At 45.6% G+C, this 121896-nt stretch overlaps 1 protein-coding gene across 1 annotated transcript; it reads right to left on the bottom strand.

Moving 5' to 3' along the window:
- Positions 1-285: 285 nt before the first annotated feature.
- Positions 286-79229, bottom strand: LOC147123544 (uncharacterized). Its single transcript, XM_085966351.1, has 6 exons — positions 79111-79229; positions 63424-63512; positions 49114-50140; positions 48186-48837; positions 3264-3287; positions 286-465 (listed from the first exon to the last, which is right to left on the bottom strand). The coding sequence occupies exons 1-6, from the start codon at positions 79227-79229 to the stop codon at positions 286-288; spliced, it is 2091 nt and encodes a 696-aa protein (XP_085822477.1).
- Between the last annotated feature and the right edge of the window lie 42667 nt (positions 79230-121896).

Genomic DNA, 121896 nt, shown 5'->3' with positions numbered 1-121896 from the left:
GTTGAGGAAGGGAAGGGAAGAGTCGGAGACGGACCATGTGAAGGTGAGGGAAAGGTGGAAATTGGAAGCAAATGTGAATTAAATTTTCTAGTTCAGGGCGAGAGCAGGAGACGGCACCGATACAGTCATAAATTAATATTCAGTGAAGCATAGGATGGAGGTTCCTAACCTGTGCCAGCAGCGGTGAGATGGAAAATCCCAGCCAAAATATCTCACCACATATGAGGAGAACATCCACTTGGGTGTAATATTGGAAGAACTGTATGCCAGTACGAATCAGAGTGTTCAGGACAGGAAGGGAGAAATGTTGAAAGGAAGAAAATAATTGATTTTGTACAAACCTATTGCAAGCATGGTTTCATAGTTCTGCTGCACTTTCTTATAACGGATGTCTACCCATTCACTTAGCTCTGCCCAATCATCTTTGGAAAGATACATGGCAATGTCTTTAAGCTTCTCGATAATCTGGAGAAATAAAATGAATGTAATTTCTGATACATCTAGGCATTAAATCTGTAATCTTCACAAACTAGAGCTCTACAAATGTAAGAACATAAGAACATAAGAAATAGGAGCAGGAGTAGGCCAATTGGCCCCTCGAGCCTGCTCCGCCATTCAATAAGATCATGGCTGATCTGATCCTAACCGCCAATCCACTATGACAGGACTATCTCCTGAATCTAACAGCATTAGACACACGAAAACAGGAGCAGGATCAGGCTACACGGCCCCTGGGCCCGCTCCGCTACCCACAGGGCCATGACCTATCCGAACCTAGACTCATGTCCAAATTCCTGCCTGCTCCCCGTAACCCTTAATTCCCTTTTCTACTAGGAAACTGTCTATTTCTGTTTTAAATTTATGTAATGATGTAGCTTCGACAGCTTTTTGGGGCAGCATATTCCATGGACCTACCACCCTCTGAGTGAAGTAGTTCCTCCTCATCTCAGTTTTGAAAGAGCAGCCCCTTATTCTAAGACTATGCCCCCTAGTTCTAGTTTCACCCATCATCTGGAACACCCTCCCTGCATCCACCCGATCCAACCCCTTCATAATCTTATATGTTTCAATAAGATCGCCTCTCATTCTTCTGAACTCCAATGAGTAGAGTCCCAATCTACTCAACCTCTCCTCATATGTCCATCCCCTCATCCCCGGGATTAATCGAGTGAACCTTCTTTGTACTGACTCGAGAGCAAGTATGTCCTTTCTTAAGTATGGACACCAAAACTGTATGCAGTATTCCAGGTGCGGTCTCACCAATACCTTCTCCAACTGAAGCAATACCTCCCTATTTTTATATTCTATCCCCCTAGCAATGAAAGCCAACATTCCATTGGCCTTCTTAATCACTTGCTGCACCTGCATACTAACCTTTTGAGTTTCGTGCACCAGGACCCCCAGATCCCTTTGTACTTCAGTACTTTCAAGTTTCTTGCCATTAAGATAATAACTTGCTCTACGATTTTTCCTGCCAAAGTGCATAACCTCAGACTTTCCAGTATTGTATTCCATCTGCCAAATCTCTGCCCACTTACTTAGCCTGTCTATGTCCCCTTGCAGGTTTTTTATGTCCTCCTCACTCACTACTTTCCCTCCCATCTTAGTATCATCTGCAAACTTTGATGTGTTACACTTGGTCCCCTCCTCCAAATCGTTAATATAGATTGTAAAGAGTTGGGGACCCAGCACTGACACCTGCGGAACACCACTGGTTACTGATTGCCAGTCTGAATATGAACCATTTATCCCAACTCTCTGCCTTCTGTTAGATAGCCAATCCTCTATCCATGCCAGAATATTACCCCCAATCCCGTGATTTTTTATCTTAAGCAATAATCTTTTGTGTGGCACCTTGTCAAATGCCTTTTGGAAGTCTAAATACACCACGTCCACTGGTTCACCTTTATCCACCCTATATGTTACTTCCTCAAAGAACTCCAGCAAATTTGTCAAACATGACTTCCCCTTCATAAAACCATGCTGACTTTGTCTTATTAAATTATGATTATCCAAATGTCCTGTTACTGTCTCCTTAATAATGGACTCCAAAATTTTACCTACCACAGATGTTAGGCTAACCGGTCTATAGTTTCCAGCCTTCTGTCTACTGCCCTTTTTAAATAAGGGTGTTACATTAGCAGTTTTCCAGTCTGCCGGGACCTTTGCTGAGTCCAGGGAGTTTTAGAAGATTATTACCAATGCATCCACAATCCCTACCGCCACTTCCCTCAAAACCCTGGGATGTAAGCCATCAGGTCCAGGTGATTTATCCGCCTTGAGTCCCATTATTTTACCAAGTACTACTTCCTTAGTGATTTTAATCGTATTTAGCTCCTCCCCCCCTATAGCCCCCTGCTTGTCAAGTGTTGGGATATTCTTGGTGTCCTCTACTGTAAAGACTGATACAAAATATTCATTCAGTGTTTTTGCCATCTCCATATTTCCCACCATTAATTTCCCGGTCTCATCCTCTAAGGGACCAACATTTACTTTAGCCACCCTTTTTCTTTTTATATAACTATAAAAACTCTTACTATCTGTCTTTATATTTTTTGCTAATTTACTTTCATAATCTATCTTCCCTTTCTTAATCAATCTTTTTGTTATTTTTTGCTGTCTTTTAAAGTTTTCCCAATCCTCTATCCTCCCACTAGATTTGGCTACCTTATATGCCCTTGTTTTTAGTCGAATACTATCCTTAATTTCTTTACTTAGCCACGGATGGCTGTCTTTTCTTTTACACCCTTTTTTTCTCAGTGGAATATACTTTTTTTGGAATTTGTAAAATAACTCCTTAAATGTACACCACTGATCATGTATCGTCTTATCCTTTAACCTATTTTCCCAAGCTACCCTGTCAGATCTGCCAATCTTTAAAAGGATATCCTCCACACCACTTGAATGGGCCGGCACAGCCAGCTGTTATTGGGAGACATCAATATGGTGGCAGCATGATGTTGAAATGTCTTGATGGAAAGTTGTCTCAAGACCTTCTACAATCAGTGTTGGTGCTACCTTGCTCCAGAGGATGTCTCGAAAAGCAAAACAAAATGGCTAAAAATGATACCACACACCATCCCCTTTTCTAAATTATTCTTCCTCACCTTCTTTATGCTCACATGCAACATTCCATAGAAAACTGTAGTCAAACAACTTACAGCAGGTTTTTTGGTACCGCTGTTTTTGAGCCAGCTGTTTAAGGACATCCATAGTGAATGCCTCCGATTCCTCCCCTTCAGTGTGAAATTATTCACACTCACCCGAACATCATAGTCGAGATCAATCTAGTAACGTCAAGGAACACAGCAAAACACCATTCAGCAAGCTTCGCCATGTTATTTACAATGGTAGATCTACTTTTTCAACCTCATTTTTCCCCACTTTAAGTATCTATCCCCTTTTAAATACCTGAATTAAATCTGCATCAATGGCCTCCTGTGGTCGTGCTTTTCACAATCCAACAACATTTTGCGTTAAGAATTTTCTCCTGGATTAAATTTTCAACAGCTGAGTTCTAATTTTAAATAGATGTCCCTTTATTACAGATCCCCCTATTAGCAAAATGAGTATTGGAACTCATCTATCTTGTCAATTCCCTTTTTAATTTTTACTCAGGATGTGGTCAATGCTAACAAGACCATCTTTAATGCCCATCCCTAGTTGCCTTGAGAAGATGGTGGCGGACCTTCTATTTAAACACCTCGATCAGATCACTCCTCATGTTTTGGGAGGTTTGCTCAGTCTCTGATCAGACCTAAAGTAGTAATTGGAATAGGAAAGGCAAATCCACAGCAGTACTTTCAGTTAAATTGTAACTACAAGGCTAGGATAAACCTGGTAAAAGAGTTCAGAACCATGGTCACAGCAGGAATTATCAATACCTGAAATGGTCACTGGGGAGGGTAGTAGAGGCAAAAAACTAAAAATGAATTAATTTAAGCAGTTTGATATTGTGATAAGGGAATTTTACGTTTCTACTGGAAGGATAAGTTCGATGGGCCAAATGGTCTCACTGCTCAATATTAATGTTAGTGATCCAATCTAAACACTGGGGAACTCAGCCACTCCCTACTGACAGTATTAATGTGATTGGTATCTTTTGGGACTGAGCAGCTGAATCTTCCCCATCTCAAGTTGCAAACAATACATTTCTCCAGCATTTTCTTTCTGGTTTCCATTTCAAATCTGCCATCATCTCACCTCTGGTTTCCTCTTCTCAGACATGGCCTTGCCCTCGGCCTTGCCCTCGGCCTTGCCCTTTTCAGTATCTTCCCTGAGTTTTGCCCAAACCATCCTGAGGTTGGCCACCTTATTTACTCAACTTTTCCCTCCAATTTTTGTGCCCTTCTCGACCCCTCAGTCTTTTCAATGGTTTTGCCCCCCGGGTCGATTATTTCTTCCTTTTTTCTGTCACCTCACGGGGCTAAAATGAAGTCCAATCTGAGTGAAAGACTTTCCTGTCAGCAGCAGTGTTTAGTTTATGTGGCACTAATATCTGAAGCGATCTTTTCTTCTGACTTTCCCTCAGACTAACACGACCTCAGTCTCTTTCTCACTAAAAGTAACCCTGCCAACTCCTGGTTTTTCCTCAGGATATTTTTGTTCCTTTTCTGGTCAGAAATAATTTGTGACCGGATTTTTATTTTGTTGAGCTACAATCCGTCAGCATTTGCCTTAAAAGTGTGAAATGACTGAGAATGTGCTTTCCCCGCCTGCCCTGTGAAAGGCCTGCGCAGCCGCACACCTCCTTCCCCCTCCTGCAGCCTCCCGCTTTCTGCCCGTTGCCCGACAATGCCGCCTCTATTGATAGCCCCCGCCTCCCCCGGGGCGGGGCCGTTAGAAGGGCGACACGTGAGCGGCGCTGTGGCCAATCAGAGCGCTGCGGCTGAGGATTGAGCAGGGCGCGAGCGCCGGCGTGAGGAGACAGTCCGCCTCACGCGCCCAAGGAGGCCGAGCTCGCGCCCTTTGAAACAAGGCCCAAAGACACACTAGTCCCCCATGAGGAGGGCACCCAGGATAGGAGGCTCAATGGCCAAGGCCAAGACAGGCTGCACCCTGTGCACACACACTGCTGGCAGGGGGAGGGCAAACAAACAAACAAACCCCTTTTAGGCTCCCTCAGCTTTTATTTTATTTTTATTTTTTAATTTGAAAACATTTAAAAAGTTTTACTGTCCTCATTCTTCCTCCAAAAATGTATCATCTCACACCTTTCTGTGTTGAATTACATCTGTCACGTGTCCACCCATCCCACGTACCTGTCTATTTCCTCTTGAAGTCTATTACTAGCTGCTTCAGTGGTTACTACACTTTCACGTTCGTGTCATCTGCAAACTTTGAAAATTTGCCCTTTACCCCCAGTCCGAGTCATTAATGTTTATTCAAAGCAGCAGTGGTCTTAGTACGGAACCCTGGGGAACTCCACGGTATACCTCCCCCCAGTCCGAAAGACAGCCTCTCACCACAACTCTCTGTTTTTATATATATATATAAGCTAATTTTGTATCCATGCTGCTATTGCCCCTTTTATCCCATGGGCTTCAATTTTGCTAACAAGCCTACTATGTGGCACTTTATCAAAAACCTTTTGAAAGTCCATATACACAACACCAACTGCACTGCCCTCATCCGCCCTCTCTCTTAACTCAACAAAAAACTCAATCACCTTAGGCAAACATGATTGACCCTGAACAAATCTGTGCTGGTTGTCCTTTATTATTCCAGACTTTTACAAGTGGTTGTTAATTTTCGCTGACTGGTCTGTAATTGTCAGGTTTATCCTTCTACCCTTTTTTGAATAATGGTGCAAAATTTGCTATCCTGCAATCTTCAGCACCACCCCTGTATCCAGTGAGGCTTGGAATATTGTGGCCAGAACCTCCGCAATTTCTACCCTTACTTCCCTCAGCATCCAAGGTTGCATCCCATCTGGACCGGGTGATGATCCACTTTAATTACCACCAGCCTTTCTAGTACCTCCTCGTTATCTATTTTTTATCTCATCCAGTATCCCACCAACCTGCTCGTTTACCATAGCTTTGTCAAAGTCCTCTTCCTTGGTAAACACCGACACAAAGTTCTCATTTACTACCTCAGCCATGCCTTCTGTCTCCACAAATAGATCTCCATTTTGGTCTGTAATTGGTCTCACTGCTCCTCTGACAACCCTTTTACTGTTAATATGCCTACAGAAGACCTTTGGATTCCTCTTTATGTTAGCAGCCAATCTATTCTCATACTGTCTCTTTGCCCCTCTTATTTCCTTTTTAAATTCTCCTCTGTACGTTTTATATTCAGCCTGATTCTCCCTTGTATTATCAAGCTGACATCTGTCATATGCCCCCTTTTTTCTGCTTCATGCTACTCTCCAACTCCTTCACCATCCAGGGAGCTCTGGCTTTGGTTGCCCTCCCTTTCCACCATGTAGGAATGTACCTCGAGTGTACCCGAACCATCTCCTCTTTAAAGGCCGCCCATTGCGCCATTACATTTTACCTGCTAGTCTTTGACTTCAATTTACCCGGGACAGATCCCTCATCAATTCGCTGAAATTAGCCCTCTTTCAGTTAAGTATTTTTATTCTATATTGTTCCATGTCCTTCTCACAGAAATCACAGAAACCCCACAGTGCAGATAGAGGCCATTTCGGCCCATCGAGCCTGCACCGACACATATCCCACCCGATCCCCGTAACCCCATGTATTTAATCCCCCTAACACTAAGGGTCAATTTATCACAGCCAATCAACCTAACCCGCACATCTTCTCCATAACTAATCTAAACCTTACAATACTATGATCCCTATTCCCGAGATGCACCTCCACTGTGACATTCTCCACTTGATCCACTTCATTCCCCAGGACTAGATCCAGCAATGCCTCCTTCCTCATTGTGCAGGAAACATACTGATCAAGAAAATTCTCCTGAACTCTCTTCAAAAATTCCTCCCCCCCCCCCCCACCCTTAACACAATTACTATCCCAGTCTCTATTGAGGTAGATAAAGTCTTGCATTATCACTACTCTATTGTTGTTGCACCTCTCAGTCATGTCTTTCCAATTCTGCTCCTCTATCTCCAACCCACAGGTTGGCCCATAAATACACCAGGCAGTGTAATAGCTCCTCTGTTGTTTCTCAACTCCAACCAAATAGATTCTGTCTTTGACCCCTCAAGGACGTTCTCACTTTCTAGCACTGGAATATTTCCCTTAATCTAAACTGCTACCCTTCCTCCCTTTTTCCCTTCCCTCTCTTTTCTGAATACCTTATACCCAGTAATATTAATCATCCAATCCTCCCCTTTTTGAGCCAGGTCTCCGTTATTGCCACTACATCATATTCCCACGCGGCTATTTGCGCCTGCAGCTCACCAACCTTATGAACCACACTTTGTACATTTACACACTTAGAACTTTTCTAACTAGAACCGTCTCTCCCAGTCCTCTGTGCACCTTGTTTCTACTTTTTAATACTACATCCTGGTGCCCAACCCCCTGGTGAATTAGTTTAAACCCACCCCAACAGCACTTGTTAATGTGCCCTCAAGGATATTGGTCCCAGCTCAGTTCAGGTGCAACCCGTCCGTGTTGAACAGCTCGCTCCTGCCACAGAACTGGTCCCAATGTCCCAGGAATCTGAAGCCCTCTCTCCTGCACCATGTCTCTAGCCACGCATTAACCTTCCATATCTTCCTATTTCTACTCTCACGAGCGCATCCTGGCACTGGGAGTAATCCAGAGATTACCATCTTTGAGGTCCTGCTTTTTAACTTCCTCCCTGGCTCCTTAAATTCTGACTACGGGACCTCAGCCCTCTTTCTCCCTATGTCGTTGGTTCTGACATGGACCACGACTTCTGGCTCTTGCCCTTCCCCAGGAGAATGTTCTGCACCCTCTCCATGATGTCCCTTACCTTAGCAGCAGGCAGGCAACATACCATACGGGTCTCACATCGACGGTAGCAGAACTGCCTGTCCGTCCCCCTGACTGTCGAATCCCCAATTACTACTGCATTCCTACACTTTCCAGTAGCCCTTGTGCAGTCCTTTGGCTCATGGTGCCAGGCTCGGCATTGCACTTCTTTGAGCTGTCGTCACCCTCACCAGTAACCAATGGTGAATATCGGTTTGAGAGCGCCACACTCCCGGAGGATACCTACACTGCCTGCCTCGTCCCACCCTTGTGAGTGGCCACCAACTTGCAATTCTGAATTCCATCTGGCTGAGCAGTATCCGCATCCTAGAAGCTTTGATCCAGGACACACTCAGCCACCTGTATGTCCTGCAGCGAATCCAGCTGCCCCTCAAGCTCAGAAACCCTCAGCGTGAGTTTGAGCAGCTGCAGGCACTTCCTGCAAACATGGGCCTCCGGGACTCATGCAGAGTCCTGAAGTTCCCACATGGCACAGGAATTGCAGGCTACGGGTCACAGCTGTCCCTCCATTCTAATTAAGAACATAAGAACATAAGAAATAGGAGCAGGAGTAGGCCAATCGGCCCCTCGAGCCTGCTCCGCCATTCAATAAGATCATGGCTGATCTGATCCTAACCGCCAATCCACTATCACAGAACCATCTCCTGAATCTAACAGCATTAGACACACGAAAACAGGAGCAGGATCAGGCTACACGGCCCCTGGGCCCGCTCCGCTACCCACAGGGCCATGACCTATCCGAACCTAGACTCATGTCCAAATTCCTGCCCGCTCCCCGTAACCCTTAATTCCCTTTTCTACTAGGAAACTGTCTATTTCTGTTTTAAATTTATGTAATAATGTAGCTTCGACAGCTTTTTGGGGCAGCATATTCCATGGACCTACCACCCTCTGAGTGAAGTAGTTCCTCCTCATCTCAGTTTTGAAAGAGCAGCCCCTTATTCTAAGACTATGCCCCCTAGTTCTAGTTTCACCCATCATCTGGAACATCCTCCCTGCATCCACCCGATCCAACCCCTTCATAATCTTATATGTTTCAATAAGATCGCCTCTCATTCTTCTGAACTCCAATGAGTAGAGTCCCAATCTACTAAACCTCTCCTCATATGACCATCCCCTCATCCCCGGGATTAATCGAGTGAACCTTCTTTGTACTGACTCGAGAGCAAGTATGTCCTTTCTTAAGTATGGACACCAAAACTGTATGCAGTATTCCAGGTGCGCTCTCACCAATACCTTGTACAACTGAAGCAATACCTCCCTATTTTTATATTCTATCCCCCTAGCAATGAAAGCCAACATTCCATTGGCCTTCTTAATCACTTGCTGCACCTGCATACTAACCTTTTGAGTTTCGTGCACCAGGACCCCCAGATCCCTTTGTACTTCAGTACTTTCAAGTTTCTTGCCATTAAGACAATAACTTGCTCTACGATTTTTCCTGCCAAAGTGCATAACCTCACACTTTCCAGTATTGTATTCCATCTGCCAAATCTCTGCCCACTTACTTAGCCTGTCTATGTCGCCTTGCAGGTTTTTTATGTCCTCCTCACTCACTACTTTCCCTCCCATCTTAGTATCATCTGCAAACTTTGACGTGTTACACTCGGTCCCCTCCTCCAAATCGTTAATATAGATTGTAAAGAGTTGGGGACCCAGCACTGACCCCTGCGGAACACCACTGGTTACTGATTGCCAGTCTGAATATGAACCATTTATCCCAACTCTCTGCCTTCTGTTAGATAGCCAATCCTCTATCCATGCCAGAATATTACCCCCAATCCCGTGATTTTTTATCTTAAGCAATAATCTTTTGTGTGGCACCTTGTCAAATGCCTTTTGGAAGTCTAAATACACTACGTCCACTGGTTCACCTTTATCCACCCTATATGTTACTTCCTCAAAGAACTCCAGCAAATTTGTCAAACATGACTTCCCCTTCATAAAACCATGCTGACTTTGTCTTATTAAATTATGATTATCCAAATGTCCTGTTACTGTCTCCTTAATAATGGACTCCAAAATTTTACCTACCACAGATGTTAGGCTAACCGGTCTATAGTTTCCAGCCTTCTGTCTACTGCCCTTTTTAAATAAGGGTGTTACATTAGCAGTTTTCCAGTCTGCCGGGACCTTTGCTGAGTCCAGGGAGTTTTGGAAGATTATTACCAATGCATCCACAATCCCTACCGCCACTTCCCTCAAAACACTGGGATGTAAGCCATCAGGTCCAGGTGATTTATCCGCCTTGAGTCCCATTATTTTACCAAGTACTACTTCCTTAGTGATTTTAATCGTATTTAGCTCCTCCCCCCCTATAGCCCCCTGCTTGTCAAGTGTTGGGATATTCTTGGTGTCTTCTACTGTAAAGACTGATACAAAATATTCATTCAGTGTTTTTGCCATCTCCATATTTCCCACCATTATTTTCCCGGTCTCATCCTCTAAGGGACCAACATTTACTTTAGCCACCCTTTTTCTTTTTATATAACTATAAAAACTCTTACTATCTGTCTTTATATTTTTTGCTAATTTACTTTCATAATGTATCTTCCCTTTCTTAATCAATCTTTTTGTTATTTTTTGCTGTCTTTTAAAGTTTTCCCAATCCTCTATCCTCCCACTAGATTTGGCTACCTTATATGCCCTTGTTTTTAGTCGAATACTATCCTTAATTTCTTTACTTAGCCACGGATGGCTGTCTTTTCTTTTACACCCTTTTTTTCTCAGTGGAATATACTTTTTTTGGAATTTGTAAAATAACTCCTTAAATGTACACCACTGATCATGTATCGTCTTATCCTTTAACCTATTTTCCCAATCCACTTTACTCAATTCCGCTCTCATACCTTCATAGTCTCCTTTATTCAAGCTTAGCACGCTTGTTTGAGATACAGCCTCCTCACCCTCTAACTGAATATGGAATTCAACCATGTTATGGTCACTCATTCCAAGGGGATCCTTTACTAGGACATTTTTAATTAATCCTGTCTCGTTACACAGGACCAGATCTAAGGTTGCTTGCCCCCTGGTTGGTTCAGTTACATACTGCTCAAGAAACCCATCCCGAATACACTCAATGAACTCATCCTCAAGGCAGCCCTGCCCAATTTGATTCGTCCAATTTATATGATAGTTAAAATCCCCCATAATTATAGATGTTCCCTTATTACAAGCCTCAACTATTTCCTGATTGATACTCCGTCCAACCGAGTTGCGACTGTTCGGAGGCCTATATACTACACCCACTAGTGTTTTTTTCCCCTTATTATTCCTTATCTCCACCCAAACTGTTTCATTATCCTGATCCTTTGGCCCAATATCATTTCTCTGTATTACAGTGATTCCTTCCTTTATTAACATAGCCACCCCACCTCCCCTTCCTTCCTGCCTGTCCTTCCTGATTGTTAAATAACCTGGTATGTTTAATTCCCAGGCATTGTCACCCTGCAGCCATGTTTCTGTAATGGCCACAAGATCATACCCATATGTAGCTATTTGTGCCTTTAACTCGTCTATTTTGTTACGAATGCTACGTGCATTCAGATAGAGAACTTTCAAATATGTTTTGTGACACTTAGTTCCTGCTATTGCCCTTTTTATTACTTTACCTTTTACTCCACACCTTCTACCCCTTCCTGACACGCTCTGGTTTTTAATTTCCCCACTGCTACCTAAGTCTATGACCTTCTCTGTTGTCATTTGTATTATTTGCTCTCTGGGAACCTCCCCCCCACTAGTTAGTTTAAAGCCCTCTCTACAGCCCTAGTTATATGATCCGCCAGGACTCTAGTCCCAGCACTGGCCAAGTGAAGCCCGTCCCAACGGAACAGCTCCCTCCTGTCCCAGTACTGGTGCCAGTGTCCCAGGAAGCAAAACCCATTTCTCCCACACCAGTCTTTGAGCCACGCATTTAACTCTCTTATTTTATTTGTCCTAGCCAAATTCGCTCGTGGCTCAGGTAATAATCCAGAGATTATTACCCTTGTGGTTCTGCTTTTTAATTTGGCCCCTAGCTGCTCAAACTCCCTCAGCAGAACCTCCTTCCTTGTCCTATCTATGTCGTTGGTACCAACATGGACCACGACAACTGGATCCTCCCCCTCCCACTCCAAGTTTCTGTCCAGCCCAGAGGAGATGTCCTTAACCCTGGCACCGGGTAGGCAACACAGCCTACGGGACTCTCGCTCCTGGCTGCAGAGAACTCTATCTATCCCCCTAATAATACTATCCCCTACCACTACAACATTTCTATTTACTCCCCCCTCTTGAATGGCCCCCCTCTCCACGGTGCTGTGGCCAGGTTGCTCATCCTCCCTGCAGCCCCTGCTTCCGTCTCCACAGGGAGTAAGAAGCTCGAACCTGTTGGACAAGAGCAACGGCTGCGGCTCCTCCAACACTACCTTCTGAATCCCCGTACCTGCCTCACTCGTGGTCACACCGTCCAGTCCCTGACCATGGGCTACATCTGAATTAATTAACTTCATAGGTGTGACCACCTCCTGAAACACAGAGTCCAGGTACTTCTCCCCCTCCCTGATGTGTCGCAGTATCTGAAGCTCAGACTCCAGCTCATCAACACGGAGCTGGAGATCCTGTAGCAGCAGACACTTGTCACAGATGTAATCACCGTTAGCCTCAATGGGGTCTACCGGCTCCCACATCTCGCAACAGTAACACACCATCTGCTCCATTCTATGTAATTAATTATAATTTTTTTAATTTAATTAGATTAAATCAATCCCTCTAAATTACACCAGTTTAATGGTTAACCAACTGTCTCCCTTACAGCACAGACCCTAGAAAAAAACCGCCGAATTTAAGCTTGTAATAAAAAGAAGAAATACTCACCAACCAATCCAACCAATCACCTACCTGCTTCCTGGTGACGTCACTCTTGGATTATTTTTTACCTCTCCTCTGCTGTTGATTTGGTACGCCTCTGGTCGCTGCCGCTGGTTTTTATGCCGGTTATAGCTCCTCCTCCTGACCTCACTGCTCACTCCTAGGTCCGATGCTGGTCTCGGGCCTCTGGTCGCTGCCGCTGGTTTTTATGCCGGTTATAGCTCCTCCTCCTGACCTCGCTGCTCACTCCTAGGTCCGATGCTGGTCTCGGGCCTCTGGTCGCTGCCGCTGGTTTTTATGCCGGGTTATAGCTCCTCCTCCTGACCTCGCTGCTCACTCCTAGGTCCGATGCTGGTCTCGGGCCTCTGGTCGCTGCCGCTGGTTTCTATGCCGGTTATAGCTCCTCCTCCTGACCTCGCTGCTCACTCCTAGGTCCGATGCTGGTCTCGGGCCTCTGGTCGCTGCCGCTGGTTTTTATGCCGGTTATAGCTCCTCCTCCTGACCTCGCTGCTCACTCCTAGGTCCGATTAGAATCTTAAAATAATCTACTTAGAAACAAGGTGATTTATAGAAGTGCTGTTAACTATGTCTAAACTACACTGCAATTTTTATATTCGCTCCTCATACCAAACTAGACAAAGACTAAATTATTTACCCAAGCTTAACAGGAACCACCGAGTTACAAAATACAAAGAACCTAAATATTGGATACTTAATTTAGAATTCTTGGCTGCACTCATTCTTTTGAGCTGGATGTGAGAAACCGCCTTCCTCCTCTCCACCGGATTTTTACTATCACCTCATTCCCAGCTTCCACTCTGCTTGTGATCCACTCCGATTGTGTTTTACCCAGCTCTGTCTCCCTGACTCTGATTATATTTAATATCATTATATTTGTCATTAATAGGGTTTGATTCAATTTCTTTAGTATTACCTTGTGCTTTTCTGTCCTTTCCCCTATTTCTAAGGACTAAACTCACTCACAGTGTCAGCTGCCAACTCCAGCTCCTGCCCACGGTAACTACAACTGATGAATTGTAACCAGGGGCTAAAACCTGTCTCCAGGTGACATCACAAAGGAGCCAGGAGCCAATCATACAGCAGCCAGCGCAGTCAGTGCAGGCCCCGCCTACTGGCGGTATGACAGGGTCACATGGCCAGGCTCTGCTCCTGGTGCAGTCTCACTGGAATGGAGCACAGGTTGCAGCGTCTGCCCATTAGTGTTACGGCCCTGTCTCCGAACCCAGCTCTCGCCTAACGATGTCCCAGGCAGGGAGCACAGCCTCCCATCATTAGTCTTCACAAATCCTGTCTCCCGACCTCATAATGTGAAATCTTACTATCCAATGCCCGCCCCACCACTCGTCCACCTCTTCCTTCATCGAACCGAAGATCTGGCCAGCTGATTGCAGCAGGATGCGGTAAAGAGATGTTCTGCTGCTAATGGAGGAAAATGTCCCAAGGGCAGGGTTGGTGCATTTAGATAGATGAGTGGGGTACCGCAAGAATTGGTGCTTGGGCCTCAGCTATTCTATATCAATGATTTGGATGAGGGGACTAAATGTAACATTTCTAAATTTGCTGATGATACAAAGCTAGGTGGCAGTGGCAGTTGTGAAGAGGACGTGAAAAGGCTTCAAGGGGATCTCGACAAGCTCAGTGAGTGGGCGAGAACATGGCAGATGGAACATAATGTGGATAAATGTGAAGTTATCCACTTTGGTAAAAAAAACAGAAAGGCAGAGCATTTGCTAAATGGTGAAAGATTGGTGAATGCAGATGCTCAAAGGAACCTGGGTGTCCTTGTACATGAGTCACTGAAAGTGAATGTGCAGGTGCAGCAAACCATTAGGAATGCAAATGCTATGCTGGCCTTCATTACAAGAGGATTTGAGTACAGGAGTAAAGAAGTCTTACTCCAATTATATAGGGTTTTGGTGAGACCACACCTGGAGTACTGTTTACAATTTTGGTCTCCTTACCTAAGGAAGGATATACTTGCCATAGAGGGAGTGCAACAAAGGTTCATGAGATTGATTCCTGGGATGGCGGGACTGTCGTATGAGAAGAGATTGAGTAAACTAGGCCTGTATTCTCTTGGATTCAGAAGAATGAGAGGGAATCTCATTGAAGCATACAAAATTATTACAGGGCTTGATAGGGTGAATGCTGGAAGAATGTTTCCCTTAGCTGGGGAGTCTAGAACCAGGGGCCACAGCCTCAGGATAAAGGGTAGGACATTCAGGACTGAGATGAGAAGAAATTTCTTCACACAGAGGGTGGTGAATCTTTGGAGTTCTCTACCCCAGAGGACAGTGGAGGCTCAGTCATTGGGTATATTCAAAACAGAAATCGACAGATTTCTGACTAGTAAGGGCATCAAGGGATATGGCGATAGGGCCAGTGAATGGAGTTGAGGTAGAAGATCAGCCATGATCCCATTGAATGGCAGAGCAGGTGCGAAGGGCCGAATGGCCGACTCTTGCTCCTATTTTTATGTTCTTATGTTCTTAAGCCTTCGTCTTCCACATCACCTCAAACTCTGCCTTCTCACAAAGGGGTAAAAGAGGAGGGGGTGTGTTGTGTATTTTGAATGTGCATTAGAATTGTCCCACATGGGATACCATAGTGGTGATTTGCAATGCACTGTGGGAAATGTAGTGCACTGAGTGAAGAAGCACATTGTAAATAAAATGGCCGTTAACTAACTCTCTCCACCCCGGAGTCCTTCTTAATTGTTATATAGGTAAGGGTGTAGGGTTTGAAAATCCACAACCACGTTTTATTGGAGCCCTCTAAGGGCAAGGTGACCAAAATTCTGGAGTTAGAACCAGATAGGGGCATTAGGGCGCTTCGAACCCGCCAAACAAGGGAACAGCAGGCTAGGGAAAAAGAGAGAGGACTATAGGAGCCCTTGGGCTCAGGAGTACCCCGCAGATTAGGTATAAACTGTGCGGGTCGTCACCGTATTCTAGTCCTCCTCTATAAGCTGTTGTTCTCTATCTCCTTAGAGGGTGTTTAGTGACACCCGACCTGCAGGCTAACATAAGCTGCAAGGGTATAAAGGAGACAGAGGCCCAAGACATTAACAGGCACTAAAAACCCCTGTAATTGGGCAGAGCAAAACCCCCTACAAGGGTATAAAACCCCTTGAGACACAACAAAACTGGCGACGAGGACGACGGACTTGCGCATCACTTTGCACTGGAATCGGCGATGTTTAAAGTAAGAAGTTCCTGTCTTTTCTTAATGGCGCGCCCGCAGTTTAGTGCTGATGCAATCGCCTCGTAAAGGTGGCGGTTCGTGTGTTACACAAATAAGAAGGGGGAGAGTAACGATACAGTGAAATGAAGTGGCGGAAAAGGACTGTAAAAAAGAAAAAAATGTGGAGGTAAAGGACTGTAAAGAAAAAAAAAGATAACAAAATGGCTAAGTTTGGACCATTTGGACCATTTGATGAAACGGCGGAGCAATGGAGTGCTTATACAGAGCGTTTTGGATTTTTCGTGACTGCAAATGGCATTAAAGATGACGTGAAAGTGGCGACGTTCCTCAGTGTGATCGGAGCAAAAACATTTGGCTTGGTACGGAGTTTGATGCACCCGGATAAGCCTGGCGCTAAGACATATGATCAGATTGTGGAAGTTTTGGAAACACATTTTGCACCCAAGCCGCTGCTGATTGCCGAGAGGTTCAGGTTTCACAAACGAAACCAAGGGGAGGGTGAGTCCATAGCCGAATATGTTGCAGTGCTAAAGAAGCTAACTGAGCATTGTGAGTTTGGTGAAACTCTAAATGACACTGTCCATGATAGGTTTGTGTGTGGATTAAGATGTGAAGCAACACAGAAGCGCTTGCTCACGACTGACAAACTGACGCTTAAATCAGCAGTGGAGCTCGCTGTGTCTATGGAGTTAGCAGCTAAAGGTGCACAGCTGTTGGGGGCTGCAACAAGAGTGCACAGGGTAGCAGCTACACCGGATAAGCATGCAAGGGGCGCCAGAGAGTGTTACAGATGTGGAAGGTCAGGTCATCAGCCATCTGACTGCTGGTGTAAAGACCTGACCTGTCGGAAGTGTGAAAAGAAAGGACACATTGAACGTGTGTGTAAATGGCAAAGCAAACAATCCTACACAGAGACACACAAAAACAAATAAGGAAACACATCCAACTGGCGTTCTAAAAAGAAAAACCTACACATGGTGAAACAAGAACAGGAAGACAGTGACACAGACTCTGATGGGGAGCTGAATCTCCATGTGTTAACGGTGAATGGAGGCTCACCAGGCTATGGAGTCACTCCACTACTAGAGGGAATACCGGTCAAAATGGAGCTGGATACGGGGGCCGCTGTCTTATTGATTTCAGAGAAGCTATTCAAAGAAAAACTGAACCACCTATCACTGATGCCGGCCAAGCTCATCTTAAAGACCTACACTGGGGAAACAGTCCCAATGCTGGTTAAGACGGAGGTCAAGGTGGAGCTTAATGGACAAACCGTGATGCTGCTAGTTTACATGGTCAAGGGTGACTATCCATCCCTGATGGGCAGGCCATGGTTGGAGAAAATTCATCTGGATTGGAAAAAAGTGAATGCGGTGTCAGTTGAAGAGGTGGGGCTAGCGGCAGTGTTGACAAAGCATGCGGCTGTCTTTGACGGAGAATTGGGGAGTATGAAGGAGATTACGGTCAAACTCAAGGTGAAGCCTGACAGCCAGCCACGATTCCTGAAGGCCAGGAACGTTCCCTACGCCCTCAGACCAAAGGTGGAAGCTGACCTGGAGCGTCTGGTCAAGATAGGGGTCCTGGTGCCGGTTTTGCACAGTGAGTGGGCCACGCCCGTGGTACCAGTGATGAAGGGTGACGGCGCGGTTCGCTTATGCGGAGATTTCAAAGTAACAGTGAATCCTGTGCTCTCAGCTGAACAGTACCCCCTCCCCATCATTGAAGATCTTTTCGCGGGTCTAGCAGGCGGTCAGAAGTTTAGCAAGATTGATCTATGCCAAGCCTACTTGCAGATGCATGTAGAAGAGGACTCACAGAAGTACCTCACCATCACCGCCCACAAGGGCCTCTACAGGTACTGCTGCCTACCCTTTGGTATAACGTCATCATCAGCATTGTTTCAGCGGGCTATGGACCAGATATTAAGCGGCATTCTAGGGGTACAATGTTATCTCGACGATATCCTTGTCACAGGAAAGGACGACAACGAGCATCTGCAGAACCTGACGAAGACACGGGGAAGACTTGAAGAATATGGCTTACGCGTTCGCAAGGACAAATGCGAATTTTTCAAGCCATCAGTGGAGTACCTAGGCCATGTCATCGACGCGGACGGCCTACACACAGCACCATCGAAAGTGAAAGCCATTGCCGACGCTCCTGCACTTACAAATGTCGGCCAGCTGCGGTCATTCTTAGGTCACCTGAACTATTACGGAAAGTTTATTCCACAGCTGGCATCACTGTTGAAGCCACTACATGAGTTGCTGTGTCAGGGCAAGGCCTGGGCGTGGACGAAGGAGTGCGAAGCTGCATTCAAGAAAGCCGAAGCAGCTTTGACTGACCCCAGAGTGTTGACGCACTTTGACCCATCGTTGCAGATTCAGCTGGCCTGTGACGCGTCGCCTTATGGCGTCGGCGCGGTCGTGTCCCACATCTTTCCCTCAGGCGAAGAGAAGCCGATTGCATTCGCGTCAAGGTCCCTGAGCAAGGCGGAGGTGAAATACCCGCAGATCGAAAAAGAGGCTTTGGGCATCATCTTTGGAATCAAAAAGATCCATCACTACTTGTTCGGAAGGAAATTCACCTTGCTGACGGATCATCGTCCTCTGACATCGATCTTTGGTCCACACACATGAATACCCTCCCTGGCAGCGTGCAGGATGCAGCGCTGGGCGCTGATGTTAAGCGCTCACAATTACAACAACAAATACCGGAGGTCAGCAGCACATGGCAATGCGGACGGATTGTCAAGACTTCCGCTGCCTGTGCCCTCTGAAGGCTGTGAGCAGAAGATTTTCTACTTTGACATGGTGAGCAATGCCCCTGTCATCGCCCGGCAGGTCAAGAAAGAGACCAGAGTGGACCCTACGCTATCCAAGGTGCTGGATCGGGTGATGCGAGGAGACGGATCACGGGTGTCAGACGCACCACCTGAGCTCCTACCTTACCTGTCAAGAGGGAAGGAGTTGTCTGTCACATCAGGATGCCTCCTTTGGGGCATGCGAGCGATGATACCACCAAAACTGCGGAAACATGTCCTCAACGAGCTGCACTCAGGACATTGTGGTATTGTCCGGATGAAGGAGCTGACACGAAGCTACTTCTGGTGGCCCGGTCTGGATCATGAAATTGAAGTTGAAGCGAAATCATGCCCATCATGCGAGACAACCAGGGATACGCTAAAGAGCAGCACCACTGCATCCATGGGAATGGCCGGCGACACCGTGGCAACGGATCTATCTGGACTTCGTGGGACCAGTGGAAGGAGCGATGTTCCTGATCGCGGTGGACTCCCATTCCAAATGGCCAGAGGTTGCAGTAATGTCCACTACCACTACGGAGAAAACCATCGAGACTCTGAGAGAGATGTTCGGGCGATTTGGTCTGCTGGAGCAGATCGTAACCGACAATGGAACACAGTTCACATCCCAGGAGATGGAGGATTTCCTCAAGAGCAATGGAATCCAGCACACGTTCTCCGCGCTTTATCATCCATCCACGAATGGATTGGCGGAGAGATTTGTCAGAATGCTGAAACGCACGTTGAAAGCGGCAAGAAGTGATGCTCCTCTAAAGCAGCGCCTGAATGCTTTCTTGCTGAAATACCGAAACACTCCTCATGCTACGACTGGAGCATTTCCTGCTTACCTACTCATGGGAAGGCAGCTACGGACACGCCTTGACCTGCTGAGGCCAACGTCCACAGAAGCAGTGGTGCACGCCAATCAGCAGGATCAAGTCAGCAGACGAGCTCAGAGGTCCAAAGAACGACACTTTGTGGTGGGGGGCAAAGTCCTCGCGCGTAACTACACCACCCCGGAGCGGTGGGTCCCGGCTACGGTCATTCAAAAGACGGGCCCCGTTTCATACCGAGTCCACACCGGAGACGACCGAACATGGAGACGGCATGTAGACCAGTTACTGCCAAGACAGTCGCCACAGGTAACCCAAAAACAGAGGATCAAGGACCTGCTGGGGGCTCCAGCAGGGACTGGTTGTCTGACCCTGAGATGGTGGCACCACCCACTCTTGTGCCATCGAGGGAGGAAGCCACGCCTGCAGAGTCACGGGAGAGCCAGCCAGAGCCTGCTCCTGAGACTAGGCGTTACCCCCAAAGAGAAAGACAGCCTCCAGAGCGCCTTAGTTACAGTTAGTGCTGACCTGTGTGCATGGGGCAGAATAATCCCCAGGGTTAGCGGAATGTAGAGGCAGTCTACCCTCTCTTCCAAAGTTATAGTCATTTTCAGTTATTCTGTTTTGTGGACATTCTATTTTAAGGGGGAGGAAATATGTTGTGTATTTTGAATGTGTATTAGAATTGTCCCACATGGGATACCGCAGTGGTGATTTGCAATGCACTATGGGAAATGTAGTGCATTGAGTGAAGAAGCACATTGTAAATAAAATGACCGTTAACTAACTCTCTCCACCCCGGAGTCCTTCTTAATTGTTATATAGGTAAGGGTATAAAACCCCTTGAGACACAACAGGGTGTCGCAATATTAATTAAGGAGTCAATTACTGCTGTAAGGAGGGATGATATATTAACAGGTTCCTCTAATGAGGTCATATGGGTAGAACTTATAAACAAAAAGGGGGCAAGCACTTTGCTGGGGGTGTACTATAGGCCCCCAAACAGTCAGGGGGAGATAGAGGACCAGATATGTAGGCAAATCTCAGAGAAATGTGCAAATAATCGGGTAATAATAGTGGGGATTTCAACTTCCCCAATATTAACTGGGATAGTCAGAGTGTGAAAGGCTTATATGGTGCAGAATTCTTAAAGTGCATCCAGGAGAGCTTTTTGAGCCAGCATGTAGAAAGTCCTACAAGAGAGGGGGCGGTACTGGACCTAATTCTAGGGAATGTGGCTGGGCAAGTGGTAGAAGTGTTAGGTGAGCACTTTGGTGACAGTGACCATAATTCGGTGAGATTTAAGGTAGTCATGGAAAAGGACAGAGATGGACCGGAAATAAAGGTTCTAAATTGGGGGAAGGCCGATTTTAATATGATAAGGCAGGATCTGGCCAAAGTGGACTGGGATCAGCTACTTGTAGGAAAATCCACATCGGAGCAATGGGAGTCTTTCAGAAAGGAAATTGAGAGAGTACAATGGCAACGTGTTCCCGTAAAGGTCAAGGGTGGGACCAACAAGCCCAGGGAACCTTGGATGTCAAGGGGTATGCGAGAATGGATTAGGAAATAAAGGGGGGCTTTTGGCAGATACAAAGGACTAAAGACAGAGGAAGCCCTAGAGGAGTATAAAAAGTGCAGGGGGATACTTAAAAAAGAAATTAGGAGAGCGAGGAGGGGCCATGAAATAACACTGGCGAGCAAAATAAAGGAAAATCCTAAGGTGTTTTATAAGTATATTAAGGGCAAGAGGATAACTAGGGAAAGAGTAGGGCCCATTAGGGACCAAAGTGGCAATCTGTGTGTGGAGCCAGAAGATGTAGGTGGGGTTTTAAATGAATTTTTTGCATCTGTGTTCACTATGGAAAAGAACGATGTAGACATAGAAATCGGGCAGGGGGACTGTGATATACTTGAACATATTAGCATCAAGAGGGAGGAGGTACTAGCGGTTTTAGCAGGCTTAAAAGTGGATAAATCCCCAGGCCCGGACAAGATGTAGCCCAGGCTGCTGTGTGAGGCAAAGGAGGAGATTGCAGGGGCTCTGACACAAATTTTCAGAACCTCTCTGGCCACAGGGGATGTGCCAGAGGATTGGAGAACAGCTAACGTAGTACCATTATTCAAGAAGGGTAGTAGGGATAAACCAGGGAATTACAGGCCAGTGAGCCTAACATCAGTGGTAGGGAAATTATTGGAAAAAATTCTGAGGGACAGAATTAGTCTCCACTTGGAGAGGCAAGGATTAATCAGGGATAGTCAGCATAGCTTTGTCAAGGGACGATCATGTCTGACCAATTTGATTGAATTTTTCGAGGGGGTGACTAGGTGTGTGGATGAGGGTAGTGCAGTGGATGTGGTATACATGGATTTCAGTAAGGCTTTCGATAAAGTCCCGCATAGGAGACTGGTCAAGAAGGTAGGAGCCCATGGGATCCAGGGTGCCTTGGCACTTTGGATCCAAAACTGGCTTAGTGGCAGAAGGCAGAGGGTTATGGTCGAAGGTTGTTTTTGTGACTGGAAGCCTGTGTCCAGTGGGGTACCGCAGGGATTGGTACTGGGTCCCTTGCTGTTTGTGGTCTACATTAATGACTTGGATATGAATGTAAAAGGTATGATCAGTAAGTTCGCAGATGACACGAAAATTGGTGGGGTGGTAAATAGCGAGGAGGGTAGCCTCAGTCTGCAGGACGATATAGATGGGTTGGTCAGATGGGCGGAACAGTGGCAAATGGAATTTAACCCTGAAAAGTGTGAGGTGATGCATTTTGGAGGGACTAACAAGGCAAGGGAATACACAATGAATGGTAAGACCCTAGGAAAGACAGAGGATCAGAGGGACCTTGGTGTGCATGTACATAGATCCCTGAAGGCAGCAGAACAGGTGGATAAGGTGGTTAAAAAAGCATATGGGATACTTGCCTTCATTAGCCGAGGCATAGAATATAAGAGCAGGGAGGTTATGATGGAGCTGTACAAAACGCTGGTTAGGCCACAGCTGGAATACTGTGTGCAGTTCTGGTCGCCACACTATAGGAAGGATGTGATTGCTTTGGAGAGGGTGCAGAGGAGATTCACCAGGATGCTACCTGGGCTGGAGCGCTTCAGCTATGAAGAAAGACTGGACAGGCTGGGGTTGTTTTCCTTGGAGCAGAGAAGGCTGAGGGGAGACCTGATTGAGGTGTACAAAATTATGAGGGGCATAGATAGGGTAGATAGAAAGGAACTTTTTCCCTTAGTAGAGGGGTCAATAACAAGGGGGCATAGATTCAAGGTAAGGGGCAGGAGGTTTAGAGGGGATTCGAGGAAGAACTTTTTCACCCAGAGGGTGGTTGGAATCTGGAACTCACTGCCTGAAAGGGTGGTAGAGGCAGGAACCCTCACAACATTCAAGAAGCATTTGGATGAGCACTTGAAATGCCGTAGCATACAAGGCTACGGACCAAGTGCTGGAAAATGGGATTAGAATAGACAGGGCTTGATGGCCGGCACGGACGTGATGGGCCGAAGGGCCTCTTTCTGTGCTGTATAACTCTATGACTCTATTGATTTTGTCCCTCTCCCTGGCCACTTGCTGAGGTTGAACCTGACTGTTCACAAACTTAGCTTTTGACCCCATATCCTTTCCATTACAAATACAAGTTCCTTTCACCTGCATAACATTACCCGCCTCCACTCCTAGCTCTGCCCATCTGCTGCTGAAACCCTCCTTCGTTCCTTTGTCACATTTAGGCTCGATTGTTTCAATGTTCCCCTGGCCGGCCTCCTTTCCTCTGCCCTCTGTATACTTCAGCTGATTTGAAAGTCTGCTGCATGTAGCCTCTCTTCTCAGATATCACTCGTGTGCTCGCTCACCTACAGTGGCTCACGGTCGTCAAATGCCTTCCATTTAAAATTCTCATCCTCCTGTTTAAATCCCTTCTTGGCCTCGCCCCTCCCTATATATTCTGAAGCGCTGCAAGCCTCCCACAACTCTGGCCTCTTGCACACCCACCCCTTCATCCTACCATTAGTGGCCAAGTGTCCAGTTGCCTTAGGTCCCAGGCTCTGTAATTCATTCGTTATAATCCTCCCCCTCTCCAACTTTATCTCCTCCTTAAAACGCTAGCTTTTACTCAGCCTACTACCATTTACTTCTTAGACTTTGTATTAATTCCTGGGAGATGGGCGTCACTAGCAAGGCCAGCTTTTATCGCCCATTTGTGGTTGCCCATGAGAAGGTGGTGCTGAGCAGCGTTCTTCAACCGCTGCAGTCTGTGTGGTGAAGATGCTCCCACAATGCTGTTAGGTAGGGAGCTACATCATTTTGACCAGGAGACGATGAAGGAACGGCGATAAATGCCCAAGTCAGGTCCTGCAGAACTTGGAGCTGATGCTGTTCCATGCACCTGTTGCCCTTGTGGTGGTAGCGGCCTCGGGTTTGGGAGGTGCTGCTGAAGAAGCCTTGGCGAGTTGGTGCACACTGCAGCCACGGTACCCCAGTGGTGGATGTTTAAGCTGGTAGATGGGCTGTCGATCAAGCGTATTTCTTTGTCCTGGATTGTGTGGAGCTTCTTGTTGCAGCTTCCCTCATCCAGACAAGTGGAGAGTTTTCCATCACAGGCCTCAGTTTTGCCTTGCAGGTGGTAGAGAGGCATCTGCGGGACTAGGAGGTGTGCCACTCACCACAGAATACCCAATCTCTGGCCTTCTTGATTAGCCACGGCATTTATGTTGCTGGACAATGATAATGCCATTCAGTGCCAAAGGAGATAGTTGTATGCTCTTGTTGTATATGGTCTTTGCCTGGCACTTGTGTGGTACAAATGTCACTTGTCAGTTGTTCACTGAAGCCTGGATATTGTCCAGGTCTTGCTGCCTGCGGGCATAGAATGTCTCATTATCTGAGGAATTGCAAATGGAACTGAACACAGTGCAATCATCAACGAACTGCCCTACTCCTTACTGTAAAGTCCGCGCCTCAATAATACACGGACTTCGGGAGAACAGTTTAACAGGTACTTTACTGAACAAGAGGCAGCTTGAAAACTGAAACTACAGAAGCCTGCTAGGGCCTTTTATACAGGGGTGGTCACTGCCGGTACTGCATCTAAGACCAGTTATTCCCTTAAAGGGACATACACAACAATTCCTCCCCTTTTAGATAAACAGTACATAACATTCATTTAACAACTAAATAATAACTAATTACAATTACAATTTTCTCAGTAATATATACATCAACTGGAATAGTCATTTATAATAGTCTTTGAGGAGGCTTCCTGATCCGGACTGGATAGCGCCTTTCTCGAGTATCCTGTTCTGGCGGTGGAGTCAATTCTGGCTCATTGTCATTGGTTGGTTCGTCAGCTTCCAATACCCCTGCTTCTGTGGTAGACGCAATCTGTACTTCGGGCTCATTACCAGGTGCACATGCTTGTGGTACAGGTTTGGCTTGTTCCTGTGACTCTAGAATCTGGTCAGCATGGCGTCTCATGATGCTCTCTCCAACGTCCACTGTGTACATTAGTGGTCCCTGCTGTGTGCATATTGTGCCTGGCTGCCATTTTTCTGTTCGGTAGTCGCGGGCCAAGACTGGTTGCCCTATCTTGAAGCTCCTGGTTGGCTTCTCATTTATGCGCTGGAACTGCTTATCCTCAACATCTCGTCTTATGTTTGGTTTGAGCAAATCCAAGCGACATCTTAGTCTCCGGTTGTAAAGCAGTACGGCTGTAGTTTGGTTGGTTACTGCATGTGTCGCATTCCGGTAAGCAAACAGGAAGTTATCCACCTTGTGTTGCAGTGGTATGTCCTCATTATACATTGCCTTTATGGCCTTTTTAAAGGTCTGAACAAACCTCTCAGCCAATCCATTTGTGGCTGGATGATATGGGGCAGATGTGTAATGTTTCACCCCATTATTCTTCAGGAACCTCCGGAAATCCTCAGACACAAACTGTGGGCCATTGTCGGAACAGATCTGTTCCGGCAACCCATTCCTGGCGAAGATGGTCCTTAGGACTGCAATAGTTTTCTCCGTGGTGGTGGAGGGCATTTTAATGACCTCTGGCCATTTCGAATGGGCGTCCACAGCGATTAGAAACATTGAGTCCATAAATGGACCAGCGAAATCAATGTGTACCCGTTGTCGTGGAGATGAGGGCCACTCCAATGGATGTAGCGGGGCCTGTGGTGGAGCGTTTTGGACCTTCTGGCATCCTGTGCATCTCTTGGTCATATCCTCGATTTCTTTATCGATTCCCGGCCACCACACAAACGCCCTGGCTAGGCTCTTCATTTTTACCCCTCCCAGATGACCCTCGTGAAGCTCATTGAGTATCCTATCTCTCAACTTGGGTGGAATTACCACTCGGGATCCACACATCAAGGTTCCCCGGCACACTGACAGCTGTTCCCTCCTTGGCGAGAATGCTGGCAACAGTGAGTCGCCATATGCTGGCCATCACTTTACCGTCAAATCATAGACCCGAGAGAGTGTCGGGTCATTTCGGGTTTCCTTCTCAACACTTGCGTTTGTAACAGGCAAACATTCGACTATGGTCGCATGGACTATCTCCACCGGGTCCACTGCAGGTGCTTCTTCCGCCGTAGGCAACGGTAGGCGCGACAGCCCATCAGCGTTTCCATGTTGTTTCGTACCTTTGTACTCTATGTCATACTGATGTGCTCCTAGAAAACGTGACCATCTTTGCAGCCGTTGCGCCGTCATCACTGGAACGCCCTTCTTTGGGTTAAAAATTGAGACCAGGGGTTGATGATCAGTCAGTAGGGTGAATTTCTGCCCGTGCAGATAGTGATTGAACTTCTTCACCCCCCACACCAGGCTGCGGGCCTCCCTGTCAATCTGAGCGTAGTTACGCTCGGCTGAGGTTAGCGAGCGCGATGCAAAGGCTATTGGCCTCTCTGAACCGTCACGGAATTTGTGTGACAGCACCGCTCCAATGCCGTAAGGTGACGCATCACATGCCAACCGAATCGGTAGTGTTGGGTTGTAGTGGACCAATACTTCTTTTGAAGTGATTTGGCATTTACATTCCTGAAAGGCACGCTTACACTCATCACTCCATTTCCATGTTACACCAGTTTGAAGGAGGGCGTTCAGTGGGTGCAGAATTGTAGATAAATTCGGCAAGAACTTATGGTAGTAGTTCACCAACCCGAGGAACGACCTCAGTTGCGACACATTTTCTGGTGCTGGAGCCTTGACTACAGCCTCAATCTTGTCCGGCGACTTATGCAACCCTTCCTCATCAATCATGTGGCCACAATACGAGATTTGTCTCCTGAAGAACTCGCATTTGGGACGGTTGGCTCGTAGCCCATATTCCTGCAATCTCGTGAGCACCTGTTCCAGGTTGGCAAGGTGTTCATTGTCATTTTCGCCCGTAACCAGGATGTCATCCAAATAACACTGGGTCCCCGGGATCCCTTGCAGGACTTGTTCCATTGCCCTCTGCCACATAGCCGGGGCCGATGCTACCCCAAATACCAGTCGATTGTACTGGTAAAGGCCTTTGTGAGTGTTTATCGTGAGGTATTTCCTAGATGCTTCTTCCACCTCCATTTGTAGATACGCTTGAGCCAGGTCAATCTTTGTAAAACGTTTCCCTCCAGATAGTGAGGCGAAAATATCTTCTATCCGCGGAAGCGGATACTGTACTGTGTGCAGGACTGGGTTCACAGTCACCTTGAAGTCCCCACAGATGCGAACCTTCCTTGGCTCCCCAGGCGTGCTGTTCAATGCTTTCTTCATTACAGGAACGATGGGTGTGGCCCACTCGCTCCAGTCCACCTTAGACAGCACCCCCGAACGCTCCAGACTCTCCAGTTCAGCTTCCACAGCTGGGCGTATCGCGTATGGCACCGGTCTGGCCTTGAAAAATTTTGGGGTTGCGTTATCCTCAATCTTTATGGTTGCCTTTACTCCTTTTAGAGTCCCAAGTCCTTGTTGGAACACCTCTTCCGCGTCAGATAGAATTTGTGACAGACGTCCAGGTGCGGCGTCATCATCTTTTTTGTCAGTCACAGTTAGTGCCAGAATGGAATGCCAATCCAATTGTCGTCTTCGAATCCATTCACGTCCCAATAATGGTGGTCCTCCATCTCATAGTATATACATGTATAGTTTCTGTGTTTCCTTTCCGTTATATTCAACTGGCACCCTTATTTTTCCTCTGGGGTAGACCTTTTGCCCCGTGTATGTCTTCAATACAATGGACGTGTCCTTTAAGTGTATGTGTGAGAATAGCCGCTCATAGTCTCGTCGATTCATGACAGTTAGGGCTGATCCTGTGCCCAATTCCATCTTCACTGGGGACCCTGCTATCATGAGCGTGACCCAAGTGGTTCGGTGATCTTCTTTTGCGATCACATTGTGTAACTTTAAACAACTTAGTCGCCTGCTCCCGGAGTCCTTATCACTCTCCTGATCTTCTGAACTACTATCTGTCAGTTTCTTTACTTTCCTGTACTGTTCCTTAGTAGTTCTTGTCGTGTTGGTCTTCTTTCCCGACCTGCAGACTCTTGCTATATGTCCCATTTTCCCGCATTGCCTGCATATTTTGTCTTTAAACCAGCAGTCCTTCTGCTCATGGGTTGTTCTGCCGCAGCGATAGCACTTTTCGGCTCCATACGCCATTTCGTTAGCGCTGTATTCTTGTGGTTTCTGTTGTATTTCCACAGCTCCCCATGCTGCTGCTTCATAGGATACTGCCACGCTGAAAGCCTGTTCTAGCGTCAGGTCCTTTTTTGAAAGTAGTCGTTTCTGGGTTCCTTCACTCTGGAGCCCACAGACAAACTTATCCCATAAGGTGTCTGCCAGTCCTGCTCCGAACTGGCAGTGCTTCGATAACTTGCGTAGTTCCGTAAGATAGTCAGCATTGCTCTCATCTTTGTGCTGGTTTCTTTTATGGAACTTGAATCTTTCTGCTATCAGCAGTGGTGTAGGGCTTTGATGTTCCTGTAAGATATGAACAATCTCCTCAAAACTTTTCTCCATTGGTTTAGCTGGGTTAATTAAATTCCGCATAGGCCGTACGTACTCGCACCCATCAGATTTAATAATACCGACGCCCTCTTTCCATCAGCCACCTCATTTGCCTTGCAGTACACTTCAATTCTTTCCACATACGTGGTCCAGTCTTCTACCTCGTTGTCGAAAGCAGTGATACTGCCACTTTTCGGCATCTTGGCCGATTTAAAATGGTGCCTCCCGCGCTTTTGCTTCTTCCCCAATGGAATAAAATGGCGCCTCCCGCGCTTTTGCTTCTTCCCCTTACTGCCACGCTGCTCCTAGCGTTCTACGGGGTAATGGCGGCGACCCGCAGCTTCGGCGCGTCTCGCTTTCCTTCCCCCCCATTTAGTTTCTCTCCGCTGTCCTGTTCTCGAGCACCGACCACGCCCTGTGCGCTCCACCCTCTCTCTCTTGTTTTCTTTTCCCGGCGACACTGCGCGGCCCGATTTGTAGAGCCGCTCGATCGAGCTTGAGCCCGCCGCAGTCCAGAAGGGTCAGCGCGCTACCTGCTACCAGCACGATTCGCTGGAACCACAGTCTCTCCCGCAATTCTCCAAACACCGATGGATTCTTTGGGCGGTTGCCCTCGGTCGACGCCCATTGCTCAGACTACGACCTTCCAGGACCTTCCTTTCAGGCGAGATCCCCGTGAGATGATGTCACACTGCAGGTGAGTTCGAACTTACTCGTCGCCACTGTAAAGTCCGCGCCTCAATAATACACAGACTTCGGGAGAACAGTTTAACAGGTACTTTACTGAACAAGAGGCAGCTTGAAAACTGAAACTACAGAAGCCTGCTAGGGCCTTATATACAGGGGTGGTCACTGCCGGTACTGCAGTCTAAGACCAGTTATTCCCTTAAAGGGACATACACAACACTTACCTTATGATGGAGGGAAGGTCACTGACAAAGCAGATGAAGATGGTTTGTCCTAGGACGCTGCCCAGAGGAATAGGCTTGCCAGGCAAAGTTGCAGCCCATGGAATAAAAGGGTCAGTGGCAGCACGGATATGAAATTGGCTAAGTGATGGGAAACAGAGAGTAGTGGTGAATGGTTGTGTTTCGGACTGGAGGAAGGTATACAGAGTTGTTCCCCAGGGGATGGTACTAGGATCACTGCTTTTCTTGATATATATTAATGACTTAGACTTGGGTGTCCAAGGCACAATATCAAAATTTGCAGATGACACAAAATCTGGAAGTATAGTGAACAGTGAGGAGGATAGTGATAGACTTCAAGAGGGCATAGAGAGGCTGGTGGAATGGGCGGACACGTGGCAAATGAAATTTAACGCAGAAAAGTGTGAAGTGATACATTTTGGTTGGAAGAACGAGCAGAGGCAATATAAAGAGTGCAGGAACAGAGACCTGGGGGTATATGTGCACAAATCGTTGAATTTGGGAGGGCAGGTTGAGAAAGTGGTTAAAAAAGCATACAGTATCCTGGGCTTCATAAATAGAGGCAATGGGGTCGATTTTAACTGAGCCGTGAAGGCAGGCTTGGAGGCGTGCGGGGGTTTAAAAGCGCAAAACCGGCGGGCGGGAGCCCCCCCGCCTGGTTCCCGACTCTGAGCCATTTTTACTCAGGCGTGTCTGATGGTCCCGAATCCGACCCGCATCCAACAGGCGGGACTGGTCTTTAAGGCCCTTAATCACCACTAAATGGCCTCTATAATCCCATTTTAACAGTCCCTTGCAATTTTAACACTTTCCCCACGTAAAACACGCCTGGTGGGAATCACGCCTGTGAAACCTGGCAGTAGCACTAGTGGCTTGCTGACTATCAGCTGCAGATCAACCATTAAAGAGGAGATTTGATCAGCCATCATATGCAGGTGGCAGGACTTTGTTGTCTCAGGCCTGGGGCAACTTTTACCAGGCTTACCCACACCTGTGGAAGGTTGGAGCCTCACACACATCTCCAGTGTGAACTCCTGGGAAACCCCTCTCGCCACCTTCACTCAGCGCTTCCTCAACGGAGGCATCTACCAGAAGCATGGGAGGCCTTTTTTTTCCTTCCTTTTTGGCATTAGAGGACCTCCAGCACCAGGCGTGGCAGCAGCAGAACCAGGAACAACAGCAGCACCAGCAACAGCAGCAGCAGCAGGAGCGACAGGCTGCTGCTCACCCACCTGAGGCAGCACATGCCAGAAGGCGCCAGCGCGCGACCACATTGCTGCCCAGGATGCAAGGGACGCACTCAGCTTGGCCAGATTTGCTTAGCCTGGACAATCAAAATCTTTTGTCTCGCACCTTCTTACCAGAGTATCGACAATGGACAAGAACCTGCGGATTCCTATCACCCTGACCACCATACCGACAATTGCAAGTCGCCCTAAGCCCTCATTGTAGAAGTCCCATTTGCGAAATGACACAGGCCACAACTGCAACTGTTTGCCATCAGAATTTTTTATCAAAACAAGCAACTGATGGCATTTCAAAAATAAACACATGACACCCAAGTGATTACCATTGTGACTACTTGTGCATTATTTTCCTCTTACGCGTGCTCCTACATGGTGCTTCCCCTGTGACTTCAGCAGATGTGGAGGCCCCTTGCTCACTTTCCTGCTGCTCCTGTCTCGACATCTTTGGCGGGCGTCTTCTGGGGTGGCGAAACTGTGAGGGCTCGTCAACAGTCTGCTGCTCCTGCGGCTGTGCAGTGGTTGAGATGCCGATCTCAGTTGGGTGTGGACTCTGGTGGGGCTCTGACCGAGGGCTCTGCAGTGGCATGGAAGTGTGAGCGCTTGGAGAGGAGCCCCCACTTCCTTGATGTCTGCCACCAACTTCGCTCTCATGGGTCAGCTCCCCTTCAGCACTTGGAAGTGGCTTGAGAGCACCTTGCTGCACATCAGGGGGGCCATGGGGACCCGTATCTGCACTGGCAGTCCTACTCAGAAGGACTTCCATAAAAGTCTGGTTTCTCTGTTCAATAGCTGACTATCGCTCCTCCAGAGATGTCAGTCTATTCTGAACACTCACCATGTTTTCTACACTTTGGCGACTTAGCTCCTCCATGGCCATAGCCATTCTCTCATCTACTGTAGCCATCCTTTCCACGGAGGTTGCCATCCTTTCCGTGGTGATGCGTTCATGCGCCAATGACTCCACAAAGGCTCTGCTCATGTTCGCTATGGACTCCTCCATTCGCTCCACAATCGCAGCAACCCTGGAGACAAAACCTGCCAGAGACTCCTGCATCTGTTCCTGGAGTTCCAGCACCGCTGATCTTATGGAGGGTCCCAGAGGCAGAGGGTCGACATGCAGCTGAGCCAAGCTGGCAGAGTCCTGCACCCTCCGACAAGGACTCTCCACTGCTGTCCCTGTCTCTACAATCTTCTGATGCTCACTTGTGAGCTGTGATACACCAGGTGACAACACTGCTCTATGTCCCGAAGGTCCCACCGAGGTGTGAGTGCCTGCGCTGGTGCTGGGTGCGGTGAATTCTGCTGACCCTGCGCCCTCAGATGTTGCAGCTTCCTCTGAGGAGTCTGGAAGCTCAGGCTCTTCTTCCTGGACAGTGGGGATGGGGGCTCTTGATGGTCCTGTGGGGGAGTAAAGGAAAGAGTTAGAGATGTGAGGTCAAGGTTACATGCACATTGCATATGGCAGATGATCATAAGTCCATCTGTTAGAGCTTCAGAATCATTATCAGCGACTCATGCAATGTCAATGAGAGAGATGTAAAAGCATTCTGTCTCCAGCTTGGTGTGATGTACCCGTCTATCCGTCCTCAACTTGCGCATCTTCTACCACTCCGACTATTTCCAGAATGGCCTCCTCCCAGGGGGTGAGCTGGGCTACTGATCGTGGCCCTCCTCCTGTCCTGGCTCTTTCCCTTTTATTGTGAGCTCTCTTTTCTTACAATGAGGGAGACAAGTGGAGTTTGAGTGAGAATGAAGGAGTGAGTGTAGAGATTCCATAGCATAGATACTTAAAAGGAGACAAAGATGGAGTGAGGTGGCAAGGCCAAGGGCCCTCCCTGTGTGTTGTCAGTTGTTTTCATAGCATCACAGTGATAGGGAGTGTGAGGGCTGCATAGTCGAATAGTTAGGTGAATGTGAGCATAGAGAGAAAGGGAATGGGTAAGGGTGCATGGATCTCAGTGTCAAGTGGGATGTGGAGGAAGAGATTGCTAAAGCTGAGTGCTGGTGAGGAAAGGCAATGGGGATCAGATTGAGGGTGATGGGAAATGCATACTCACTTTTCCAGAACGAAGAAGGTCATGAAATCTCTTTCTGCACTGTATCCAGGTTCTACGGGTAACCGTTAAGGAGTTGACCTCCTCTGCCACTTGCAGCCACACAGCCTTGGTCTGCTGAGGAGGCTTCTTCCTCCCAGATGAAGGGGAGAGCACACCCTTATGAGCTCCAGCTCCCTCAACCAGAGCCTGCAGGGCAACATCATCAAACCTGGGAGCAGCCCTAGGTCTGTCGCTGGCCATTGTGACTTCAGGTCCCTCTTACTGTAAATGCCAAAAGGTTGGCAGCCTGCAGAAGAAGCATGGTTTGTTGCAGACCTTAAATGCAGCAGCAATGATGACATCATATTATGTGACTTTCTGACTGGAAATACTCATTTGCCAAGGCTTTCCACATGTTGGAAATCAATTGGCCAATTGAGTTAAAATTGCATCAATCTCCCACATCTATTTAGATTCGTGTGGGAAACACGAAATTTGGGGAACACGACCAATGCCCGCACCTGAGTTAAAATCGACCTCAGAGAGTCAGAGACAGAGAAACAGACAGAGAAACAGAGACAGAGAAACTGACAGAGAAACAGAGACAGAAATACAGAGACAGAGATACAGAGAAACAGAAACAGAGAAACAGAGACAGAGACAGAGAAACTGACAGAGAAACAGAGAAACAGAGACAGAGCAACAGGCAGAGACAGAGAAACAGACAGATAAACAGAGAGAGAGAAACAGAGAGAGAAACAGAGGCAGAGAAACAGAGAGAGAAACAGAGACAGTGAAACAGACAGAGCAACAGATACAGAGAAACAGAGACAGAGAAACAGACAGAGCAACAGATACAGAGAAACAGAGACAGAGAAACAGACAGAGAAACAGAGGCAGAGAAACAAAGGCAGAGAAACAAAGGCAGAGAAACAGAGACAGAGAAACAGACAGAGAAACAGAGGCAAAGAAACAGACAGAGAAACAGAGACAGAGAAACAGAGACAGAGAAACAGACAGAGAAACAGAGACAGAGAAACAGAGACAGAGCAACAGACAGTGTGATAAATCCATGTAGGGAGACAAGGAACTCGAAGAGGCGAGGTATGAGGATTAATACGAGTGCTTTATTGAACGACTGCGAGACAACCAGGCAGGCCTGTTTCCAGGCATTGCACCTTTGCTGACCTTAGCAGGAAGCTAACCCCTGACCTTAACAGGAAGCAACCCCTGACCTTAGCAGCAGCATTGGCTACAGCACCACCTGGTGGATAACCTTAATCATAACATCCCAGATTACTATATCCCTCCCCCCTTAAGATTTCAGTATGAATTTCTTAACAAACAACCATTCCTAAGGGTCACATAAGAAGTCTCCATTCACCATGTTCCATACTTGATGAATCTAACAGGTCAGTATCAATCTCTCTGGTGGCTTGCGAGTCCTTTGTGAACGTCTGACAGTAAAGTCCCTGCTTGTTTGTGGTGAAGCCACCAGCTGCTCCTGAGCAGTGCTCGGAGTATCTGACTCTGCAACGATGGTTTCCTCTTGACGAATGGGTTCCTGTGGAATGGTCTCTGTCCCTGGTGGTGGCACCACAGATGCACTTGGATAAGTGGGGGCAAACCTGTCCTCAGCCATTGCATCTGGAACATTCATTTCAATTTCCCCTTGTCTGGTAAGTATCTGATCTACATGTCTGCGTACTACCCTACCATCACCCAACATGACCTTGTATGATACGGGACCGGTCATTGAGTATATGAAGCCAGGAATCCACTTGGGTCCATAACTGAAATTCCTGGTAAGGACCGCATCTCCTTTTCCAAAACTTCGGCTCTTTGTTCTTTTGTCATGGTTCTCTTTTTGTTTGTTTTGTCTGTTTTCCATTTTCCTTTTTCGGTCTGGGTTGACAAGGTCAAGAGTGGAGCGTAGTCTACGACCTAATAACATCTCAGCAGGAGAGAGTCCTGTGGTGGATTGAGGTGTTATTCTGTAGCTGAACAGACCCGTGATGCTTTGGCTGCTAAACTCCCTTCTGCACTTTTTTTCATCATCTCTTTAAATGTTTGTACGGCTCTCTCCGCAAGTCCATTTGAGGACGGATGATATGGGGCCGAGGTCACCTGCACTGTTAGATCCATGTTTCTTGATGTTGTGTCCTTCAATAATTAGACAAGAGACTGCAGGGAACGATCAACAGGTGTTTACTGAATGAGGGTTACTCTAGAACTAACTATACAGATCCCTACTCAGGGTTTATATTACAGGTGTGGTCACTGCCGGTACTACAGTATACAGGAGCTGTAAAAAGTAGTTCTCCCCTTAAAGGTACATACATTACAATTCCTCCCCTTTTAGATTAACAGTACCATAACGCTCATTTAACAATTAAATATCAAACTAATTACAATTAACACTTTTAACATGCAACATTAACTGAAAATAGTCTATTTATAAATTCAGTCTTTGGGGAGGCTTCCTGATCCTTTCTGGATAGCGCCTTTCCCGAGTGTCTTGCTCTTGGTGCGCAGGCGATTCTGGCCCCCTGACGTCGGTTGGTTCATCCGCTTCCGATGCTACTGTTTCTGGGGTAGATGCTACCTGTACGTCGGGTTCATCACCAGGTACGTATGGGCGAGACATGGGGTTGACTCGTTCCTGTGACTCTAGGATCTGGTCAGCATGGCGTCTCACAATGTTCTCGCCAACATCCACTGTGTTCATTAGTGGCCGCTGCCGTGTGCATATCGTTCCTGGTTGCCATTTCTCTGTTCGGTAGTCGTGGGCCAAGACTGGTTGCCCTACATTGAAGCTTCTTGTCAGCTTCTCATTGATGTGCTGGAATTGCATATTCTCAACATCTCTTCGTACATTAGGTCTGAGCAAATGCAGACGAGATCTCAACCTTCGGTTAAAGAACATCATGGCCGGGGCCTGGTTGGTGACTGCATGTGTCGCATTTCTGCAGGCTAACAGGAAATTGTCCACCTTATGCTGCAGTGGAATGTCGTCATCGCACATGGCCTTTACTGCTTTTTTAAAGGTTTGTACGAACCTCTCAGCCAATCCATTTGTGGCTGGATGATATAGAGTCATAGAGTCATAGAGTTATACAGCACGGATAGAGGCCCTTCGGCCCATCGTGTTTGCGCCGGCCATCAAGCCCTGTCTAATCTAATCCCATATTCCAGCATTTGGTCCGTAGCCTTGTATGCTATGGCATGTCAAGTGCTCATCCAAATGCTTCTTGAATGTTGTGAGGGTTCCAGCCTCCACAACCCTTTCAGGCAGTGAGTTCCAGACTCCAACCACCCTCTGGGTGAAAAAGTTCTTTCTCAAATCCCCTCTAAACCTCCCGCCCTTTACCTTGAATTTATGCCCCCTAGTTATTGACCCTTCTACTAAGGGAAAAAGCTCCTTAGTATCCATCCTATCTATGCCCCTCATAATTTTGTACACCTCAATCATGTCCCTGCTCAGCCTCCTCTGCTCCAAGGAAAACAAGCCCAATCTGCCCAGTCTCTCTTCATAGCTGAAGCGCTCCAGCCCTGGTAACATCCTGGTGAATCTCCTCTGCACCCTCTCCAAAGCTATCACATCCTTCCTGTAGTGTGGCGACCAGAACTGCACACAGTATTCCAGCTGTGGCCTAACCAGTGTTTTATACAGCTCCATCATAACCTCCTTGCTCTTATATTCTATGCCTCGGCTAATGAAGGCAAGTATCCCATATGCCTTTTTTACCACCTTATCCACCTGTTCCGCCGCCTTCAGGGATCTGTATACTTGCACACCCAGATCCCTCTGACCCTCCGTCTTGCCTAGGGTCTTACCATTCATTGTGTATTCCCTTGCCTTGTTAGACCCCCCAAAGTGCATCACCTCGCACTTTTCCGGGTTAAATTCCATTTGCCACTGTTCCGCCCATCTGACCAACCCATCTATATCGTCCTGCAGACTGAGACTACCCTCCTCGCTATTTACCACCCTACCAATTTTTGTATCATCCGCGAACTTACTGATCATACCTTTTACATTCATATCCAAGTCATTAATGTAGATCACAAACAGCAAGGGACCCAGCACCGATCCCTGTGGTACCCCACTGGCCACAGGCTTCCAGTCACAAAAACAACCTTCGACCATCACCCTCTGCCTTCTGCCACTAAGCCAGTTTTGTATCCAATGTGCCAAGGCACCCTGGATTCCATGGGCTCTTACCTTCTTGACCAGTCTCCTGTGCGGGACTTTATCGAAGGCCTTACTGAAATCCATGTATACCACATCTACTGCGTTACCCTCATCCACACACCTAGTCACCCCCTCAAAAAATTCAATCAAATTAGTCAGACATGATCTTCCCTTGACAAAGCCATGTTGACTATTCCTGATTAATCCTTGCCTCTCCAAGTGGAGACTAATTTTGTCCCTCAGAATTTTTTCCAATAATTTTCCTACCACTGATGTTAGGCTCACTGGCCTGTAGTTCCCCGGTTTTTCCCTACACCCCTTCTTGAATAATGGTACTACATTAGCGGTTCTCCAGTCCTCTGGCACATCCCCTGTGGCCAGAGAGGTTCCGAATATATGTGTTAGAGCCCCCGCAATCTCTTCCTTTGCCTCACACAGCAGCCTGGGATACATTTCGTCCAGGCCTGGGGATTTATCCATTTTTAGGCCTGCTAAAACCGCCAATACCTCCTCCCTCTTGATGTTAATATGTTCGAGCATATCACAGTCCCCCTGCCCTATTTCTATGTCTACATCGTCCCTCTCCATAGTGAAAACAGATGCAAAAAATTCATTTAGAACCCCTCCTACATCTTCCAGCTCCACACACCGATTGCCACTTTTGTCCCTAATGGGCCCTATTTTTTCCCTAGTTAACCTCTTACCCTTAATATACTTATAAAACATCTTAGGATTTTCCTTTATTTTGCTCGCCAGTGTTATTTCATGGCCCCTCCTTGATCTCCTAATTTCTTTTTTAAGTATCCCCCTGCACTTTTTGTACTCCTCTAGGGCTTCCTCCGTCTTTACACTTTTGTATCTGCCAAAAGCCCTCCTTTTTTTTCTAATCCATTCTCGTATATCCCCTGACATCCAAGGTTCCCTGTGGTTTTTGGAACCACCATTGACCTTTACGGGAACATGTTGCCATTGTATGATCTCAATCTCCCTTCTGAAAGCCTCCCATTGCTCCAATGCGGATTTTCCTACAAGTAGCTGATCCCAGTCCATTTTGGCCAGATCCTGCCTTATCCTATTAAAAGCGGCCTTCCCCCAATTTAGAACCTTTATTTCCGGCCCATCCCTGTCCTTTTCCATGACCACCTTAAATCTCACCATATTATGGTCACTGTCACCAAAGTGCTCACCTACTAGCACTTTTTCCACTCTGCCGGCCACATTCCCTAGAATGGATGAGAATGCTGGCAACAGTGCGTCGCCATGTGCTGGCCATCCCTTCACCAAATTAAAAAGCAGAACTACAAGGGTAATAATCTCTGGATTACTACTTGAGCCACGTGCAAATTTGGCTAGGGTAAATAAAATTAGAGAGTTAAATGCGTGGCTCAAAGCCTGGTGTGGGAGAAATGGGTTTTGCTTCCTGGGACACTGGCATCAGTACTGGGACAGGAGAGAGCTGTTCCATGGGGACAGACTTCACTTGGCCAGTGCTGGGACTAGAGTCCTGGCAAATTGAATAACTAGGGCTGTAGAGAGGGCTTTAAACTAATTAGTGGGGGGAGGTTTTAAGAGAGCGAAAAATAAAAATGATAGCGGAGAAGGCAATAGAGCAAGGTAGCAGTGGGGGAATTAAAAACCAGAGCATGTCAGGAAGGGACAGAATGAATAATGATAAAGGTAACGTAGTAAAAGGGGTAAAGGCAGGAATAAATTGTCAGAAAACATATTTGAAAGTTCTTTATCTGAATGCACGCAGCATTCGTAACAAAATTGACGAGTTGACGGTACAAATAACTACACATGGGTATGATCTGGTGGCCATTACGGAAACATGGCTGCAAGATAATCATGACTGGGAACTAAACATACAAGGGTATTTGACAATTAGGAAGGACAGACGGGAAGGAAAGGGAGGTGGGGTTGCTATGTTAATCAAGGATGGAATCACTGCAATAGTCAGAAATGATATTGGGTCAAAGGATCAGGATAGTGAAATAGTTTGGGTGGAGATAAGGGATAATAAGGGGAAAAAGTCACGAGTGGGCGTAGTCTATAGGCCTCCTAACAGTTGCAACTCTGTTGGTCGGAGTATAAATCAGGAAATAGTTGGGGCTTGTAATAAGGGAACAGCTATAATCATGGGGGATTTTAACTTTCATATTGACTGGACTAATCAAATTGGGCATGGCAGCCTTGAGGAAGAGTTCATAGAGTGTATTAGGGACGGGTTCCTTGAGCAGTGTATAACTGAACCAACCAGGGGGCAGGCAATCTTAGATCTGGTCCTGTGTAATGAAACAGGATTAATAAAAAATGTCCTAGTAAAGGATCCCCTTGGAATGAGTGACCATAATATGGTTGAATTCCAAATTCAGTTTGAGGGTGAGAGAGTTGGATCTCAAACCAGCATACTGAGCTTAAATAAAGGAGACTATGAAGGTATGAGAGTAGAATTGACTAAAGTGGACTGGGAAAACAGATTAAAGTGTAAGACGGTACAAGAGCAGTGGTCTACATTCAAGGAGATATTTCACATCTTTCAAGATAAATATATTCCACTGAGGAAAAAGGGGAGTAAAAGAAAAGACAGCCATCCGTGGCTTAGTAAAGTAATAAAGGATAGTATCCGACTGAAAACAAGGGCATATAAAGTAGCCAAATCTAGTGGGAGGATAGAAGATTGGGAAGCATTTAAAAGCCAGCAAACAATAACTAAAAGATAAATTAAGAAAGGGAAGATAGATTATGAAATTAAACTAGCAAAAAATATAAAAACGGATAGCAAGAGTTTCTACAGCTATATAAAAAGAAAAAGGGTGGCTAAAGTGAACGTTGGTCCCTTAGAGGATGGGACCGGGAAACTAGTGGTGGGGAACATGGAGATGGCAAAGACGCTGAACAAATATTTTGTATCAGTCTTTACAGTAGAGGACACTAAAAATATCCCAACACTGGACAAACAGGGGGCAATGGGGGGGGGGGGGAGGAGCTAAAGACGATTAAAATCACTAAGGAGATGGTACTCAGTAAAATAATGGGACTTAAGGTGGATAAATCCCCCGGACCTGATGGCTTACATCCTAGGGTCTTGAGAGAAGTGGCGGTAGGGATTGTGGATGCATTGGTGATTATTTTCCAGAACTCCCTGGACTCAGGAAAGGTCCCGGCAGATTGGAAAACTGCTAATGTAACACCCTTATTTAAGAAGGGAAGTGGACAAAAAGCTGGAAACTATAGACCAGTTAGCCTAACATCTGTGGTTGGCAAAATGTTGGAGTCCATTATTAAGGAAACAGTAACAGAGCATTTGGATAAACATAATTTAATAGGACAGAGTCAGCATGGTTTTATGAAGGGGAAGTCATGTTTGACAAATTTGCTCGAATTCTTTGAGGATGTAACATACAGGGTGGATAAAGGGGAACCAGTGGATGTAGTGTATTTGGACTTCCAAAAGGCATTTGACAAGGTTCCACACAAAAGATTACTGATCAAGATAAGAAATCACGGGATTGGGGGTAATATACTGGCATGGGTGGAAGATTGGCTATCTAACAGAAAACAAAGAGTTGGGATAAATGGTTCATTCTCGGGCTGGCAATCAGTAACTAGTGGTGTTCCGCAGGGGTCAGTGCTGGGACCCCAACTCTTTACAATCTATATTAATGATTTGGAGGAAGGGACTGAGTGCAACATATCTAAGTTTGCCGACAATACAAAGATGGGAGGGAAAGCAATGAGTGAGGATAACATAAAAAACCTGCAAAAGGACATAGACAGGCTAAGTGAGTGGGCAGAGATTTGGCAGATGCAATATAATGTTGGAAAGTGTGAGGTTATGCACTTTGGCAGAAAAAATCAAAGAGCAAGTTATTATCTAAATGGAGAGAAACTGCAAAGTGCTACAGTACAAAGGGATCTGGGGGTCCTGGTGCATGAAACACAAAAAGTTAGTATGCAGGTGCAGCAGGTGATCAGGAAGGCCAATGGAATCTTGGCTTTTATTGCAAGGGGGATGGAGTATAAAAACAGGGAAGTCTTGCTGCAGTTATACAGGGTATTAGTGAGGCCACACCTGGAATACTGCGAGCAGTTTTGGTTTCCATATTTAAGAAAAGATATACTTGCTCTCGAGGCGGTTCAGAGAAGGTTCACTCGGTTGATTCCGGAGATGAGGGGGTTGACGTATGAGGAAAGGTTGAGTAGGTTGGGACTCTACTCATTGGAGTTCAGAAGAATGAGAGGCGATCTTATCGAAACATATAAGATTGTGAGGGGGCTTGATCGGGTGGATGCGGGGAGGATGTTTCCACTGATGGGTGAGACTAGAACTAGGGGGCATAATCTTAGAATAAGGGGCTGCCCTTTCAAAACTGAGATGAGGAGAAACTTCTTCACTCAGAGGGTAGTAAATCTATGGAATTTGCTACCCCAGAGAGCTGTGGAAGCTGCAACATTAAAAAAAATTAAAATGGAGATAGACAGTTTCCTAGCAGATAAGGGAATTAGGGGTTACGGGGAGAGGGCAGGGAAGTGGACGTGAGTCTAGATTCGGATCAGCCATGATCCTATTGAATGGCGGAGCAGGCCCGAGGGGCCGTATGGCCTACTCCTGCTCCTACTTCTTATGTTCTTATGTCCTTTCGGGTCTCCTTCTCTATACCAGCGTTAGTTACTGGCAAGCATTCAATTATAGTCAAATGAAATATTTCGACAGGATCCACTGCTGGTGCTTCCTCCGCAGTAGGCAGTGGCAGGCGTGATAGCCCATCAGCATTTCCATGCTGTTTCGTGCCCTTATACTCGATTTCATATTGGTGCGCCCCTAGAAAAAGGGACCATCTTTGTAGCCGTTGCGCAGTCATCACCGGAATGCCCTTCTTTGGATTAAAGATGGAGACAAGTGGTTGGTGGTCAGTCAGCAAGGTGAACTTCTGCCCGTGCAGATAGTGATTGAACTTTTTCACTCCCCACACTAGGCTGAGGGCCTCCCTGTCAAACTGGGCGTAGTTATGCTCGGCTGAGGTTAGTGACCGAGACGCAAAGGCTACTGGCCTCTCTGAGTCGTCCAGGAATTTGTGCGACAGCACCGCTCCAATGCCATAGGTTGATGCATCACACGCCAACCGAATTGGTAGTGCTGGGTTGAAATGAGCCAACACCTCTTTTGATGTGATCAATGCTTTGCTCTTCTGGAAAGCTCGTTTACATTCGTCACTCCACTTCCATGGTACCCCCGTTTGCAGTTGGCTGTTCAGTGGGTGTAGTACGGTAGACAAATTCGGCAAGAACTTATGGTAGTAGTTCACCAGCCCGAGGAACGACCTCAGTTGTGACACATTTTCCAGTGCTGGAGCCTTGACTACTGCCTCAATCTTTTCAGGGGACTTATGTAACCCCTCTTTATCAATAACGTGGCCACAATACGAGATCTGCTTCTGGAAAAACTCGCATTTGTGGCGATTAGCTCGGAGCCCATATTCCTCGAGGTGATCACTGTCATTTTCGCCTGTGACCAGGATGTCGTCCAAATAACACTGGGTCCCTGGAATCCCTTGCAGGACTTGATCCATTGCCCTTTGCCAAATAGCCGGAGCTGATGCTACCCCGAACACCAGCCGGTTGTATTGGTAGAGACCTTTATCAGTGTTGATCGTGAGGTACTGTTTCGAGGCTTCTTCTACCTCCATTTGCAGGTACGCCTGGGCCAGATCAATCTTAGTGAAGCATTTCCCTCCAGATAGCGAGGCGAAAACATCTTCAATCCGCGGAAGCGGATATTGTACAGTGTGAAGGACTGGGTTCACTGTTACCTTAAAGTCCCCACAGATGCGAACCTTCTTTGGTTCCCCAGGCGTATTACTCAACGACCTCTTCATTACAGGAACGATGGGTGTAGCCCACTCGCTCCAGTCCACTTTGGACAGTACTCCTGAACGTTCCAAACCTTCCAGCTCTGCTTTGACGACTGGGCGGATCGTATAAGGTACCGGTCTGGCCTTAAAAACTTTGGGCTTGCATTTTCCTCTATTTTGATCGTCGCTGTTATGCCTTTTAGTGTTCCGAGTCCCTGCTGGAACACTTCTTGTGCGTCAGTTAGCATTTTTGCCAGTCGTCCAGGTGTGACGTCATCATACTTTTTGGCATCTACAGTCAGTGCTTGTATGGAATGCCAATCTAGCTGTATCTTTCGGATCCATTCACATCCTAGTAGTGGTGGTCCTCCATCTGGCAATACATATAGGTCCATTTTTGGTGTTTCCTTGCCGTTATATATAACGTTCACCCTTATTTTTCCTTTGGGGTAGACTTTTTGCCCCGTGTACATCTTCAAGACAATCTTTGTATCTCTCAAGGGTATATGTGAGAATAGCCGCTTGTAGTCCCTTCGGTTTATGACTGTTAGGGCTGATCCTGTGTCCAATTCCATTTTCACTTGGACTCCTGCTATCTTGCGCGTGACCCAGATAGTTTGGTGATCCTCCGTTTTGATCACATTATGTAGTCTCAGACAACCCAGCTCCTTGTTTCCGGAGTCTGTATCACTTTTCTGTTCATCTGAACTGCTCTCCGTCACCTTATGTACCTTCTTGTGCTTCTCCTGTGGAGATTTCTTGCTGCTGGTTTTCTTTCCCGACCTGCAGACTCTTGCTATGTGTCCTACTTTTCCACACTGTCTGCACACTTTGTCCTTGAACCAGCAATCATTATGGTCGTGTGTTGTTCTGCCGCAGCGATAGCACTTCACTGTTCCGTATGACATTTCATTTGTGCCATATTCTTGCAGTCTCCGTTGTATCTCTGCCGCGCCCCGTGCTGCTGCTTCGTGTGATACTGCAATGCTGAAAGCCTTGTCCAGCGTAAGTTCCTTTTCTGATAGAAGCCGTTTCTGGGTTCCTTCACTTTGAAGCCCACACACAAACTTGTCCCTTAAAGTATCTGCTAGTCCCGTTCCAAACTGGCAGTGTTTCGATAGCTTGCACAGTTCCGTTAAATACTCAGCATTACTTTCATCTTTATGCTGGTTCCTTTTGTGAAACTTAAATCTTTCTGCTATCAGCAGCGGTGTGGGGTTTAAGTGGTCCTGTAGGATTGACACTATGTTTTCAAAATCCTTTTCTACTGGCTTCTCTGGGGTTACTAGGTTTCGTAGTAAGCCATACATTTTTGCACCCATTGAATTCAACAATACCAGCGCTTCCTTGTCATCTGGCACTTCATTCGCGTTGCAGTATACTTCTATGCGTTCAACATATGTCGTCCAATCTTCGACTTCATTGTCGAACGCTGTGATACTGCCACTCTTCGGCATTTTTGGGTGTGGTTAGACTGGCTTAAAATGGCGTCTCCCGCGCTTTCCTCTCTTCCCCGCTGCGGCTTAAAATGGCATGAATGGACCCGCATAATCTAAGTGCAATCTTCTCCATGGTTTATCCGGCCACTCCCAGGGGTGGAGAAGAGCCGCTGCTGGTGCCTTCCGGTGTTCCTGACAAGTGCTGCATGTCTTGACTAGATTTTCTATCTCCTCATCTAGCTTTGGCCACCACAAGTAACTCCTAGCCAAGGCTTTCATATGCGAGACCCCAGGATGACACTGATGTAGTTGCTCTAGTATAGACTGTCGTGCTGGCTGTGGAATAATCACTCGTGCTCCCCACAACACGCAACCATCCTGCACACTCAGCTCTGTTTTCCTGACACTGTAGGGTGTGAAGTCAGCCCCTTCCGGAAGCTGTGGCCATCCCCTCACCACATATTCTCGAACTCTAGACAGTACTGGATCTTTACCTGTCCATGTTCATACTTGCTCTGCAGTCACAAGTGCCGTGTCAGTGTCCTCCAACATCAACACTCTGTCCTCTGGAGCTGCACGGATAGGTGTGCCTGGCAGTGGAAGACGGCTCAAGGCATCTGCGTTCCCATTGTACTTGCCCGCCTTGTAGACGATGACGTACTCATATGCCCTCAACGTCACGGCCCACCCCTGGATCCGGGGTGACACCATCTGTGGAACTGCTTTCATTTAATTGAAAAGAGAGAAAAGAGGTTTATGATCGGTGCATATGGTGAACTTCCTGCCATATATGTACTTGTGGAACCTCTGTAACCCAAACATTACTGCTACCCCCTCTTTGTCTAACTGGGAATAGTTTTTTCCGCTGGTGTTCGAGTTTGGGACATAAACCCTATTGGTCTTTCAGTTCCATCTTCCATGCAGTGTGAAAGAACTGCCCCCACCCCGTAAGGTGAAGCGTCACAAGAGAGAATGATGTCTTTCTCTGCATTGTAGTGAACCAGCACACCCGACGTCAGCATCAGTTTCTTGGACTGTTCAAATGAAACCCCCTGCTCCTCTCCCCACTGCCACTGTGTCTCCTTGCACAGTAGTTTGTGAAGAGGTGCTAACACAGTTGACAAGTTTGGTAAAAACCTGTTATAATAGTTCAGCAGTCCCAGGTAAGCTTTTAACTCAGCCACATTTGTAGGAGCAGGGGCATCCTGCAGTGCTTGTACCTTCTCCTTGAGTGGATGGAGCCCGGTGGCGTCCACTCTGTGTCCCAGGAACACTGCCTCATTCCCCAGGAAAGTGCACTTACTCCTCTTGAGCCGGAACCCTGCCCTCTCCAATCTCTGTAGTACCTCTCTCAGCGTGCTCAGATGCTCCTGGTCGGTTTTTCTGTCACCAGAATGTCATCCAGATAGATGGAAACATGTGGAATCCCTTGCAGTACACCTTCGATTGTCCTCTGGAAGATAGCTGGACTAGATGAGACACCAAACGGTAAGCGGTTATATGTAAACAAGCCCTTGTGTGTATTTATGGTGACATACTTCTTTGATTCATCATCCAGTGTAATCTGCAAGTAGGCATGACTCATATCCAACTTTGTGAATTTCTTTCCTCCAGCCAGGTTTGCAAAGAGATCCTCTGTTTTGGGAATAGGATACTGCTCTAGTTTGGACACCCAATTGACTGTCAATTTATAGTCTCCACAGAGTCTTACTGAATTGTCCAGTTTTAAAACAGGTACTATGGGAGCTGCCCATTCCGAACATTTCACTGGCTCCAGTATGTTCTCTCTCAATAGACGGTCAAGCTCAGCCTCAACCTTTGGCTTCATGGCATAAGGCACAGGTCGTTGTTTAAAAAACCTTGGCGGTGCCTCCTTGTCTACATAAATCTTAGAAGTCACACAACACCAGGTTATAGTCCAACAGCTTTATTTGAAATCACAAGCTTTCGGAGCGCTGCTCCTTCTTCAGGTGAAGTGGAGAAATGCATAAAGACACAGCTTATATAGTCAGAGAATCATGTCAGATGTTTACAGGTAACCTTTCCAACTGCCATTTATCACACCTCGGCAGAGAGATAATCACAGCAGTGACTTCTTACATTTGTCCACCCCAGTCCAACTCCGGCATCTCCACACCATACATAAATCTTAGCTGGGGGGCCATTAAATGTGCCAAGTTCCTCCTTGAACACATTCTCATGTTCACTCAACACTTCTTGCAAAGTCAACTGTTTGCCCGCATCTATTTGATGTACTGCTCCCCAGTCTAATTTAAGTTCTTTTATCGAGCCCCGACCTAACAGGTTTGGTCCAGTACCCGATACTATAACTACAGGTAGCTGTTCCACTGTGTCCCTGTGTTGCACAGTTACCTTAGCTGTACCTAATGTTGCTACTCATTCACCTGTATATGTTTTAAGATGCAGGGAGCAAGGCTTTAACTCTGGAACTTTTGCACGGTTCCACAATTTTGAGTACTCTGCCTTGTTCATTATGGTTACGCCGCACCCTGTATCCACTTCAAAGTTCACCTTAGAGTCTTTTACTGTCAGTTGCAATGTGATAGGAGACACTGTTGGAATGTTCTCTAACATGCCATACATTATGAACATGTCCTCTTCTTCCTCAGCTTCCCCGCTGATGTGGTGTGCTCCATGTTTTTTCACTTCTCTCCCTTGGTTTTGCTGTCCTCCCCCTTTTGGTTTGGATTCCTCCACAGGTGATTTCACCTTGCAAGCTCGTTTTATGTGTCCTTGTTTCCCACACTTGTAGCACTTTTCCTCCAGAAACCAGCATTCACTCGCCAGGTGATTGCCCTTGCATCAATAACATGCCTTCACATGCTAACGTTGTGGTTTCTGACACATGTTCAACTTGTGCACAACAACCTGACCTGCAACTTGCATAGCATTAGCCCTGTCTGAACCCTGTATTTCTTTTACATCTCAGTTCGCTGTCTCTATGGCTTGAGCAAGTTCCAATGCTTTTTCATAAGTAAGCCCAGTCTCGGATAATAATCTGCGCTGCATTCGGCCGTCCATTATTCTGCAAACTAGCCTATCTCTCAGCATTTCCTTCAGGTTGTTCCCATAATTGCAATCTTGTGCCAATTTACGCAACACCGCTACATAGTCCATTACACTCTCTTCCTCTTTCCTGTTCCTTGAATTAAACTTGAACCACTGTACAATCTCACTAGGCTTAGGGTTGAAATGTTCTTTTAGCACGGCCACTAATTCAACAAATGATTTGTCTCCAGGCTTTTCAGGACTGAGCAGATTCCTTGTCAAACTGTAGGTTTGGCTTCCCACTGAACTAAGCAGAATGGCTTTCCTTTTTCCGGCATCATTTATTTCATTTGCTTCGAAAAAATAACCGAACACTTCACAGTATTCCTCCCAAGTTTGTGCTTGAATATCAAAAGTGGAGACCGTTCCTACCGTGGCAGCCATGCTCTCTTCCAACTGGTAGCTAACTGCAGCTCGTGATTTTGTTGTTTAAACGTCCTGGCAGACTTCTCTTATTCAGGGTCCTGTTTTACCTCATCGCCAAATGTGATAAATCCATGTAGGGAGACAAGGAACTCGAAGAGGCGAGGTATGAGGATTAATACGAGTGCTTTATTGAACGACTGCGAGACAACCAGGCAGGCCTGCTTCCAGGCATTGCACCTTTGCTGACCTTAGCAGGAAGCTAACCCCTGGCCTTAACAGGAAGCAACCTTAGCAGCAGCATTGGCTACAGCACCACCTGGTGGATAACCTTAATCATAACATCCCAGATTACTATATCCCAAGAAACAGAGACAGAGAAACCGAGACAGAGAAACAGACAGAGAAACAGACAGAGAAACAGACAGAGCAACATATACAGAGAAACAGAGACAGAGCAACAGACAGAGAAACAGAGAGAGAGAAACAGAGAGAGAGAAACAGAGAGAGAGAAACAGAGGCAGAGAAACAGAGAGAGAGAAACAGAGAGAGAGAAACAGAGAGAGAGAAACAGAGGCAGAGAAACAGAGACAGAGAAACAGACAGAGAAACAGACAGAGCAACAGATACAGAGAAACAGAGACAGAGAAAGAGAGAGAGAAACAGAGACAGAGAAACAGAGACAGAGAAACAGAGGCAGAGAAACAGAGACAGAGAAACAGACAGAGAAACAGACAGAGAAACAGACAGAGAAACAGACAGAGCAACATATACAGAGAAACAGAGACAGAGCAACAGACAGAGAAACAGAGAGAGAGAAACAGAGAGAGAGAAACAGAGAGAGAGAAACAGAGAGAGAGAGACAGAGAGAGAGAAACAGAGGCAGAGAAACAGAGACAGAGAAACAGACAGAGAAACAGACAGAGCAACAGATACAGAGAAACAGAGACAGAGAAAGAGAGAGAGAAACAGAGACAGAGAAACAGAGAGAGAGAAACAGAGAGAGAAACAGACAGAGAAACAGAGGCAGAGAAACGGAGACAGAAACAGAGACAGAGAAACAGATAGAGAAACAGAGACAGAGAAAAAGATAGAGAAACAGAGACAGAGAAACAGAGGCAGAGAAACAGAGACAGAGAAACAGAGACAGAGAAAGAGAAACAGAGACAGAGAGACAGAGACAGAGAAACAGAGACAGAGAGACAGAGAAACAGAGACAGGGAAACAGAGACAGAGAAACAGAGGCAGAGAAACAGAGACAGAGAAACAGAGAGAGAAACAAAGACAGAGAAACAGAGACAGAGAAACAGAGACAGAGAAACAGAGACAGAGAAACAGAGAGAGAAACAAAGACAGAGAAACAGAGACAGAGAAACAGAGACAGAGAAACAGAGGCAGAGAAACAGAGGCAGAGAAACAGAGGCAGGGAAACAGAGACAGAGAAACAGAGACAGAGAAACAGAGACAGAGAAACAGAGACAGAGAAACAGACAGAGAAACAGAGACAGAGAAACAGAGGCAGAGAAACAGAGACAGAGAAACAGAGACAGAGAAACAGAGACAGAGAAACAGAGGCAGAGAAACAGAGACAGAGAAACAGAGACAGAGAAACAGAGAGAGAGAAACAGAGAGAGAAACAAAGACAGAGAAACAGAGACAGAGAAACAGAGACAGAGAAACAGAGGCAGAGAAACAGAGGCAGAGAAACAGAGGCAGGGAAACAGAGACAGAGAAACAGAGACAGAGAAACAGAGACAGAGAAACAGAGACAGAGAAACAGACAGAGAAACAGAGACAGAGAAACAGAGGCAGAGAAACAGAGACAGAGAAACAGAGACAGAGAAACAGAGACAGAGAAACAGAGGCAGAGAAACAGAGACAGAGAAACAGAGACAGAGAAACAGAGACAGAGAAACAGACAGAGAAACAGAGACACAGAGACAGAGAAACAGAGACAGAAAAACAGAGACAGAGAAACAGACAGAGAAACAGAGACAGAGAAACAGAGGCAGAGAAACAGAGACAGAGAAACAGAGACAGAGAAACAGACAGAGAAACAGAGACAGAGAAACAGAGGCAGAGAAACAGACAGAGAAACAGAGACAGAGAAACAGAGGCAGGGAAACAGAGGCAGAGAAACAGAGGCAGAGAAATAGACAGAGAAACAGACAGAGAAACAGAGGCAGAGAAACAGACAGAGAAACAGAGGCAGAGAAAAAGAGACAGAGAAACAGAGGCAGAGAAACAGAGAGAAACAGAGAGAGAAACAGAGACAGAGAACCAGAGACAAAGAAACAGACAGAGATATAGGCAGAGAAACAGAGATAGAGAAACAGGCAGAGATACTGACAGAGAAACAGAGACAGAGGGGGTGATTTTAACTCAGGAGTCGGGTAGGAGGCAGGACTACAACTTTCGGGGTTGTAGCCCCGCCTCCATCGAGATGCGGCCAATCCACGCAATTTTAACTTGATTGACCTTGTTGAGCCCGCCCAGTGGGCTCAGCAGGCCAATTAAGGGCCACCCGGCAACAGGTGACGTCATAGACTGAAACTTCATCTGTCAAGACGTCTTGACAGATGAAATATCAGCGTTTCACAGCTGTTTGAAGCTATCAAACACTGACAGTCTTACTTCTAACCTGAGTCCTTCTACACAGACTCAGTTAGAAATCTCTCCGGCACAGAAAGCTGCAGGCTGTCACTTTTGACAGATCGCAGCCATTCTGCTTTCTGTGCCGATTAGATGAGGGACTCCTGAAGCCTAAAGGAAGGAAGGGTGAAAAGGTAAGAAAAGGTATGTTAAACTTATTTAATCACTTTAGACACACCAAACACACTTACTTTTGCACTCCTGCACACATCACTCACCTCAACACTGACATCTCGACTCCTCCAAGTCCTTCAACCCAACGGCCCGACTCCTCTAACTTGGTGTGGTTTGGAGCCTTCGGGAAACTCACACTTCAACGTTTAAAATAGGGATTAGGCTAAAAACTGCCTGTTAACTACGTGTTAACAGGCAGTTATCACAGAAATCACAGAAATCACAGAAACCCCACAGTGCAGATAGAGGCCATTTCGGCCCATCGAGCCTGCACCGACACATATCCCACCCGATCCCCGTAACCCCTACACCAACACATATCCCACCCTATCCCCGTAACCCCACGTATTTAATCCCCCTAACACTAAGGTCAATTTATCATAGCCAATCAACCTAACCCGCACATCTTTGGACTGTGAGAGGAAACCGGAGCACCCGGAGGAAACCCACGCAAACACGGGGAGAATGTGCAAACTCCACACAGACAGTCACCTGAGGCCGGATTCGAACCCGGGTCCCTGGTGCTGTGAGGCAACAGTGCTAACCACTATGCCACCATGCTGCCTAATTGGCACTAATCCCTTCCCGCGTCGGGTAGGCGGGTCCCAGTGTGGGGCGGGTGCCCGCCTCCTTTGAAACTGACATGGAGTTCGGGACCCCTGATTTCGGGATTTTAAGCCCCCGCACACCTCCAAGCCCGCCTCCACGGCTCAGTTAAAATCGACCCCAGAGAAACAGAGACAGTGGCCCCGATTTTCGGCTTGCGTGGGAAATGGTCGGGTTTCCCCGAATGTGGGGTTTCTGACACACATAAAAAAGTGTCAGCCAGCTCCATGCAATTTTCCCTCAAGTGGCCAATTAATTCCCAGCATGTGGGAAGCCTTGCTAATTGTCCAATTCGTGTCAGAAAGCCCCACAGTATGATGTCATCATTCGTGGTGCTTTCAAAGTGTCCTGCAAGCTTCTCCACCTCTGCAGGCTTCTCAACCACTCTTGCACAATGGCAGAGGAGCCTGCAGCAGCTGTGGCCAGTGCCAGACCCCGAGCTGCCTTCAAATTCGACGAGGCTTCTCTGCAGGCATTATTGGATGGGGTTAGGGCCCACAGGGAGGTCCTCTTCCCTAGGTCAGGGAGGAAGAGGCCTCCCACTGAGACCAATGCTGCATGGATGCAGGTGTCAGCAGATGCCAACTCGCTGGGAGTCACCAGAAGAACCTTGGCATTACATCTCTAACTCCTTCCTTTACTCCCACACAGTACCATCCAGAGCCCCCGTCCTCACTGTGGAGGAGGAAGAGGCTGTGCAGCCAGTCTCCTCAGAGGAAGCTCCAACCTCTGAGGGCACAGCGTCAGCAGAAGTAAGCGCACCCAGGACCAGCGCAGGCACTCACACCTCGGGGGGACCTTCGGAACATAGAGTACTGTTGTCACCTGGTGTTTCACAGTTCACAAGTGAGCCTCAGCAGATTCTGGAGACAGGGACAGCAGTGGAGAGTCCTCGACGGAGGGCACAGGACTCTGCCAGCTCAGCTCAGCTGTGCTGCATGTCGACCCTCTGCCTCTGGGTCCATCCGCAAGAGAAGAGGTGATGGATCTCCATGACAGATGCAGGAGTCTCTGGCAGGTTTTGTCTCCAGGGTCGCTGCGAGTGTGGAGTGAATGGAGGAGTCCATAGCGACCATGAGCAGAGCCTTTGTGGAGTCATTGGCACATGAATGCATCACCATGGAAAGGTTGGCAACCTCCATGGAGGAGATAACTCGCCAGGGTACGGAAAACATGGTGAGTGCTCATAAGAGAATGACATCTCTTGAGGAGCATTGGCCATCTGTTGAACAGAGAAACCAGATCTTCATGGAAGTCCTTCTGAGTAGGACTGCCAGTGCAGAAACGGGTCCCCATGGCCCCCTAAAGCGCAGCAGGGTGCTCTCAAGCCACTTCCAAGCGCTGGCCCCTTCTGGCCTGTGCAACTTCAGGTGAGTGAGCAGCAGCCTGGTGCTCCTGTTGCTGATCCTGCTGTTCCTGGTTCTGCTGCTGCCGCCTCTGCTGCTGGAGATCCTCTAATGGCAAGAAGGGAAGGAAAAAAAGGCGTCCCATACTTCTCGTAGATGCCTCTGCTGAGGAAGTGCTGAGTGAGGGTGGCGAGAGGGGCTTCCCAGGAGATCGCATTAGAGAAGTGTGTGAGCCTCCAACCTTCCACAGCTGTGTCTAAGCCTTGAAGAAGTAGCCCCAAACCTGCAACAACAAGGTCCTTCAACATACAAGTGCTGTCCCTTTAAATCGCAGCTTCTCTGATTGACCTGCAGCTGACAGCAAGCAAGCCGGCAAGCTTCACGCCAGGTCTCAGCAACGGGGTTCCCCGCAGGCGGGTTTGATGTGGGGAAAGCCCTCGAGTCAGTACAAAGAAGGTTCACTCGGTTAATCCCGGGGATGAGGGGGTGGTCATATGAGGAGAGGTTGAGTAGATTGGGACTCTACTCATTGGAGTTCAGAAGAATGAGAGGCGATCTTATTGAAACATATAAGATTGTGAAGGGGCTTGATCGGGTGGATGCGGTGAGGATGTTCCCAATGATGGGTGAAACTAGAACTAGGGGGCATAATCTTAAAATAAGGGGCTGCTCTTTCAAAACTGAGATGAGGAGAAACTTCTTCACTCAGAGGGTGGTAGGTTTGTGGAATTTGCTGCCCCAGAAAGCTGTGGAAGCTACATCATTAAATAAATTTAAAACAGAAATAGATAGTTTCCCAGAAGTAAAGGGAATTAAGGGTTACGGGGAGCGGGCAGGAAATTAGACATGAGTCTAGGTTCAGAATGGTCATGGCCCTGTGGGTAGTGGAGTGGGCCCAGGGGCCGTGTAGCCTGGTTCTGCTCCTACTGTGTTCTAATTCTGTGTTAGATTTCAGGAGATGGTTTTATTCCTGTTCCTGGCTGGGATGGAGATCGCCTTTACAGAAGGTAAGTACTGTAGAAAATATAGGGACAGAGTGATCTCCTGGAAGAATTTCGATCGCCTTGATGGGTCGGAGAGGAATTTCCCAGATTTTTTTCTCCCAAATTGGCCATTGGGTCTTTCTCTGGTTTTTCGCCTCTCCCAGGAGATCACATGGGTTCGGGTGGATGCAGAGTGATAGAACATTTGAGGTTAGGATCAGATCAGCCATGATCTTATTGAATGGTGGAGCAGGCTCGAGGGGCCGATTGGCCTACTCCTGCTACTATTTCTTATGTTCTTATGTTCTTATAAGTTGCAACGGCCCTGGAAAAACTACCTCAACAAGCTGATAATTGCTTATTAGTGCTCCGAAGACAAGTCCCGCCAGCGGCGGCCGGGACTGAAGCGGGTCGCGGAGAAACGGCGGTCCGAAAGTCGGACGGGGCGGGGAATCAGGCGGTGGGGTCCCGACCCGCTTCTTCGCCAATTTTCGGCCCCGGCTGCATGAAAAGCTGCCCGACAGCAGCCAGAAAATTGACCCCAGAGAAACAGAGGCAGAGAAACAGAGGCAGAGAAACAGAGAAACAGAGACACACTCCCTCCCCTGTGTAAGGCTCGCAAAATTACACAATTTCCCCCAAAGTAAGAAAAGAAGAGATATTGGACTGTTTGAAGGAAATATTGGGCCAAAGGGATTTAAAAATCAAAACCCCAGGAAGATTTGGCTGGTTTAAAAGGCATGTTCAGACCTGCGAAAAACTGTGACAAAAGAGAGGTGGGATGGGCCCCCAAAACAGACAGTTTGAGTATTGGGCTGTCTGGGAATGTTCTGGGCCACCCCAACCTTTACATAGAGACAACAGAACCTGCTTCCGCCAAAACTCACAGAGCCACAAGTACATGAATAAAACAGTACATGCCCACAGCAAAACAAAAGAAAGAACATGGCCCAGCAGGAAACAACAATCAAAGAGCAGTTCAAAACCAATCAGAGAGAGTTCCAAAACGTTTTACATTTTTAAACTGGTTTCAAGGCAATCCCGAAACCAGTTAAAGGCCAATTAAGAATAGATGGACCATCCCCGAAGCTTGTTAAGAATAGATGGGCCATCCCCAAAGCTCGTTAAAGTTTTAAAGCATATTAAAAATAACGAGCCCGCCAAACTCAACAAAAGAACCAGAGATTTGGCGGTTAGTATAATTGAGGCCTGCTTGTCCAATGAATGAGTTCGAGTGAGATCAGAGCACGAGTTCAGTACAGGAGAGAAAGTCGGAGAATCGGAGACTTGAAGGAAAAGAAAGTCGCGGCAACCAAAGGCTTCAAGAAACCAACAACTACCAATATTACCACCAACCAGGTAATACTGGGCCACCGCGACTAACAAGAAACCAACAACCGAAAATTCAAAAATCAAAGACTTGTTTCCACTCTACAGGCTAGTCCGACTTACCCCTGGGTAAGATTTTGACACAAAAGACCCTAAAACTTAGCTTAACCAAAGAAAATTGGGTACTTACCCGATACATCCAACTACGCAGCTAACCGCATCAGCGGACAAACCCAAACTGAAGACCCAACGCAGGTGCAGTTTTCTACCACGTCCAGGGTATGGCAGGCCTCAACCTCCACAACTAAGGAGAACCCCGAAATCGCAAACCTCTACAATCTGTCAAGAAAGTTGTTTGGTGAGCATTTCCTGGTCCTCTGGATTTCAACCTAGTTAGGATAGTGTGGTTGGGAGGGTAAGGGATTTTGTCTATTGTAATTCTCCCTCGCATATTCCGAGTGTTCCCCACCCTTTTAGATTATAAGTTTTATTGCATTGTATATTTTTCCTGTCTCAAAATAAAGATCTCAATTCTTTTGACCAACCCAGGTGTCTGTTGCAAATTTATTACAACCCCCAAATAAGTCCAAAGTCTAGAACAAAAAGGGAGTGGGAGCGATTCGAACCGCTCAAAGGAGTCAGAAGTGAAGCTGACAAACAACCCACACACCTCCCCTTACAACCCCTCTCCCCGTCTCCTCCACCCTCACCTTAAACCCCTCTCCCCGTCTCCTCCACCCTCACCTTAAACCCCTCTCCCCATCTCCCCCACACTCACCTTAAACCCCTCTCCCCGTCTCCCTCACACTCACCTTAAACCCCTCTCCCCGTCTCCACCCTCACCTTAAACCCTTGGGTTCGATGTCGCTGATGGCCACGGCACCCACCACCTGGCGCCCGATTACTCTCAACACTTGCTCCTCTAGGTCTGTAAGCTGTTGGATGTCTGCTTCACCCCTGTCTGTTCATTCCTGCTCCCTCCTATTGTGGGCCAGCTTGGCTTGCAAGAGAAAGGAAAGTGTGTGAGTGAGTGTGCAGCTATGTGTTTGGGAGATGTGCCTACCATAGTTAAATAGCTGTGATTGTAGGCAAGATGTGGATGTGAGTTGGAGTAGGTGGAGATGCTTGATGGGTGAGTGGTGAGGGGGTGGTGGTTTGTGCAGTGTGTACAGACTGAGGTTCAGATGCTGGTATGTCGGATTTGTTGAAGCATGTACTCACCCTGACCACACGAGTGAGGCCGTTGAAATTTTTACGGCACTGTGTGAGGGTCCTGAGGACCACACTGCTGGCCGAGATGTCCTGCGCCACTTCCCTCCACTTTGCCCTGAAGACCTGAGGCAATGGCCTCCTGCCAGTGGCCAAGAACAGCACTGCCCTCCTTTTTTCGACTGCCGCGACTAATGCCGCCAATGCTTGGTCACTGAAAAGGCGAGCTGTCTCCCTGGGACTGGGACCAGCCATGGGGATAAAAGGTGTCGCTGTTGAGTTGCTTGGAGGTCGCTTCAGAGCCAGCAATGTTGAGAATGAGGTTGTGCTGAATGATTGGTTCCTTCCAGTTCTTAAAGGGGAGGTTCAATGTGAATGATGAGCTCCAATTGGACTGCACCTGAAATTGGTTATCGCTCTGCGGGTAGCACCCCGCTCTAGGTGATTAGTGCTTGATTTAGTGTTCCAGGTCATTCTTGAAGCACTAACAATCAATTTAGCGGGAGGTCAGAAGGGTTAGCACCTGGCTTTAATCCTCTAATTTGTTTAATTTAGCGCCCCAATCGGGGTGATACCGAATTCCTAACCCCTTGACTGATACTCAGCATTGCACATGGTTTAACCACTACCAATTTGCAGACCCTCTTGGGCATCTTGCATTCTGGGTCACTTCTGCCATTTCCACTTGTTCAGTAATATAATATGTAAATCATAATCAGTTTTGAGAAATAATCTGTTTTCAACAATAGTTATGTTTTAATAGCTTATTCTAAACTACATTCTAGATTGAAAGATAATGTTGCATGAATTGGCAGAACATAAGACAAAACAGATTCCAAATAACCATGATGCATAACCTTTTGATTTTTAAAAATCTGTTTCTTAAAAGGTTTAATATTTTTCTTTGAACACCATGTGTAGCTTATATCATCAAGAGACCTGACATAGTGAAGTCTGAAGGTTAACAATTTAACAAAGTATAGATACAGATGAGTGACGTCATCAGCCCACCTCAGCTGGTCCAACATAGCATAATTAGGTTCAATATTTAAAAAATTGAAAGCGAGAGGGAGCGATCGAAGGTCAAAGCACTGGACTGAAAAGGAAAGTTTCAACAAAATAAGGCAAATAACCCAGATAAATTGGAAAGAAAAACTAACGAGTAGGGCAGCGGACAAACAATGGGAAAAGTTCAAGCCAGAGGTACAAACCGGACATATTCCCACAAGCGTTAAAGGGAGTGCAGCAAATGCTGGAGTTCCTTGGATGAGTAGAGAAGTTCATATGAGACTTAAAAGTAAACAGGCACATGACAATTCTAGGGCTAATAATACAAGCAGAGTATAGAGGAGAAGCAAAAAAAGATTAGAAAGGCTTAGATAGGGTATGAAGAATGACTGATAGGTAACAAAGGAAATAATAAAGATTTAAAAGACACACATAGAAAGTCTAAGAATAGTTTTTTAAAAAGCCTATAGCAAACATAAAAGGAGATTGTGTGATAGATTAAGGAACGGTAAAGATAAAAAATGAGTACACGGCCTCAGTTTCACAGAAGAGTGTGATAATGGCAATGAAAGGGTAAAAGAGGAAGAGGTAGGACAATTAGATAGGATAACTGTAGATAAGGAAGGAGTGCTGAAAAAGTTGCTAGAACTCAAAGTTGAAAAAGGCACCAAGCTCTGATTATACGCATTCTACTGAGGGAAATTAGAAAGGAAATAACAGAGGCTCTGACTACAATCCTTCACATTTCCTTGGAAATGAAAGTTGTACCAGAGGACTGTTAATGTAGCACCTCTGTTCAAAAAGGAAGTAAGGGATAAATCAAGTTTCAATAGATGAGTCAGCCAAATATCAGTAGTGGGTAAGCTTCTAGAAGCCATAACATGCGATAAAGATATGGATTAATAAAGATCAGCTAACAAAGTATAATTGTATCCAATGAATTTAATATAATTCTTTGGGGAAGTGATAGAATGCATTGGCAAAGGTAATGCAGTGAATGTTGTGTCCATTGATTTTCAAAAAGCATTTGATAAGCTGCCACATAGGAGACTTGTTGATAAAATTAAGGTGCATGGTATTAAAGGGAATGTCATAGCATGGATAGGGAGTTGATTAAAGGACAGAAACTGAAAGTGGTAGTTAATGGATGTTTTCAGATCAGAGAGAGGTAAACAGTGATGCCCTTTAGGGATCGATATTAGGGTGTTGCTGTTTTAGATATATATATATAATTATATGAAGTGCTGAAGACTTGTGCTCCAGAACTAGCCGCACCTCTAGCCAAGCTGTTCCAGTACAGCTACAACACTGGCATCTACCCAACAAAGTAGAAAATTACCTGTGTATGTCCTGTCCACCAAAAGCAGGACAAATCCAATCCAGCCAATTACCACCCCATCAGTCTATTCTCAATCATCAGCAAAGTGATGGAAGGTGTCATCGGCAGTGCTATCAAGTGGCATTTACTCACCAATAACCTGCTCACTGATGCCCAGTTTGGGATCCGCCAGGACTACTCGGTTCCAGACCTCATTACAGCCTTGGTCCAAACATGGACAAAAGTGCTGAATTCCAGAGTTGAGGTTAGTGTAACTGCCCTTGACATCAAGGCAGCATTTGATCAAGGGTGGCATCAAGGAGCCTGATACGCTTATCAATTACTCCATAAAAGACGATGAATCAGGAAGGTGATGAAAAGGCTTTTATTAACTAGAGAACAGAGCATGCCTCTCGTGGGTGGCTGGTTCCAAGAAGGAAGTGAGTCGGCGAAACCCCCACCTTTATACCTGGTCATGTGGGCGGAGTCAGCTGAGGCATGCCTTGGTACACAGCGCCACCCAGAGGTAACAATATACAATAACAGTGGTTTACCACAGAGCCCTAGTAAAACTGAAGTCAATGGGAATCAGGGGAAATACTCTCCACTGGCTGGAGCCATACCTAGCACAAAGGAAGATGGTTGTGGTGGTTGAAAGCCAATCATCTCAGCCGCAGGATATCACTGCAAGAGTTCCTCAGGGCAGTGTCCTAAGCCCAACCATCTTTAGCTGCTTCATTAATGACCTTCCCTCTATAATAAGGTCGGAAGTGGGAATGTTGCTGATGATTGTGCAGTGTTCAGTTCCATTTGCAACTCCTCAAGTACTGCTCCTGAAGTAGCCCGTGCCTGCATGCAGCAAGACCTGGACAGCATTTAGGTTTGGGCTGATGTGTGGTGTGAATGTTACTTGCCACTTAAGTGTCAGGCAATGACTATCTCCAACAAGAGAGAATGGCCCCTTGACATTCAATGGTATTACCATCGCTGAATCACCCATCAACATCCCAGGGGTCACCATTGACCAGAAACTTAACTGGACCAGTTACATAAATACTGTGGCAACAAGAGCAGGCCAGAGGCTCAGTATTCTGTGGTGAGTGTCTCAGCTCCTGACTCCCCAAAGCCTTTCCACCATCTACAAGGCACAAGTCAGGAGTGTAATGGAATACTCTCCACTTGCCTAGATGAGTGCAGCTCCAACAACACTCAAGAAGCTTGACACCATCCAGGACAAAGCAGCCCGCTTGATTGACACCCCACCCACCACCTTAAACATTCACTCCCTCCAACACCACCACACCGTGGCTGCAGTGTGTACCATCTACAAGATGCACTGCAGCAACTCGCCAAGTCTTCTTTGGCAGCACCTCCCAAACCTGCGACCTCTACCACCTAGAAGGACAAGGGCAGCAGACGCATGGGAACACCACCACTTCCACGTTCTCCTCCAAATCAGGCATCATCCTGACTTGGAAATATATCGCAGTTCCTTCACTGGGTCAAGATCTTGGAACTCCCGACCTAACAGCACTGTGGGAGTACCTTCACCACACGGACGGCAGCAGTTCAAGAAGACGGCTCACCACCAGCTTCTCGGGGGCAACTAGGGATGGGCAATCAGTGACGCCCATATTCTGTGAATTAATTTAAAAAAAGAATGGGGACACAGTAACAGACAAACACAAAAATAGAAAGTGTGCTTAATTGTAAAGAGGACTGTAAGTGCCTTCAAAAAGAAATAGATTTATTAGTAAATTGGATAGCTAGATATCAGATGAATGAGTCTAAGGTTTTTGCTTCCCCTACCCTAACCCAGTCTTTATATGAAGAAGCTCTTCCTGAAGTCTGTCTTAAACTTTCATTTCACCACTTTTAATCTATCTCATTAAAACTTATAAAATTCTAACAGGACTAGACAGACTAGATGCAGGAAGGATGTTCCCGATGGCGGGGTAGTCCAGAACCAGGGGTCACAGTCTAAGGATAAGGGGTAAGCCATTTAGGACAGAGATGAGGAGGAATTTCTTCACCCAGAGAGTGGTGAACCTGTGGAATTATCTACCACAGGAGGCAGTTGAGGCCAATTCATTAAATATATTCAAGAAGGAGCTGGATATATTTCTTAAGGCTAAAGGGATCAAGGGATATGGGGAGAAAGCAGGGACAGGGTACTGAATTTGGATGATCAGCCATGATCTCATTGAATGGCGGAGCAGGCTCGAGGGGCCGAATGACCTACTCCTGCTCCTATCTTCTATGTTTCTATGCTCCCCTTAAGAGTGCCTCTCAATCACCTTCTTTCAAGGCTAAAGAAGCCAGAAGTAGATTTTAACTATCGGCTGATTTTGAAGGCGGGAGGCCTGGTCCATTTTGAATGCGGGCCTCGTTACCATGTGGCTGGCAAGCTGCTGGTGTCAATTGAGCACTCAGATACTGCACGAGCGACAGAAAGATAGGTTTGAGGGAGTGCGATCATGGAGGCGAGGAGGAGTCTAGGGCGGCAGTAACCGACATTATTCATATGGAGCCCAGAGGAGCATTCCTAATCCTCCTGGCCCCACAAAAAATAATTATATCACATACCTTTTCAGGTTTCTTCTGCTGTACCGCCAGGTTTTATTGAGTGGAGCATCACACTCCACCCAGTAGCCAGTCAAAATTGCATCGGGGTCCTTTGTACATTGTCGGACCCCGATTTATATAAATTATTAATGAGGCTCCTGCCAGATTTAGGCGGGTGCTTCGGCCACCCAGTAGAAGGTCCTAGGGGAAAAGTGGCAATGGAGCGGGAAGCGGGTGGTTGGACCTCTTCCATTTTAACTCCACTCGCCTCCATGATCGCACTCCCCCAAACCTATCTTTCTGTCACCGGTGCAGTAGTGAAAGGTACTGCACATTGATAGGAAAAATTGACATCACAAATATAATATGGAAGATGCTGAAATAGCTAAAGAGGAAGTGACGAGGGACCTGGGGGGTGATTGTCTATTGTTGCCGTACAGTGAATTGTTAAATACAAAATCTACTAAGTGAATTGAATGTTTAATTACATTGCTAACTTAGTTGAGTATAAGTCAAAAGATATTATTCTAAAGCTAAGCAGTGCCTCAGTCAGATCACAATTTAAGTACAGCATTCAGTGTTGGTGACCAAGACATAGGGGATGTGATGCAGAGAAGACCACATGATGTGGTGCAGTGTCAAAGGTTAGAATGGCAAGAAAATATTAGAGAAACTGTAGGGGGGGTGGGGAGGGGGCGGGTGGAGATTTTAACTCCCTCCATCTCCTGAGGAACTTTATGGAAGGTTTTTTGGAAATCCAAGTACACCATATTATATAGCTTACACTGTCCTAAAAAAAAAACAGTTTTTAAACAGGATCTTCCCCTTATAAAGCCATGTTAGCTAGTATTAATTACTCCAACTTTACTACTGATGATCCCTTCCAGTTTATTGATTTATGAGGTACCTTTTGTTTATTAAATTTTGACTGTTTGAGTCCACCAAATATTAGACTTCTTTTTATAGTTTTTCTTACAACCACTGAAAATATTTAGCAGTGTGCCTGAAGAGTGATTCACAGAGCTTTAAAGCTTTTGTCTTCCTCTCAGCATGGATGCTATCAATATCAGCATTGCACTATTGAACCCATGTTTAACAGGTACAGAACTTGCATTTTTATTGAATTCTCAAAAGAATGCATTAATATATATATATATATATATATATATTTATGAAGCCAATGTATATTTATATTGCACATTCATATATTTCATGTACTTGACCAGGTACTGCTGTTAAGCTGCTGGGTCTGTATTTCCCTAACATTCTGTAGCCTACAAATTTGATGACACTGTGCCTACGCCTCCAATATGGCGGGCAGGAAGTGTGCACTCATTTGAAGCCAGAAGTGCATCGCCGACCATATTGGTATAGGCAAAAAAAAAGGAATCCAGGGCCCATGCCTGAAACGGACATAAGATCCATTGTTTAATCAAATAAAGGGGCCGACACCTGTTTGAGGCCCCCTGTGCCCAGAGTGCAGAAGGCACTGGGCCAGCTGTGTTCAGGAAAACCAGGTCTACGTGTGGCCTAAACGGTGGTTTTTAAAGGGACTGCTGGAGGCTGCCACCAAAAAGGTAAGTTTGTTAAAATAATACTTACCTGAATGTGGAATTGGGAGGTACAGGAGTTTTGATAGAGTGAAGAAGGAAAAGTTATTTTCTCTCTTTGGTGACAAGGGATCATCGATTTGAAATTGTCACTAAGAGAGTGAGGAGAGATATCAGGAGAAATTTCTTTATGCAGTTGGAGCATGGAATGCTTTGTCACAGGGAGTGGTTGAAGCAGAAACCACTACATCTTTTAAGGGAAAATTGGATAAATATCTGAAGCAGAGTCAGATAGAGGGCTAGGCGGAGAGAGTGGGCAGTAAACGTCTATTTGCCCCGCTAATCACTGTTTCGACATGCTTTGTAATTTTCCTGTAATCTTTCCAGTGGATCCCCTGCAGGTATTGTGAAGCTAAGTTTTCTTTCTTATTTCACTTCTGACTGTCTTGTTGAGCCATTTATTAATTATTAGATATATCCTTATTTTCCATAGTATGCCTTTGACGAGTTTCCATTGTTTTCTACTGAGGTGCTAAAAAACAATATCGCCCAGTCAACATGTTTCAGCTCTACCGATTTTCTTCGACAGCACCTCCCAAACCCATGACCTCTACCACCTAGAAGGACAAGGGCAGCAGGCGCATGGGAACACCATCACCTGCAATTTCCACCCCAAGTCACACACCATCCTGACTTGGAAATATATCTCAGTCCTTCATCGTCACTGGGTCAAAATCCTGGAACTCCCTCCCTAACAACACTGTGGGAGTATCTTCACCACACGGACTGCAGCGGTTCAAGAAGGTGGCTCACCACCACCTTCTCAAGGACAATTAGGAATGGGCAATAAATGGTGGTCTTGTCCACATCGCATGACTGAATACAAAAAAAACCTTTGTATTTGACCTTTATAACATTGTATACCTGGGCTTTGGACCTCAGCCGTGTTGAATCCAAAATCAGAAGTGTCATGCTTGCTGAAGTATCCTGGATTACTGATTATTTCTTTACTGCTGTTAATTCAGACCCCTCACAATGTCTTACATAGAAACATAGAAACATAGAAGATAGGAGCAGGAGTAGGCCATTCGGCTCTTCGAGCCTGCTCCGCCATTCAATGTGATCATGGCTGATCATCCAAATTCAGTACCCTGTCCCTGCCTTTTCCCCATATCCCTTGATCCCTTCAGCCTCAAGAAACATATCCAACTCTTTCTTGAATATATTAAATGAACTGGCCTCCACCGCCCTCTGTGGCAGAGAATTCCACAGGTTCACCACTCTCTGGGTGAAGAAATTCCTCCTCATTTCAGTCCTAAATGGCTTACCCCTTATCCTTAGACTATGACCCCTGGTTCTGGACTCCCCGGCCATCAGAAACATCCTTCCTGCATCTAGTCTGTCCAGACCTGACAGAATTTTATAGGTCTCGATGAGATCCCCTCTCAATCTTCTAAAGTCCAGTGAGTATAAGCCCAATCGACACAATCTCTCCTCATACGTCATTCCTGCCATCCCAGGTATCAGCCTGGTGAATCTTCGCTGCACTCCCTCCATGGCAAAAACGTCCTTCCTCAGGTAAGGTGACCAAAACTGCACACAATACTCAAGGTGCGGTCTCACCAAGGCCCTGTACAACTGTAGTAGTCTCCCTAACCAATTCTTCTAATTATGTTTTCAGAACTTACTGTTGAAAAATATTCAAAACAATTTAATGAATCAGGCACATAATACTTAAAGAATGGTAAATCAATTATAATTCTTTGCAACTGACTTTAAAACAGTTATGAATAATGAGATAGTTCCTTTCAGATTAAGCAGAAAACTAACTGGGTGTATAATCTCTGTGAAATGTTGTCATAAAGAACATCCTGTACATCACAAGGATTTTTATAGCAGCGTTGTCTATCCATTTAGAGCTAGGCGCCTTTAACTCCAGCCTTTGCACTTTTCAAATAATAAAGCTGTCACTAATGTATTAATGTGCTGTGTCGTAAAGAAATAGGAGGAAGCCTGTGTTTCGTGATTCTTGTTATTTGGTCTGCATACTGACATAAGAAAAGGATTCATAGAAGAAACATAGAAACATAGAAGATAGGAGCAGGAGTAGGCCATAAGTTTCAATGAGATCCCCTCTCATTCTTCTAAACTCCAGCGAATATAAGCCCAATTGACCCAATCTCTCCTCATACGTCATTCCTGCCATCCCAGGTATCAGTCTGGTGAATCTTCGCTGCACTCCCTCCATGGCAAGGACATCCTTCCTCAGATAAGGCGACCAAAACTGCACACAATACTCAAGGTGTGGTGTCACCAAGGCCCTGTACAACTGCAGCAAGACATCCTTGCTCCTGTACTCGAATCCTCTCGCTATGAAGGCTGTAGGATTCGCAAAATTGGACTTTATATTAGTAAGGGTCAAATGGCAGAAGAAGCCATGATTTTAAATACTGTTTTAAACAAAGCCCAGAAAAAGGGGCATACAAAATGGCCACCATACCATGTGACCAGCTTATTACATAAGAACATAAGAAATAGGAGCCGGAGTAGGCCAATCGGCCCCTCGAGCCTGCTCCGCCATTCAATAAGATCATGGCTGACCTGATCCTAACCGCCAATCTACTATCACAGAACCATCTCCTGAATCTAACAGAATTAGACACACGAAATAGGAGCAGGATCAGGCTACATGGCCTCTGGGCCCGCTCCGCTACCCACAGGGCCATGACCGATCCGAACCTAGACTCATGTCCAAATTCCTGCCCGCTCCCCATAACCCTTTATTCCCTTTACTTCTAGGAAACTGTCTATTTCTGTTTTAAATTTATGTAATGATGTAGCTTCTACAGCTTTTTGGGGCAGCATATTCCATGGACCTACCACCCTCTGAGTGAAGTAGTTCCTCCTCATCTCAGTTTTGAAAGAGCAGCCCCTTATTCTAAGACTATGCCCCCTAGTTCTAGTTTCACCCATCATCGGGAACATCCTCCCCGCATCCACCCGATCCAACCCCTTCACAATCTTATATGTTTCAATAAGATCGCCTCTCATTCTTCTGAACTCCAATGAGTAGAGTCCCAATCTACTCAACCTCTCCTCATATGTCCATCCCCTCATCCCCGGGATTAACCGAGTGAACCTTCTTTGTACTGACTCGAGAGCAAATATGTCTTTTCTTAAGTATGGACACCAAAACTGTATGCAGTATTCCAGGTGCGGTCTCACCAATACCTTGTACAACTGAAGCAATACCTCCATATTTTTATATTCTATCCCCCTAGCAATGAAAGCCAACATTCCATTGGCCTTCTTAATCACTTGCTGCACCTGCATACTTACCTTTTGAGTTTCGTGCACCAGGACCCCCAGATCCCTTTGTACTTCAGTACTTTCCAGTTTCTTGCCATTAAGATAATAACTTGCTCTACGATTTTTCCTGCCAAAGTGCATAACCTCACACTTTCCAGTATTGTATTCCATCTGCCAAATCTCTGCCCACTTACTTAGCCTGTCTATGTCCCCTTGCAGGTTTTTTATGTCCTCCTCACTCACTACTTTCCCTCCCATCTTAGTATCATCTGCAAACTTTGATATGTTACACTCAGTCCCCTCCTCCAAATCATTAATATAGATTGTAAAGAGTTGGGGACCCAGCACTGACCCCTGTGGAACTCCACTAGTTACTGATTGCCAGTCCGAGAATGAACCATTTATCCCAACTCTCTGCCTTCTGTTAGATAGCCAATCCTCTATCCATGCCAGAATATTACCCCCAATCCCGTGATTTTTTATCTTAAGCAATAATCTTTTGTGTGGCACCTTGTCAAATGCCTTTTGGAAGTCTAAATACACTACGTCCACTGGTTCCCCTTTACCCACCCTATATGTTACTTCCTCAAAGAACTCCAGCAAATTTGTCAAACATGACTTCCCCTTCATAAAACCATGCTGACTTTGTCCTATTAAATTATGATTATCCAAATGTCCTGTTACTGTCTCCTTAATAATGGACTCCAACATTTTACCTACCACAGATGTTAGGCTAACCTGTCTATAGTTTCCAGCCTTCTGTCTACTGCCCTTTTTAAATAAGGGCGTTACATTAGCAGTTTTCCAGTCTGCCGGGACCTTTGCTGAGTCCAGGGAGTTTTGGAAAATTATTACCAATGCATCCACAATCCCTACCGCCACTTCCCTCAAGACCCTAGGATGTAAGCCATCAGGTCCAGGTGATTTATCCGCCTTGAGTCCCATTATTTTACCGAGTACCACTTCCTTAGTGATTTTGATCGTGTTTAGCTCCTCCCCCCTATAGCCCCCTGTTTGTCCAGTGTTGGGATATTCTTAGTGTCTTCTACTGTAAAGACTGATACAAAATATTCATTCAGTGTTTTTGCCATCTCCATATTTCCCACCATTAATTTCCCGGTCTCATCCTCTAAGGGACCAACATTTACTTTAGCCACCCTTTTTCTTTTTATATAACTATAAAAACTCTTACTATCTGTTTTTATATTTTTTGCTAATTTACTTTCATAATCTATCTTCCCTTTCTTAATCAATCTTTTTGTTATTTTTTGCTGTCTTTTAAAGTTTTCCCAATCCTCGATCCTCCCACTAGATTTGGCTACCTTATATGCCCTTGATTTTAGTCGAATACTATGCTTAATTTCTTTACTTAGCCACGGATGGCTGTCTTTTCTTTTACACCCCTTTCTTCTCAGTGGAATATATATATTTTTGGAGGTTGTAAAATAACTCCTTAAATGTACACCACTGATCATGTATCGTCTTACCCTTTAATCTGTTTTCCCAATCCACTCTACTCAATTCCGCTCTCATACCTTCATAGTCTCCTTTATTCAAGCTTAGCATGTTTGTTTGAGATCCAACCTTCTCACCCTCTAATTGAATATGGAATTCAACCATGTTATGGTCACTCATTCCAAGGGGATCCTTTACTAGGACATTTTTAATTAATCCTGTCTCGTTACACAGGACCAGATCTAAGGTTGCTTGCCCCCTGGTCGGTTCAGTTACATACTGCTCAAGAAACCCATCCCTAATACACTCAATGAACTCATCCTCAAGGCAGCCCTGCCCAATTTGATTTGTCCAATTAATATGATACTTAAAATCCCCCATAATTATAGATGCTCCCTTATTACAAGCCTCAACTATTTCCTGATTGATACTCCGTCCAACAGAGTTGCAACTGTTCGGAGGCCTATAGACTACGCCCACTAGTGCTTTTTTCCCCTTATTATTCCTTACCTCCACCCAAACTGTTTCATTATCCTGATCTTTTGACCCAAGATCATTTCTCTGTATTACAGTGATTCCTTCCTTTATTAACATAGCCACCCCACCTCCCCTTCCTTCCTGCCTGTCCTTCCTGATCGTTAAATAACCTGGTATGTTTAATTCCCAGGCATTGTCACCCTGCAGCCATGTTTCTGTAATGGCCACAAGATCATACCCATATGTAGTTATTTGTGCCATTAACTCGTCTATTTTGTTATGAATGCTATGTGCATTCAGATAGAGAACTTTCAAATATGTTTTGTGACACTTAGTTCCTGCTTTTGCCCTTTTTATTACTTTACCTTTTACTCCATACCTTCTGCCCCTTCCTGACACGCTCTGGTTTTTAATTTCCACACTGCTACCTAAGTCTATGACCTTCTCTGTTGTCATTTTTATTATTTGCTCTCTAGGAACCTCCCCCCCACTAGTTAGTTTAAAGCCCTCGCTACAGCCCTAGTTATATGATCCGCCAGGACTCTAGTCCCAGCACTGGCCAAGTGAAGCCCATCCCAACGGAACAGCTCCCTCCTGCCCCAGTACTGGTGCCAGTGTCCCAGGAAGCAAAACCCATTTCTCCCACACCAGTCTTTGAGCCATGCATTTAACTCTCTAATTTTATTTGTCCTAGTCAAATTCGCTCGTGGCTCAGGTAATAATCCAGATTATTACCCTTGACGTTCTGTTTTTTAATTTGACCCCTAGCTGCTCATACTCCTTTAACAGAACTGGCTTCCTAGTCCTATCTATGTCGTTTGTACCAACATGGACCACGACAACTGGATACACCCCCTCCCACTGCAAGTTTCTTTCCAGCCCAGAGGAGATGTCCTTAACCCTGGCACCGGATAGGCAACACAGCCTTCGGGACTCTCGCTCTCGGCTGCAGAGAACTCTATCTATCCCCCTAATAATACTATCCTCTACCACTACAACATTTCTATTTACTCCCCCCTCTTGAATGGCCCCCCATTCCACGGTGCTGTGGCCAGGTTGCTCATCCTCCCTGCAGTCCCTGCTCCTTTAAAATGGTTCCTGCGCAACCTCAGACAGATTTGTGGATTCAACCCACAGTAAGTTCTGGAAGCCGTTTCTGAGAGAACGAAACCAGACCCACAAGTATGCATATGGATTAGATGCAGATCTAGTCAAGATCGGCCTGGAGACAGAGGCCATCTAAATGTTGACCCAGACAAAAGGGGACAATTTCATATTCATGAGAACAGCACCCAGGACTAGATAACGAGATCAGCAGGACATTAAAAACAATGAAGGTCATTCCAGACCAGAGATGGGCCTCTTACCAGCCATTTAAGACATTAAAAAATATAATGACTACCCCACTGTGCTCCCAGCCCGCCAAAAATTAAACAAAGACTAACCTGATTTTGGGCGGGAGACAGAGGTTTCTGGAAGAAAGTATATCTGGAAGGCTTTTTGGGCAGTTGGACACGCAGGCACACAGGCAGACATGCCGGGTTGGAGAGCTGGAAACACGCAGCTTGCATCCAGACAGCCAGAAGAAGAAGCAGGCACTCGCAGGAGGAAGAAGAAAGCCAACATCGAGAAGGCCATCTCGAAACCGGCGTTCTGCCCCGGGGAAGCACATTGGGAGATCATCAACCATCCCCGGGCCATTGCCGGAATGAGAGGCCATCGACCCAACTTGGGAGAAGAGCCAAAAAAATAAAGGTCCCGAGAAAAGAAACCTTCCAGCCACCCTGGCTCGGGAGAAGAGAAAAGAAACTGAAGAAGCGATGGGAGCCAGCCCAAGGCTCCTCTAACCAGGGTCGAGCCGACGATCCTCGACCCCGCCGACATCCAGGCCCGCCGGCGTCCAGCCGCCCCCGACCCCCACCAAAGGAGGAGAGAGGTGTGGCGCAGCTCGCAGGGGCTCCACGATCCACATGGAGACGAAACGCCTGAAAGGACCAAACACAGACTCGATTTCAAAACCTTGCACTTCCTAGTGGGATTGGTGAGCATGTTTCTGGCCCTTCACAATCAGATCTAGATAGGTTTAATAAGGGGGTGGATTTAAGGGTACAATTAACATGAGTTGTTGTTTTCCCTCGATGTTCCGTGTGTTTCCTTATTTCATGATAATCTTTGTAGAGTATAAAATGCCTGTATTTGCTTTAGTTAGTACTGTGTCATTATGATTTGTTTGTGTGTTTTTCTCTCCCATGTACTCCCTTATCTGCTTGCATTTGATTTGATAATTTTCCTTATGCAATAAAATTTCATTTTGTTTCATCAAACTTGGTCTACAAGAGTTTTCTCTACATTGTAGTTCCTGCGCCTAAGTTCAGAGTATAGAATCTAAGGGGCGAGTGGGTCATAGAAACATAGAAACATAGAGATAGGAACAGGAGTAGGCCATTCGGCCCTTCGAGCCTGCTCCGCCATTCAATGAGATCATGGCTGATCTTCGTCTGAGATCATAGCTGATCTTACCAGTTCAGTACCCCGTCCCCGCCTTTTCTCCGTAACCCTTAATCCCCTTAGCCTTCAGAAATATATCCAATTCTCTCTTGAAAATATTTATTGAATTAGCCTTCGCAGCCCTCTGTGGCAGGGAATTCCACAGGCTCACCACTCTTTGAGTGAAGAAATTCTTCCTCATCTCTGTTTTAAATGATTTGCCCGCTATTTTTAGACTGTGGCCCCTGGTTCTGTGCTCCCCGGCCATTGGAAACATTCTCTCTGAATTCAGCCTGTCCAGGCCTGCCATAATTTTATATGTTTCGATGAGATCCCCTCTCAATCTTCTAAACTCCAGTGAGTACAAGCCCAAACTATTTAATCTCTCTTCGTAGGTCATTCCCGCCATTCCAGGTATCAGCCTGGTGAATCGCCGTTGCACTCTTTCCATGGCAAGAACATCCTTCCGCAGATGGGGCGACCAAAACTGTACACAATACTCCAGATGCGGTCTCACCAGCACCTTGTACAGCTGTAGTAAGGTATCCCCTATTCCTATACTCGAACCCCCTTGATATGAAGGCCAACATACCATTTGCCTTCTTAATCGCCTGTTGCACCTGCATGCTCTCCTTCAGTGACTGGTGCACAAGAACACCCAGGTCCCTCTGCACTTCCCCATCTCCCAATCTATTGCCATTTAGATAATAATCTACCCTCCTGTTTTTACCCCCAAAGTGGATAACCTCGCATTTATCCACATTATAGTGCATCTGCCACGTATCCGCCCATTCCCCCAACCTGTCCAAATCGCACTGTAGCCTCCTGACATCCTCATCAGAGCCCACCCCTCCTCCTAGTTTAGTGTCGTCAGCGAATTTGGAAATATTGCATCCAATTCCCTGATCCAGATCATTTATATATATTGTGAACAGCTGGGGTCCCAGGACAGATCCTTGCGGCACCCCGCTGGTCACTGCCTGCCACTCCGAAAACGAGCCGTTTATTCCAACTCTCTGTTTTCTATCCGCCAGCCAGTTCTCTATCCACGTTAATACTTTGCCCCCAATCCCATGAGCCTTAATTTTGCATGATAATCTTTTGTGTGGAACCTTATCGAAGGCTTTCTGGAAGTCAAGGTACACCACATCCACTGGCTCTCCCCCATCTATTTTACCAGTTACTTCCTCAAAAAATTCCAGCAGATTAGTCAAACACGATTTACCCTTTGTAAATCCATGTTGACTCTGTCCGATCCTTTCCCCATTTGTCAAGTGCTCCGCTATTTTATCCTTAATAATGGACTCTAGCATTCTGCCCACAACCGATGTAAGGCTTACTGGTCTATAATTCCCTGCTTTCTCTCTACCCCCCTTTTTAAATATTGGGGTAACATTAGCTACCCTCCGATCCACGGGTACTGTTCCCGAGTCAATGGAGTTCCGGAAGATGATCCTTAGAGCATCTGCTATCTCCAAGGCCACCTCCTTAAGTACCCTAGGATGTAGTTTATCAGGCCCCGGGGATTTGTCGGCCTTCAGTCCCCTCAACTTACCCAACACCATATCCCTAGAGATACTAATTTCTGTCAGCTCCTCCCTCTCATTAGTCCCTATGTTTGCTGATATTCCTGGGAGGTTATTTGTGTCCTCCTTTGTGAATACAGAACCAAAGTATGAGTTTAATTGGTCTGCCATTTCCTTATTCTCCATTCAAGGTTTTACTGTGCAAGAGAGAGAGGCCTCTAGAGAGAGAAACCTCAGGGAAGCCTCTCAAGGAAAACCCCTTACAGGCCAACATAACATTTGCCTTCTTAACTGCCTGCTGCACCTGCATGCTTACCTTCAGCGACTGGTGCACAAGGACACCCAAATTAATAGGCTGCCAGATCATTCACTTGGTAAAGGTACTGCGGAGGGTGGTTCAACAATAAAACAATTGGCGTTTATATAACATCTCTAATGTAGAAAACACCCCAAGCTGCTCCACAGAGTGTCAGGGAACAGACACTGAGGCATAGAGGAAGAGATTAGATCAAGTGCCCGATAACTGAGTTTTAGACAATTGGAGTTTATGGAGGGTGGATGATAGGAAGGCAACGAAGAGGGCAGAGAGTAATAGACCTCCCCCACCAATTTTTCAGTGGATATTGGGCAGGCAGAGGCGAAAAGCCATTTTCTGCTGGTTGGTCTCATCAGGGGAAACTGAGTCTGCCCATGGGGACTACACCAGGGGAACAGCAGAAGTGGGAGATGGTGAATAACTTGAAAGGAATGAAGGTTTGATGATAGAGCCGTTTAACAGTTCAATAGCAGTGGAGGTGTCATAACAGGTAGGAGGCAGAGAAGAGGGAGTTTGCAGTGAATTAGTAAGTCCATGTGGGATGGTAAAGGTCTTCTTCTTCTTCTTCTTAGACAGTCCCTCGAAACCGAGGATGACTTGCTTCCACACTAAAAATGTGTTCTCAGGTGACTGATGAATCCAATGCGGGACCTACAGTCTCTGTTACAGGTGGGGCAGACGGTGGTTGAAGGGGCGGGTGGGTAGGTACTTGGGTTGACATGCGCTCCTTCTGCTGTTTGTGCTTGGCTTCTGCTTGCTCCCGCCGAAGAGACTTGAGGTATTCGGCGCCTTCCCGGATGCTTCTCCTCCACTTTGTGCGGTCTTGGGCCAGGGATTCCCAGGTGTTGGTGAAGATGTTGCACAATTTCAAGAAGGCTTTGAGGGTGTCTGTTCTGGACCGATGAACATTTTACATGCAGTAGCACCCTCTGGTGGTGGTTATTGTGTTAGCAGCGTGTTTGTATGAAGCAGAGGTCATTTGACCTTTGTTCCTTTCTTCCTGTGTGAGGTCATTTGACCTTTGTTCCTTTCTTCCTGTGAGAAGTCATTTGACCTTTGTTCCTTTCTTCCTGTGAGAAGTCATTTGACCTTCGTACCTTTCTTCCTGTGTAACACAGGAAGTAGAATTCCAGGAAGAACCTGGCAGTAATGGAGGATTCCATAAGGGTTTCACAATCCAATGTAATCTGATTTCATATGTTAGGCCAAACGCAATATCTGTGAGTATCTTTGTTTCTTAGCATAATAGCAACATTGTCAGAGTAGTATTTTGATAACACTATGTTTATAAAAGGTTAATATTTGATAGTTATAGAAGTTAGTCCAAATGTTAGTTAGTTATACAATTAATCTATTCTACTGTTGTAAATATGTTTAAATCTTATGTAATATCGAGTGTATAGTACTCAGTTTATGTACAAAACATACTTTATCTTTGTTTACAGTTTCACAAAATTGTTCAAGTAAAGGCTTCAAACAGCAAACGGCTTCACGAAGAATTATTTTGAATAAGTGTTTAACTTGCTGGATAGGAGCACGTCTAGCGTGGCCAGTACAGTAAAAAGATATCAGTGAAAAGATATCAGTGAAAAGATAGCAATACGGCTAGCTGTGAAGAGCGGAGCAGGAGGAACCCAGTGTAAGCCTTAACCTCGTAGAGCACATCTACCTCACATCAACATGTCAGAAGATAATAACGAAAATGCTTTGCAGCGAGGAGAAGACCTTCAACAGGCAGACGAAACTGTAGAAGGTGACAATCGGTCTATAAGCTCCAGTTACGTCAGATCGCAAGCTGGTACACAGTCATCAGGTGGTTCTAGAATAAGCGTGACTATCGCCAGAGCATGGGCTAAGCTAGTGGCAGCTCAAGCCAGAGCTGCGCATGCGAACAGTGAAATAGAAATAAAAGTAAGACAGGCCCGTCTCCAAGCTGAACCCCAAGCAGAACAGGCCCGATTCCAAGCAGAACAGGCCCGATTCCAAGCAGAACAGACCCGACTCCAAGCGGAACAGGCCCGTCACCAAGTGGAATGCCAGGCTGAACAGGCCCATCTCCAAGCCACATTAGACACTCTGCAGCAACAAAAAGAGATAGATGCTGCATTAGCTGAGACACAAGTATTCGAGGCAATTTTGGAGGGAGTTGATCCCGAGACAGCTTACAAACCTTTAATTCCCGTTCCGTGGCAGAGTCCACGACAGCGCACCATAGATTACGTGAGCGACCATGCCGACATACAGTTTACAGGAGAAAGGGATGGAGGCCCGCACATCTCTACAGACGCAAGCACTTCATATAACATGCCACAAGTTGCCAACCAAGGTCAAAGCAGACGGCGTGCCTCAAGCCGCAGAGTCTCCCCCAGCAGAAAGGTAGACATGGTGCAGAGGAATAGGACGCTGAATAGAGAAAGTCAGAGGCAAATCCCCTCTCGGTTCCTTGAGACCCCCAACAGAGCCCCTAGCCAAGGCAACCCTGGCACAGGTCCCAGCACCTTCGACCTCGCCAAATACCTTGCACGCGCCCAGCTGGTGACTTCGGGATTAATTAAGTTTGATGACAGGCCGGAGAATTATCGGGCTTGGAAGTCCTGCTTCCACGATGCCATATCGGGCTTAGACCTGTCGGCAGGAGAAGAGCTCGGCCTCCTTATCAAATGGCTCAGCCCAGAGTCCGCCGGACAGGCCTGCAGGATAAAAGCGGCCAATGTGGGACAGCTGCCAGAGGGGTTGAAGAAGGCTTGGGTGAGGCTGGAAGAAAGCTACGGCTCGCCCGAAGCCATTGAAAAGGCTCTCTTTGACAGGTTGGAGAACTTTCCGAGGTTGACGAGTAAGGAACCCCAGAAGCTCCGCAACCTTGGAGATTTGCTGTCGGAACTCGAAGCCGCAAAGCAGGACGGCTACCTACCCGGTCTATCGTACTTAGACACTTCCAGAGGGGTAAGTCCCATCATTGAGAAGCTTCCATTTAACCTGCAGGAGAAGTGGATAACGTTTGGATCAAAGTTCAAGCTAAAGCACAACGTGGCGTTCCCACCATTCTCTGCGTTCGCCAAATTCATCCGTAAAGAAGCCAAAGCCAGGAACGACCCCAGCTTCAACTTCTACTCCTCCCACCCAGCACTTGCCAGAAGAGACAAGTTCGACAGACATGGAAAGACACCAATATCTGTCCACAAAATGCAAGTGTCCTCAATTGAGCACACAAAGATTCAGAAGAAACCTGAGGATATGAGCAAACAATGCCCTATCCACAACAAGCCCCATCCTTTAAAGAAGTGCAGAGGCTTCAGGGAGATGTCCCTGGAAGATCGGAAACAATATCTTAAAGAGAACTCTATATGTTTCAAGTGCTGCTCTTCCACGAGCCATCTCGCCAAGAACTGCAAGGTATATGCAAAATGCACAGAAGGCGAAAGTGATCGGCACATTTCAGCACTACACCCAGGCCCAGCTCCTTGGAAGTCAGAGACGCCTCCTCCTGCTTCAGAGCACGGTGGGGAGAGAGAGGGAGCTGCTGGTCCGGAGATTACATCCAGGTGCACCGGGGTGTGTGGAGGAGGAGTGAGCGCAAGAGCATGCTCCAAGATATGCCTTGGTAATGTGTACCCTGTAGGACGTCGCCAGGAATCTGAAAAGATGAAAGCACACTTCCTAGAATTTGTCAAGAAAATGCTTGTCAACAATCATGCAGAGATAGCTCCTCCACTCCAGGAAGGCCAAGAGTGTTGGTACCTCCCTTCCTTCGGAGTCTATCACCCCAAAAAGCCGGAACAGATCCGCGTGGTGTTTGACTCCAGTGCACCATATCAGGGAGTCTCTCTCAACGACGTACTCCTCACAGGGCCCGATCTTAACAACAGCCTCTTGGGAGTGCTCATGAGATTCAGGAAAGAGCCCGTCGCCATCACTGCCGATATCCAGCACATGTTTCATTGCTTCGTGGTGAGAGAAGACCACAGAGACTTCCTCCGCTTCCTGTGGTATCGGGACAATGACCCCAATAGAGACATAGTGGACTACAGAATGCGTGTCCATGTCTTTGGGAATAGCCCATCCCCTGCTGTCGCCATATACGGACTAAGGAGGGCTGCCAAGGAAGAAGACGACGACTTTGGCAGTGATGTGAGAGGGTTCATCGAACGAGAGTTCTATGTCGACGACGCACTGAAGTCATTCCCGACCGAAGCAGAGGCCATCAGTACCCTCGGACGAGCCCAGGAACTACTTGCACTATCCAACCTCAGGCTGCATAAGCTAGCCTCTAACAGACCAGCAGTGATGGAGGCATGCCCCCCTGAAGATCATGCTAAGGACGTCAAAGACCTAGACCTCTTCACTGATGACCTCCCCCTACAGCGTAGCCTAGGGGTGTCGTGGAACATAGCAACAGACACGTTCACGTTCCAAGTCCTAGACGCCAAGAAACCCTTCACACATAGAGGAGTGCTCTCTACAGTCAACAGCCTATACGACCCTCTCGGCTTCTTAGCCCCTGTCACTATACAAGGCAGGCTGCTCCTCAGGGAACTCTCCACACGCGCAGAAGTGTGGGATTCACCTCTCCCTGAAGAGATGGAAGCAGAGTGGGACAGATGGAGAGACTCACTCCAAGACTTACAGGAGATCCAAATACCTCGCTGCTATACGTCTTTCTCTCCCTTAAATGCCCAATTCAAAGAGCTTTGCGTCTTTGCAGACGCATCCGCTAAGGCCATTGCAAGCGTGGCTTATCTGAAGGTCACCACTCAAGAAGGACAAAGCAAAATCGGCTTCGTCTTTGATAGAGGCAAGTTGGCACTCCAGCCAGACCTCACCATACCCAGATTGGAACTGTGCATAGCAGAACGCAACCTACCCCCTCACAGCAGTCTACGGAAGCTGCATCCTATCATCGACACCGACAGACCGTCTCTGAGGTGGTTCTTCTTTTGTCGCAAGAGGACTCCAGTGACAAGTAGAGTTCGGACTATGTGGAGTCATTAACGACCCCAGACGGGGAGTGTTCTGGACCGATGAACATTTTACATGCAGTAGCACCCTCTGGTGGTGGTTATTGTGTTAGCAGTGTGTTTGTATGAAGCAGAGGTCATTTGACCTTTGTTCCTTTCTTCCTGTGTGAGGTCATTTGACCTTTGTTCCTTTCTTCCTGTGAGAAGTCATTTGACCTTCGTACCTTTCTTCCTGTGTAACACAGGAAGTAGAATTCCAGGAAGAACCTGGCAGTAATGGAGGATTCCATAAGGGTTTCACAATCCAATGTAATCTGATTTCATATGTTAGGCCAAGCGCAATATCTGTGAGTATCTTTGTTTCTTAGCATAATAGCAACATTGTCAGAGTAGTATTTTGATAACACTATGTTTATAAAAGGTTAATATTTGATAGTTATAGAAGTTAGTCCAAATGTTAGTTAGCTATACAATTAACCTATTCTACTGTTGTAAATATGTTTAAATCTTATGTAATATCGAATGTATAGTACTCAGTTTATGTACAAAACATACTTTATCTTTGTTTACAGTTTCACAAAATTGTTCAAGTAAAGGCTTCAAACAGCAAACGGCTTCACGAAGAATTATTTTGAATAAGTGTTTAACTTGCTGGATAACTAGATAGGAGCACGTCTAGCGCGGCCAGTACAGTGTCCATGAAGCATTTCCTCTGCCCACCTGGGGCTCTCTTGCCGTGTCAGAGCTCCAAGTAGAGCACTTGTTTTGGGAGTCTCGTGTCAGGCGACTAAAGGCTGCACTGGCACACTGAAGGCGGTGTTGCACTTCGTCATCGACGTCTGCCCTTGTTGACAGTAGGCTCCCGAGGTATGGAACGTGGTCCACATTGTCCAAGGCCTCGTCATGGATTTTGATAATCAGGGGGCAGTACTGTGTGGCGGGGGCAGGTTGGTAGAGGATCTTTGTTTTACGGATTTTTAGTGTACGGCCCATGCTCTCGTACGCTTCGGTGAAGGTGCTGACGATGGTTTGGAGTTCGGCCTCAGAGTGTGTGCAGACGCAAGTGTCGTCTGCATACTGTAATTCGATGACAGAGAATGGAATAACCTTGGATCTGGACCGGAGGCGATGGAGGTAAAATAGTTTCCCGTTTGTTTTGTAGATTAGCTCCACTCCAGCGGTAAATGATGGTAAAGGTCGTATGACAGGGAAGGATGTGTGTGGTGGGGGAGACAAGGAGGTGGTCAGAGATGACTTTGTCAGTAATCAAGACCTTGGTGGTGTTGAGGCCACACGGGATGGCTAGGTCGAGGGGATGGTAATGGGTAAGTTTGGGGTAATTTATCTGAGGAATGACAGCAAGTGATGGATGATAAGGGGGCAAAGAAGTTGGAGGAGAGGGGACAAGGAGTGTTAAGATGTAGGTTGAAGTCACCAAGGATGAATACTCGCTCAATACAAACCTAAGGAAGGTGAGAAGGGAGTACATCACAGTGAGGAAGTTAGCATAGAGATTGGGATGGTGGCATCAGATGAGAATTTTGAGTTAGGGATGGAAGGGAATGAATTGCTCAACGGAGGAAAAGGTGCCAGAAAAATACGTAAAGGTATTATTTGGCAATAAGAGCTTCATCACTGCCATGGTGATTTGGGCAGGACGGATGTGTAGCCTGGTGAGTAGACTTCGGTGAGGGAGGATGAATCTCCACCTGTGAGCCATGTTTCTGTTAACACCAGGATGTCAGTAGATTCATCCACGATGAGGTCATGAATGGCAGCTGCAGGTAGGAGAAACTGAAAACCCAGAAAGCCTGCTGATCAGGCCTGAAATTTTCCCATTTTCTCATCCTTTTCCTTGGCTGGACCTCTCACGACCATGGCTACATGCATGGCCTTTTGTTTCTTTAATGTCTAATGTCTTTAATGCTACTTTCTATTGTCTGCCTGAGATGATCTTTTACATCATCCAGCAAACGCTTGCTTTTCTTTTAAGCAGGTTACAGGTCATTCGATCATTAATTTTCTCTCTATGCTTGGAGTAGCCATTTGTTTTTCCCCTCTCCCTTTTTTCTGATTGTTTGCTTACCTTTCACTTTTTAGCCCTGAAGTAAGACATGCCGAAATGTTGTTCTGTCTGTTCCCTTCATTGAAGTTGACTGAATCTGTGTGTTTCCCATTTTTTGTTACTGTAGTGATATTAGTCATTTTAACAGGAGTTTACCATAAAATGTGCTATCAACAAGAATAAAATGACTATCCATTTATATTATAAAGGGAATGCTGCCAGCTAATGCTAAGAAAGGTGTAAAATATGTAAATACTTTCAGATTATCTCTTGTTTGAATGCTTGTCAGTACTGAATGTACTTTTGCTACAATATGTAATAGCCTTTTATGATCATTAGTTTGTTGCACAGCTCGGGCTCCCAAGAGCCCAAAAGCTTTTAGCTGCGGAGGGAGGAGTGAATCACAATCTAAAGCTGTGGAAGTTGCAACACATACGGTGTGTTTTAACTGGAGCAACTAGTCTGAGACTATTAGCTGCAGAATCAGTTTCAGCCTGGTAGTATCTTGTTTATAAGAAATGTTGGAAATACACAACAAGCAAACATAAAAGTTAGACTGGGGAGAAATTGGGCTCTGTAGCACCCGTTTTTTAGGCACTACGCGGCCTCCTTATGCTCGAAAATGGGGTCCAAGATGCGTGCGGACACCTCCGATGGACAGTGCGCAAGACGCCATCTTGGTAAAGGACAAACAAGACCCATATTTGAAGCAGGCGTTAGGCCATTTTCATATGCAAATAAGGAGCCTAACGCCTGCTTCTGGTCCCGGCTGCAACTTTAGTTTGCCCTGAGGCAGCCAGCGCCAGTGCTGGTCGCTTCTGGGAAAACCAACTCCAAACACCACGTGAGTAAAAAAAAGGTAAGTTCTTACCATAATCACTGCCGCTCCCGGTCCCGAGGACTCTGACCTCGCTCCTGACTCCGACCTCCGGGTCCACTCAATCCCCACTCAGCCCTGGCCCCAACCTCCTAACCCTCCCGACAGCACTCCCGGCCCCCCCAACAGTACTCCCGAGGTCTGTGATCTCCCTACCCGAACCCCGCAACAGTACTCCCAAGGTTCCTCCTCCAGACCCCCGACCCCATCACTTACCTGGAAAATGGCGCACTAACCTGTGTGGGCTCCTACCGCAGTGCCATCTACATTATGATGAGGTCCAAGGCCCAAAATCCAGGGCTCCTTGGACCTCCCCATTCGAACGCCGGCCATTAACTCTGTGTGGGTGAGGTGCCCACAATTGGCCGTGCCCAAATTTATCCGCTAGGGTGTAGAGCATTCATCAAAACTGGAAACTTGTAGAAAAATGAGCCCCCGAACAGAACTGAACAAGTGAAGTGAGTGGAAGGTAATTACAAGTGAAAGTCACAAGTTAAGAATGCTAGTTCCTTCACAGAGAGCCACTTCAAATGTTAACTAGGCAGCAAATTGTTTTTTTCTTAATGAAAAGCTGGAAAGAAGTGAAAACTGCTTGATGTGGGAAAATCATCTCACTGAGGCAATGAATAGGTATGAAACTTGTGACATTTTGTATCATGTCAAGCTTAAGACAAGACCATAACTAGTTTTTTTTTTAACTACATAATGATTGATTAGTTACTGACTTAAAGAAATCTGTACAAAGCTAAAACAAGACAGATTATTTTTATTTTTGTCATCCTTCTCGTGATGAGCGGCACAATTCACCATTGCCATCCAGTCCCCAGCCTGTGCATCTCTAAATTAATTTACATCATATATTTACCCATTAATTGCTATTACAAGCATTTTGATTGTTTTGATATTCATAAATCATGTGAAATCACTCTCATTCCAACTGTCAATCATCGTCTGGAAGAATTGGTGTAGATCGACAACACCAAATTTTATAGGATAATATAATTCAGAATAGAATGCGCTGGAGTAGCGAGTCATGGGGCTAAGATAAGTATTTTAATCTGATACTGTAGTGAGAGTTGCGGGCTCTAATTCCACCATGACATGAAATACTGATCTCAGCTGTTGTGCTATAGGCAGATCAGCAGCAGCTTCTTCCCGATAGTAACATAGAAACATAGAAGATAGGAGCAGGAGTAGGCCATTCGGCCCCTTGAGCCTGCTCCGCCATTCAATGCGATCATGGCTGATCATCCAAACTCAGTACCCGGTCCCTGCTTTCTCCCCATACCCCTTGATCCCTTTAGCCTTAAGAAATATATCCAACTCCTTCTTGAATATATTTAATGTATTGGCCTCTACTGCCTTTTGTGGTAGAGAATTCCACAGGTTCACCACTCTCTGGGTGAAGAAATTCCTCCTCATTTCTGTCCTAAATGGCTTACCCCTTATCCTTAGACTGTGACCCCTGGTTCTGGACTCCCCGACCATCGGGAACATCCTTCCTGCATCTAGTCTGTCCAGTCCTGTCAGAATTTTATAAGTTTCAATAGAAGAGAGTATACTTGTGCACCTACTTGTGTCCTCTTCAAAAGTTGCACTGGCAGGAGCCTGGGGCAGATTGGACAACTGTCCTCCTGCCACAAGCCGTACATTGCTTGGGGAGAAAAATGGAGGAATTCATTCCCTTGACTCCCCATCACAAGAAAGTAATGTACTGCATCAAAACACATTCTAGTTCTGCACATAACATTCAAATTCCTGTTTTTTTTTTAAATTGTGTTTTCTTGCCCTAGTATCGAGTCACAGAGCTAAAACCTCATCTGAGTTCTGTGACTCACTGCCTGTAACATTTCTATTTTAGGTTTGCATAGCCACAAGGCCACATCTAGGCATTTAACTTTCAATGCACATATAAACAAAAGAGAAAGAACGTCATTTAATTCCAATGTATTGCGTGTTATTTGCGAAGAAGTGACGAGCAGAGTTCAGTCAATAGTTTGTTCTGGGCTTTCTGTTGTTTACACTGTTCATAATAAATATGGGGAAGAATCTGTCCATTAACAATATAAGGTTAGCAGATAACATGAAGATATATGGTCAAATATCTAATGGAGGGTGGATTGCAGGTTAAGGAATGGGATATGAGAGAAGATCTGTCATTCCAATGTGCCAGTGATGGACGTACTTGTTGGGCACAGATGGTGTGGAAAATCTGGGGCTAATTTAGAGCACTGACAATGCGGCAAGAGTACGCTGACCATTTATTTCCAATCAAGCAGCACTGGAGACTCAAAAGGCTTGTACTGTTGAAGTGCATGAGTCGCATCACTAAAATATGTTAATTAAGGCAGGCTTCCCTGCATGGAATTGGCATTCCTTTGAGAATTCCTCAGCCCTCAGGGCTCTAGCGAGTGAGGTAGAGTTGTACAGCAATAATCTTTGCCTGCACCTCTGCTACTACCCAAGTATGTGTGCACATAGACTTTGGTAGAGCTACATGGGTATGTCAGCTGGAATGTGTCTTCCCCACCTATGACCTCTGAGGGATGCCTTTCTTCTGGTTTGGGCCCTCAAGGCATCATCTTATTTCAGTAAAATTCTGGCAGGGGATTGTAATTTGGGGTAGAACACAGATCTGCTGGGTTGACATTCCATTGAGAACTTAGGGAATGGCGTATAGGAAGAGATCTTCCTTTCCAATGTGTCAGTGATAGACTTTACTAGAGCATCCCTCTGGGGGAGCGAGCGCTTCTTCTGCCCACCCTACATAGGCAGCTCCAGCACCTTGGAAGGCTGTTTGGGCCCATTACGAAGCTACCCTGGGAATTCCACAATTTATGTTGCTGTGGACTGTCCTTTATTTATTTAATCTCTTGAGGATTGTAAAAGATTCAAGTGGTTCAGTAGGTTAGCATGCTGCCCATTGGTGACTGAGACATGTTTGTGTCCAACCCAGACCAATAGGATAGGCTGAAGGTGGCTCTCTCTCATAGTTGATCTAGGGAGTATTCACAGAATCACAGAAACCCCACAGTGCAGATAGAGGCCATTTCAGCCCATCAAGCCTGCACCGACACATATCCCACCCGATCCCTGTAACCCCCCGTATTTAATCCCCCTAACACTAAGGGTCAATTTATCATAGCCAATCAACCTAACCTGCACATCTTTGGACTGTGGGAGGAAACCGGAGCACCCGGAGAAAACCCACACAAACACGGGGAGAATGTGCAAACTCCACACAGACAGTCACCCAAGGCTGGATTCGAACCCGGGTCCCTGGCGCTGTGATGCAACAGTGCTAACCACTATGCCACCGTGTGTTTGATCAGATTGTTCTGTATTCACTCCAATAACCTTCGATTCCTATCATTAATTGGAATTCAAATGACCCTTTTTAAAAGAGAAGTAAATTGATATACTATTATTTAGTTTTGATGTGTATCTATACTACCTGTCTATTAGCCTGAGGCTAAAAATTCCTCATTTAAAAAAACTCCATGCATTGGCTCAGTGGTCACACACCTGCCTCTGACTCAAAAGGTTGTGGGTTCAAGCCCCACTTCAGAGACTTGGGCACATAATCTAAGATGACATTTCAGTGCAGTACTGTGGGAGTGTTGCATTGTCAGATGAGACAATAAACCCTCTCAGGTACATGTAAAATATCCCACGTCAATATTTGGAGGAGGTCAGGGAAGTTCTCCTGGTGTCTTGGCCAACATTTATTCCTCAACCAACATCACTAAAACAGATTATTTGGTCATTTATCTCATTGCTGTTAATGGGGCCATGCTGCTTGCAATTTGATTGCTATGTTTCCCTACATTACAGCAGTGACTGTATTTCAAAAGTTGTCCATTCGATGTGGCGCACTTTGGGACATCCTGAAAACATAAGAACATAAGAAATAGGAGCAAGAATAGGTCACTTGGCCTCTCGAGCCTGCTCCGCCATTCAGTAAGGTCATGGCTGATCTTGGGCGCAAAGCCACTTCCCTGCCTGCTCCCCATAACCCTTCACTCCCTTATCTTGTAAAAATTTGTCTATCTCCACCTTAAATGTATTTAATGACCCAGCCTCCACAGCTCTCTGCGGCAGAGAATTCCACAGATTTACGACCCTCTGAGAGAAGAAATTCCTCCTCATCTCAGTTCTAAAAGGGTGACCCTTTATTCTAAAACTGTGCCCCGAGTTCTAGATTTCCCCATGAGGGGAAACATCCTCTCTGCATCTACCTTGTCGTGCCCCCTCAGTATCCTATATGTTTCAATAAGATCACCTCTCATTCTTCTAAATTCCAGTGAGTATAGGTCCAGCCTGCTCAACCTTTCCTCATTAGTGTATCGTCTCTGAACTGTCTCCAATGCAAGTACATCCTTCCTTAAATAAGAACATGAATATCTTTCTTTCTTTCTTTCTTTCTTTCTTTCTTTTTTTTCTTTCTTTCCTTGATCATTTAACAACAGAAAACTTTGGATTTCCAGCATCGCAGTATTTTGCTATCATATTAGTGTTTGGTTCACTGCCTCACCTCTTCTAGGAATGCCTACCTTGAAGAAGTTCTGCTCTTCTCTTCGACGGGATCTCCGTTTGGCTCTTCAACCTTGTTCATCCCAAACTGCCTTTTAATCTGTTTCATTTCCTGCCTTTTTTTCTCAGTTCTGAAGAAGGGTTTCGACCTGAAACGTTGACTCTATTTCTCTCTCCACAGATGTTGCCTGGCCTGCTGAGTTTTTCCAGCGTCTTCTGTTGTTATTTCGGATTTCCAGCATCTGCAGTATTTTGCTATTGTACCAATCTATTTAATGTCTGGCTCAGTACAACACTAGGCAATGCATTTACTACTGGGCCATCAGGATGAAGGGAAAAATCTAATTTCTGATTCCTATTGCTCCAGTATTCCTACATAATATTAATCACTCTACTTCAAAAGTATTGATCGGTTGTGGAGAATTGTGAGAAGTTCTGGGGACTTGATAAAATGCTATATAAAGTTTTTCCTTAACATAATCGCATTCAAATAATTTTCTTTTGTGCCTTTCAGAAGTTATTTCCTTGCAATAATCTATTTCCTAACCGACGTTTAACAGAGCATCAACCCTTTGTCCCCTGGAAGCTGACTCGTTATTGCACTGGAAATCAGTTTGTAGCAAGCACTGAATTAACCTGGACAAATTTGCTTCCACAAGCAATGACCATGACAATGATGAGACAAATCAGTACTGTAACTGAAAAGATGTTGCGATTATGGTACTTTCAGAGGGGAAATTGATCCCGTGGACTTACGTATCTGTTAATTGAACAGTTGTTCAGCAGAGTAGTTACATGGATTTGAATTTGTTTCATATTTTCTCTTGAATATAATTAATTTCATGCCTTTAATTTTCATGGTGTAATCTTTTGACAAGCCATTTTGACGGTAGCATAAGGACCTGACGTCAAATGACATCACAAATGTTCATGTGTATAAGTATATATCCAAAGGACAGCAATAGGAAGATTTAACATACTAGGAAAATGCTGGTGATTTGGATGTTGGTTGTGCTGTCCCTGCCCCAATTTAGGACTTTCGATAGAAATTCCTCTTCAAAATGTCTGGAAGACAGCAATGAATTTCTTGAGGACCTTCAGTCTGAAAACCCCCAAAAGTACACCTTCTTAAGTAAGTACTGTAAATGTGTTTTTTAACCTGTGTGGTATTATGTAATGTTTAATAGAAAGCTGAGATTACATATGTATACGGGCATAAATTAGACATTCCATGTCAAACTGCTAAATGGAATATAATTACAATCTCATGGGAGTGAAGGGGAGGTTCCTTAAAGATGCTCCTTAAAACCTACCTCTTTGGCCAAGCTTTTGGTCACCTGCTCTAATTTATCCTTATGTGGCTTGGTGTGAAAAAATGTTTTGTCTTACAATACTCATGTGCAGCGCCTTGGGATGTTTTACTACGTTAAAGGCGCTATATAAATGCAAGTTGTTGTTGTTAAAAGAAGAAAAGTATTGAATATTGAATGGAGTAAAAGACGGGAACTCAAAGAAATGGAAAATAGAAAGGAAGGAAGGAACATAACGGAATGAAAAGAACAAAAGAGTAGAAGCAATAGGCACAGGCATAGGCATAGGTCTTCAGAAATTGAGAGTCCCATCATATTGTCTGTGACCTCCTGGGCTGTTGTCCAGAATTGTAGCACTGCGCTTTTCTGACCGCAGCCCCTCCAGCACTCATCCCTCAGGATGGGTGGAAGTTAAGGCCACCTCCCCTCTGACAAGTACAATGCACAGGAGATACACTGCCTTTCAGGCTCCCAGTGGTCTACCCCAGAGAAATTTCTGCCATAGCATTTCTTAGCCAAAGGGGTCAGAATGTGGCAGGGCTCTTTATGACAGCTGTTGGGAGGTGTAGGAGAGTGGGCTTTACAGGTAGGGATGGATGGCTGAACTTCTTACTTTCCTTTCCTCCTTGGAAGGAAGTGCCTAGTACCCACTCATTTCCTTCCTCTAACAACTTTGTGCATGGAAGTCACATTACATAGGAATGTAGGAAATACAGGACCAGAAAAGACAAAGCAGTCCATCAGACTGGTCCTGAAAATGAATATCTCCCAATTACCCGTTCACTCAAATATCCTATCTCCCTGACGTTTTGCCACACCATCAACTTCCCTGGACAGTCTGTTTCAAATCTTCACCACCTTCTCATAAAGTAGTCCAATCTCAGCTGCCTGTTGCACCTTAACTCTGCTAAGCTTGAGCCCATGTCCCTTGGCTTTAAAGTTTCTGACAATCATAAATATATTAGCCCAGAATTTTCTCAAGAGTTGTCAGCCAGTGGCTCAGTTAGTAGCATACTCACCCCTGAGTCAGAAGGTTGTGGGTTTAAGTCCCACTCCAGAGACTTGAGCACAACATTCTAAGCTGACACTCCAGTGCAGTGCTGAGGGAGTGCTGCACTGTCGGAGGTGCCGTCTTTTAGATGAGACGTTAAACCGCGGTCCCATCTGCTCTCTCAGGTGGACGTAAAAGATCCCATGGCACTATTTTGAAGAAGAGCAGGGGAGTTATCCCCAGTGTCCTGGCCAATATTTATCGCTCAATCAACATAACAAAACAGATTATCTGGTCATTATCACATTGCTGTTTGTGGGAGCTTGCTGTGCACAAATTGGCTGCCGTGTTTCCTACATTGCAACAGTGACTGCACTTCAAAAAAAAAGTACTTAATTGGATGTAAAGTACTTTGGACATCCGGTGGTCGTGAAAGGCGCTATATAAATGCAAGTCTTTCTTTCTTTGATCTCCCACCGTAACTTTGGCTGAAAATCAGCGGGTTTCGGTGAAGTTACGGCAAAAGGGTCAGTGTCCATGAAAATGTACAAGCATTATTAGGGTTCAAGTTATCTATTTCCTTAAGAAGTTTGCATATTTCACTAATATCTCTCCTGAGTCTTCCAGAGTAACCAGTTCCAGTCTCTCTTTAACATTTCCTCATAGCTCAGATGTCTTAAGATAGATAGCAGTTTGGTTGTCCTTTTCTGCACTGCCACCAGTGCCTGGATAACCTTGCTGTTGTACAGTGACCAGAATTGTACACAATACTCCATGGATAGCTCTACCAGTGTCTTGTACAGAAACCTTGTCTGATTTTTTTGTGCCTTCCTGCTTAGTTGCAGTAGTTGGGCCAGAAATTCGGGTCCCCGGGGGGGGGGGAAGGGGTGGGTACACACGCGTAGGGCCAACGAAAGTGCCGGTTTTGTGCATGCACTGCGCATGCGTGGGAAACAGGAACTTCCGTTCCCTTGAAAGAAGGGGTTCACAGGTCGAACGCATGCGCTGGAGAGGCAGTGCATACGCCTGGAGCTTCCGTTTTTTTTACAGGTTTCTTCAGGAGGGTAAGTCTCCAGCAGCTACGCTTTTAAAAAGCAGTCGCAAGGCCTGCTTTTAACAAGGTAAGTGGTGAATTAAGTAAAATTAAAACATTTTTCCACAGGTTTATTATTTTTAAATACTTTAAAGAAAGGTAAGTTTATTTTTAACCCTGTTAAAAACTGTAATTAATTTTTTCAAAAATTTAAATTATTGTTTAAAATAGTTATTTTATGTAATTTATAGTTATTTTAAAAAGTGATTTAAAAAAAAAATATTTGAAGTTTTAGTTAGGTTTTGGGGCCAATTTCTATTCATAGGTTTGACTGTCAAATCTATGAATAGAGATTCCCTGCTATGATTGGCTCTCCATGGCCCACGTGATCCCAGGGGACGCTTCGAACTAACTGCGCCCCTGAGATACGCAAGCACTGCGCGCCGGCAGCTGGAGCAGGCCCAGGATCAGAATCCCACACAGGCCCACAGCACAATGGCCTGCGCGTTAGGTAAGTGCATGTCGGGAGTTTGCACCTGCGGGAAGCCTCCGACCCGAATTTCTGGCCTGTTATGTTTTAAGGGCTTTTTTCTGCTTTTCTTATGAAGTTTGAATGGAGAACAGTATGAGCAGTTCACGTGTTACATAGACCAGTGGAAAAGTGCTAACTCACGTGTGTTATTACCCTGCTCCTGAGGCCACACACACTGGTGTTTTATGAAGCTTCAGTTAGCATAGCGATCCTTCTTTCATAAGATGTGGCTTCCTATCCATGATATTCATGTTATATGTCTTTACCCTCTAAATTAGTTTATGCAAAGAAAACTATGTCCTTATTAATACATAATAAAGATATTTTCTCTCTTGGGAAATTCAGTGTATGATTCCATTGGAAAAGAAGGCAGCAATATTCTACATGGAAATATTGATCAATTGGGGTCCTACAGTGAATGTACCTCAGCTCAAGCCCCTTCTGGAAAATTTAGTGGACAATACTGTAAACTGACAATTCAACAGGTATATCATAGCCTTTTAATCAAATAGATTTGCTGCTTGTCTTGTAGAACTGATCTTTAAATATGTTTTATTGTTTTGACTATAATGTTGCTATTTGTGTGCCCAGTTCTTGTAAGAACGAGGATATAATGGTGCTTGAATGGCTTGGTAAGTATGAATGTATCTTACAATATAGTATACATGTGTAAATTTCAGTGTCACCTGCTCTCAATGGAGGTGTTTTGTCAGGTCTTAGCTTGGCTCCTGGTAAACATACATCAGCAGAACACTCCTTTGTTGGGAGAAGGATTCAGGACCAGATCTGTCCTCTAAATATAGTTCTTTGATAGCTAACTGGAGAGCTGCATTGAAAGCAGCATAAGCTGTTGCAATTTTACAATAAACGCAGTTCTGAACAGACTCTGTTTTCATATCAAAGCAATTAGAGGAACATTCTAACAGTGATTCCTGTGTTAATTGCCCCCTTGTGATCTGTATATTAAAATAATTGTTGGCATCTCATTTATTATTTAATTTCTTTTATTCCACCTCCAATTTTCTCTTGAAGCTGCTTACTCACATTGGAGTATAGCTCCATTTGCTCTGGGCACCCTCTGGTATCTCGCCCAAGTCATTTACGTGTGAACCTAGACAGCGAGCATCATTATTTGTGCTCAAGCCTGGTCAGCACAGGTCAGCTTTATGTTAGCCAGTGTAGCTACCAACTGGGACATTTACAGAAGCTATGTTCTAAACTTGCAGATTTATGCAGCAATCTGGCAGCAATCAGCTTCCAGCTTGTAACTACAAATGTCGACAGTACGAGTTGGGATTAGTTTAGCATTTTTCTTAAATCTCTAAGAGTCAAATAGGAATTTCTATTAATAAATATTGTGCTTTTAGTTATTTTTTTTATTTTCAGGTATTTTCACGTACAAGAACATGTCTTTCATAGCTCCTTCACCAATACTGTCATTTCTTGTGATCAACACTACATACAGAGTGAGAAGTGTCCACTGCCAAAATAACATGCCTTACATAGATACCTTTGTTGGCATTTGTATGTACGTATTACACATATACAATATCTTATGATTTAACATTGTATTTTCGTGTTTGCATGGAGGATGCTTCTTACAATTTTTTTTCTAAAACAGGTTTGTTGTTGCTCTTTTCATTACCATGACGATAGCTGGGTCCATATTTATATAACAATAATAAAGGAGTGGAGGAGCAGATCATCTGGTAATGTGCTGAACAATGGTTTAAGTCCAGCTCACAAGCACTATGGGGCAGTTTCATTTAATAAAATAAATGGCTAGCAATTGCAAGAAAGTATGACAAAATCCAAGCATGAATCACCAGAACACAATGTAACAGAGAGAACAGAAAAGAACAATGGAGTAGGTAAGTTTGTATTTAATTTTACTAGTAACTTATTGGGGGAAAAAAAGTTATTTCATAACATAAAGCCAATATATCTCTAGTGATAGTGGTGCAAAGAATTAAAAACTGTATTGAGGAGACTGGACTGATTATTGCACCAAAGGTTTCCTTTGTTATATGTGGAATGAATTGGGGTAGTTGCAACCCAGTTCTTACTGAGCTTAAACTTACAGCATAAAACCACCCTTAATATGGCACTAGGTAGTACTAAATTGGTAACGGAAGTTAGAAGGGTCACGTGGATGGCTGCTGTGATAAAATATCACTGTGGTGCAGTAAGTGGTGCTCTGCTGAATTCGGTGCTGACGTACATTGTTGGGGCAGAGCAGAGGAAGCTTTAGTTTGCATCTAACTGTATTATACCTGATCTGGGTGTACCTGCACTAGAATATTTAATTCCTCACCATTAACATCCCTCACTTTGATGAACACAAAGTACACTCGTCAGATATTTTCAATTTGCCGCTCAAACGTAAAACTGGCATTGCAGATCACCCGCTCGTGATACAAGCTGCATTCTCATACCAATGGAAAAGAAAATCGGGCAGTTTCTCTAATGGGCAGCCTATTTACAATGCCAGTTTTACACCAGATCAGCAAGTTGAACATCTACCCCATGTCATAATGCTGTAAAGTCCAAATGGCTTTAGTAGCTAAAGTATTGGCCCGTAATTTGCAGTCAGCGGTGAAGCAAAGGTGTTTGCCACTGACCATGAAGAAAGCTTCGCACAAAGATCTTGCGATCTCTGTGGCAAGAAGTTCGGCTTTTCAGATTGAGATCAGTGCAGGTTAATGGGGAATCCCGAACACGAGCTGCTGTGACATCAATAAGCTGTCTAAGCAGCCAATCACAATGCAGAATTCTCACAGACTGGGAACCAGGAAGTGAATAAGCTCCTTCTTTTGTAACTTTAAAAAAATGTGAAAGAGAGCAAAACAAAGATTGGGGCTCTCACATGGGGAAAAAAACCCTGAAATAAAGATGCTTCTTAAACATTGTAATTTTTATTAAAATGAATAAATTTGACATACTACAAAATAAAAATTAGTTGTTCAGGGCCATAATGTTTGTTTAGTAGTCAGTATGCTGTTAAAACTCCAGTTACAACCCTTAGAACATAAGAACATAAGAACATAAGAAATACGAGCAGGAGTAGGCCAATCGGCCCCTCGAGCCTGCTCCGCCATTCAATAAGATCATGGCTGATCTGATCCTAACCGCCAATCTACTATCACAGAACCATCTCCTGAATCTAACAGAATTAGACACACGAAATAGGAGCAGGATCAGGCTACACGGCCCCTGGGCCCGCTCCGCTACCCACAGGGCCATGACCGATCCGAACCTAGACTCATGTCCAAATTCCTGCCCGCTCCCCGTAACCCTTAATTCCCTTTACTTCTAGGAAAATGTCTATTTCTGTTTTAAATTTATGTAATGATGTAGCTTCTACAGCTTTTTGGGGCAGCATATTCCATGGACCTACCACCCTCTGAGTGAAGTAGTTCCTCCTCATCTCAGTTTTGAAAGAGCAGCCCCTTATTCTAAGACTATGCCCCCTAGTTCTAGTTTCACCCATCATCAGGAACATCCTCCCCGCATCCACCCGATCCAACCCCTTCACAATCTTATATGTTTCAATAAGATCGCCCCTCATTCTTCTGAACTCCAATGAGTAGAGTCCCAATCTACTCAACCTCTCCTCATATGTCCATCCCCTCATCCCCGGGATTAACCAAGTGAACCTTCTTTGTACTGACTCGAGAGCAAGTATGTCTTTTCTTAAGTATGGACACCAAAACTGTATGCAGTATTCCAGGTGCGGTCTCACCAATACCTTGTACAACTGAAGCAATACCTCCCTATTTTTATATTCTATCCCCCTAGCAATGAAAGCCAACATTCCATTGGCCTTCTTAATCACTTGCTGCACCTGCATACTAACCTTTTGAGTTTCGTGCACCAGGACCCCCAGATCCCTTTGTACTTCAGTACTTTCCAGTTTCTTGCCATTAAGATAATAACTTGCTCTACGATTTTTCCTGCCAAGGTGCATAACCTCACACTTTCAAGTATTGTATTCCATCTGCCAAATCTCTGCCCACTTACTTAGCCTGTCTATGTCCCCTTGCAGGTTTTTTATGTCCTCCTCACTCACTACTTTCCCTCCCATCTTAGTATCATCTGCAAACTTTGATATGTAACACTCGGTCCCCCCCTCCAAATCGTTAATATAGATTGTAAAGAGTTGGGGACCCAGCACTGACCCCTGCGGAACACCACTAGTTACTGATTGCCAGTCTGAGAATGAACCATTTATCCCAACTCTCTGCCTTCTGTTAGATAGCCAATCCTCTATCCATGCCAGAATATTACCCCCAATCCCGTGATTTTTTATCTTAAGCAATAATCTTTTGTGTGGCACCTTGTCAAATGCCTTTTGGAAGTCAAAATACACTACGTCCACTGGTTCCCCTTTATCCACCCTATATGTTACTTCCTCAAAGAACTCCAGCAAATTTGTCAAACATGATTTCCCCTTCATAAAACCATGCTGACTTTGTCCTATTAAATTATGATTATCCAAATGTCCTGTTACTGTCTCCTTAATAATGGACTCCAATATTTTACCTACCACAGATGTTAGGCTAACCAGTCTATAGTTTCCAGCCTTCTGTCTACTGCCCTTTTTAAATAAGGGCGTTACATTAGCAGTTTTCCAGTCTGCCGGGACCTTTGCTGAGTCCAGGGAGTTTTGGAAAATTATTACCAATGCATCCACAATCCCTACCGCCACTTCCCTCAAGACCCTAGGATGTAAGCCATCAGGTCCAGGTGATTTATCCGCCTTGAGTCCCATTATTTTACCGAGTACCACTTCCTTAGTGATTTTGATCATGTTTAGCTCCTCCCCCCCATAGCCCCCTGTTTGTCCAGTGTTGGGATATTCTTAGTGTCTTCTACTGTAAAGACTGATACAAAATATTCATTCAGTGTTTTTGCCATCTCCATATTTCCCACCATTAATTTCCCGGTCTCATCCTCTAAGGGACCAACATTTACTTTAGCCACCCTTTTTCTTTTTATATAACTATAAAAACTCTTACTATCTGTTTTTATATTTTTTGCTAATTTACTTTCATAATCTATCTTCCCTTTCTTAATCAATCTTTTTGTTATTTTTTGCTGTCTTTTAAAGTTTTCCCAATCCTCTATCCTCCCACTAGATTTGGCTACCTTATATGCCCTTGTTTTTAGTCGAATACTATCCTTAATTTCTTTACTTAGCCACGGATGGCTGTCTTTTCTTTTACACCCTTTTCTTCTCAGTGGAATATATATTTTTTGGAAGTTGTAAAATAACTCCTTAAATGTACACCACTGATCATGTATCGTCTTACCCTTTAATCTATTTTCCCAATCAACTCTACTCAATTCCGCTCTCATACCTTCATAGTCTCCTTTATTCAAGCTTAGCACGCTTGTTTGAGATCCAACCTTCTCACCCTCTAATTGAATATGGAATTCAACCATGTTATGGTCACTCATTCCAAGGGGATCCTTTACTAGGACATTTTTAATTAATCCTGTCTCGTTACACAGGACCAGATCTAAGGTTGCTTGCCCCCTGGTCGGTTCAGTTACATACTGCTCAAGAAACCCATCCCTAATACACTCAATGAACTCATCCTCAAGGCAGCCCTGCGCAATTAATATGAGTTAAAATCCCCCATAATTATAGATGCTCCCTTATTACAAGCCTCAACTATTTCCTGATTGATACTCCGTCCAACAGAGTTGCAACTGTTCGGAGGCCTATAGACTACGCCCACTAGTGTTTTTTTCCCCTTATTATTCCTTACCTCCACCCAAACTGTTTCATTATCCTGATCTTTTGACCCAATATCATTTCTCTGTATTACAGTGATTCCTTCCTTTATTAACATAGCCACCCCACCTCCCCTTCCATCCTGCCTGTCCTTCCTGATCGTTAAATAACCTGGTATGTTTAATTCCCAGGCATTGTCACCCTGCAGCCATGTTTCTGTAATGGCCACAAGATCATTCCCATATGTAGTTATTTGTGCCATTAACTCGTCTATTTTGTTACGAATGCTACGTGCATTCAGATAGAGAACTTTCAAATATGTTTTGTGACACTTAGTTCCTGCTTTTCCCCTTTTTATTACTTTACCTTTTACTCCATACCTTCTGCCCCTTCCTGACACGCTCTGGTTTTTAATTTCCCCACTGCTACCTAAGTCTGTGACCTTCTCTGTTGCCATTTTTATTATTTGCTCTCTAGGAACCTCCCCCCCACTAGTTAGTTTAAAGCCCTCTCTACAGCCCTAGTTATATGATCCGCCAGGACTCTAGTCCCAGCACTGGCCAAGTGAAGCCCGTCCCAACGGAACAGCTCCCTCCTGCCCCAGTACTGGTGCCAATGTCCCAGGAAGCAAAACCCATTTCTCCCACACCAGTCTTTGAGCCACGCATTTAACTCTCTAATTTTATTTGTCCTAGCCAAATTCGCTCGTGGCTCAGGTAATAATCCAGAGATTATTACCCTTGAGGTTCTGTTTTTTAATTTGACCCCTAGCTGCTCATACTCCTTTAACAGAACCGGCTTCCTAGTCCTATCTACGTCGTTTGTACCAACATGGATCACGACAACTGGATCCACCCCCTCCCACTGCAAGTTTCTTTCCAGCCCAGAGGAGATGTCCTTAACCCTGGCACCGGGTAGGCAACACAGCCTTCGGGACTCTCGCTCTCGGCTGCAGAGAACTCTATCTATCCCCCTAATAATACTATCCCCTACCACTACAACTATAACTGAGCAAAGTTTTGTGGCAGTCTGTTAAATTAGTTGCTATATCATTCGGAATAGGTCATTTTAATAATCAAGAATAACTCTGCATGGTTTAACAAAAGACTGACCATGAACAAATGTTAATTTGTATTCTGATCTTTTTCAGCAGTTTGCTGAGTGCAAGAATGCTATTAAACATGCATGATCAACCTGAGCAAGGGCTGACCTTCAAAATTATAAAGGATTATGTGATTAAGAGATTACAAAGGTAAGGTATTGTTCAATGTTGTATCAAAAATGCAGTCATAAAAAAAATTGGTTTTAGCACAAAATCTAGGCTGATACTTCAGTGAGTGTTGCACTGTCGGAGGTGCCGTCTTTCGGATGAACTGTTAAACCGAGGCCCCGTCTGCCCTCTCAAATGGAATTAGAAGAATCCATGGTACTATTCGAAGAAGTACAGGAGAGTCCTCTCTGGTGTCCTTGCCAATATTTATCCCTCAACCAACATCACTGTGGTAAACCACTGTTATACCTGTCTGTATGTGTATGTGTATTCCACTAGGTACAGGTCTGGACATGCCTCGGCTGACTCCTCCCACTATTCCAGGTATATAAGTGACTACCTCCCAGTCCCTTAGTATTCTGGACGGGTCGACCACTCGAGACTAGACCTTCATTCTTTAGTTAATAAAAGCCTGGTTGTTACTCGCTTAACCTCAGCCTTTTGAGTAATTGATGGCGCATCAATCACTAAAACAGATTATCTGTTTTGTTTGTTGCTGTTTGTGGGACCTTGCTGTATGCAAATTGACTGTTGCGTTTCCTACATTATAACAGTGACTACACTTTAGACATACTTAATCGGCTGTAAAGTGCTTTGGGACATCCTGAGATCATGAAAGGCACTATGTAAGTGCAAGTCTTTCTTCTTTCTTTCTTATCTTGTCTGCTCTCCTACTCTATACTCTTTTTTTAAACTTGCCAGTTTTCTGTATTATCAGCCTTGGTCCATCACTTAGGTTTCTTAATATAAAAATTGCAATATTATTCAGTGTAGTACAGTGCTGGAAGTAACTTATATATTCATAGAAATTTGTTCACGAGGAGCACGATATGAATCATGATCCTAAAGTAAACAATGCAACTGAGGCGTGCAGCTGTGTCAGCTTGGCTCAGCGGTAGTGCTCTTACCCTCTGAGCAGAAGGTTGTGAGTTCAAGCCCCATTCTAGAACTTGAGCACAAAATCTAGGCTGACACTTCAGTGCAGTATTGAGGGAGTGATGCGCTGTTGGAAGTGCCATCTTCTAGGTGAGATATTAAACCTAGGCCTTGTCTGCACAGGTAGATGTGAAAGATCCCATGGAATTATTTAACAAAAGACAGGGTAGTTTTCCTGAAGTTCCTGCCAACATTTTCCCTCAAACAACACGACCAAAACTGATTAACTGGTCATTTATCTCATTATTGTTTGTGGAATCTTGCTGTCTGTAAATTGGCTGCTGCGTTTCCCTACACAGTGATTACACTTCAGAAGAAATTAATTGGCTGTAAAGGACTTTTGGACTGATGATGATGTAGAAATTGTTATATAAATATATACATTCATTCTTTTCTTTTGCTTTGCACAATTATGCACAGCCAATTTTTTTAATTTTTTATTCATTGATGGGATGTGGGCGTCACTGCTAGGCCTGCATTTAGTGCCCATCCTAATTGCCCTTGAGAAGATGGTGGTGAGCCGCCTTCTTATACCGCTGCAGTCCATATGGTGTAGGTACACCCACAATGCTGTTAGGAAGGGAGTTCCAGGGTTTTGGCCCAGCGACAGTGAAGGAACGGCGATACAGGTCCAAGTCAGGATGGTGTGTGGCTTGGAGGGGAACTTGTAGGTGGTGATGCTCCCATGCGTCTGCTGCCCTTGTCCTTCTAAGTGGTAGAGGTCGCGGGTTTGGGAGGTGCTGTTGAAGGAACTTTGGCGAGTTGCTGCAGTGCATCTTGTAGGTGGTACACACTGCAGCCACAGTGCGCCGGTGGTGGAGGCAGTGAATGTTGAAGGTGGTGGATGGAGTGCCAATCAAGCGGGCTGCTTTATCCTGAATGGTGTCGAGCTTCTTGAGTGTTGTTGGAGCTGCACTCATCCAGGCAAGTGGAGAGTATTCCATCACACTCCTGACTTGTGCCTTGTAGATGGTGGAAAGGCTTTGGGGAGTCAGGAGGTGAGACACTCGCTGCAGAATTCCCAGCCTCTGGCCTGCTCTTGTAGCCACAGTATTTATATGGCTGGTCCAGTTCAGTTTCTGATCAATGGTAACCCCCAGGATGTTGATAGTGGGGGATTCAGGGATGGTAATGCCATTGAATGTCAAGGGGAGATGGTTAGAGTCTCGCTTGTTGGAGATGGTCATTGCCTGGCACTTGTGTGGTGCGAATGTTACTTGCCAATTGATAGATGTTCATAATTTCACCAGTTGAAAAGACCCAGAAACATAAAAGTTGAGAGCAGTTGCCACTTTAACAGCCACTGCAGGTCTGCTTGCAGCACATGGTCTAACTCTGTAATGACATAACTCTGTAATAGCTTAACTCTGTCATAGCATAACTCTGTGATGTCATCGCTAATGAATTTTCAGGCACCGCTCCAGAAAAGTGGAGGTATTGCGCGTCTGCCTATATATTCTGTAGGGGTACTGGTGGGTAGGTGCAGCCTGACCCACTTAGAATCTCTCTGTGCTCCTCCTCTTCTTTCATAGAATCATAGAAAGTTACAGCACGGAAGGAGGCCATTTCGGCCCATCATGTCCGCGCCGGCCAACAAAGGACCATCCAGCCTAATCCCACTTCCCAGCTCTTGATCCATAGCCCTGCAGGTTAGAGCATCCCAAGTGCACATCCAAGTACTTTTAAAATGTGATTAGGGTTCCTGCCTCTACCACCCTTTAAGGCAGTGAGTTCCAGACCACAACAACCCTCTGGGTGAAGAAATTTCCCCTCAAATCCCCTCTAAACCTTCCACCAATTACTTTAAATCTGTGCCTCCTGGTTTTTGACCCCTCTGCTAAGGGAAATAGGTCCTTTCTATCCACTTTATCTATGCCCCTCATAATTTTATACACCTCAATAAGGTCTCCCCTCAACCTCCTCTGTTCCAAGGAAAACAGACCCAGCCTATCCAATCTTTCCTCATAGCTAAGATTCTCTACTCCCGGCAACATCCTTGTAAATCTCCTCCCTCTCCTGTGCAATCACATCTTTCCTGTAATGTGGTGACCAGAACTGCACGCAGCACTCCAGCTGAGGCCTAACTAGTGTTTTATACAGTTGAAGCATAACCCCCCTGCTCTTGTATTCTATGCCACGGCTAATAAAGGCAAGCATTCCGTATGCCTTCTTAACCATTGTATTTACCTGGCCTGCTACCTTCAGGAATCTGTGGACATGCTTCCAAGGTCCCTTTGTTCCTCTACACTACTCAGTGTCCTACCATTTAATGTGTATTCACTTTGTTCTGGACCAATGGACTTTTTACATGCAGTGAACATTTTATATGCAGATAGCACCCTCTGGTGGTGGTTATTGTGTTAGCAGTTTGTATGCTGAAAGGTCATCTGACCTTTCTACCTTTCTTCCTGTGTGAGGTCATTTGACCTGTGTTCCTTTCTTCCTGTGAGAGGTCATTTGACCTTCGTACCTTTCTTCCTGTGTAACACAGGATGTAGAATTCCAGGAAGAACCTGGCAGTAATGGAGGATTCCATAAGGGTTTCACAATCCAATGTAATCTGATTTCATATGTTAGGCCAAGCGCAATATCTGTGAGTATCTTTGTTTCTTAGCATAATAGCAACGTTGTCAGTGTAGTATTTTGACAATAATATGTTTATAAAAGGTTAATATTTGATAGTTACAGAAGTGAGTCCAAATGTTAGTTAGTTATACAATTAATCTATTCTACTGTTGTAAATATGTTATACCTTATGTAATATCGAATGTATAGTACTCAGTTTATGTACAAAACATACTTTATCTTTGTTCACAGTTTCACAAAAATTGTTCAAGTAAAGGCTTCAAACAGCAAACGGCTTCACGAAGAATTATTTTGAATAGCGTGTTTAAATTGCTGGATAACTAGATAGGAGCATGTCTAGCGTGGCCAGTACACCCTTTCCTTGTTAGCCCTTCCCAAATGCATTACCACACATTTCTCCAGATTGAATTCCATTTGTCCCTGTTCTGCCCACCTGACCAATGTCTTCCTGCAGTCTACAGCTTCCTTCTTCAGTATCAACCACACAGCCGATTTTAGTATCATCTGCAAACTTCTTAATCATACCCCCTATATTCAAGTTTAGATCATTGATATATTCCACAAAAAGCAAGGGACCTATTACTGAGCCCTGCGGAACCCCACTGGAAACAGCCTTCCAGTCTCAAAAACACCCATCAACCATTACCCTCTGCTTCCTGTCTCCAAGCCAGTTTTGAATCCAACTTGACACTTTGCCCTGGATCCCATGGGCTTTTAACTTTGTGACCAGTCTGCTATGTGGAACCTTATCAAAACCCTTGCTAAAGTCCATATACACTACATCAAATGCACTACCCTCATCTACCCTCCTTGTTACCTCCTCAAAAAATTCAATGAAGTTTGTCAGACACAACTTTCCCTTAACAAATCCGTGCTGACTATCCTTGATTAATCCATGTCTTTCTAAATGAAGATTTATCCTGTCCTTCAGAATTCTTTCCAATAATTTTCCCACCACCAAGGTTAGGCTGACTGGCCTGTAATTACTCGGCCTATCCTTTTCTCCCTTTTTAAAGAAGGGTACCTCATTAGCAGTCCTCCAGTCCTCCGGCACCACACCTGAAGCCAGAGGGGATTGAAAAATGATGGTCAGGGCCTCTGTTACTTCCTATTTTGCTTCACTTAACAGCCTGGGATACATTTCATCCGGGCCTGGGGATTTATCCACTTTTAAAGCTGCTAAACCCTTTAATACTTCCTCTCTCACTATGCTTATTTCATCTAATATTTCACACTCCTCCACCCTGATAGCAATGTCTGTTTCGCCCCTGTCCTTTGTGAAAACAGACATAAAGGGCTCGATTTTAACTCAGGTGCGGAGAATTGTCGGGTTCCCCGAATTTGGTGTTTCCCACATGAATCTAAATAGGTGTGTGAGGTTGATGCAATTTTAACTCAATTGGCCAATTGATTTCCAACGTGTGGGAGCCCTTGGCAAAGGAGTATTTATTTCCTGTCAGAAAGTCGCATAATATGACATTATTTTTGCTGCTGCATTTAGGGTCTGCAACAAACCTTGCTTCTTCTGCAGGCTGCCAACCTTTTGGCAATTGCTGATACACTGAGCTGGAAGCAGAATGGCAAGAGAAAGACCGAGGTCTGCACCCCGTTTTGACGACGTTGCCCTGCAGGCTTTAGTGGAGGGAGCAGGAGCTCACAAGGAAGTGCTCTTCCCTTCATCAGGGAAGAAGATGCCTCCCCAGCAGACAAAGGCTGCGTGGCTGCAAGTGGCAGAGGAGGTCAACTCCTTATCGGCTACCCGCAGAACCTGGATACAGTGCAGGAAGAGATTTCATGACCTTCAGCACACTGGAAAAGTGAGTATGAAGTTCCCATCACTCTCAATCTGATCTCCATTGCCTCTCCTCACCAGCACTCAGCTTTAGCAATCTCTTCCTCCACATCCCACTTGACACTGACGTCCATGCACCCTTACCCATTCCCTCTCTCTCTGTGCTCACATTCACATAACTATTCGACTATGCAGCCCTCACACTCCCTATCACTCTGATGCTATGAAAACAACTGACAACACACAGGGAGGGCCCTTGGTCTTGCCACCTCACTCCATCTTTGTCTCCTTCTAAGCATCTATGCTATGGATTCTCTACACTCACTCCTTCATTCTCACTCAAACTCCACTTGTCTCCCTCATTGCAGGAAAAGAGAGCTCACAATAAAAGAGAACGAGCGAGGACAGGAGGAGGGCCACCATCAGTAGCTCACCTCACCCCTTGGGAGGAGGCGGTCCTGGAGATCATAGGACTGGAGGATGAGGCGCAAGTGGGGGATGGACAGACGGGTGCATCACAGCAAGCTGGTGACAGAATAGTTTTCCATCTCTCTCATTGACATTGCATGAGTCGCTGATAATGATTCTGAAGCTATAACAGATGGACCTATGATCATCTGCAATATGCAATGTGCATATAACCTTGACCTCACATCTCTAACTCTTTCCTTTACTCCCCCACAGGACCATCGAGAGCCACCGTCCCCACTGTCCAGGAGGAAGAGCCTGAGCTTCCAGACTCCACAGAGGAATCTGCAACCTCTGAGGGCGCAGCGTCAGCAGAATTCAGTGCACCCAGCACCAGCGCAGACACTCACACCTCGGTGGGACCTTCAGGACATAGAGTAGTGTTGTCACCTGGTGTATCACAGCTCACAAGTGAGCATCAGCAGATTGTGGAGACAGGGATAGCAGTGGAGAGTGCTAGTTGGAGGGCGCAGGACTCTGCCAGCTTGGCTCAGTTGCATGTCGACCCTCTGCCTCTGGGTCCATCCATAAGATCAGCGGGGCTGGAACTCCAGGAACAGATGCAGAAGTCTTTGGCAGGTTTTGTCTCCAGGGTCGCTGCGATTGTGGAGCGAATGGAGGAGTCCATGGCGAACATGAGCAGAGCCTTTGTGGAGTCATTGGCGCATGAACGCATCACCATGGAAAGGATGGCAACCTCCATGGAGGAGATAAGTTGCCAGGGTATGGAAAACATGGTGAGTGTTCATAATAGAATGACATCTCTTGAGGAGCGATGGGCATCTATTGAACAGAGAAACCAGACCTTCATGGAAGTCCTTCTGTGTAGGACTGCCAGTGCAGATATGGGTCCCCATGGCCCCCTGATGTGCAGCAAGGTGCTCTCAAGCCACTTCCAAGCGCTGGCCCCTTCTGGCCTGTGCAGCTTCAGGTGGGTGAGCAGCAGCCTGGCGCTCCTGTTGCTGCTACTGTTGTTCCTGGTTCTGCTGGTGCCGCGGCTGGTGTTCGAGCTCATCTAATGCCCAGAAGGGAAGGAAATAAATGGCTCCCATGCTTCTGGTATATGCCTTCGTTAAGGAAGCGCTGAGTGAAGGCGGCGAGCGGGGTGTCCCAGGAGGTCACACTGGAGATGTGTGTGAGGCTCCACCCTTCCACAGTTGTGGTTAAGCCTGGTGAAAGTTGCCCCAGGCCTGAAACAACAAAGTCCTGCCACCTGCAAATGATGACTGATCAAATCTCCTCTTTAATGGTTGACCTGCTGCTGATAGTGAGCAAGCCAGTAGTGCTCACGCCAGGTTTCACAGGCGTGATCCCCACCAGGCGTGTTTTACGTGGAAAAAGGGTTAAACAGGCAAGGGCCTGTTAAAATGGGATTATAAAGGCCAATTAGTGCTGTTTAAGGACCCTAAAGACCTGTTGCAGGCGGGACTGTTTCGTGACCATCAGACACGCCTGGGTTAAAATGGCTAGGTGTTGGGAACCAGGCGGGGGGGGGGTCCCGACCCCCAGGTTTTGCGATTTTAACCCCCCACACACCTCAAAGCCTGCCTGACGGCTGAGTTAAAATTGAGCCCAAAGTATTCATTCAGAACCCTACCGACATCTCCCGCCTCCACACACAGATTACCCCCATGATCTCTAATAGGGCCTATCCTTTCTTTAGTTATCCTCTTACTTTTAATATATTTATAAAACATCTCTGGGTTTTCCTTGATTTTACTTGCCAAGAATTTTTCATGCTCTCTCTTTGCTTTCCTAATATCCGTTTTAATTGCACCCCTGCACTTTCTGTACTCCTCTAAAGATTCTGGAGTATTTAGCCCTCGGTATCTGTCATACGCCTCCCTTTTTTTCTTTATCCAAAGATATAAAGACATTGGGGAATTCCCAGTGGAGAGCCCATTGTAGCACTATTACAACAGTAGTGACAGGAACAAAACAACAATACAGCCTAGAAAAGTTACAGTGTTACTACTGGTGTCTTTAAACTGATTTCTATTGGCAGCCCAGCACCAAGCAACTCTGAATGATCAGTTTCTACAGGTAAGTGAGCGGCAGAATGGCCCGGATTTTGCGGTGGTAATGACGGCAAAACTGTCAGCGTTCATCGTCATTACCCCCTCTGAAACTGACCGTAAGTTCAGGATTTAGTGCATGTGCAGATAAACGCGGAAATCCTGAAATTGCTGTCAGTCATTCACTGCTCCGCCACAGGCTGTGCTGTGGAACTCCCCATAGCCGGCGATCAGTGAAATCAGTTCAGGATTTCCGCGTTTAACTGCGCATGACAACACCCAGCTCTACCTCACGACCACTTCTCTTGGCCCCTCCATGGTCATCCTACTGTAGATGCTGCCGATGGAAGTGGTGGAAGCGGAGACACTCAAACTTTTCAAACGGAGACTGGATAGGTACTTGAGGGAAATAGACGTGCAGGGCTACGGGGATAGAGTGGGGGAATGGGACTGACTGGATTGCTCTACAGAGAGCCGGCATGGACTCAATGGGCTGAATGGCTTCCTTCTGTGCCGTTATGACTCTATGACTATGATTCTATAATAGGGAATACTGAGACAAAATCAGGAATGGGAATTAAACATTGCAGGGTACAACATATTTAGAAAAGATAGAGAGGGAAAAGGGGGAGGTGAAGTAGATGTACTTATTAGAGATAACATAATGGCAGTAGAAAAAAGTGACGCAACTATCAGTAAGACAGAAAGAGAATCCATGTGGATAGAGACAAAAGATAATAAAGGATCAATCACACTAATAGGGGTAGTCTACAGACCTCCTAATAGTGGAAGGGAAGTGGAGGAAGAAATATGCAAACAAATTAGGGAATATGTAAAAAACATAGAATAATAATCATGGGGGATTTCAACTACTCCAAAATTAATTGGCCAGATGAAGTAGGTAAAGGGGATAAGGGAATGGAGTTCCTACAATGTGTACAGGGCTCCTTTCTAATTCAATATGTAAGAAGCCTGACAAGAAGATTTGCTACTGGATCTAGTAATGGGGAATGAACCAGAGCAGATAAGAGAAGTAAAAGTAGGAGAACTTCTAGGTAATAGTGACCATAATATAATACGCTTTAAGATAATAATTGAGAAGGACATAAGTATGACGAAGACTAGGGTAATAGATTGGTGAAAAGCCTACTTTGAGGAGCTGAGAATAGAACTTGGGAAAATAAAATGGACAACAGTATTGGCAAACAATGATGTAGAACAACAATGGAAACATTTAAAATGGTGTTCAACAGAGCCCAGGAAAAATATATTCCGCTAAAAAACAAGAACAAGCTAAACACTAATGAGACACCATGGATGCACGAAGACATAAGTGAAAAATTGAGGGTATGGAAAGAGGCTTACACTAAGTACATGGTCAGTAGGGTAGAGCATGACAAGGGGGAATATGAAGGGATTAGGAGAGAAGTCAAAAAACAATTAGGAAGGCAAAGAGGAACTATGAAATTAAATTATCAAGGAACCTAAAACAAAATAGTAAAATATGTTAAAGGTACATAAGTAAAAATAGGAAGGTCGGGATGGGAATAGGTCCACTAAGTGATGGACAGGATAATACCACAGGCAGCGATAGAGAGATGGCAGAAATATTAAATAATTGCTTTGCTTCAGTATTTACCAGGGAGACAGAACAGGTGGACATGACATCAGATGATGAGATTAGAAATGAGATAACTCCATTTAAAATAAAAAGAGGAGAAATATTAAATAAACTAATCAAATTCAAAGAGGATAAAACCCCTGGTCTGGACGGATTACATCCATGCATTTTAAAATAATTTAGGGAAGAGATAGCAGAGGCATTACTACACATATTTAATAATTCATTAGAAAAAGGTATAATGCCAGAGGACTGGCGGATAGTTAATGTAATATCTGTATTTAAGAAGGGAGATAGAGCATGTCCAGGGAACTATAGAATAGTCAGCTTAACAGCGCTGGTAGGAAAAATAATGGAATCCCTATTAAAGGAAAAAAATAGAAGAACATCTGGAAACCAAAAATATAATAATGAATAGTCAGCATGGATTTCAAAAGAGAAAGTCTTGCTTGACCAACCTCATTGAATTCTTTGAAGAGGTAACAGAGAGAGTACACAAGGGTAATGCAATAGATGTAATTTATCTAGATTTCCAAAAGGCCTTCGATAAGGTAGCACATAATAGACTAATGAATAAAGTCAGAGAATGCGGAGTCAGGGGACAAGTAGCAGAATAGATAGCTAGCTGGCTTCAAGACAGAAATCAGAGAGTAGGGGTAAAGGGTAGCTATTCAGAGTGGCAGAAGGTGGAAAGTGGGGTCCCAAAAGTGTAATGCATATACCTTTAAGGGGGGAACTATCTTTTACAGCTCATGTATACTGCAGTACCGGCAGTGACCACACCTGTATATAGCACTGAGTAGTAATCTGTACAGATCAGTTCCAGTGTGAGCCACGTTTAGTAAACAACTGCTGTACCGTTCTCCTGCAGTCTGTGTCTTATTATACACGGACACAACATTGGCGACAAGGCAAGTTTGAACCTACCTGCAACTCTGCATCACCTCCCGGGGATTCGTTCCTGGAGATCAGTGGATTGGAGGTCAGGGCCAGAGACGCGGGCGTTGACCACGGGCAACCGCCCAGTCATCCAGCAGAGACTCGAGAATTGCAGGGGAGGCTGTCGAGAGCCAGGATTGGCTTTCCAGTCGAGGTGGTCCAGCGAAACGGGCTGGCAACAGGTAGTGCGCAGACCCTTCCCGGGCAGCGGCGGGCTAGAGCCCGACCGAGCGGCACAGCAAAGGGCCGAGCAGCGTCGACGGGGGAGAGAGAGAGAGGGCAGAGCGCACAGGGCGCAGCCGGTGTTCAGGGGCCGAGCAGCGTCGAAGCAGAGCTGGAGAGTCTGGAACGTTCAGGTGTACTGTCCAAGGTAGACTGGAGCGAGTGGGCTACAACCATCGTCCCTGTGATGAAAAAGTCGTTGAGCAGCACACCCGAGGAACTAAGGAAGGTTCGCATCTGTGGGGACTTTAAGGTAACAGTGAACACGGTCCTTCACACTGTACAATATCCACTTCCGCGGATTGAAGATATTTTCGCCTCGCTATCTGGAGGGAAACGCTTCACTAAGATTGATCTGGCCCAGGCGTATCTGCAAATGGAGGTAGAAGAAGCATCAAAAAAATACCTCACAATCAACACCCATAAAGGTCTCTACCAATACAACCGGCTGGTATTCGGGGTAGCATCAGCTCCGGCTATTTGGCAGAGGGCAATGGAACTAGTCCTGCAAGGGATCCCAGGGACCCAGTATTATTTGGACGACATCCTGGTCATGGGCGAAAATGACAGTGATCACCTTGCCAACCTGGAGCAGGTGCTCGCTAGATTGCAGGAATATGGGCTCCGAGCTAACCGCCCCAAATGCGAGTTTTTTAGAAAACAGATCTCTTATTGTGGCCACGTTATCGATAAAGAGGGGTTACATAAGTCCCCAGAGAAGATTGAGGCAGTAGTCAAGGCTCCAGCACTGGAAAATGTGTCACAACTGCGGTCGTTCCTCAGGCTGGTAAACTACTACTATAAGTTCTTGCCAAATTTGTCTACAATACTACATCTACTGAACACCCTACTGCAAACTGGGGTGCCATGGAAGTGGAGTGATGAATGTAGACGAGCTTTCCAGAAGAGCAAAACACTAATCACATCGAAAGAGGTACTGGCCCATTACAACCCAGCATTACCAATTCGGTTGGCATGTGATGCGCCACCCTACGGCATTGGAGCGGTGCTGTCGCACAAATTCTCGGATGGCTCAGAGAGGCCAATAGCCTTTGCGTCACGATCACTAACCTCAGCCGAGCGTAACTACGCCCAGATTGACAGGGAGGCCCTCAGCCTAGTGTGGGGAGTGAAAAAGTTCAATCACTATCTGCACGGGCAGAAATTCACCTTGCTGACTGATCACCAGCCTCTTGCCTTCATTTTTAATCCGAAGAAGGGCGTTCCGGTGATGACTGCGCAACGACTACAAAGATGGTCACTTTTTCTAGGGGCGCACCACTATGAGATTGAATATAAGGGCACGAAACAGCATGGAAATGCTGATGGGCTATCACGCCTGCCACTGCCTTCTGTGGAGGAAGCACCAGCAGTGGATCCTGTCGAAATATTCCATTCGACTAAAGTTGAATGCCTACCGGTAACTAACGCTTGTATCGAAAAGGAAACCCGAAATGACCCGACACTGTCTCGGGTATATGATTTGATGGTGATGGGATGGCCAGCACATGGCGACTCACTGTTGCCAGCATTCTCGACAAGGAGAGAACAGCTGTCAGTGTGCCGGGGGACCTTGATGTGTGGATCCCGAGTGGTAATTCCACCCAAGTTAAGGGATAGAGTGCTCAATGTGCTTCATGAGGGTCATCTGGGAGGGGTAAAAATGAAAAGCCTAGCCAGGGCTTATGTGTGGTGGCCGGGAATCGCTAAACAAATCGAGGACCTGACCAAGAGCTGCTCAGGATGCCAGAGAGTCCAAAATGCACCACCACAGGCCCCTCTACACCCATGGGAGTGGCCCTCATCTCCATGGCAACGGGTGCATATTGATTTTGCTGGTCCATTCATGGACTCAATGTTTTTAATAGCCGTGGATGCGCACTCGAAATGGCCTGAGGTCATCAAAATGTCCTCCACCACCACAGAGAAAACTATTGCAGTCCTACTGACCATTTTTGCCAGGAATGGCTTGCCAGAACAGATTTGCTCCGACAACGGACCACAGTTTGTGTCCGAAGAGTTCCGGAGGTTCTTGAAAAAGAATGGGGTAAGGCATTACACATCCGCCCCGTATCATCCAGCCACAAATGGATTGGCTGAGAGGTTCGTACAAACCTTTAAGAAGGCAATAAAGGCTATGTACAATGACAACATTCCGCTGCAGCACAAGGTGGACAATTTCCTGTTCGCCTACCGGAATGCGACACATGCAGTCACCAACCAGGCCCCAGCCATGATGTTCTTTAACCGAAGGTTAAGATCTCGCCTGGATTTGCTCAGACCAAACGTACGAAGAGATGTTGAGAGTAAGCAATTCCAGCACATCCATGAGAAGCCAACAAGGAGCTTCAATGTAGGGCAACCAGTCTTGGCCCGCGACCACCGAACAGAAAAATGGCAGCCAGGAACGATATGCACACGGCAGGGCCCACTAATGTATACAGTGGACGTTGGGGAGAGCATCGTGAGACGCCATGCTGACCAGATCCTAGAGTCACAGGAACAAGTCAACCCCATGCCTCGCCCATACGTACCTGGTGATGAACCCAATGTACAGGTCACATCTACCCCAGAAACAGTAGCATCGGAAGCTGATGAACCAACCGACAACAGAGGGCCAGAATCGCCTCCGCACCAAGAGCAAGACACTCGGGAAAGGCGCTATCCAGAAAGGATCAGGAAGCCTCCCCAAAGACTGAATATATAAATAGACTATTTTCAGCTAATGCTGCATGTTAAAAGTGTTAATTGTAATTAGTTTGATATTTAATTGTTAAATGAGTGTTATGGTACTGTTAATCTAAAAGGGGAGGAATTGTAATGTATATACCTTTAAGGGGGGAACTATCTTTTACAGCTCATGTATACTGCAGTACCGGCAGTGACCACACCTGTATATAGCACTGAGTAGTAATCTGTACAGATCAGTTCCAGTGTGAGCCACGTTTAGTAAACACCTGTTGTACCGTTCTCCTGCAGTCTGTGTCTTATTATATACGGACACAACAAAAAGGATCAGTGCTGGGACCAATGTTTTTCACAATTTATATTAATGATTTAGATTTGGAATCAAAAACACAATTTCTAAATTTGTGGATGACACCAAATTGGGGGTAATAGCCAATAACTGAGGATGATTGTAACAAATTACAAAAAGACATTAATAAACTTGCAGAATGGGCATATAATTGACAAATTAATTTCAACACTGATAAATGTGAGGTATTACATTTTGGTAAGAAAAACAAGGAGGTCACATATTACTTGGAAAATAAGAATCTAAATGGGGTAGAAGAGCAAATGAATCTCAGAGTACAAATGCACAAATCACTAAAAATAGCGATGCAAGTTAATAAGGCCATAAAATGCAAAACAAGTACTAGGATTTATTTCTAGAGCGATAGAATTGAGAAGTAGAGAAGTTATGCTAAATTTATATCGAATCTTGGTTAGACAACACGGAGTACTGTGTACAATTCTGGTCACCATATTATGAAAAGGATATAGAGGCTAAGGGGTGACCTAATAGAGGTCTTTAAAATTATGAAAGGTTTTGATAGAGTAGATACAGAGCATAGAAATATAGAAGATAGGAGCAGGAGTAGGCCATTCGGCCCCTCAAGCCTGCTCCGCCATTTAACGAGATCATGGCTGATCATCCAAATTCAGTACCCTGTCCCTGCTTTCTCCCCATATCCCTTGATCCCTTTAGCCTTAAGAAATATATCTAACTCCTCTTGAATATATTTAATGAATTGGCCTCAACTGCCTTGTGTGGTAGAGAATTCCACAGGTTCACTGCTCTCTGGGTTAAGAAATTCCTCCTCATCTCAGTCCTAAATGGCTTACCCCTTATCCTTAGACTGTGACCCCTGGTTCTGGACTCCCCTGCCATCGGGAACATCCTTCCTGCATCTAGTCTGTCTAGTCCTGTTAGAATTGTATAAGTTTCAATGAGATCCCTTCTCATTCTTCTAAACTCTAGCGAATATAAGCCTAATCGACCCAATCTCTCCTCATACGTCATTCCTGACATCCCAGGTATCAGTCTGGTGAATCTTCGCTGCACTCCCTCCATGGCAAGAACATCCTTCCTCAGATAAGGCGACCAAAACTGCACACAATACTCAAGGTGTGGTCTCACCAAGGCCCTGTACAACTGTAGCAAGACATTCTTGCTCCTGTACTCAAATCCTCTCGCTACGAAGGCCAACATACCATTTGCCTTCTTAACCGCCTGCTGCACCTGCATGCTTACCTTCAGCGACTGGTGCACAAGGACACCCAGGTCTCATTGAACTTCCCCTTTTCCCAATCTATTGCCGTTCAGATAATAATCTGCCTTCCTGTTTTTGCCACCAAAGTGGATAACCTCGCATTTATCCACATTATACTGCATCTGCCATGCATCTGCCCAATCACCCAACCTGTCCAAATCATACTGGAGTTGCTCGGCATCCTCCTCACAGCACACACGCCCACCCAGCTTTGTGTCGTCTGCAAACTTGGAGATATTACATCTAGTTCCCTCGTCTAGATCATTAATATATATTGTGAATAGCTGGGGTCTGTTATGTTCATTAATAACTAGACATTCTTATTATGAACACAGCTAGCTTTTGCTAGACCTTTTATTGAGCACATGTGGACTAGGTACAGTATGGTAGAGGCTTCCATCTTGACTGCCGCCTTGTGGGTAGTCTGGTGCTTCATGGGTAATGTAGTCTTAATATATCTACAGCTGGGTAGTGTAGTCTTATACATACAGCTATATACAGCTCTACGGCTCCACCTAGTGTCCACTATAGAATGACATGTTATTGATCACTACAGGGTCCAAGGACCGATCCCTGTGGTACCCCACTATCTAATAATCGAATGCTCATCACAATTAGAATCCGTACTTTTATTGCCTGATTTGCTGTCTGTGAGAATTCTTCAATGTGATTGGCTGCTTAAAAAGTTTGGATGACATCACTGCTGCTGTATGCTGTGATCCCCTTTTAACAGTGCTACAATCAAATTAAGGTTGAGAAAGCTAAAGTTTTCACCACAGAGATTGCGAGATCTTTGTGGGCAGCTTTCTTCAAGGTCAACGGCGATTGTCGTTGCTTCGCGGCTGACCGCAAGTTCTGGGCCAATCGGGTGAATGTATGATGTCATAAAAGCATTTTGCATTAATTTACATGCCACTACCCGGGAACAGATGAATGCTGCCTGCAAACTTAAAATACTTGATTGAGGATTCAGATTATAGAAAAATGGCATTACAGATCTCCCCCAAATTTTCGAATAGGGAACACTACTATATGCCCAAAAAGCAGGTGTTCTGAATCAGGAAATCTAAGCTTATATATCATCTTTCTCCTAGTCACTGGGCAGCCTGGGACTTTAGTAACTTCAGACTTTAACTGTATCTCTCATTTTCCTTACCACATGGGATGACTGTGATGAGAAATGCATTGACATTTTGGGTGTAGACCCTTTATCAGAACACCTTTCTGAGGGTGGGGAAAGATCTATGTTTGATTTGTTGAGCTTTTTTTTCTCTGTTCATGACTGGTGAATCTACTGTCTGTTTCTAGCATTTTCTTTTACCATTTCAGGTAAAAGCATCCATCAGTTTGTTTTTCTGTATTTCCTTCAGTTTTCCGATTTCCTGCCGTCATCCGTGGCTGATCCTTTCCCATGCCTTTTAGCCATATTAGTCATGCTCTTCTGTTTTTTAATGTCTTTTCCTTGCCTCACTGAGGTGATCTTTTATATCACCTAACATTTTCCTTATTTTCTATTAAGCAGTTTGCAGGGTACTCAACCCATTGACTTCCTCTCTGTGATTGGGGTACCTATTGATTCTTCCTGACTCTTTTTTTCTCAACCTTACTAAGGGGCTTTCTTGTCTTCCAGTTTTCAGTTCTGATGAAGTGTCTGCTCCTGAAGTATTAACCTCTCTTTTCTCTTTATCAATGATGACTGACCTGCTGTCTATTCCCAGCATTTTCTGTCCTAACTTCAGATTTCCAGAATTCCCCTATGTTTTCTTTTTATTTGTAATATCTGATACCTGCACATGGATTACTTGATCAGCACATCAAGAAGGCCACAGGCAATAAGATGCTTTTGTTCAAACTTATCTATGAAGGTAGGACACTGAATTTCAGGGGCTCTGCGACCAGAGGGTTTACTATATATTGCGGACGTCTTCGGTATCAATGCCATGGCTTGTCCATATTAATTAGGATGATCAGCTGTCACAATAAGTGTAAACTATTAGATGACACACAATTGCCAAGATTCAATCTATGTGCTCCTGTTGCGAAGAGGAATGTTACATCCTAGAGCTTGTCTCAGCTGGAGACTTACTGGATGGGAGAATATCCTGGAACTGTATTTGTTTTGGGTAGTTCTGTGTGAATTAGATGAGCTGTCTAAGATAATTTGCTCTTAATCGTCTCACACATAAAGATGAAAGTAGTTTTATTCAATTTAATAAGTTAGAATGTACACAGAACATACCTGCTCGATACTAAATTACATGTCCAGTTTTCCTTATAATTTCAATATCCATTGACAATAGAATTCCAGCAACATGTCAGAGAAGTGAAGAATCTCTTGAGATTCAGTTTGAGACTATTATGTAGTAAAAGCAAAGAGTGCCCCCAGCTCCTATATAATTACACCAGTAAAGTAGAAGGTGTATGCTGGAGAATATTTTCAAACTCTGACTGATTGCATAAAAGACTTCAGAAGTATTACTGATCAGAAGGCAACACTACTATAAGAGGAAATGATCAGAGTGAGGACTACTACAATAAAAAACAGAAAAAAGGTGAAGAATTTCTTGCAAATAATGACAGAATCATAGAATATCATGACACTGCAGGAGGCCATTCAGCCCATTGTGTCTTAAGTTTACGTAGGGTAGAATGTGAGAGGCCAGCCAGGAGTGCGTTGGAATAGTCACGTCTAGAGGTAACAAAGGCATGGATGGTCTTAGTTATGCTGTGGATATGTGAGTGGCGGGCACGGGACAGGAAATGGATGGATTTTTACTGGGGTCGTGTGTCGGGCGGGGCGGGGCAATGGGCGGGGCTCAGCCCAGGAGCAGGCGGAGCTCTGAGCACAACAGGTCCCGGAGGACCAGCTCTTCCTCCCCCCTCCACTCTTCCTCCCCCCCTCCCCTCCACTCTTCCTCCTCCCTCCCCTTCGCTCTTCCTCCTCCCTCTGCAGTTGGGGAGGATTTAAACTAATTTGGCTGGGGGATGGGCACCAGGATGTAGCATTAGGAAGGAGAATCAAGGTGCACAAAGAGACAGATAGCACTAGAGTAAGAAATAGTATGGTATTAGGTGGAGTCAGACTAAGAGAATACAAGAAGGTCTAAGATAGGTTTACAGTGCATGTGTGTAAACACACAAAGCATGGTAAATAAGGTTGGTGAGCTGCAGGCGTAAATAGACACATGGGAATATGATGTCATGGTGAAAATGGAGACCTGGCTCACAAAAGGGCAGGATTGGGTACTAAATATTCCTGGATATAAGGTATTCAGGAAAGATAGGGAATGAAAGAAAGCAGGCGGGGTGGCACTATTGATTAAGGAGAATATTACAGTGCTGGAGAGAGAGGATGTCCTGGCGGGGTCAAGGACAGAATCTATTTGGTTAGAGTTAAGAAACAGTAGAGGTGCCATTACATAATTAGGTGTTTTCTATAGGCCACCAACTAGTGGGAAGGATATAGAGGAGCAAATTTGCAAGGAAATTACAGAGAGGTGCAAGAACTATGGAGTAGTGATAATGGGGAACTTCAACTATCCTAATATAGACTGGGATAGTAATAATGTATAGGGCAGAGAGGGGGAAGAATTTCTGAAGTGTGTTCATGAGACCTTTCTTGATCAGTGCGTTTCTGGCCGAACAAGGAAGGAGGCATTGCTGGATCTGATTCTGGAGAATGAGGTGGGTCAAGTGTCAGTAGTGGACCATTTAGGCAACAGTGATCATAGTATAATAAGGTTTAGATTAGCTATGGAAAAGGACAGGGAGAATTCTAGAGTAAAAATACTTAATTAGAGGATGGCCAATTTCAGTGTGTTGAGAATGGATCTGGCCTGGGTAAATTTCAATCAAAGATTGGCTGGCAAAACTGTAATCGAACAATGGGTTGCCTTTAAAGAGGAGATGGTTTGGATACAGTCGAGGTACATTCCCACAAGGGGGAAAGGTAGGGCAACCAAAGTCCGAGCTCCCTGGATGACAAAGGAAATAGAGTAAGATGAAACAGAAAAAGAGGGTGTATGATGTTGAATCCGTGATTCTTAAAGTATGATGTTTTCCATTAACTACATGGAGGCTGTAACTTAACAATCAACAGGTGTTTACTGGAGGAGGGTAGTCTAAAGACTGACAGTACAGAGGCACGCTCAAGGCTTATATACAGGTGTGGTCACTGCCAGTACTACAGTATACAGGAGCTGGAAAAGTAGTTCTCTCTTAAAGGTACATACACTACAATTCCCCCCCTTTTAGATTAGCAGTACCCATAATGTTCAAATAACAATTAACGCTTTAACATGCACATTAAACTGAAAGAGTCCATTTATAGATTCAGTCTTTGGGGCAGCTTCCTGATCCTTTCTGGATAGCGCCTTTCCTGAGGTTCTTGTTCTTGGTGCGGAGGTGATTCTGGCCCCTTTTTGTCGGTTATTTCATCAGTTTTCACTGCTACTGTTTCTGAGGTAGATGCTACCGGTATGTCGGGTTCATCCCCAGGGACGCGAGACATGGGGTTGACTCATTCCTGTGACGCTAAGATCTGGTCGACGTGGCGTCTCACAATGTTCTCCCCGACATCCACTGTGTACATTAATGGCCCCTGCCGTGTGCATATCGTTCCGGGTTGCCATTTCTCTGTTCGGTAGTCACGGGCCAAGACTGGTTGTCCTACATTGAAGCTCCTTGTCGGCTTCTCATTGATGTGCTGGAATTGTTTATCCTCAACATTTCTTCGCACATTTGGTCTGAGCAAATCCAGACGAGATCTCAATCTTCGGTTAAAGAACATCATGGCCGGGGTCTGGTTGGTAACTGCATGTGTTGCATTTCTGTAGGCTAACAGGAAATTGTCCACCTTATGCTGTAGTGGAATTTCATCATCGCACATGGCATTTATCGCCTTTTTAAAGGTTTGTACGAACCTCTCAGCCAATCCACTTGTGGCTGGATGATATGGGGCGGATGTGTAATGCCTTACCCCATTCCTTCTCATAAATTTCTGAAACTCTTCGGACACGAACTGTGGTCCATTATCAGAGCAAATCTGCTCTGGCAAGCCGTTCCTGGCAAATATGGTCCGTAGGACTGCAATTGTTTTCTCTGTAGTGGTTGAGGCCATTTTTATCACCTCAGGCCATTTCGAGTGAGCATCCATTGCTATTAAGAACATTGAGTCCATGAATGGACCAGCAAAATCAATATGCACCCGTTGCCATGGAGAGGAGGGCCACTCCCATGGGTGTAGAGGGGCATGTGGTGGTGCATTTTGGACCTTCTGGCATCCTGAGCAGCTCTTGGTTAGGCCCTCGATTTGTTGATCGATCCCCGGCCACCACACATAAGCCCTAGCAAGGCTTTTCATTTTCACCCCTCCCAGATGACCTTCGTGAAGCTCATTGAGCACTCTCTCCCTTAACTTGGGTGGAATTACCACTCGGGATCCACACATCACTGTCCCCTGGCATACTGACAGCTGTTCTCTTCTGGATAAGAATGCTGGCTGCAGTGAGTTGCCATGTGTTGGCCATCCCCTCACCGTCAAATCATATACCCGAGACATATACCCGGATCATTGCGGGTCTCCTTCTCTATATCCGCGTTAGTTACTGGCAATCGTTCAATTATTGACGAATAAAATATCTCGATAGCGTCCACTGCTGGTGCTTCCTCCACAGTAGGCAGTGGCAGGCGTGATAGCCCATCAGCGTTTCCATGCTGTTTCGTGCCTTTATATTCTATTTCATATTGGTTCGCCCCTAGAAAAAGGGACCATCTTTGTAACCGTTGTGCAGTCATCACCGGAATGCACTTCTTTGGATTGAAGATGGAGACAAGTGGTTGGTGGTCAGTCAGCAAGGTGAACTTCTGCCCATGCAGATAGTGGTTGAATTTTTTTACTCTCCATACTAGGCTGAGGGCCTCCCTGTCAATCTGGGCGTAGTTGCGCTCGGCTGAGGTTAGTGACCGAGACGCAAAGGCTACTGGCCTCTCCAACCCGTCTGGGAATTTGTGCGACAGCACCGCTCCAATACCATAGGGTGATGCATCACATGCCAACCGAATTGGTAGTGCTGGGTTGAAATGGGCCAACACCTCTTTTGATGTGATCAATTCTTTGCACTTCTGGAAAGCTCGTTTACATTCGTCATTCCACTTCCATGGTACGCCCGTTTGCAGTAGGGTGTTCAGTGGATGTAATACTGTAGACAAATTTGGTAAGAACTTATGGTAGTAGTTTACCAGCCCGAGGAACGACCTCAGTTGTGACACATTTTCCGGTGCTGGAGCGTTGACTACTGCCTCAATCTTTTCAGGGGACTTATGTAACCCCTCTTCATCAATAACGTGGCCACAATACGAGATCTGCTTCTGGAAAAACTCGCACTTGTGGCGATTAGCTCGTAGCCCATATTCCTTTAATCCAGTGAGCACCTTCTCCAGGTTGGCGAGGTGATCACTGTCATTTTCGCCCGTGAACAGGATGTTGTCCAAATAACACTGGGTCCCTGGAATCCCTTGCAGGACTTGATCCATTGCCTTTTGCCAAATAGCCGGAGCTGATGCTACCCCGAACACCAGCCGGTTGTATTGGTAGAGACCTTTATGAGTGTTGATCGTGAGGTATTGTTTCGAGGCTTCTTCTACCTCTATTTGCAAGTACGCCTGGGCCAGATCAATTTTGGTGAAGCGTTTACCTCCAGATAGCGAGGCGAAAATATCCTCAATCCGTGGAAGTGGATATTGTACCGTGTGAAGGACTGGGTTCACTGTCACCTTAAATTCCCCACAGATGCGGACCTTCTTTGGTTCCCCAGGCGTATTACTCAACGACCTCTTCATTACAGGAACGATGGGTGTAGCCCACTCGCTCCAGTCTACTTTGGACAGTACTCCTGAACGTTCCAACCCTTCCAGCTCTGCTTCGACGGCTGGTCGGATCGCATAAGGCCTTAAAAAACTTTAGGCTTGCATTTTCCTCTATTTTAATTATTGCTGTTATGCCTTTTAGTGTTCCAAGTCCCTCCTGGAACACTTCTTGTGCATCAGTTAGCATTTTTGACAGTCGTCCAGGTGTGACGTCGTCATCCTTTTTGGCCTCAACCTTCAGTGCCTGTATGGAATGCCAATCTAATTGTATCTTCCGGATCCATTCACGTCCTAGTAGTGGTGGTCCTCCATCTGGCAATACATATAGGTCCATTTTAGGTATTTCCTGGCCTTTGTATATCACTTTCACCCTTATTTTTCCTTTGGGGTAGACTTTTTGCCCCGTGTACGTCTTCAAGACAATCTCTGTAGCTTTCAAGGGTATATGTGAAAATAGCCGCTTGTAGTCCCTTTGGTTTGACTGTTAGGGCTGATCCTGTGTCCAATTCCATTTTCACTTGGACTCCGTCTATCTTGAGTGTGACCCAGATAGTCTGGTGATCCTCCATTTTGGTTACCTTATGTAGTTTCAGACAACCCAGCTCCTTGCTTCCGGAGTCTGTATCACTCTTCTGTTCGTCTGAACTACTGTCCATCACCTTATGTACCTTTTTGTACTTCTCCTGTGGAGATTTCTTGCTGTTGGTTTTCTTCCCTGACCTGCAGACTCTTGCTATGTGTCCTGCTTTTCCACACTGTCTGCACACTTGGTCCTTGAACCAACAATCCTTCTGGTCGTATGTTGTTCTTCCGCAGCGCTAACACTTCCCTGCTCCATATGACATTTCATTGGTGCCATATTCTTGCGGTCTCTGTTGTATCTCTGCAGCACCCCATGCGGCTGCTTCGTGTGATACTGCCACACTGAAAGCCTTGTCCAGCGTAAGATCCTTTTCTGATGGAAGCCGTTTCTGGGTTCCTTCACTTTGAAGCCCACACACAAACTTGTCCCTTAACGTATCTGCTAGTCCCACTCCAAACTGGCAGTGTTTCGACAGCTTGCGCAGTTCCGTTAAGTACTCAGCATTACTTTCGTCTTTATGCTGGTTCCTTTTGTGGAACTTAAATCTTTCTGCTATCAGCAGCGGTGTGGGGTTTAAGTGGTCCTGTAGGATTTCTACTATGCTTTCGAAATTCTTATCCACGGGCTTCTCTGGGGTTATTAGGTTTCACAGTAAGCCATAAGTTTTGCACCCATGGAATTTAACAAAACCAGTGCTTTCCTAGCATCTGGCACTTCATTTGCCCTGCAGTACACCTCAATGCGTTCCACATATGTCGCCCAATCTTCGACTTCATTGTCGAACGCAGTGATACTGCCACTCTTCGGCATCCCTGGGTGTGATTTAACTGTCTAAAATGGCATCTCCCGTGCTCTCCCTTCTTCTCTGCTGGCACAAAATGGCGTCTCCCGCGCTTTCCTTTCTTCCCGCGCTCGCCCTTCTTCTCTGCTGCGGCTTCTAAAATGGCGTCTCCCGCGCTCTCCCTTCTTCTCAGCGGCTCAATGGCATCTCCCACGCTCTCCCTTCTTCTCCCCGTGGACGCGGTTCAGCCCTTGAGCCCTGGCTGTGCTCTGCGCGTTCTCCTGTGCGCCTTTCCCGTTGCCGTCGCTCGGTCCTGAACCCAGCTGCTGCTTTACCCTGTCTCTCTCTGTTTTGTTTTTCCTCGACGCCACTCGGTTTTCAACCCCCGGCTGCGCCCTGTGCGCTTCACCCTCTCTCTTACCCCGTCGACGCTGCTTGGCTTTTTCTCTGCCATCGGTCGGCTCCAGCCGCCGCTGTCCGGGAAGGGTCTGCGCTGTACCTGTTGCCAGTCTGTTGCTGGATCGTCGTGGCTGGGGAACCAAGCCCGGTTCTCAACAGCCTCCCCTGCGATGTTCACTCTCTGCCGGATGACTGGGCGGTTGCTCGTGGTCGACGCCTGTGCTTCTGGCCTCGACTTTCTTCCACCGCCCTCCCGGAGCGAATCCTTGAAGGGAAATGCAGAGTTGCAGGTAGATTCGAATCGACCTCGTCGCCACTGTTGAATCCGTGATTCTTAAAGTATGATGTTTTCCAATAACTACACGGAGGCTGTAACTTAACAATCAACAGGTGTTTACTGGAGGAGGGTAGTCTAAAGACTGACAGTACAGAGGCATGCTCAAGGCTTATATACAGGTGTGGTCACTGCCGGTACTACAGTATACATGAGCTGTAAAAGTAGTTCTCTCTTAAAGGTACATACACTACATATGACACGTGTCAGGTGGAGAATACACGTGAAAACCAGGCTGACTATAGGAAGTTCAGAGGGTAGTGAGAAAGGAAATAAGAGGGGCAAAGAGAGAGTATAAGAATAGATTGGCAGCTAACAAAAGGGAATCCAAAAGTCTTCTATAGGCATATAAATAGTAAATGGGTAGTAAGAGGGGTGGCTCCAATTAGGGACCAAAAAGGAGACCTACGGCTGAGATACTAAATGAGTACTATTCATCTGTCTTTACCAAGGAAGAAGATGCTGCCAAAGACATAGTGAAAAAGGAGGTAGTTGAGATACTGGATGAGATAGAAATTGATAAAGAGGAGGTACTAGAAAGGCTAGCTGTACTTAAAGTAGATAAATCACCAGGACCGGATAGGATGCTGAGGGAAGTAAAGGTGGAAATTGCGGAGGTACTGGCCATAATCTTCCAAACCTCCTTCGATACGGGAGTGGTGCCAGTGGACTGGAGAATTGCAAATGTTGCACCCTTTTTCTAAGGATAAACCCAGCAACTACAGGCTAGTCAGTTTAACCTTGGTAGTGGAGAAGCTTTTAGAAACGATAATTCGGGACAAAATTAACAGTCACCTGGACAAGTATGGATTAATTAAGGAAAGCCAGCAGGGATTTGTTAAAGGCAAATTGTATTTAACTAACTTGATTGAGTTTTTTGATGAGGTAACAGAGAGGTTTGAGGAGGGCATTGCAGTTGATGTGGTGCACATGGACTTGCAAAAGGCATTTGATAAAGTGCCACAAAGTTGAAGCCCATGGAATAAAAGGGACATGACAGCATGATATGAAATTGGCTAAGTGACAGGAAACAGAGAGCAGTGGTGAACGGTTGTTTTTCAGACTGGAAGAAGGTGTTCCCCAGGAGTTGGTACTAGGACCACTGCTTTTCTATATATATATATATTGACTTGGACTTGGGTGTACAAGGCACAATTTCAAATTTTTCAGATAACTCACAACTTGGAAGTATAGTGAGCAGTGAGGAGGATAGTGATGGACTCCAGGAGGACATAGACAGGCTGGTGGAATGGGCGGACACATAGCAGATGAAATGTAATGCAGAGAAGTGTGAAGTGATACATTTTGGTAGGAAGAACGAGGCGAGGCAATATAAACTAAAGGGTATAATTCTAAAGGGGGTGCATGACAGAGAGACCTGGGGGTATATGTGCACAAATCGTTTAAGGTGGCAGTGCAGATTGAGAAAATGGTTAAAAAAGCTTACGGGACCCTGGGCTTCATAAATAGAGGCATAGAGTACATGATGTGCCTTCAATAACCACAAAACTAGAAGTTATAGACTTTAACAAGTTGGCTTTTAATCACTAAGATCAGAGCTAACATCTCAACACACTGACTGGCTCGCAGGAATGAGTCATACAGGTTAGTCAGGAAAGAGGAAGTGAAACTATACACCGTGTGGGGGAGGGTAATATACATGAGTGCAAAACGAATACAGGCAAGAACAAACAGATTTCATTACATTCACCCCTTCTTTAGATTTAGTCCATCGGGGTGATGTTGGTATAAGTGAGTCTGTCAGGAGGTTTTGCGGTTCTCAGTGATCGGCGCAAAGCCGGTTGGGGTGCCTCTAGGGGAGTGGATTCTGGTTCCTCCGCTGTCCAGGCCTCCGCAGTGTCTTCCAGGTTATCTGCAGTGTCCTCCAGGTTAAAGTTGGGTATTGATACCTCTGGGCGTCCTGTCTCTTTGTGTAGGTCTTCCTCGGGTAGTCTCTCATCGTTCTCTCCGCTCCCCGAGGGAGCGAGGTCTTTTATGGAAACAGTGTCCTCTCGCCCGTCAGAGTATTCGATATAGGCGTACTGAGGGTTTGCATGGAGGAGCTGTACCTTTTCCACAAGGGGGTCCATTTTATGGCCTCTCACGTGCTTCCGCAATAGTACTGTCCCCGGGGACGTCAGCCACGCGGGTAGAGATATGCCCGAGGTCGATTTCCGGGGGAAAACGAACATCTTTTCGTGAGGGGTAGCGTTAGTGGCTGTACATAACAGAGACCTTATGGAGTGGAGCACGTCTGGGAGGACTTCCTGCCAGCGGGAGGTCGGAAGGCCTTTTGACTTTAAGGCTAACGTGACAGCCTTCCAAACAGTAGCATTCTCCCTTTCCACTTGCCCATTACCCCGGGGGTTGTAGCTAGTGGTTCTGCTAGTGGCTATCCCCTTCGAGAGCAAGAACTGGCGCAGTTCGTCACTCATAAATGACGTCCCCCTATCGCTGTGTATGTAGTTCGGCATGCCAAACATGCAGAATAGATTACCGAGACACTTGATGACTGTGGCACTGGTCATGTCTGGGCAGGGAATGGCGAAGGGGAAGCGGGAATATTCATCGATGATATTGAGGAAGTATACGTTACGGTCGGCAGAGGGAAGGGGTCCCTTGAAGTCCAGACTTAGGCGCTCGAATGGCCGTGTGGCTTTGATAAGGTGTGCACGGTCAGGCCTGTAGAAACGAGGCTTGC

Source organism: Somniosus microcephalus, chromosome 2, assembly GCF_052327205.1.
Source record: "Somniosus microcephalus isolate GS21.2 chromosome 2, FLI_Smic_1.0, whole genome shotgun sequence".
Taxonomy (NCBI): domain Eukaryota; kingdom Metazoa; phylum Chordata; class Chondrichthyes; order Squaliformes; family Somniosidae; genus Somniosus; species Somniosus microcephalus.
The sequence above is the reverse complement of the archived record's forward strand: the minus strand, read 5'-3'. Positions and strand labels throughout refer to the sequence as shown.

What these genes read in the sequence shown, in the direction of transcription:
- LOC147123544 (XM_085966351.1), bottom strand. Translation starts at nt 79,229, where the DNA reads ATGACTAATATCACTACAGTAACAAAAAATGGGAAACACACAGATTCA. An exon ending in TTCTCTGTATATGTTGCTCT is followed by an intron (nt 3,288 to 48,185) that starts GTCTGTTTCTCT and finishes TGACGTTACTAG; the next exon opens with ATTGATCTCGACTATGATGT. An exon ending in ATCTCGACTATGATGTTCGG is followed by an intron (nt 466 to 3,263) that starts GTGAGTGTGAAT and finishes TTATTTCTCCAG; the next exon opens with ATTATCGAGAAGCTTAAAGA.